This window comes from Lithobates pipiens, unplaced genomic scaffold (assembly GCF_037356315.1).
Source record: "Lithobates pipiens isolate NorthernLeopardFrog02 unplaced genomic scaffold, aLitPip1_a1.2 Scaffold_16, whole genome shotgun sequence".
Lineage (NCBI taxonomy): Eukaryota > Metazoa > Chordata > Amphibia > Anura > Ranidae > Lithobates > Lithobates pipiens.
In genome coordinates this window covers 388,097,696-388,241,874 of record NW_027507748.1, presented here as the reverse complement: position 1 = coordinate 388,241,874, position 144,179 = coordinate 388,097,696, and the positions used below count along the sequence as shown (strand labels likewise).

Genomic DNA, 144,179 nt, shown 5'->3' with positions numbered 1-144,179 from the left:
TATATTATATATTTATATATATACACACACATACTCACACATACATATACATACATATGTCACCTTAATACAAATGGAGGGAAATCACCTCAAAACAACAATAGAACCCTTACCCTTCTATTCAAACCTCGAAAAAACAGTTTACCAATCCCTTAGATGCAGTGGCTGCATTCGTTTTCTGCTTTTAGGTTATTTTTTCAGTATTTTTACCTGGTGACTCAGTCTCTAACATACTGTATGTTATATGCCGCGTACACACAATCGGAATTTCGGCCAGCAAAAGACCGATGAGAGCTTTTCATCGGAAATTGTGACCGTGTGTATGCTCCATCGGAATTTAGCTGGCCGAATTCCCGCCAGCAAAAATTTGATAGCATGTTCTCAATTTTCCCGATGGAAAAATTTCTATTGGAAATTCGGATTGTGTGTATGCAATTCCGACATGCAAAAACTCACACATGCTCAGATTCAGCTACAAGATGGAAGCTATTGGCTACTAGGTATTGAACTTCCTTTTTCTAGTCCGGTCGTACGTGTTGTACGTCACCGCGTTCTTGTCGGTCGGAATTTGGTGTGACCGTGTGTAGGCAAGACAGTTTGAATGGAATTCCGTCGGAAAATGGGAAAACCATCAGAGCTTTTTCTGGCGAGAATTCCGATGGTGTGTACACGGCATTAGAATGAATCCATAAAGGAGCAACGTAACCACCCTTGGACAGCAGAATTATTAACCTGTAGAGAGGAAAGTGTTAGACTAGTGGTGGTTTATGACCTTAAGGGCACTTTCGCACTGAGCCTCCCTGGGCTTTTTGGCCGCTAGCGGGGTACTTTTAACCCCCGCTAGCGGCCGAAAAAGGGTTATAACTAAATTACTAGGGGGCTTGGGGAAAAGAAAAAGACTGCTGTGTTAAAATGGAACTAATCCTAAATTTCAAAAATAGCAAGCTCTATATTGCAGAAGACACGTGCTATGCCACTTTTGCAATAAGACATAATTACTCTGTGCACATGCACAGGATGGTGTCATCTGAGGGACGTAACCATCACTTCGCTGAAAGGTGGAAGCGAGTATTTTCCAGAGTTTAGTTCCACTTTAATGCTACTGACAAACTGCACCATATGCGTAATTTTTTATTTTGCCTTTAGTACTCCATGTATAATGGCATTATGCATTGTCTGTCTTTATTTATTAAAGTTGTCAATTAATGTGTTCTTCATAGCTTGTTTTTCTTATTTCTAGTTTCTCACATACCTGTGGGAACAAAATGCTGTGAGCCAAAAATTAAAAAAGACCTACAGTGGAAAAATATCATCAGCTACTCATACGCAAGTGAACAATGTTCTCAAAAGGCAGTGTTGTGAGTATTTCTCTTTCTTCCAATTTCTTTATAATACAAAACTGAAAATGCCAGTCTAGCACAGAACTTAAATTTTTTTTTTTCAGTTTAGAGTGGATTTTGGCTGCTTGAACCAGCCAACAGTTTACTATAATGTTTTCTGCAGTTGTTCCCTTGCCTCAACCCACCACAGCCACTGTCCCCGTCATCTCTGTAATCTTCATTATTTAATGCCCACAAAGATTTCTATGGAGGGTTTATTTTTATTTTTTTTAAGCATGTGATTAGAGCCTGAGGCTCTAATTGGCTTCAAAAAATGTATCATAATAGCAAATTATTATTCGCTGTTGTCTTCCTGCTTCTCCTCCCGGCCAATCACGAAGTGAGTCTTAAGACCCGACTGGCCAAGAGGAGAAGCGACCACATTGGCCCGAGAGCACCATACAAGACATAAAGATGCCAGTTTAATTGTGATTCTCATTTTATCCAGAATCGTGCAGCTCTAGTGTGTATCTAGCTTTAGGGCATGTACTGAGAATTACACCCAGCATACAGAACAATAGGACTGTTACTTCATACACACAGAATAAGGATAGTTAGTGTCCACGCACACTAGGCAGTAGAATAAATGGCAGAACTGTTGGCAGAAAAAAAGCAGAATAAAAAACACTCCTATGGAGCATATTGTACATTAGACACGCATTTAGGCGGATTTGCGTTTATAAATGTTTTTCCCTAAAACATTAGAAAAATGTTCACCTAAAACGATTGACGTACCTAAACACCACATTTAGGCACTTTAAAGTGGTTCTAAAGGCAGAAGTTTTTTTATCTTAATGCACTAAGCATTAAGATAAAAAAAAATTCTGTGTGCAGCAGAACCTTGACTGCCCTGGACTCTCCTTCCTGATTTGCTGAGACACAGCAACAGGCGCCAATGGCTCCCGCTACTGTCAATCAAAGTTAGTGAGCCAATGAGGAGAGAGAGGGGGCGAGGTACTGAGCTCCATGTCTGAATGGACACAGGGGGCTGTGCTTCAGCTTGGGTACAACTATAACAAGCTGCTTGCTGTGGGGGCACTCGGCAGGAGGGAGGTGCCAGCAGTGCCGGCAAGAGACCTGAGAAGAGGAGGATTTGGGCTGCTCTATGCAAAGCCACTTCACAGAGCAGGTAAGTAAAGCATGTTTGTTATTTTTAAACACAAAAAAAAAGACTTTAATATCACTTTAAGCATCTCTTCTGCTCAAAAACTCTTCTCCAAAATGCACTTGTGATGGGGATTGTTTCAGGCTCCTCTACAAATATGACTGTAAACATGCAAATGTGCATGTACACATAGGCTAACACAGAGTTGCTTCTACAGGCTGAAAGAAAAAAATGCCAAGCGCCTATATAAGCAGTATTTTTTATGCCCAGTGTGCATGAGGCCTTACTGACAATTACGCCAGGCATACAGACCTAGAAAAGTGCTACTGTGCAGAGCCCATATATACTAACTGAGGACAGATCCTGAGAATTACACTCAATACACACAGAACACAATAGAATATCTGTAGTATAGAGTCCATACATAGAGAACAAGAGCAGATACTCAGAGTTACAAAAAACTATAATCCACAATAATATAGTGTCACTCTGAGCATCAGATACAACCATTCAGCTAACTGTTGATGCAAGACATAATATATTGCCACAGTACCTAAAGCCTGTTACACACTATGAGTTTTTTGTTCTATGAGCATGTTGAGTCAAAATTAGTGATGGACGAACTTCCGACGGGACGTTTCGCGAACGCGAAACGCGAACGGACACAAACGTTCGCGAAAACGACCGTTCGCCGCGGGCTCCATTGACTTCAATGGGAGGCGAATTTCGCAAACCTTTAGGTCGAATTTGCGGCCACGGGGTAATTATTAGGGGGTAGCACGTAGTCCCACCACCTGGACAATAGCATAATACATGTATGAGGTGAATTTGGGATCGATAACTACAAGCATTTTTTTTTTATTTGGGAAATTGTTCTGACAATTCAGGACTATGGAGCTAATGAAGGCAATGGAGGAGAGGGAAGGTCAGGGACCAGGGTAGGCAAACAAGAGGGTGCAGGAGATACAGAGCACTGACAGCAGCACCGTAATACAGAGCACTGACATCAGCACCGTGACATACAGCGCTGACAGCAGCTCCGTGACATACAGCGCTGACAGCAGCTCCGTGACATACAGCGCTGACAGCAGCTCCGTGACATACAGCGCTGACAGCAGCTCCGTGACATACAGCGCTGACAGCAGCTCCGTGACATACAGCGCTGACAGCAGCACCGTGACATACAGCGCTGACAGCAGCTCCGTGACATACAGCGCTGACAGCAGCTCCGTGACATACAGCGCTGACAGCAGCTCCGTGACATACAGCACTGACAGCAGCTCCGTGACATACAGCGCTGACAGCAGCTCCGTGACATACAGCGCTGACAGCAGCACCGTGACATACAGCGCTGACAGCAGCTCCGTGACATACAGCGCTGACAGCAGCTCCGTGACATACAGCGCTGACAGCAGCTCCGTGACATACAGCGCTGACAGCAGCTCCGTGACATACAGCGCTGACAGCAGCTCCGTGACATACAGCGCTGACAGCAGCACCGTGACATACAGCGCTGACAGCAGCTCCGTGACATACAGCGCTGACAGCAGCTCCGTGACATACAGCGCTGACAGCAGCTCCGTGACATACAGCACTGACAGCAGCTCCGTGACATACAGCGCTGACAGCAGCTCCGTGACATACAGCGCTGACAGCAGCACCGTGACATACAGCGCTGACAGCAGCTCCGTGACATACAGCGCTGACAGCAGCTCCGTGACATACAGCGCTGACAGCAGCTCCGTGACATACAGCGCTGACAGCAGCTCCGTGACATACAGCGCTGACAGCAGCTCCGTGACATACAGCGCTGACAGCAGCTCCGTGACATACAGCGCTGACAGCAGCTCCGTGACATACAGCGCTGACAGCAGCTCCGTGACATACAGCGCTGACAGCAGCTCCGTGACATACAGCGCTGACAGCAGCTCCGTGACATACAGCGCTGACAGCAGCTCCGTGACATACAGCGCTGACAGCAGCTCCGTGACATACAGCGCTGACAGCAGCACCGTAAGCAGCCCCAGGAGGAAGTCAGCACAGCACAGGGATGGTGTGATCCCCTCATAATAAGAACCCCCAGGAGGAAGTCAGCACAGCACAGGGATGGTGGGAGCCCCTCATAATAAGAACACCCAGGAGGAAGTCAGCACAGCACAGGGATGGTGGGAACCCCTCATAATAAGCAGCCCCAGTAGAAATATGACACCGCTCAACCTCTTCAAAGAGGAGGGTAGGGGCATATAGTACGGTGTGCTTTTTTGGGTCAGGGAAGTGAGCCAAATGAATTAAGAAGGTCTGTGTGCTTGATTCCAAAAATTGTTTATAGACATATACATGGTCTACTGATCACATGTGTTGAATTCCTCCGAGATCCATGCCTCATTCATTTTTAGAAATGTGAGGTAGTTAACACTGTGGTGAGCTAGGCGAGTACGCTTATCGGTCACAATCCCCCCTGCTGCGCTGAACGTCCTTTCGGACAGGACACTGGATGAGGGGCAAGCCAACAGTTCGATTGCAAATTGGGCAAGCTCTGGCCAGAGGTCAAGCCTGCCCACCCAGTAGTCTAGGGGTTCATCACTCCTCAGAGCGTCCACATCGGCCGTTAACCCAATGTAGTCGGACACCTGACGGTCTAGGCGTTCCCTGATGCTGGATCCGGATGACACCTGTCGATGGGTCGGCTGAAAGAATGACCTCATATCCGAAGTCACCAACACATCTTCAAACCGGCCTCTTCTTGCAGGCGCTGTTGGATTGGTACCCGCAAATCCTTCTCTGGGAGTGGGAATTGCTCCTCTGCCAGCGCACGCAAAAGCAGAATGCAGCATTTCTCGAAGCAAGGCCTGGAAGTGCTGCATTCTGACAGCCCTCTGCGACGGCGGTAACATTTCCGCCATTTTGTGTTTGTACCGGGGGTCTAAGTACGTTGCCACCCAGTACTGGTCCTTGACCCTCATGCTTTTTATACGGGGGTCCCTATTAAAACACTGGAGCATGAAGGCCCCCATTTGCACTAAAGTGGAAGCGGTGTGGTGGCCTGGCTCCTGCTCATCATCCAGGATAATGTCGTCCTCTTCATTCTCCTCTCCCCATCCTCGCACAACAGGGATCCCAGAAAGGTTTAAAGCATGCTCTTCTTGCTCCTGCTCATCCGCCCCGGCACCATCCTCCTCTGACTCCTCATCAGACTCCTGTTGTTGACTTGTCTCAGATAGAGTAGCCCCCCCTGGGAATTCATCCAGCATTGCGACTTCCTCATCTTCCCGCTCCTGCTCCTCCACAGCCTGATCAATGACACGACGCAATGCACGCTCCAGAAAGAAGGCATAAGGTACCATGTCACTGATGGCGCCATGGCTGCGACTGACCAGTTTGGTGATCTCCTCAAATGGCCGCAGAAGTCTGCATGTGTCGCGCATGAGCAGCCACTGGCGCGGTGAAAAAAAACCCAGCTCCCCAGAACCGTTTCTTTCGCAGAGTTCATACAGGTAGACGTTAACTGCACGTTTCTGCTGGAGCAGCCTATCAAGCATATAGAAGGTTGAGTTCCATCGCGTCGGGCAATCGCAAATAAGACGTCTGACCGGCAGATGGTGTCGCCGCTGAATGTCAGCAAGGCGAGCCATGGCCGTGTAAGATCTTCTGAAATGGGCCGAGATTTTCCTTGCCTGCCGCAAGATGTCCTGGACCCCAGGGTATTTGACAAGGAATCGCTGCACGACCAAGTTTAAGACGTGTGCCATGCACGGCACGTGCGTGATTTTGCCCTGTTTCAATGCGCTAAGCAGATTGGCACCGTTGTCACACACCACTTTACCAACTGTCAAATTGAGCGGTGTTAGCCACTCATCTGCCTGTGAACGCAAAGCTGAAAGGAGTGCCGGGCCAGTGTGGCTCTTTGCTTCCAGGCACAACAGACGCAGCACGGCATGGCAACGTCTCACCTGGCATGTGGAATAGGTTCTGGGGAGCTTGGGCGGTGCAGTGGAAGAGACGCTAGCAGCGGAAAAGGAGGAGGCAGCTGAGGAGGAGAGGGAGGAGGATGGAGTAGGAGGAGGAGAAGAAGAGTCAGGCCTGCATGCAATCCGTGGCGGTAAAACCAAATCTACACGGGTGCCACGGGTTACATGCTTGACGGCCGTCAGAAGGTTCACCCAGTGGGCAGTAAAACTGATATACCTTCCCTGCCCGTGTTTGCTAGACCACGTGTCTGTGGTCAGATGTATCTTGGCACCGACACTGTGTGCCAGAGATACATTCACTTGCCGCTGAACATGGCCATATAGCTCTGGGATGCCCTTCTCTGAGAAATACTTCCTTCCTGGGACCTTCCATTGTGGTGTTCCAATGGCCACAAATTTGCGAAAGGCCTCCGAGTCCACCAGTTTATATGGCAGTAGTTGGCGGGCTATGAGTTCTGACAAGCCAGCCGCCAACCGTTGGGCAAGAGGGTTATCCGGCGTCATCATTTTTTTACGCTCAAACATTAGGCCCACGGAAGCCTGCCTTTTTGCAGAAAAATGTGAGCTTGGCGTGATGGAAGGTGGAGTGGAGGACAATTGTGAGGAGAGAGGAGAAGGAGAAGTAGAAGACGAGGCTGGACGGTGAGAGCCTGCAGTGTGGCTTTGTGTGTTCCGTTGCTCCCACTGGGCTCGGTGATGGCTGCTCATGTGCCTTCTTAAGGCGGTCGTCCCTAGGTGAGTATTGGGCTTACCGCGACTAACGCGTTGACTGCAAAGATTGCAGATGGCAACGCTATTGTCAGCAGCGGACACGTTAAAAAAAGCCCACACTGCGGAGCCATGTGCCGGTGTCCTGGGAGCGCCAGATGTGACCGTACATGGTCGATGACTCGCTCCTGATACATTTGCAGTCTGCTTTGTCCCTGCTGTGCAATGTAAGTCATTGCTGCTTCTCCTCCCTATCTGCTGGTCCATATCTCCCTCTGAACTCCCCTCCTCTTCCTCTCTTGTGGGCACCCACGTGACATCACTAGACACGTCATCATCAACGTCACCTTCCCCACCGCTATAAGTAGAGTAGGCAGCAACACCGGGGACCAACCTCCTCCTTGGGCTGATCTGGGTACTGGCGTCAGACTGCTGAGTAGCGCTTGTTGCTACCTCCTCTTCCTGATCCAATACCAAGAGTGGCTGCGCATCAGAAATGTCCTCTTGATATGGATCGGAAAATAATTCCAGTGACTCAAGCGGAAGGTATGTGGTGGTGGTGGTGGTGGTCGTGTTGTTGGTGGTAGTGTCTTTGGGGGTGCACATAGCAGAGAGTGAAGAAGAGGGTGCAGATCGAGAGGATGAGGAGGGTGCAGAAGAGTAAGGCTGAGCGAGCCACTCAACCAAGTCTGGTGCATCCTTTAAAGTAATTGAACGCACCTTCTGCAACTTCCCACTTTGGCTCAAGCCTGTTGCTCCTGCCCTACCCCTACCACCCCTGCGGAAGGGCCTGCCTCTTCCTCTGCATGTCATTTTTTAAATGACCCTGTGACAAAACTCTTAGTCCCTATACCGCTGAAGGACTGCTGCAGTATAGGTGAGCGGTCAGCAGTGGTGCACGTCAACCCTATCTATTGTGGACCTATAGCGGTCCTTACAGAACAGCAGACTGTACCGCACTCAAGCCTATGTACCGTAGCACCCTATACCAAGTTACCAGTCCTTATAAGAACTTTTGTGGACCAAGCAGGTTGTGTATTAGTGTTTAGCAGACTGTACGTCAGTCCCTATACCGCTGAAGGACTGCTGCAGTATAGGGCAGCGGTCAGCAGTGGTGCACGTCAACCCTATCTATTGTGGACCGATAGCGGTCCTTACAGAACAGCAGACTGTACCGCACTCAAGCCTATGTACCGTAGCACCCTATACCAAGTTACCAGTCCTTATAAGAACTTTTGTGGACCAAGCAGGTTGTGTATTAGTGTTTAGCAGACTGTACGTCAGTCCCTATACCGCTGAAGGACTGCTGCAGTATAGGGCAGCGGTCAGCAGTGGTGCACGTCAACCCTATCTATTGTGGACCGATAGCGGTCCTTACAGAACAGCAGACTGTACCGCACTCAAGCCTATGTACCGTAGCACCCTATACCAAGTTACCAGTCCTTATAAGAACTTTTGTGGAACAAGCAGGTTGTGTGTTAGTGATTAGCAGACTGTACGTCAGTCCCTATACCAATGAAGGACTGCTGCAGTATAGGGCAGCGGTCAGCAGTAGTGCACGGCAACCCTATGTATTGTGGACCGATAGCGGTCCTTACAGAACAGCAGACTGTACCGCACTCAAGCCTATGTACCGTAGCACCCTATACCAAGTTACCAGTCCTTATAAGAACTTTTGTGGACCAAGCAGGTTGTGTATTAGTGTTTAGCAGACTGTACGTCAGTCCCTATACCGCTGAAGGACTGCTGCAGTATAGGGCAGCGGTCAGCAGTGGTGCACGTCAACCCTATCTATTGTGGACCGATAGCGGTCCTTACAGAACAGCAGACTGTACCGCACTCAAGCCTATGTACCGTAGCACCCTATACCAAGTTACCAGTCCTTATAAGAACTTTTGTGGACCAAGCAGGTTGTGTATTAGTGTTTAGCAGACTGTACGTCAGTCCCTATACCGCTGAAGGACTGCTGCAGTATAGGGCAGCGGTCAGCAGTGGTGCACGTCAACCCTATCTATTGTGGACCGATAGCGGTCCTTACAGAACAGCAGACTGTACCGCACTCAAGCCTATGTACCGTAGCACCCTATACCAAGTTACCAGTCCTTATAAGAACTTTTGTGGAACAAGCAGGTTGTGTGTTAGTGATTAGCAGACTGTACGTCAGTCCCTATACCAATGAAGGACTGCTGCAGTATAGGGCAGCGGTCAGCAGTAGTGCACGGCAACCCTATGTATTGTGGACCGATAGCGGTCCTTACAGAACAGCAGACTGTACCGCACTCAAGCCTATGTACCGTAGCACCCTATACCAAGTTACCAGTCCTTATAAGAACTTTTGTGGACCAAGCAGGTTGTGTATTAGTGTTTAGCAGACTGTACGTCAGTCCCTATACCGCTGAAGGACTGCTGCAGTATAGGGCAGCGGTCAGCAGTGGTGCACGTCAACCCTATGTATTGTGGACCGATAGCGGTCCTTACAGAACAGCAGACTGTAACGCACTCAGGCCTATGTACCGTAGCACCCTATACCAAGTTACCAGTCCTTATAAGAACTTTTGTGGACCAAGCAGGTTGTGTGTTAGTGATTAGCAGACTGTACGTCAGTCCCTATACCAATGAAGGACTGCTGCAGTATAGGGCAGCGGTCAGCAGTAGTGCACGGCAACCCTATGTATTGTGGACCGATAGCGGTCCTTACAGAACAGCAGACTGTAACGCACTCAGGCCTATGTACCGTAGCACCCTATACCAAGTTACCAGTCCTTATAAAAACTTTTGTGGACCAAGCAGGTTGTGTGTTAGTGTTTAGCAGACTGTGCGTCAGTCCCTATACCGCTGAAGGACTGCTGCAGTATAGGGCAGCGGTCAGCAGTGGTGCACGTCAACCCTATCTATTGTGGACCGATAGCGGTCCTTACAGAACAGCAGACTGTACCGCACTCAAGCCTATGTACCGTAGCACCCTATACCAAGTTACCAGTCCTTATAAGAACTTTTGTGGACCAAGCAGGTTGTGTATTAGTGTTTAGCAGACTGTACGTCAGTCCCTATACCGCTGAAGGACTGCTGCAGTATAGGGCAGCGGTCAGCAGTGGTGCACGTCAACCCTATGTATTGTGGACCGATAGCGGTCCTTACAGAACAGCAGACTGTAACGCACTCAGGCCTATGTACCGTAGCACCCTATACCAAGTTACCAGTCCTTATAAGAACTTTTGTGGACCAAGCAGGTTGTGTGTTAGTGATTAGCAGACTGTACGTCAGTCCCTATACCAATGAAGGACTGCTGCAGTATAGGGCAGCGGTCAGCAGTAGTGCACGGCAACCCTATGTATTGTGGACCGATAGCGGTCCTTACAGAACAGCAGACTGTACTGCACTCAGGCCTATGTACCGTAGCACCCTATACCAAGTTACCAGTCCTTATAAAAACTTTTGTGGACCAAGCAGGTTGTGTGTTAGTGTTTAGCAGACTGTGCGTCAGTCCCTATACCGCTGAAGGACTGCTGCAGTATAGGGCAGCGGTCAGCAGTAGTGCACGGCAACCCTATGTATTGTGGACCGATAGCGGTCCTTACAGAACAGCAGACTGTAACGCACTCAGGCCTATGTACCGTAGCACCCTATACCAAGTTACCAGTCCTTATAAGAACTTTTGTGGACCAAGCAGGTTGTGTGTTAGTGATTAGCAGACTGTACGTCAGTCCCTATACCAATGAAGGACTGCTGCAGTATAGGGCAGCGGTCAGCAGTAGTGCACGGCAACCCTATGTATTGTGGACCGATAGCGGTCCTTACAGAACAGCAGACTGTACCGCACCCAAGCCTATGTACCGTAGCACCCTAGACAGACCAAGTTACCAGTCCTGATAAAGAGCTTTGTGGAACAAGTGAGTTGTGAATGATTAGCAGACTGCAGCAGAAGGGCAGCAGTCAAGTATAATATTCTTTCTATATTTGGAAGAAAGAATATTATACGTGTACAAGCCTATTACCGTACCACTGATACCAGTCCTGAAAAGAACCTTTGTGGAACTAATAGTAACAGCAAGTCTTTAAAATTATCCTCACTGCCTGACACACTGCTTCCTGCCTGTCCCTATACAAATTGGCAAAAAAGAGTAGGCTGGAACGATTAGCTGGAACAGCTCTTTTGTGGACCTGATAGTAACAGCTAATGATGATGATGATGATGATGATGAAGAAAGACTAATCTGGCTGAGCTGTCCCTAAAATAGCAGCATACAGCGCTCTGTCCCTTTATCTAAACTGACAAAAGAAACTCAGGCTGCTGACCTAACACCTATACCAGTCCTGAAAAGAACTTTTGTGTACCAAATAGCTAGCGTTTTCTCTGTCCCTACTCCACACAGGATCCTTTCCCTACAGTGACAGAAGAAAGAATGTAAAATGGCCACCGGATCGGGTGTATTTATAGGTTAGGGGGAATGTCCAAGTGTCCATGAGCTGTCATGTCTCAATTGGTTGTCCTGTAACACATGATAAACGTGTCACGAAAGGTTAAAGTTCTTGTATACATTAAACACGTAAGTCCGCCGGGGCGAACGACGGAAAAAGGCGTTCGAACCCGCGGACGGCGAAAGTCGGAAATTCGCCGCGAAACGACCGCCGGGCGAACCGTTCGGCCATCACTAGTCAAAATAATCTGTTGGTGCTGTTGTACTAACTATGCAAAGTTAGTGCAGCCAAACAACCCCTTCTTTCACACAGTCCGACAAACACGCAGGCCGAATGTCTCCCGACATTTGGCCCACATGTACGGGGCTTTGAGCTGAACATCAGCTAAATCTTTTTTACATATTCATTGAAATACAGACATACCCCACTTTTAGGTACACAATGGGGTTTATTTATTAAAGCTGAAAAGTGCAAAATCAGGCTCACTTCTGCATATAAACCAATGAACTTCCAGGTTTTATTACAAAAGATTAATTGAACAAGCTGGAGTTAGAAGCTCATTGGTTTCTCTGTAGAAGGGAGCCTGATTTTGCACTTTACAGCTTTAGTAAATAAATCCCATTGTGTAATTAAAAGTGAGGTATGCCTGTACACACAAATAAATGTAATTATTGTAAATGGAATATGGCATTGACTGCCAAGAGTTTAGCTTTAAGCCGAACAATCTAAAAAATAGTTTTCTTTTTAGTTTGATCCAATTTGATGCTCACATGTTAGGCTACAATCATGGCATATTACCTTGTAGAGCAGGGATCTGCAATTAGCGGACCTCCAGCTGTTGCAAAACTACAATTCCCATCATGCCTCTGCCTCTGGGTGTCATGCTTGTGGCTGTCAGAGTCTTGCTATGCCTCATGGGACTTGTAGTTCTGCAACAGCTGGAGGTCCGCTAATTGCATATCCCTGTTGTAGAGCATCCGCTAGTAATAAAATAACCATGGATAACAATGGCAAAGTTTCAGGTAACTGTTAGAAGTGTTAGCCACTGCTGAGCTTTGTCTGAAAATGCTTTTTACTTGACTGTCAAACCAATCCAATTACTTTAATACATTCCAAGTCATTGACCCAGAACAAGTCTGCAGGTGAGGAGTGCTGATGTCACAGTGCCACCACTTGCCGCAGACTTCCTTTAAGTACTAGCAGTAAAGCTAGCTACAACCGGGCAACTAGCACTTCCCACTGGGGATCAGAAATGACAGCTACAAATTTTGTTTCAGCACAGGGTTGTAGCAGCCAATAAACCAACATATTTTACACATACAGGTACGTCGGTTTGTGCAGGAGAGCCAACCTACCGCAGTAAAAGTACGGCGCCTGGTGCATAAGTGGTTAAAGTTGTTGTAAACCTCTGACATGAAATATGGCAAAAGCATACCCCTCTATAGTGTGTACTTGTTTCAATCTGGAACACATAGGGGTTGATTTACTAAAGGCAAATAGACTGTGTACTCTGCAAGCTTAATGAATGCGGTGAAGCTCTGAAGCTTTCCATCATCCAATCATGTGCAAGCGAAAAATGCTGTTTTTATTTTATTTTTTTTATCTTGCACCTGATTGGGTATTCTTTACAAAGTGAAGCTTCACCACAATCCATACGCTCTAGAGAAAATGCCTTCAGTAAAATCTACCCCACAATGTAATTTTACTATTAATTGGCCTAGTGCAGATTTATACCTCCCATCTTTTTGAGATGGGAATGAGGGACACCTCTTAGCAAAAGAATGTATAGGACACATCACTTACCATGTCCCCTTAAAGGAGAATTATATAAAGGAAATAGTTAGTTAAACCTACAAGTGCTTTTTTTTTTTTTACCACTTCTATTTCTTTATAATTGCTTTTGAAATTTACAAATGCAGCAATTTAGAAATTGGATGATAGGTTTAGCACTGGGGAACACTTTTTAAAAGATGAAAAGTGCATTTTTTATACAACTATATAGATCAGCCCAAAATGAGGAGGAAAGAGGGACGAAGGGACTTTGTTCCAAATCAGGGACAGTCCCTAGAAATCAGGGACAGTTGGGAGCAGATTTTATGGTGTCTTAAGGGGTGAGATGACCGACCTTGCATGTAAGAGCAATACTTACATTTGTGTTCTTTTTTTTTTTTTTTTTTTTTTTTAGTGTGACCCTTAAAAATGAAAAGAAACCTTGCTGCTTTGATGCTAAAAAGAAATCCACTCTCTGGGCCATTGGAATGTTTGAGCAATCCAAGAAACAAAAGAAAAACTAAAAACAGCTCATCGGGTGCCAGCAAGCCTTTATACAATTGTATTTTTCTTAACTTTTTCTAAATCATTCTGACAAAACTCCATAACTGGTTGTATTCAAGGCTCTTGTTTTCTGTGTTTATGTGTATCTTTTCATTTAATATTTGTCAACACTGATTGGACACTGATTGAGAAATATATATAAGAAACTGATTGTCTGCAATCTGCACCAGATTTTACACTCTCCAGTTTTAGTAAATTAAGGTCTATTTATCAATATTTTCATCCACAAATTACACAACTTTCACCCATTTGCTTTTTTTTGTTGTTGTTTTTAAATACATTATTTAGGAGAGTAACAGAAGGATTGACAACTGTTTGGAATAAATGATAGGTATCCAAGGTAACCAAACACATTTTTCATTGAATATAGGGTCACATGTGTGTGAATTATGAGTAAAAGTTGTATGAATTCTAGGTTACAATATATATATAGACTTAGATCTGATTAGTATTACAATGCAAAATGCTATGATGATACACACAAAGGAGGTTATTTACTAAAGCCAATTCCACTTTGCACTACAAGTGCAAACTACAAGTGCAAAGTTCACTTGGAAGTGCAGTCACTGTAGATCCGAGGGGGACATGCAAGAAAAATAAAAAACAGCATTTTAGCTTGCACATGATTGGATAATAAAATCAGCAGAGGTTCCCCTAATGTCAGATCTACCCCTCAGATTTACAACGACTGCACTTCCAAGTGCACTTTCAGTGCAATTTCAAGTGCACTTGTAGTGCAATGTGAATTTGCCAAAATAACCCCTATAGACTGCACTTTTTACTTTGCATTTTGAATGACTAAATAAATATGCATTTCATGTTAAATATGTTTTTTTTTAAACACTGTCAAACATTTAAGACTATGGCTAAACAGATAACATTAGGACTCATTCACAAATCATTGCATTGCGATTGTGATGCCATTCATTTTAAATGTCATTGTGAATGAGGTGTCATTGATTTTGAATGGCACCCCAACCCATCTACACAGCATGCCTGCACAAAAAACACACCACAATGCATATCATGAGTTGAGGTGCACTACAGCAAAAAAATGAAAAAGGATAGATTTCTCCAGCACTGGGGCACAATCAGTATTATTAGGCTTTGGGAACATAGTGCACGACAACATGCAATAGAGCATGTTGCAGCAGCAATGCTGTGTAAATGGGCCTTGTTTTCTTGCTACTGAAAGAATGAAACACTTGTTGGCAGTCAGCTACTGTACAGGACAATGAAATGAAGGCGCTACTAATGAGATAATCATCAGCAAGCAGTTCATTCTCTAAGTAGCAAGAGATGAAAATTGTCCATGTAGCCCTAGTCTAAATATGTCTACTTAATGAATGTAATTTACTGCTTAATTGTTTTAATTTAACTAGAGTGACAAGCAATATTTGGAACATGTTTTTATCACTAAAAGTATCAAATGAGCTACACATTTTTGCAATTCTTAATGTAGATTTTTTTTTGTACAGAAAAAATGAAAATACATCTACAAATAAATATTTACTGTTAAAATCTATAATGGTCTCTGGTCATTTATCAGTTTAAAGATACATCAGCTGATGTTGTGTATACTATTTTATTTCTATAAAGGCTTTTTTTTACATACAGTATATCTACCTATATTTAAATTTTTTTTTTAAAAAGCATCCCCAGTTATCCCTGGATGGCTAGTGATAGGCATGTTGCTAGCACCGGGACCCGCATTTCTTGTGGGGTGCCCCGGGTACTGACACTGTGAATGCCCAATTTTTTTATGTTAGGTTTCCCTGCTGAAGAAGCATCTGCACTGCAACCACCTGCTTGTTCAGACTGTGGACAAAGCACCTATACAGAGCCAAGGAAGGCTCATCCTTAGTGCTGATGTGCAGTGTCATATGGCACTGCCAAGAATCTCCCCCAATGAGCTCTGCCACTGTATATGAGGTCTGGTAAGTGGTCTTTACTGAGGAAAAGAGCTGTAGTGAGGAGGCAAGGTCTGTACTGGGAGGTATGTGGTCTGAACTGGGCTGGGGAGGTCTGTACTGGGGGAGAGGCCTATACAGGTGGGTCTGTGGTCTGCACTGGGGGTGATCTGTAATGGGGGTCTGTACTGAAGCGAAAGAGGTCTGTACTGGGAAAGCAATGCTAGAGAAGAAAGGTATTTACTGAAATAAGAGGTCTGTACTAAGGTACATATTTGTACAGGGGTGAGTGGGAGAGGTCTGTACTGAGGGGAGGTGGAGAAGCCCGTACTGGGGTAGAGAGATCTGTATTGGGGGGTCTGTACAGAAGGGTATTTGGGGGGACAGTCTATACTGGGGGTGAATTGGGTAGAGAGAGCTCTGTACTGGGAGGGCATCTTAATAGGAGAGATCTGTTCTTGGGGGATCTGTATCGAAGGGGATATGGACTCGAATTAGGGGGTAATTTTTGGTTCTACTTTGTACATTAGCCTGTATGTTACACACCCTTGACCCTTGTACTCCTTGAGTTACATGTCATGTGCCTGATCTCTATACTTCATACTTTACACACTCATGACTGCTGCACTCTGTGCATTGTGCACTCCTGACCCCTGTGATCCATGCATTATGCACCCTTGACTTCCGCACTCCGTGAGATATAGACCTGTGACTCCAGTGCTCTATGCATTATGCATCCCTGTACCTCTGCGTTCGATGTATTACACACCCCTGAACCCCTGTGCTCTGTGCATTACACACTTCTGCTTCCTCTACTCTTTGCAATACATACTGTTGATTCCTGTGTCTGTCTGTTACATACTTTTGATTCCTGCACTCTGCACCATGCACTTCTGACCCATTTGTTCTGAGTTATGCACTCCTCCTGACCCCTGCACCCTGCGTTAAAAGCTCTTGACCCCTGCAGTCTGTGTGGTATGCACTGTTGACCCAGGCACAGGTGTTTTTTTGTTTTTTTTACCCATAGCCCTTTAGGACTCTTCCACAGTTACCATAATATGGCCAAACTCAATTTGTTGTATCATGCTACATGTGCTGTATATTTTTTCTGCTCTTATTGCCTAATGACATATTGCCCAATGATACCTTCAATGACAGCCTCTTGTTCCAAAGATCTCTGACCAAATTTGTGTGGTTAAAAGTGACAGGGTCAGTGGGGTGTCCCTGGATTTCATTTTCAAAATATGGTAACCTTATTCTGGGACTTATTACAATGAGGGGTCGTAAAGACTCTTGCTCCCAGCTTAGATCATATGATCCCTGTCTACCAATTACTGCAGAAAATGTGTTGTCTTCAAACGTCAGTGAGAAAAAGGAACAAAAGGCTTCCCCATTGAGCACAGATCAATACAAATCATACAGGGAAACAAGGTTTATAATACATTAACACACTGTATATATTAAAGTGAACCTGTCACAGATCTGGGTAATTTAACCACTTGCCGACCGCCGCACGACGATGTACGTCGACAGAATGGCACGGGCAGGCATAAGGGCTTACATGTACGTCCTTGCCTGCCCGCGGGTCGGGGGCCCGTTCGGGCCCCCGCCCGGTGCCTGCGGCGGTCGGTATTCGTTCGGGAGCGATCCCGGACGAGGGGACGGCCATTCATTCATGGCCACCCCCTCGCGATCGCTCCCGACGAATGAAAATGCTCGGTGACATCACTTCCTCTCCTGTAATGTAAACACAGGCAGAGGAAGTGATGTAATCTCTCCTCGTGTCGGTCTTTTTCGTTCCGGCACCGAGGAGAGAGGATCGTGAGTTGCACCTAACACTACACTAACAGTAGAACATGCCAGGCACACTTTTCACCCCCCTGATCACCCCCCAATCACCCCCCAATCACAGTGACACCAATTGCATATTTTTTTTTTTTTTTTTGCATTGGTGTCATTTGTGACTGTAATAACTGTTAGGGCAGTTAGGGCTAGCCCCCTTTAGCTCTAGGGTGCCCCCCTAACCCCCCCAATAAAGGTTTAACCCCGTGATCACCCCCCGTTGCCAGTGTCACTAATAAGCGATCGTTTTTCTGATCGCTGTATTAGTGTCACAGGTGACGCTAGTTAGGCAGGTAGGTATTTAGGTTCGCTGCAGCTTTTTATAGCGTCAGGGACCCCCATATACTACCGCATAGCCCCCTGATTGCCCCCCAGTTAACCCTTTCACCAGTGATCACCATATAACTGTTACAGGTGACGCTGGTTGGTTAGTTATTTTTTTTTTGTTTCAGGGCACCCGCCATTTATTACCTAATAAAGGTTTAACCCCCTGATCACCCGGCGGGTGATATAAGTTTGAGGGTCAGATAAGGCCTGCGTCGCCCCAGCGTCAGGTTAGTGCCAGTACCGCTAACACCCACGTGCAAAGCATACACCTCCCTTAGTAATATAGTATCTGATCAGATCTATATTAGCGTTGCCAGCATTTTAGGTTTCCCAAAACGCATTGTTAGCGGGATCAGCCCAGATACCTGCTAGCACCTGCGTTTAGCCCCTCCGCCAAGCCCAGCCCAGCCCACCCAAGTGCAGTATCGATCGATCACTGTCACTTACAAAACACAACACACATAACTGCAGCGTTCGCAGAGTCAGGCTTGATCCCTGCGATCGCTAACAGTTTTTTTTGTAGCGTTTTGAAACAGTCGCTGACAGGCTAGGTGCTTTTTTACCTGTGAGTCTCACTAGTGTACCCCTAAATTTAGAGCCCAAAATGGCAAAGCGAAGGTACACTAGTGAAGAGGCCTACACGTTTCTGAGCATGACAGATAGTGAAGAGGACGTCACTCATCTGTCAGATTCAGGCTCAGAATACGATCCTGTAGAGGACAGCGGCTCCATGACAGATAGCTCTGACGACGGAGATGAGGCCTCTGTTAGGGACAGGTGTGCCCGATCCCGAATGTATTCTGTTGTTGAGGTGCATAAACCGCAGGCCACTCGTATGGAGCAGAGACGTACTAGAGCCGCTCATCCTTCTGGTGAACTGGCAAGCACCAGCGGCCTAGTACACCCTGGACCTACATCCAGCACTGCAGTAACACGTGGTGACGTGGCGAGTCCCATAAGTGCAGTTCAAGCTGGCGAGGTGGCAAGCACAAGTAGTGTCCCGCTGCCACCAAGAAGAAGACAAAGACAGGCCCGTCGTACCCATAGTGCCCTTCCTGCAGAATTCGCCAATCCTATTTGGGTGCCCACCACTTCTGCAGAACCCGTACTTCCCCCATTCACTGGCCAACCTGGCATTAACGTGGAAACAGTTGATTTTACGACACTTGACTTTTACTCACTGTTTTTCACCGAAGATCTCTATAGATCTATTGTGGACCAAACCAATTTGTACGCTGCTCAACACATCGCCACTATTCCCCAGTCCGCCCTTGCCAGACAATGGAAACCAGTTACGGTTTCCGAATTTAAAATCTTTCTGGGCCTCTCCCTCAACATGGGCATAACCAAAAAGAGTGAGTTGCGGTCATATTGGTCCACTGACCCAATTCACCATATGCGCGTGTTCTCTGCTTCCATGTCCAGGGCACGATACGAGCAGATTTTGCGGTTCATGCACTTCAGCGACAATGAACTCTGTCGTCCTCGTGGAGACCCTGAATACGATCTGCTCTACAAAATTCGGCCCCTCATAAACCACTTCAACCAACGTTTTGCAGACTTGTTTACTCCCGATCAAGTTGTCTGCGTTGATGAGTCCCTGATTAAGTTTTCTGGTCGCTTGTCATTCAAACAATACGTCCCCAACAAGCGTTCCAGATACGGGGTCAAGATGTATAAGCTCTGTGACAGGGCCACAGGCTATACACGTAGTTTCATGGTTTATGAGGGTAAAGATAGTCACGTAGAGCCGGAGAACTGCCCTGACTACATAGGAAGCGCTGGCAAGATAGTGTGGGACATGGTGTCACCCTTATTCGGAAAGGGGTACCACTTGTACGTGGACAATTATTACACAAGCGTGCCACTGTTTAGTCACTTGTTTGATCAGCAGATTGGAGCATGTGGCACCGTGCGACCTAATCGCCGGGGCTTTCCCCAGCGGCTTGTAGAGTCCCGTCTTAGGCTGGGGGAGAGAGCCTGCTTGCGCAGTAATAATTTGCTCGCTATGAAGTGGAGGGATAATAAGAATGTTTTCGTTCTTACCTCCCTTCATGCAGACACGACGGTCCAAATTCCTACGGCGACTGGTATTGTGGAGAAACCCCTCTGTGTCCACAAATATAACCTTAACATGGGAGGGGTGGACCTCAATGACCAGTTGTTGGCGCCGTATCTAGTTGCCCGTAAGTCCAGACGCTGGTACAAAAAAGTGTCTGTTTATTTATTCCAATTGGCTATACTGAATGCTTATGTACTACACAAAGCTTCAGGACGGACTGGATCCTTCCTCAAATTCCAGGAGGATATCGTCAGAGCCCTTCTGTATCCAGACGGTGCTCCACCTCACCTTCCCCTACCAGATGCAGTAAGCCGGCTGCATGAGAGGCATTATTCTTATGTCCTCCCGAGTACCCCTACCCAACGAGCCCCCCAAAGAAAATGTCGTGTCTGCAGAAAGCGCGGATTTAGGCGTGACACCCGTTCTTATTGTCCCCGCTGTCCTGGCAATCCTGCTCTTTGTCAGGGTGAGTGTTTTGAACGCTACCATGAACTAGTTGAGTATTAGCGTAGGGTACAGCATTGCACAGGCTAGGCACACGTTCACAGGGTCTCCCAAGATGCCATCACATTTTGAGAGACCCAAACCGACACAACAGAAGTGTTAAAGTTACATAAAAAAGTGTTAAAAAAAAAAAAAAAATAAGTAAAAAAACCAAAAAACCAAAAAAAATATAAAATAAAAAAACCAAAAATAGTTGTCGTTTTATTGTTCTCTCTCTCTCTCTCTATTCTCTCTCTATTGTTCTGCTCCTTTGTACTGTATTCTATTCTGCAATGTTTTATTGTTAACCATTTTTTGTTTTCAGGTACGCCATTCAGCTGTAGCGTGGATTTATTTATCTTGACAGCAACAGCGTTTGGTCCCACGATACGTAAAGCCACGACTCCAGCGCTGTCGGAGGTGATTTCACCACCACAGTTAAAAAAGAGCATATATGCCGAAGCATGGGGGCATAAGGGGTGGAGGAGCGATTTTGCTCCTAATGCCACGTACATACAGTCAAAATTCCGACGGAGGGCTTGCCCGTGGAAAAGTTTGAATGTATGTACGTGGCATAACTTTTTTGCGGGAGGATGCCCCCATGCTTCGGCATATATATATATTTTAGGCACAGATTGTGTTAAATGTGTTATTTTTTGCTATTTTTTTTGTATTTGCTTTGCAGGTATGGTACGTCTTACTGTTATACTGTAATGTTACTTTGTTTTATTGTTAACCATCATTTGCTTAGCAGGTACGCCATTCAGTTGCAGCGCGGATTTATTTATCTTGACAGCAACAGCGTTTGCTCCCATGATACATAAAGCCGCGACTCCAGCACTGTCGGGGGTGATTTCACCACCACAGTTAAAAAAGAGCATATATGCCGAAGCATGGGGGCATAAGGGGTGGAGGAGCGATCTGCTCCTACCTTTTGCGGGAGGATGCCCCCATGCTTCGGCATATATAAATGGTGCATGTATGCCCACCATTAGAAAGTGGGTGGATGAAGGGTGGTATCTAATGGTGGGCATACCCACCGATCAATATATTTTTTTTCGTTCAGCCCACAGGCTGCATGAAAAAAAATTACAATAAGCTTCTAAATGTTGTGCATAAAATGCCAGGACAGTTCAAAACCTCCCCAAATGACCCCATTTTAGAAAGTAGACACCCCAAGCTATTTTCTGAGAGGCATGTCGAGTCCATGGAATATTTTATATTTTGACAAAAGTTGTGGAAAAAATACATTATTATTTTTTTTTTTTTTTTTTTTTTGCACAAAGTTGTCATTAAATGATATATTGCTCAAACATGCCATGGTTATATGTAAAATTACACCCCAAAATACATTCTGTTGCTTCTCCTGAGTACGGGGATACCACAAGTGTGAGACCTTTTGGGAGCCTAACCGCGTACGGTACCCCAAAATCCAAGCACCACCTTCAGGATTTCTAAGGGTGTAAATTTTTGATTTCATTCCTCACTGCCTATCACAGTTTCGGAGGCCATGGAATGCCCAGATAGCACAAAATCCCCCCAAGTGACCCCATTTTGGAAAGGAGACACCCCAAGCTATTTGCAGAGATATGGTTAGTATTTTGCAGACCTTCATTTTTGTCACAAAGTTTTGAAAATTGAAAAAAAGAAAAAAAATATACATTATTTTTTTTTTTCTTCATTTTCAAAAACAAATGAGAGCTGCAAAATACTCACCATGCCTCTCGGCAAATAGCTTGTGGTGTCTACTTTCCAAAATGGGGTCATTTTGGGGGGTTTTGTGCTATTTTGGCATTTTATGGCCTTCAAAACTGTGATAGGTAGTGAGGTGTAAAATCAAAAATTTACACCCTTAGAAATCCTGAAGGCGGTTCTTGGTTTTCGGGGCCCCGTACGCGACTAGGCTCCCAAAAAGTCCCACACATGTGGTATCCCCGTACTCAGGAGAAGCAGCAGAATTTATTTTGGGGTGTCATTTCACATATGCCCCTGGCATGTGTGAGCAATATATCATTTAGTGACAACTTTGTGAAAAAAAAATAAAAAAAAATAAAAGTTTGTACTTTTCCCGCAACTTGTGGCAAAATATAAAATATTCCATGGACTCAACATGCCTCTCAGCAAATAGCTTGGGGTGTCTACTTTCTAAAATGGGGTCATTTGTGGGGGTTTTGTGCCATCTTGGCATTTTATGGCCTTCAAAACTGTAATAGGTAGTGAGGCGTGAAATGAAAAATTTACGCCCTTAGAAAGCCTGAAGGCGGTTCTTGGCTTTCGGGGCCCGGTACGCAGCTAGGCTCCCAAAAAATCCCACACATGTGGTATCCCCGTACTCAGGAGAAGCAGCAGAATTTATTTTGGGGTGTCATTTCACATATGCCCATGGCATGTGTGAGCAATATATCATTTAGTGACAACTTTGTGAAAAAAAAAAAAAAAAAAAAAAGTTTGTAATTTTCCCGCAACTTGTGGCAAAATATAAAATATTCCATGGACTCAACATGCCTCTCAGCAAATATCTTGGGGTGTCTACTTTCTAAAATGGGGTCATTTGGGGGGGTTTTGTGCCATATTGGCATTTTATGGCCTTCAAAACTGTAATAGGTAGTGAGGCGTGAAATGAAAAATTTACGCCCTTAGAAAGCCTGAAGGCGGTGCTTGGTTTTCGGGGCCCCATACGCGGCTAGGCTCCCAAAAAGTCCCACATATGTGGTATCCCCGTACTCAGGAGAAGCAGCAGAATTTATTTTGGGGGGTCATTTCACATATGCCCATAGCATGTGTGAGCAATATATCACTTAGTGACAACTTTGTGAAAAATTTATAAAGTTTGTAATTTTCCCGCAACTTGTGGCAAAATATAAAATATTCCATGGACTCAACATGCCTCTCAGCAAATAGCTTGGGGTGTCTACTTTCTAAAATGGGGTCATTTGTGGGGGTTTTGTGCCATCTTGGCATTTTATGGCCTTCAAAACTGTGATAGGTAGTGAGGAGTAAAATGACATATGTATGCCCTTAGAAATCCTGAAGGCGGTGCTTGGCTTTCGGGGCCCCGTACGCGGCTAGGCTTCCAAAAAGTCGACCACATGTGGTATCCCCATACTCAGGAGAAGCAGCAGAATGTATTTTGGGGTACAATTCCACATATAACCATGGCATGTGTGAGCAATATATCATTTAGTGACAACTTTGTGTAAAAAAAAAAAAAAAAATTTTTTTTTGTCATTATTCAATCGCTTGCGGCAAAAAAATAAAATATTCAATGGGCTCAACATGCCTCTTATCAATTTCTTTAGGGTGTCTACTTTCCAAAATGGGGTCATTTGGGGGGGTTTTGTACTGCCCTGCCATTTTACCACCTCAAGAAATGAGATAGGCAGTCATAAACTAAAAGCTGCGTGAATTCCAGAAAATGTACCTTAGTTTGTAGATGTGACAACTTTTGCGCAAACCAATAAATATACAATTATTGACTTTTTTTTTTACCAAAGACATGTGGCTGAATACATTTTGGCCTAAATGTATGACTAAAATTGAGTTTATTGGATTTTTCTAATAACAAAAAGTAGAAAATATCATTTTTTTTCAAAATTTGCGGTCTTTTTACGTTTATATCGCAAAAAATAAAAATCGCAGAGGCAATCAAATACCATCAAAAGAAAGCTCTATTTGTGGGAAGAAAAGGACGCAAATTTTGTTTGGGTACAACATTGCATGACCGCGCAATTACCAGTTAAAGCAGCGCAGTGCCAAAGTGTAAAAAGACCTCTGGTCATTTACCAGCAAAATGGTCCGGTCTGAAGGTGGTTAAAGGCTAAGTTCACCTTTTAACATGGTATACCCTTAATTTGGGAGTTACATGGTGCAAATGCCTTTCCTCCCAACTTCCCCACTGGAAGATTTCCCATTTAATACTGGGTTACATTCACAGAACCAAATTGCATGCAGTATGTAGGTGTCCGGGCATATTTTCACTAAATATCGCATGCGATCCTACAACTGTCGATCCAGTATACTGTTATGCTGTATTTACAGCAAGACGTTCAAAACGGTCAGTAAATACCACATGAAAAGGGGTTAGTGTCAATGCAGAGAAGGAAATAAATCAATGAATGTGGTAATTAAGTAGTGGTTCAGGCATGCAGTATTCAAGGAATGTAAAAATATGATAGCGAATTTTGAGCAGTCTCTGCCTTTTATATCAGTTCTCTCAACAGTAATGCATACAAACCTAAATATGGAAATCATTGGGGTTGATTTACTTGAAGTATAACTGCAGAATTTTTTTTTTTTTTTTTTAGTTTTGGGTGAAGCGGAAATGAATTAGAACACCTGTCAGGTTTTTACTGTTGTCTGTGCCCCCCCTTAGGGAAATTCACCCTCTCTCTATTTGTCCTGTTTATCATTATCTTTTAAAGTAAAAGGAAAAAAAATACCCAATTTTGGGTTGTCCCCAGAAATGTAATAGAAGGGAAATCTTCCAATGGGACACAGATAGCAAAGGAAAACTTACAGGGGTTATAACCCCACCTTACTCTAGCTAAAATGAAAAAAAAAAAAAAAAGTTATGCCTATAGTTTTACTGTAGCCACATTGTTTTGCATAGACATTTGACGTTTTATATTGTAGGCCTGTAATTCTTAGTAATAATGCACTTAAATCTGTCCAAACAAGAGTCTGGTAGACATGCCAGGGTATGATAAAGTTTGAAGCATGAAATCATAATATAATAAATAACTTTAAATAATGATAAAAAACAACAATATAATAATAATAAAATTAATTTCCCCACAATTCACTATCGCTCAATTCTGCTAGTGTTCTAATTTATTATCGGGGTTTTCTAGCTGGTCTAAAATCGCTTTGGACATAAAGGGACACTTTTTGGTTGCTTTGGACAATCTCAAGTTTCCAGGAAGAAAGAACAGTATATATAATATAAAAGTGCATGCAGGGCACTGGACAAAGCACTAGGAACAAATAGGAGGTGAAATGATTTCACACAGTAATGCAATCTGTAAAATGACAGTGTACTGTATGTGTTATGTATTTAGTACTTTTGAATGCGCCACCGAACTCCGCCCCAATGCATCACGACGCTCACAGAGAACGGAGCCCGGAACACAGAGCATCGGGTGGAGTACACAGCCCGCAGACACAGCGAGGGGATATCGCAGGATCCCGGTAACAAGGTAAGGAACCTGGACCAGGATCCTGAGATGCAATCTCAAGTGTGGCTCGGGGCTGCCGCTAATGGAACTGAAATTTAACCCAGAGCCACACTCAGGAATACCACCAGGGAGGTTAAGGCAAATAGACTGTGCAATTTGCAAGTTGCTCCAGAGCTTAATAAATGAGTTAAAGTTTACAAAATATGGAAAAAAAAATGCATTTTAGCTTGCACATGATTGATGATGGAAGTCAGCAGAGATCCCCCTCATTTACTAAGCTCTGGAGTAACTGCACTTTCAAAGCCTTTTGTAAATCCACCCCATTACATGTACAGTAAATCCTCTACATACAAACTAATTCCATTCCAAGAGCACATTTGTAACTCCAAGTTGTTTGTAAGTCCAACAAAGTTAGCCTAGGTACCCAACCAACACACAACCTATTAAATAGGTTTATAACACATTTCACACAAATAATACATGAAACAAAAAAGGTTGAAATATAGATACAGTATTGTATACAGTAATGTACAAAGAACCACAACCTTCAGAAATGTGAACTAAGACCCTTTTCACACTGGCACCGGTCCGCGGTGCTTTGCCAGCACTTTACCATCGCTTTAATGGCGCTTTTCAGCCACTAGTGGGTTGCTTTTAAGCCTCTAGTGGCCAAAGAAAGGGTTAAATGCACCCAAAAAGCACTACTGCCAAAATGCTTTGCAGGCGCTTCGGCAGCGGTGCCCATTCATTTCAATGGGCAGGGGCGGTAGAGGAGTGGTGTATACACCGCTCCTCCACCGCCCCAAACATACTGCTTGCAGAACCTTTTCTAACGTCCTGCAAGCGCACCGATCCAGTGTGAAAGCACTCGGCCTTTCACACTGGGGCTCCAGGGGAGGCGTTTTTCAGGCACCTTACAATTTTTAGCTCTTTAGCCCCTGAAAAATGTCTCGAGTATGAAAGGGGTCTAGCACATGTTCATATGTACCAGAGGCGTACTAAGTAGGGGGCGGGGGGTGCGGGCCGCCCCGGATACTACACACTTGGGGGGTGTCAGGCCGGCACCCCCCTCCGCGATTATAGCGGCGGCAGCGCTGCGGGATTAGGCGGCAGCACAGTGACAGGCACAGGCAGGGAGAGGAGAGGCGAGCTATCGTTGTGATGCAACAAGGGGGAGGGGGTGTGCGGGGGGTGCAGGGTGACACAGGTGCACCTTTCATCCCCTCCTCTCGTGGCCGCGGGCTGTCTGTCTGTGCGATCACGGATGTCACACAGGCAGGCACAGCCGAGCAGCCGCCTCCCCCTCCTCTCTGTTTATGTGTAAACAGGGGGAGGGGATCTGCTGATCATGTGCCACCGCGCCGCGCTGATCTGAGGTACTGAATGGGGGGGGGGGCTACACTGAAGAGGGAGGCTGCACTGAAGGGGGGGCTAGACTGAAGGGGGGCTGCACTGAAGAGGGGGGCTAGACTGAAGGGGGAGCTACACTCAAGAGGGGGGCTACACTGAAGGGGGAGCTACACTCAAGAGGGGGGCTACACTGAAGAGGGCTGCACTGAAGAGGGGGGCTGCACTGAACAGGGGGGCCACACTGAAGGGGGGCTGCACTGAAGAGGGGGGGCTAGACTGAAGAGGGGGGCTGCACTGAAGAGGGAGCTAGACTGAACGGGGGGCTACACTGAAGGGAGTCTGCACTGAACAGGGGCTACACTGAACGTGGGCTACACTGAAGAGGGGGGCTGCACTGAACGAGGGGCTACACTGAAGAGTGGGGCTGCACTGAACAGGGGCTACACTGAAGAGGGGGGCTGCACTGAATGGGGGGCTACACTGAAGAGGGGGGCTGCACTGAACAGGGGGCTACACTGAAGAGGGGGGCTGCACTGAATGGGGGCTACACTGAAGAGGGGGTTGCACTGAATGGGGGGCTACACTGAAGAGGAGGGCTGCACTGAACAGGGGGCTACACTGAAGAGGGAGTCTGCACTGAATGGGGGCTACACTGAAGGGAGTCTGCACTGAACGGGGGGCTACACTGAAGAGGGAGTCTGCACTGAATGGGGGGTCTGCACTGAAGGGGGGTCTGTGTAACATGCAGGGGGTCCAGAGTTGCAGGGTGTTGTGTAATGTAAAGGGGTCCAGAGGATCAGGGTGTTGTGTAATGTAAAGGGGCCCAGAGGTGAAGGGGCTGTGTAATGTAAAGGGGTCCAGAGGGGCAGGGGGCTGTGTAATTTAAAGGGATCCAGATGTGCAGGGTGTTGTGTAATGTAAAGTGGTCCAGAGGATCAGGGTGTTGTGTAATGTAAAGGGGTCCAGAGGATCAGGGTGTTGTGTAATGTAAAGGGGTCCACAGGTGCAGGGGGCTGTCTAATGTAAAGGGGTGCAGGGGGCTGTGTAATGTAAAGGGGCCCAGAGGTGCAGGGGGCTGTGTAATGTAAAGGGGCCCAGAGATGCAGGGTGTTGTGTAATGTAAAGGGGTCCAGAGGTACAGGGTCTTGTGTAATGTTAAGGGGTCCAGAGGTGCAGGGTGTTGTGTAATGTAAAGGGGTCCAGAGGTGCAGGGTGCTGTGTAATGTAAAGGGGTCCAGAGCTGCAGGATGATGTATAATGTAAAGGGGTCCAGAGGTGCAGGGTGCTGTGTAATGTATAGGGGTCCAGAGATGCAGGGTGCTGTGTAATGTAAAGGGGTCCAGAGGTTTAGGGTGCTATGTAATGTAAAGGGGTCCAGGAGGGCAGGGTGCTATGTAATGTAAAGGGGTTCCAAGGTGCAGGGTGCTGTGTAATGTAAAGGGGTCCAGAGGTGTAGGGTGCTGTGTAATGTAAAGGGGTCTAGAGATGCAGGGTGCTGTGTAATGTAAAGGGGTCCAGAGGTTCAGGGTGCTATGTAGTCTAAAGGGGTCCCAAGGTGCAGGGTGCAGTGTAATGTAAAGGGGTCCAGAGGTGCAGGGTGCTATGTAATGTAATGGGGTCCAGAAGGGCAGGGTGCTATGTAATCTAAAGGGGCCCAGAGATGCAGGGTGCTGTGTAAAGGGGTCCAGAGGTGCAGTTGTGGAGAGGGGGTACGCAGTAGTGACAAAGAGAAATTGAAGGATGCAGGGGGCACAGTGGGGTATTTTTTACATTTTAATGGTGGTGGTGGGGGTGCCAAATATAGGCTGGAGAATTCAAAAAACAAAAACCCCAATAGGGGCAGGCATATACAACTTAAGTGGATGTCCATTAAGCGATAATGAGTTAAAAGTTTTAGATAGGGGTCTAAAATTCGCTCCGGTTAGGAATTTTAGTAAATTCCATACATATGTTAACATCCAAAAGTTTGTTAGGAATTTGAACATGAAAAAATATTTTCTATCCAACCCTGCTAGACAGGTGAAAATATTTGAGGATCATCACTCAAATCTCCGTAATAAATCCACGTTTAACCCCCTAAACACCGATAACAAGTTTTTGGAGGTTTTTAAGAATGTTGTTATAAATGATCTAGACAATCTTAAAGTACGCAAAGTAAAGGACCCCCAGTTTATTAAATTGGGAATTGAATCCCTTAGGAGCAGGGATGACATAGTCATACGCCCCGCGGATAAAGGGGGGGGATTGGTGATCTTGAATAGAACTAATTATATGTCCGAAATGAATAAACTTGTCAGTGATACTGACACATATCATATCTTGAACAAAGATCCTATGTTACAGTATAAGGATGAATTACATTGGCTAATAGAAGAAGGGAAACATAAAAATATTCTCAATAAAAAAGAGGGATCTTATCTTGACCCATTATTTTGCCGTACCCCCATTATATACAGCCTGCCAAAAATCCATAAGGATTGTGTTAATCCGCCTGGCAGGCCTATTGTTAACGGTATTGACTCTATCTCCTCTAGAGTGGGTCAGTACATTGACACTTTTCTACAACCCCTGGTATTTAAAACCAAAGCATTCCTTAAAGACACTAAACACATTATTCAAACTCTTGAGTCATTGGATATCACTGCCTCCTGTTTTCTTGCGACTGCCGATGTCGGCTCACTGTATACTATTATAGGACACAGTGATGCGCGAGCCTCAGTTCAGTGGGCTATGTCCACTTACTCCGATCTATCGGAGTGTCATAAAAAATATATTCTCAAATGCTTGAATTTCTGTTTATCTAGGAATTATTTTTGGTTCAATCATCAGTTTTATTTACAAGTAAGGGGGGTTGCCATGGGGGCTAAGTTTGCTCCCAGTGTGGCCAATTTATTTATGGCCCACTGGGAGGAGGAAGTTGTTTTTCGGAATCGCCCCAAGGAATTAATCTGCTACAATAGATTCATTGATGATCTCATTTTAATATGGGATGGTGATCGGCGAGGATTGGATGAATTTGTCAGTACTATGAATGTTAACGACAAAAACATCCAGTTATCGTGGAATATCAGCCAAGAACGGTTGGTGTTTCTTGACCTAGAGATCACCAAAGTAAATGATGGGCTAGTATTGAAAAATCACTTTAAGCCAACTGATCGGAATTCGTACATTCCCCTGGGGAGTTGCCACCATAAGTCTTGGTTGTGCAATATCCCCAGGGGACAGTACGTTAGACTAAGGCGTAATTGTTCCTATATGGATGATTTTGTGGATCAGGCCCACACATTGTCCTCTAGGTTCCGGGAAAAGGGTTATGATCCATCTACTCTTGAACATGAAATATCTAGGGTTCAGCAGATGGATAGGTCCCTTCTGATTAAAGATAAGGCAAAAGAATCAGGTGTGGAAGGGGTTAAATTTCGAATGGTCCTTGATTATAACGTACAGTATAAAAAATTTGAAAAAGTTGTGGCCAAAAACTGGTTTATACTGAAACAAGATCGAGTGCTGGGTCCATTGTTACCCGCACGTCCTTCTTTCATATATAAAAAGGCTCCATCATTGCGTGACCAAATAGCACCGAGTGTTATTGATCCCCCTGTACAAACTGAAAGCAGGCTTTTCTCTTTTCTATCCGGCTTTTATGCGTGTGGTAGATGTACGGCATGTAGGCACTCTAGATGCAATATGAAAAGGAGAAAATCCTTCATAGCCACTAGTAATAATAAGGAATACAAGATCGATAAACTTATCACTTGTTCCACTATAGGGGTGGTATATATGTTACAATGTGGATGTGGTCTCCAATATATCGGTAGAACCTCCAGACCCCTACATGTGAGATTGGGTGAACACGTAAATAATATTAAAAAGGGCCTGAAGACTCATAATGTGTCTCGCCATTTTAAATTGGTACATTCCCAGAATCCCAGGAGTTTGAGCTTTTGGGGGATTGAGAAGGTCACCAAGCATTGGCGTGGAGGTAACTTCATACGCCAATTAAGCAAACGCGAATCCTATTGGATCCATGAAACAGGGGTTCTTGCCCCGGGAGGTTTAAATGTGGAATTTGATTTAAATTGTTTCATTTCGGACAGATAATTGTTTTACTTTATAGTATCTGATTTTTTAATTATTCATTGTGATATTTTTTATTTATATTTATTTTTTGTATATATTTTTTGATTTTTTCCTTACATGTATGGTATATGTTTAAGTTTAATTATAGTTATGTTTGTTTGTTTATTCTTCATGTATGGATCAGTGTAGCTTTCTGATGACGTCAGCGACATTTGCGGGTATATTCGTTAGTTCTTATCATTGGTCATGCGACCTACCGGGAGATTCGCTTAAGGCTTTCTGCTGTCCGTTTGGGCAACGTCTCATTCGTTTCTCTGCATGTTTTATGCGAGAACTCTTAGTGGGTGATTTTCTGTTGCCAATCAGCGGACTTGACGTGCGCTTCTCTCTGGTGTTGATTTTAATTTTGTTTTAAATATGTTTTTTTGGCGCTCATAAAGTTTTCTATATGCCCTTTCCTCTCCCCCTGTGTATGGAGCGATCACAGATGTATGTTCCGGTGTCACGCTAGTAGCGGCACTTGCCTTGCGCATAACTCCGCCGTTTATTGGTTTAAATTTAGTGTGTTGGTATAAAGCGGCCGTCCGACGTCATTCCGTCACCGCTGATGAAGTCCCGCCCACTCCCTGGGACGCAACGCGTACGGACCACGTGACTCGCGTCGTGACGTCATCCGCCGGCTGACACACTGATCCATGCATGTTATTTCCTGCTTTGCACTCGGCACTGGAGATCAGTGCCTAGAAATGTGAGTGGAAATTTGTTTTTATTTATTTATTTTAATAAATCGTTATCAAACGGAGAGCACTAGATCTGCTTGTTCTTTTTCATATATGACATTTTCCTGACCTGATGACATTGAGGAGATTCTATCTGGAAATACTTCCGTTTGGTTTGCTGTAGCCTTATACTTCACCCTTGATGGGAACATGTGTTTTTGACCTATCTGATTTATCAGGGGTCCATTCGATGAGGTGAGAGTCCAACTAGTTCATTGGTGAAGGGATCACATCGTCACTGGATATATTGATTAAAGACACACTGCACAAGTGGACTCTTTTTGATCTTTCCTGATCACTGTATATTGTATCATTCACTAATATGGACTTTTATTTATGCATTTAGCATTTCACTGTAAAGAGTTTTATGTATTTGCGCTGTACTGAGATATTTTATTTTGATATGTGGGATTTGGTAATTTGACCTACAGTATTCTAGCTGCATTTTTTCTATCTGTATTTACTTTTACGGTTTCAATTTTTTTAGCGCTGGTTGATTTTTTCACTATATTTTTTGCACCAATTTACTACAATTTCAGCAGCTAATATGGATGTATTTCAATATTTGGAAAATAGAGAGGTTAAATTAAGTGATGTTTTTTCACGTACCCCTATTTCTGAACAAACCCCGGATGTGGTTTTGGCCTTTAGAAAACTTGGTCATGTTTTTGAGAAAAAGGTTAAAGCTTGGTGGGATATTGTCTCTTTCCAGCAATATATTTCAGCTAGACTAATACCACGTCGTTTAAGATGGGACGTTCCTCCTAACGATGGACTCCTGGATAGGGATTCCATGTTGGAATGGGAAAACTTTTTTCTTAATAAAGGTCTAGAATTAATGGAATTTTTGCTGAAACGTAAACAAAGAAAAATGACCATTCTAGATAGTCAGATCAATGAGATTAAACATTCCATTGAATCATTTAAAGACACTCCTGATTTCATTAGACTCTCTGTTGAACTAAAGGACAAAATGGCAAAGTGGGACTTTGAGGTCCAAAATAAGAAAAAGAAAAAGTTCATAAGAGACTCAGATGACTTCAATGGGGGTAATGTCTTTAAATGGCAAAAAATGAATCAAACCGAGGGAGATATCCACCATGATACTCCTATTGAGGTTGATGCTATGGCCCCTATACCACCACTTGGTTCCTTAGGCCCCTTTATTCCGGAAAATCTGGTGCCAGATCCCGTTAATACTAGGAGTAGTGCACCGAGGGGAGGTACTTATAATAGGGGACCCCGTAATAATTACGGAAAGAAAAGAGGTAGAGGTAATGGTAACCGTGACAGGAATTCTGACTCCAGGGCAGGCCCTGTTAATGAGTCTCAATACTATTATGGTTACCATTCTCCTAGCAGACAGGGTGGGTATCAGTCTGATTATGGTTCCCATCAGAGGGTTCCTTATGGTGGTCAACCGAGATACACTCTACCTGTGTCTAATAGGTATGCACCATTACAATATGGAGGAGCCGGTGAGGGAGGGGATTTTTTGGGTGCACAGAGTGGACCCGGAAGGGGCCCTTATGTGCAGCCCCCTATCCACCAGCCCATCCATCCACCATTTGCACCTCCACCTATCCATCAGGAGTGGTGGAGACAGCAACCGTACGGAACCCCCCAGTCGGGCAATCAGGTCCGAAAAAGAAAAGAGAGAGAGGAAGGAGAGGGGGCAGGAGAATTCAAAAAACAAAAACCCCAATAGGGGCAGGCATATACAACTTAAGTGGATGTCCATTAAGCGATAATGAGTTAAAAGTTTTAGATAGGGGTCTAAAATTCGCTCCGGTTAGGAATTTTAGTAAATTCCATACATATGTTAACATCCAAAAGTTTGTTAGGAATTTGAACATGAAAAAATATTTTCTATCCAACCCTGCTAGACAGGTGAAAATATTTGAGGATCATCACTCAAATCTCCGTAATAAATCCACGTTTAACCCCCTAAACACCGATAACAAGTTTTTGGAGGTTTTTAAGAATGTTGTTATAAATGATCTAGACAATCTTAAAGTACGCAAAGTAAAGGACCCCCAGTTTATTAAATTGGGAATTGAATCCCTTAGGAGCAGGGATGACATAGTCATACGCCCCGCGGATAAAGGGGGGGGATTGGTGATCTTGAATAGAACTAATTATATGTCCGAAATGAATAAACTTGTCAGTGATACTGACACATATCATATCTTGAACAAAGATCCTATGTTACAGTATAAGGATGAATTACATTGGCTAATAGAAGAAGGGAAACATAAAAATATTCTCAATAAAAAAGAGGGATCTTATCTTGACCCATTATTTTGCCGTACCCCCATTATATACAGCCTGCCAAAAATCCATAAGGATTGTGTTAATCCGCCTGGCAGGCCTATTGTTAACGGTATTGACTCTATCTCCTCTAGAGTGGGTCAGTACATTGACACTTTTCTACAACCCCTGGTATTTAAAACCAAAGCATTCCTTAAAGACACTAAACACATTATTCAAACTCTTGAGTCATTGGATATCACTGCCTCCTGTTTTCTTGCGACTGCCGATGTCGGCTCACTGTATACTATTATAGGACACAGTGATGCGCGAGCCTCAGTTCAGTGGGCTATGTCCACTTACTCCGATCTATCGGAGTGTCATAAAAAATATATTCTCAAATGCTTGAATTTCTGTTTATCTAGGAATTATTTTTGGTTCAATCATCAGTTTTATTTACAAGTAAGGGGGGTTGCCATGGGGGCTAAGTTTGCTCCCAGTGTGGCCAATTTATTTATGGCCCACTGGGAGGAGGAAGTTGTTTTTCGGAATCGCCCCAAGGAATTATTCTGCTACAATAGATTCATTGATGATCTCATTTTAATATGGGATGGTGATCGGCGAGGATTGGATGAATTTGTCAGTACTATGAATGTTAACGACAAAAACATCCAGTTATCGTGGAATATCAGCCAAGAACGGTTGGTGTTTCTTGACCTAGAGATCACCAAAGTAAATGATGGGCTAGTATTGAAAAATCACTTTAAGCCAACTGATCGGAATTCGTACATTCCCCTGGGGAGTTGCCACCATAAGTCTTGGTTGTGCAATATCCCCAGGGGACAGTACGTTAGACTAAGGCGTAATTGTTCCTATATGGATGATTTTGTGGATCAGGCCCACACATTGTCCTCTAGGTTCCGGGAAAAGGGTTATGATCCATCTACTCTTGAACATGAAATATCTAGGGTTCAGCAGATGGATAGGTCCCTTCTGATTAAAGATAAGGCAAAAGAATCAGGTGTGGAAGGGGTTAAATTTCGAATGGTCCTTGATTATAACGTACAGTATAAAAAATTTGAAAAAGTTGTGGCCAAAAACTGGTTTATACTGAAACAAGATCGAGTGCTGGGTCCATTGTTACCCGCACGTCCTTCTTTCATATATAAAAAGGCTCCATCATTGCGTGACCAAATAGCACCGAGTGTTATTGATCCCCCTGTACAAACTGAAAGCAGGCTTTTCTCTTTTCTATCCGGCTTTTATGCGTGTGGTAGATGTACGGCATGTAGGCACTCTAGATGCAATATGAAAAGGAGAAAATCCTTCATAGCCACTAGTAATAATAAGGAATACAAGATCGATAAACTTATCACTTGTTCCACTATAGGGGTGGTATATATGTTACAATGTGGATGTGGTCTCCAATATATCGGTAGAACCTCCAGACCCCTACATGTGAGATTGGGTGAACACGTAAATAATATTAAAAAGGGCCTGAAGACTCATAATGTGTCTCGCCATTTTAAATTGGTACATTCCCAGAATCCCAGGAGTTTGAGCTTTTGGGGGATTGAGAAGGTCACCAAGCATTGGCGTGGAGGTAACTTCATACGCCAATTAAGCAAACGCGAATCCTATTGGATCCATGAAACAGGGGTTCTTGCCCCGGGAGGTTTAAATGTGGAATTTGATTTAAATTGTTTCATTTCGGACAGATAATTGTTTTACTTTATAGTATCTGATTTTTTAATTATTCATTGTGATATTTTTTATTTATATTTATTTTTTGTATATATTTTTTGATTTTTTCCTTACATGTATGGTATATGTTTAAGTTTAATTATAGTTATGTTTGTTTGTTTATTCTTCATGTATGGATCAGTGTAGCTTTCTGATGACGTCAGCGACATTTGCGGGTATATTCGTTAGTTCTTATCATTGGTCATGCGACCTACCGGGAGATTCGCTTAAGGCTTTCTGCTGTCCGTTTGGGCAACGTCTCATTCGTTTCTCTGCATGTTTTATGCGAGAACTCTTAGTGGGTGATTTTCTGTTGCCAATCAGCGGACTTGACGTGCGCTTCTCTCTGGTGTTGATTTTAATTTTGTTTTAAATATGTTTTTTTGGCGCTCATAAAGTTTTCTATATGCCCTTTCCTCTCCCCCTGTGTATGGAGCGATCACAGATGTATGTTCCGGTGTCACGCTAGTAGCGGCACTTGCCTTGCGCATAACTCCGCCGTTTATTGGTTTAAATTTAGTGTGTTGGTATAAAGCGGCCGTCCGACGTCATTCCGTCACCGCTGATGAAGTCCCGCCCACTCCCTGGGACGCAACGCGTACGGACCACGTGACTCGCGTCGTGACGTCATCCGCCGGCTGACACACTGATCCATGCATGTTATTTCCTGCTTTGCACTCGGCACTGGAGATCAGTGCCTAGAAATGTGAGTGGAAATTTGTTTTTATTTATTTATTTTAATAAATCGTTATCAAACGGAGAGCACTAGATCTGCTTGTTCTTTTTCATATATGACATTTTCCTGACCTGATGACATTGAGGAGATTCTATCTGGAAATACTTCCGTTTGGTTTGCTGTAGCCTTATACTTCACCCTTGATGGGAACATGTGTTTTTGACCTATCTGATTTATCAGGGGTCCATTCGATGAGGTGAGAGTCCAACTAGTTCATTGGTGAAGGGATCACATCGTCACTGGATATATTGATTAAAGACACACTGCACAAGTGGACTCTTTTTGATCTTTCCTGATCACTGTATATTGTATCATTCACTAATATGGACTTTTATTTATGCATTTAGCATTTCACTGTAAAGAGTTTTATGTATTTGCGCTGTACTGAGATATTTTATTTTGATATGTGGGATTTGGTAATTTGACCTACAGTATTCTAGCTGCATTTTTTCTATCTGTATTTACTTTTACGGTTTCAATTTTTTTAGCGCTGGTTGATTTTTTCACTAAATATAGGATCCGCCCCGGGTGCCAAATGCTCTAGGTACGCCCCTGATATGTACATGCATATCACAATGGTCTACTCCCTTGTTAGAATATATGTCATATGTAGTGGGGATACTTTACTTATTAGCAATTATTTTTAGAGATTTTAGAGATTTTAGAGATAACTGGCTCAAAGGGAGAGGGGTGTCATCAATTTTATGGACAGAGAATGACAATGGCTATTCTCTAACAAGAAGCAAAAATGACTTTAACCGCTTAGCAACTGTCCCACGTGCATGTACTGCTGCAGGGCAGCCGCTCTGTGCCAGATCATGTATCTAGTACATGATTTCACACTCCCGGGTCTGATGATTATACACAGAGGGAGTCCAGTGGCGGGTACCGCAGACTCGATGTCTGTCGGCGCCCACTGATTAGACAGTACAGAGGAAGAACAACAATCTGCTTAGGTAGACCAGGCAGATTGTCGTTCTATCAGAGATGAAGGTACTGATCCTGTGTTTCTACTAAGCAGAAGCACAGATCTTTGCATTCCCCCAGGCAAAACACCTCCCCCACAGTTAGTAAGCACAACTTAGGTATATATTTAACCCTTTGATCACCCCTGAGGTTAACCCCTTCCCTGCCAGTGTCATTAGTACCATGGCAGTGCATATTTTTTAGCACTGATCACTGTATTAGTGTCACTGGTCCCCAAAAAAGTGTCACAAGTGTCAGTTAGGTGTCTGACTTGTCCAGCACAATATCGCAGTTATAAGTCTCTGTTTGCCGCCATTACTAGTAAAAAAAAAAAGAATAAATAAAAATATCCCATAGTTTGTAGATGCCATAACATTTGCATAAACCAATTACTATACGATTATTGGGATTTTTTTTTACTAAAAATATGTAGCACAATACATATTGGCCTAAATTGATGAAGAAATTAGTTTTTTTATTTTTATCTTTTTTTTTATTGGGTATGTTTTATAGCAGAATATAAAAAATATTGTTTGTTTTGTTCAAAATTGTCTGTCTTTTTATGTGTATAACAGAAAAAATAAAAACAAACAATAAAACAATAAAACAAAATAAAAAGAAAGTTCTATTTGTGGGGAAAAAAGGAAATAAATTTGATTTGGGTACAGTGCTGAACGACCGCGCAATTGTCAGTAAAAGTAACGCAGTGCCAAATTGCTTGGTTAAAGCATGGTATCTCCACTAGTGTTGCATGGGTTCCTCCAGAGGTTACCAGGGCAAAATAGTATCAAAAGATTACCATAAAAAAGATAACATTGTATTTTTTTGTTGGTGGAAGAACAGTATTTACAGTATACATGTGTGTGCACATTTTTGATACTATTTGCATTCAATATTTAAAATTTTTAAAGATATTTTGTATTTACTTAATTGAACTTCGTTGTTTTTGATACACCATGTGTATTCTGTGAAAGCAGCTTCCCATTGACTGGTATTATAGTCACCTTTTGTATTAACCTCCCTAGCGTTATTCCCGAGTCTGGCTCAGGTTGGGATTTCAGTACCACGAGCGGTAACCCCGAGCCAGACTCAGGATCGCATTGCTGGATACAGGGAGAGGTTACTTACCTTGTCCCCTGGATGCAGCGATGTCCTCCACGTTGTGTGTGTGAGCTGTCCTCCGCTCGATTCACACAGTGCCGAGTGCCACGGAGCTCCGTTCCCTGCGTCGTTACGGCGCACGGGAGCGGAGATCGGCACCAAATTCAAAAAAGTAAAAATACACAAAACACACACAGTACTGTAATCTTACAGATTACAGTACTGTATAAAAACATTACACACCCCCTTTGTCCCTAGTGGTCTGTGCAGTGCCCTGCATGTAGTTTTATATTATAAATACAGTTTTTTGTGCCTGGAATTTGGAGATTGTCCATAGCAACCAAAAAGTGTCCCTTTATGTCAAAAGTGATTTTAGACCAACTAGAAAACAGCGATAATAAATTATAATTACTTGCAGAATTGAGCGATAGCGATTTCTGGGAGATCCGTCATCAAACACTAAATCTAATGACAGCGACAATTCTGCAAATGAGCAAATTTATGTGTTTTTGGATTTGATTACATTATTGAATAATTTTTATTATTATTTATTATCATTATTTATTATATTATAACCTTTATCATACCCGGGATGTCTACTAGACTCTGGTTTGAACAGATTTAAGAGAGTTATTCCTAAGAATTGCAGGCCTACAATATAAAACGCCAAATTTCCATGCAAAATAATTGTACCGCTTTCAGCACTTAAAATCAGAAATAATCATACCGCCAGGGAGGTTAATACATATACTGCAGGGACCGCACTGACTTGTGAGTTGGCATATTTCTATGGTTTAAACCATTTTACCTCTTTATTAGCAATAAAAACTGACTATTTAAACCTGGCCTGCCATATGATAGGCTGGGAGTGTTTGGAAGCTCGGGAGTTCCATCCTGCATGGTGTTGTCAGGTAAAAAGGCAGTTCTGTGGTTACTTTGTATAAGTATTTGCAGAGCATACCTGTTTGTGTGCCCTTAGGGGCCATACTTTATATAATTCTGTCTATTTTTTACACTGCAAGGTGGATAGGATCTGGTCCAGTTTTGACGCTGTGGGTCTGCTGGGTTTGGGAGCGGGGATGCTAATCCTCTGCTCCCCTTCCTCCTTTCCCTTCATTTGTTGTCCTAAATTGTGAGCCTGTGGTTCGATCTGAACATTTATAGCCCAAAACCGTGAAGAGGTGAGAGACTTTTATATTTTGAAGTTCATGATGCGTCTTTATGCGTTTTTTTGCGTTTTCTCCTTTTTTTCAAAATGTCGTTTGTTATTTCATGGTCTATGGGGCTATAGTAGCACAATAACCCTGAGGGGATTATATATTTGTTTGCTATTTGTTTCCTATTAGATCCGGTGGATATTAACCCTTTGAGGATCTTTTGCCCTTTTCCCGAGCTCCCTGATATACAGTCACTCTATGTAACTGATCCATAAGGTGTGCTTCCTTTAATGATGACCTGGGTGGGACCCTCACCTGCTTGCATCCTTAAGTCTTAATGATCTGGAAAGTAGCTTTATTTCACAGTTCACTCAGGCACTATTTTATGTATATTTTTCAGAGACAATTGTAATAATTACCCTGTCTGCGGGTCTCCCTGGCCATATGTGAGGGCAGACCGGCATTGTCTGCGATGCGGATCAATGGAAAACATTGTGTGAGGAAGATCAATCCCATTTGGTGTAGATGTTTCTTTTTTTTCCCCTTTTTTGGAGGTAAGGGGAGGTTTTAATATCTGGGCCTTGGGAGGGATGGGGTTTTGCTCATTTTTTTATTTCTTCTCTCTCCCCCACTTCATGCACTTGCAAATTTTTGATACTATATCATTGTTTTTCATGGTTGTTGTTTTGTTATTTATTATAATAATATATAATTTGTAACTTTGATGCGTTTTTCTTGTGCATTGATTTTTCTTTTTTCTTTTTATGTATAGTTTAAAGGGTAACATATTTGCTGTTCTGTGATATGAATATCTCTACTCCCTTGTTCCTGAAGAAGCCGATCATGGCGAAACATGTTGAACGTACTGGGATGGAACCTCTTTTGGTCCTTAAAGAGAATGTCACCTGCGTTTAGGCAATAGGTGTCAATTATAGACCATAGGGAATTGTATTAAATGTTTGACTATTTTTTATATTTTGTGTAATGTATATGAAATAAATTTGTATAATTTTTTTTTAGAACACCTTTTCTTATTTTTCTTCCAATATTTGGTGCCGCAAAAGTCCCTTACCTCAAAACTTTTTGTGTTTTATATTTCCTTTTGGGATGCTGGTACCAGTATTGTATATTATTTGAACAGATCCCTGTCGGAGTACTTTTTTCAATAAAAACTGACTAATTCTTCTCCACTGTATCCATTCCACTGGATATCACATGAGATAAACTACTGAATGGTTTCATGAGATAAATACTGCATATTTTGATGACATACATGCGGTATGTTAGTAGCGGCTTTTTTTGGAAATTGCAGAAAAAAATTGAAAAATGCTACTAACCATTGTACCTTACATTCTAAAGAGTATGGAGCCCACTGTTCTAGAGACAACCCAAAATATCTGGGGTTTTTTTTGTTATGTTTTGTTTTTTTTTCACTTTCACTTCAAATGATAATGGTAAACAGGACAAATAGAGAGGGCGATCTTCCCTAATGGGGGCACAGATATCAATAAAAACCTGACAAATGTTGTAATCCCTCTCCGCTCTATCCAAAACAAAATAAAAAAATAAACAAAAAATGTGCTTTTACTTTTCTTTTAAAATGTAAGATTTGCATATAACTTCAGCTACTTATTTCAGGATCCACCAATCGTTTGAGCATGTTTTTAATCACTTCCTGTCCAGCATACCTATCTATACATTCGGTGCCTAGGAAACCCCAGCAATAAAATGACTAAAGGGTTAGTTCACCTTTACAAAAAAAAATGCTTATAGAGATAAGGGGTGTTTCTAGATGAAAACAAACTGTGCAGTTCTGAGAAAAGTTGAATAATGCCCTTTCTATAGGTGTAGGCCATTTACGTACCTCCTGAAGCCTAATTGGAATACTCCCAGGATGTTGCTAAGAGAGGGATTATTTACTAAGGCTAGGGAGTGCAAAATTTGGTGCAACTCTGCATAGAAACCAATCAGATTTCAGATTTTATTGCCAAAACCTAACTGAAGAAGTTGAAGTTAGAAGCTGATTGGCTACCATGCACAAGGGCACTGGATTTTAAGTGCACCGGTTTTAGGAAATCCACCCTATAGTCGTTACTGCTCACCTCCACCATCACAGAAGTGAGCTTTTTCTCTGATTCAACCCCCACACATATTCTTTCTCAGGCTTGATGCCGTAACTCTGAAGTCATCATTTAAGAGCTCACTCCTGTGATGGTGTAGGTGAACAATAATGACTAGGCCTCACATGCAACGCCCTAGAAATGTCCTGGAAGTTTTCCACTCAGGCTTCGGGAGGTATGTAAATGCCCCACTCGCAAAGACATAATTATTCAAATTTAGTCAGATATGCACAGTTGTTTTTTATCCAAAGACATCCCTTATCTGCATAGATTGATAAAGCTGAACTAACCCTTTAAATCAGGGGTCTCAAACTGGTGGCCCTCCAGCTGTTGCAGAACTACAAGTCCCACGAGGCATTGCAAGGCTGACAGTTACAAACATGACTCCCACAGGCAGGGGCATGATGGGACTTGGAGTTTCGCAACAGCTGGAGGGAGTTTGAGACCCCTGCTTTAAACAAAAGTTATAATAATAATGATAACAACAATATTATCAATAATGCACCCTAAACCAAAAATCCTCCAGCAGCTGGAGTCCACTTATCCCTGCGGAAAAACAAAAATCGAAATTATACTCTACTCCCAGCACGTATGTCCCATACACACGGTTGGAAATTCCGATGGAAAAAGTCAGATCAGATAATGTTGTCGGAAAATCCGATCGTGTGGGGGCTCTATCAGGGCTTTTTCTGTTGGAATTTCCGACGGAAAAAGTTTGAGAGCTGGATTTAAAATTTTCCGACAACAAAATCCGATTGGACTTTTTCCGATCCTGTGTAGAGAATTCCGATGCCCAAAGTGCCATGCATGCTCAGAAAAAAATTGGAGATGAAAGCTATTGGCTACTGGCCTCTACGTAGTCCCGTCATATGTTACAAACGTCACCTCGTTCCGAACAATCAGATTTTCCAACCACTTTGTGCGACCATGTGTATGCAAAACTAATTTCAGCCAAAATCCGTCTGAAAAAAATTAGATGGATTTTGTGGTCGGAATGTCCAACCATGTGTATGGGGCATAAGAGTATACCAAAAACAAATGAACAATCCCAAATGCCCAAACTTAGTGAGAAATACTTGTATCTGCATTATATATAATCCACTTCAGGTAAAAGTAAATTCTCACTGAATAATTAGACCCTCCAATGTAAATGGGGCATATATATTATTGTAACCAGATGTCACTCTACCTCTTCTTCACTATCTTCTCTTCACTATCTTCTATTCTATATATCCTCCCAAAGAGAATAGTGAGCCAAAAAGAATAAAACAACCATAATGTAATATTCTCAAACATCACAAAGACAAACATTTTTGAATTGTGCTCACATATAATCAAAAAGCACGGTACCCAATCCACGTAAATCCCCTCAACACCATTAGTTAACGTCACCATGAAAATCCACCACTATGCCCTGTCATGTCCTGTCCTCCTTGGCTCTGTCTTCCAGTCACCCAGGTAGCGCTGAAATCCCTCCAGGGAAGTTTCTAAACAATAATTTTTTGCAGCCAGTGATTCAGGTAATATCAGGTAAAAGTGATCCTAGTGGCTCTACAGCTGCCTGAATATTTTATAGGGCTCAGAGGGGTGCTCCTCTCCTGCTGTTACTCACTGCTATTTGCACTGGAGAGCCCAGGACAGTTGTAAATGGTTGGGCCAGCTGCTTACAAAGGAAATTGAGGAACATCAATTCCTTGATCTACTTTGTGATGAATGAAGCTGGAAGTTAGGATTTCTTCACTTCTGGTTTCTTTGCTGTTTCCCTGCCTGGTACGGTCGGTCAGGGAAGCAACTGATCAACTCCCTTGGAGGGCAGAAGAGAGATCAGAGGTCTAATAAAGTACCTGTCACTCCCCCAGCTATCGTAGGGGTGTTATTCACCCCTTGTGATGGCAATAAATTTTAATGGAAATAAATAAAAAAGTGTAAAAAATAAATTTAAATGAAATGAATAAAATAAAATAAAAAAAGAGATTTTTTATATATATAATGCACCCCTTTCCCCTGTGCAAATACTAATGCACACGTAGGTCCTGCATGAATAAGTAAACAGCGATTGCACCATACATGTGAAGTATTGCTGTGAACATCAGAGTGAGAGCAATAATTCTAGTGCCATAGCTCATGTTTAACGCTAAACCAGTAACACAGTTCCTGTCTTTGTCTCGACAAAAATTGATCAGTCTATAGCCAGCCTGATTCCTCTGTCCACATGTAGCACCCTCTAACTATATGCTAGTGTACATAATTGTCAGTGAAGGAAAATTTGGCCTGACTGAGAGCCAGGCCTGGGTTAAATCTGGGTCAGGGCTGTGTGAGTCAGGGAGGCTGGATGACTCAGCAGCTCTGGTAACTACCCCTGCTCTCTGGAACCTTGGAGAAGCTTCTAGAAGTAGAGGGTGGAGTTTAGGAGGAGCTGCATGGAGTATTGATGAGGGCCCCAGCCAATCCCCAGCAAAGTGGGCTGGCAGGGGGCAGGCACCTCACAAATACTCATGGGTCATTCCAGCAGGGGCAGTCAGGTGGAAGATGGAAAAGGAGTGCTGAGTAGGCTGTTGGTGGCCCTTTAAAGGTGCCCCCTAGTCTGGGGGGTGACCTTGGACCTGGGGCTTGGATGCTGGAGGGATCCTCTACAAGACATATAGGAAATCCTTCCTGGAGGCACGGGAGCAAGGAAAGGACAACAGGAGCAGGTCAGCATGTCCAGGAGTTCTCCAGGGGAGTCAGCTGGATGGGCTGGTGAGTGAGCAGTCTGTGAGGACTGTGGAGAAGTAGCCAGGAGGGCTAGTGAAAGAGGCAGCTTCAGTCAGGCGGGCTGGCAGTGCCTGAAGAGGTGGTGCTGGAATTAGTAGCCACGGGGAGTTTAAGATGGACACTGGACTTTGCTACATGACCAAAGGGACCAGGGGTCCATGCCTGTAAAGACGTTTGCTTTGATCTGGCTGAGTGCTTTGCCAGATTCACTAAAATTATACCAGTTGAGTCTGTTTTTGCAAGCGAGTGCTGGAGGAAGAAGAGGAGTGTATATAGAGATTGTATATGGGAAAAGTTGTCCCTGAAGAGTTTTCTGAAGTCAAGTGGGCATTCCATAATACCCCTACTCTCTATGTTTTTTTCCCCTCAATAAAACACAAAAACAACGTGCTGGACTGTTTTCTGACTCTGGGACACTGGAAATTTGGTGTGCCTGGCTGTGCAGGGTGGGGTATCCCATTTCACCTGCGGCTCCTACGTGGTGTGCGCTACACACACACAAGTGAGGTGGATAGAGGAATCCTTCCTGCTTTACCGTTGTGCTCTGACAGCACAGATCTACAAATGTTTTTCAACATTCCTGTTCTACAGAAGTCGATCATTAGATCAACTTCAGTCAAGAAGGACCAGCCGTACATGGACTTAAATTCAGCCAATCTTTGCTCAACCGGATTAATTTTTATCCATCTCTGGCCAGCTTTAGGATGTCTCCACTCTGTGTGGAGAAGACCTGATGACACCCCTGGACAGTAGCACTTTCAGTCTGGGGAGAGAGAAGTGTTAAGCCTCGTACACACAATCGATTTTCCAAAAGGAAATGTGTGATGACAGGCTGTTGGCAGAAAATCCAACCGTGTGTATGCTCCATTGGACAATTGTTGTCGGATTTTCCACTGACAAATGTTGGATGGCAGGTTCTAAAATTTTCCGCCAACAAATGTCTGTTGTCGGATTTTCCAAGCGTGTGTACACAAGTCCATCAGACAAAAGTCCAAAGTACACACACGCATGCTCAGAAGCAAGGACGAGCCAGAAGCGGTCGGTCTTGTAAACTGGCGTCCTTAATGGAGAATTAACATTCATGATGTGGCAAATTATGAAATCTAGAAATGCAGCGCACATTCTCTTCTTCTTTAACCACTTGCTTACTGGGCACTTAAACCCCCTCCTATCCAGACCAATTTTCAACTCTCAGCGCTGTCGCACTTTGAATGACAATTGTGCGGTCATACAACACTGTACCCAAATAAAAAAAAAATGTTAATGTAAAAAGACCGAATTTAAAAAAATAAAAAATGTTTTTGTTTTAAAATTTTTGTCTGTCATTTACGTATGCTGATGAAGCGGCACTGATGGGCACCGATAGGTGGCAGTGATGAGCACTGATGGGTGGCAGTGATGGGCACTGATCGGTTACACTGATAGGCCGCACTGATTGGCACCACTAGTGGGCATTGATAGGTGGCACTGGTGGGCATGATAGGTGGCACTTGTGGGCATTGATAGGTGGCACTTGTGGGCATAATTACTCTATAAATGAGGCATAGTTGCCTCTTCCTTTTCGGGACCAATGTCCCTTTAAGATAAGCCGGTGATCATCTTTTTTTTTCTCCTCCACTGTCAGCGTGAGGAGAAAAAAAAAAAAGATTACAGAGCTTTTGTTTACATCATGTGATCAGCTGTCATTGGCTGACAGCTGACATGGTAAGGGGCTGGGATCGGCCCCTTACTCGGATCGGTGATCACCCGCGTCTCAGTGATTCAGTGATCACAGGGCGCTCTGCGCGCGCCCTGTAGGGTGCGTGCGGGGAGCGTGCACAGGGGAGGCCCTCATATGATGGCCTCCCGGAAATTCACATCCGCGCCGTGGCTGCCATTCGGCCATAGCGCGGATGTCAGGAGGTTAATTGGATAATAATGAAGCTGCTGTTCTGGTGATACTGATGGAGTTATTGCAAACTAATTTTCTAGTAATATCAAGAATAATAATAATATGCTTCTTTTTTTTTTTTAGCAAGATACCACAACACCATTATCACCTCGTTTTTAAGATCAAAGATGCAACTATGTTGGTGTCCCTTGTCAATTTTACATTGTATTTTTTCTAAATGTAATTGCATACTCCCAAACTGTCATTTGAAGTAAAACACATAGCCAAGTATTATTCTACACAATTTTTTTATTGTGCATTAAAAAAAGAAAACAAATAAAATTAGACATGCTATCTGCCTATAGAACTTAATCAAAAAGTGCATTCTATGCATCCAAAAATATAACAAATCAAATAATTATTATTCAACCAAAAAATAAAATAAAAGCCTCATGCATGTGCCCTGCTTCTTAACCACTTCCCACCCGGCCAATGTACATATACGGCCGGGTGGGAGCCGTCTACTCCTGCTAGGACGTTCAGAAACGTCCATCAGGAGGAGCGGAATCGCGCGCGCGCGTGCCCGCGCAGCGGCGCGATCCCGATGCGCCCGTGTCACCGGGACACGGCGCATCTCAGATCGGCAGGAGGGCTCTGTGATTGGCCCTCCTGATCACATGACGGCTGTGTCCAATCACGGCCGTCATGTGATGTAAACAAACAGCCGGTTGCTAGGCAATCGGCTCCTCCTCTCCTCACACAGAAGTCATCGCTGAGGAGAGGAGAGCAGATTGCTGCAGCCGGCTAAAGATCAGTGAGTATGAGCTGTTTTTTACAGCTTTTTACTCACTGATCTTCAGTCTAGTGTAAACACACAACACACCACACAGTGTAAACACAATGTCCCCACATATGTCCCCATAACACACATGTCCCCAAAACATACATGTCCCCAAAAAATAAAAACACATGTCCCTAATAATAAAAACATGTCCCCCACATATGTCCCACTAAAATCACTTGTCCCAATGATTATGTGCACACATATGTACGTGATCACCTGCACACATATGTACATGATCATTTGCGTACATATGTCCGTGATCACACAAACCAATTATTATACACTTAACAGAATTCTTTTTACCAAAAACATGTAGCAGAATACATTTTGGCTTAAATTTATGACAAAATTTGATTTTATTGGATTTCTTTTAAAATAGAAAAAAGAAAATATTGTTTTTTTTCCAAATTTCCGCTTTTTTGCGCTTATATCGCAAAAAGTAAAAAACGGAGTCGTGAATAAATACCACCAAAATAAAGCTCTATTTGTGCGAACAAAATGATAAAAATTTCATTTGGGTACAGTGTAGCATGACCGCGCAATTGTCACTGAAAGCGCTAGAGCGATGAAAGCTGAAAATTGGGCTGGGAAGGAAGGGGGCGAAAGTGCCCTGTATTGTAGTGGTTAATATAAGGGGTCAACAATGCCAAGAGTTGGTGAAAGCAGGGGTCCGTCATCTGGAGATAATTCCGAAAATCATCTGGATTATTCTCCTGGAGCTCCCGCAACAAAGGCAGATGGCATAATTGGTCACGATTAATAAAGCAATCAATTTTTGGTCCAAGAAATCCTCCTCTTCCTGTTCCTGGACTGGACTTGGGTCAAAGCAATAACGCCAAGGCCAATAATAAATAACACGTTATCTCCTCCAATTCCGCAACATGGCTGGTTGACAAATGGCCGTTAAGAAACAAACTGAAAAGGGTGAAATGAAAAGCGCAAAATGAAAAGCGCAAAGTGAAAAGCGTGAATCAGCACTCACAAAATTTCAAATAACACAAAATTAGCAGGGGGAGCCCAAAGGGTGGTGCTAAAGAGCTAAAAAAACATGTAGTACATCACTATGTTCGTGTTTGTGGCCGACAATTCCTTGCCGTCTGTATGCAAGACAAAATCCAGGCACATGCCTTTGGTCAAAAGGCAGAGGTTTTGTCTGCAGAAAATCCGATCATATGTACGAGGCTTTAGACTAGCTGATTTAGATGGACTTGACAAACAAATTAAAGCTGGACTCCAGCTAACACTATAAGCCATTACAGCAAAGAGTTTTTTGCTTTTGGGATGAAGGTTTCACACAAATGAATAAAAGCTGACCATTGTAGGCTCCCCTGTCAGTGTTAAATGGTTCGTCTCAACCCTCTAACTGCCATATTTGCTGGATGGCTTGGCCTGTTAAAGAAAGTTGGAAAAAATATTAGATTTACTGGCTGGATCACCAGGTGAAAAAAAAGACAAATGCAATGACCACATCTAAGAATTGGTAAGCTGCAATATAATTTTTTGTTTTGAAGTTTAGATCGGCTTTAAATATGTTTTATTAGGGCTGTTACTGATTAAAATTTTCGTGTTCGATTAATCGACTAATTTCGATTAATTATAACGCACATACAGATCAAACTACTTTTAGCTGATCTCCTTGCACTGCAACTCTGCATTAGTCAGTGGTAAATGTGGTATACACTATATACAATCACCCGACACTAGATGGTTTCCACAATCCATGACTTAACTTCACAGTTCACACAAATATGTTTTAAATTCAAACTGTAGCACTGATGTAAGTAATTTTTTTCCCCACAGTAGTGTGACAATCTCTCCACCTCCGGTCTGACTAATCACTCTCACCTTATGGCATGGACCCCTGTGCAAACAGGTGGCCATGCAAGCGGGTGACAAAAGGGTTAACACGGACCATAAACTTCTCTCATGTCTCCTTAGATCTCAGCAAGGATGCCAGGTCATGGGTAGAAAGAAAAGATCTAAGTGCTCACAACTTAAGTATAAGATTTCATTTTTGGCATGTAAAGCCGACAATCGCGTTAGTTCCGTAGGGCAGCAGCGGGTGACGTCATGCGTAGCTCCTCCCCATATGCGTTACGTTCAATCAGAACTTCAATGACACCGGACTCCTCCCCCCTTCCCTTCGTTAGCAGAGGCACTTGGGGAAGGGGAGAGGAGTGCGGTGACATCAATGTCTGTGACATCACCGGATCTCTGAAGGAACTCCCTGAAGACCCGGAAGCTGGCACAGAGGTGAGTACCGATCAAAAGAATTTTGATCGATCAAAAAATGTAAAAATTAATCGAGGAATTTATCTTTAATTTTCACAGCCCTAGTTTTTATTGATTACAAAGCTGCATTACTCTGTGAGTCTTTTATATCTGTCAATCGTCCAGCTTTAAGAGTGATGGAACTAACTTTGTAGAATTGTAGATTCAATTTTGCATTCAGTGAAAACAAAAAAATACTGTGGTTCTTTAAAAACTCTGATACATTATTACAAAATGTAGAGTTGAATCATGGACATTTCTGACCTATGAGTTCCGATGCCGGATAGACTTCCTCCTGTGTACGTAATGGTCACTTCCGTATTGACATCATACAGTTACTTAACTTACAAATCTATTCTCCATATCTATTTGTAGGCATTTTTTCTGCCACAGCCACCTACTGTTTTTTTTTCCTCCTACTCACAAGTAGCTGTAAATGGCAGCTAATAATATAACATCCTTTGCAAAAATCTCCATTACACTCTTCATACATCTTGAGGAAAAGTATAAAATGCCAGAAAAATCTCTATTAGACACTCAATTACTCTCAGGGGTCAGCACTTCATTCACCATGAGAACTGTCTGTATTGCTGCACTTGTGCTCCTAGTATTAGAGGCTTCCTGCACTACCATATGTAAGTGTCTTATTATACTGTCATTTATACCGATTATTATATTTTTTGTGTGTGTAAAGAACCATTGTATTTTTAATATTGTCAACAGTTTACTTGGGGAAATAGGTTTACATTTTACTTTCATTTATAACAGATTGTTCTTTAACCACTTAAAGACCGCCCACCGCATATATACTGATCAGTGCATTTTTTTTTAGCACTGATCACTGTGTTGGTGTCACTGGTCTCCAAAAAGTGTTACTTAAGGTCAGATTTGTCTGTCGCAATGTCGCAGTCCCGCTAAAAATTGCTCATCGCCGCCATTACCAGTAAAAACAATAAAAAATATATAAAGTCCATAAATCTATCTAATGGTTTGTAGACGCTATACTAGGGGTGCTCAACCTGTGGCTCTCCAGCTGTTGCAGAACTACAAGTCCCATGAGGCATAGCAAGACTCCGACAGCCACAAGCATGACACCCAGAGGCAGAGGCATGATGGGACTTGTAGTTTTGCAACAGCTGGAGAGCCAGAGGTTGAGCACCCCTGCACTATACCTTTTGCGCAAACCAATCAATATAAGCTTATTGCGATTTTTTTACCAAAAATATGTAGCAGAATACATATTGGCATAAACTGATGAAGAAATTTTTTTTTTTACTTTTTTTTTTTTTTTTGGATATTTATTATAGCAAAAAGTAAAAAATATTGTTTTTTTTATCCAAAATTGTCAGTCTTCTTTTGTTTATTGTGCAAAAAATAAAAACTGCAGAGGTGATCAAATACCACCAAAAAGAAATCTCTATATGTGGGAAAAAAAGGAGATATATTTTATCCCCTTCCCGCCGAGCGTACGCAGATGTGTGTACTCTGCTTCCGGGGGGTATACCGGGGGAATGCCCGCACCTGGGGGAGGAGAAACAGCAGCTCACTGATCCTCCCAGTGAATGGCTGTGGTTGGGGGGGATGTCAGGAGAGGTCTGATCATTGGAAGAGAGCATGCTGAGTTCCCAGCACATCTAGAGAACTGACCACGCTGTGCTCTCATGCCTAGTGTGGTCAGTTTTTAATAGTAAAGCAGAGGGACCGACAGGGACACCAGGGACTTTGCACAAAGGAATCAAAATGTAGAGAACAGGATACTTTTTCATACAAGTACATGGCACAGCAGGCACATACCAGGAAAATGAAATGTTGGGTTTACATATTCTTTAACATATGTTTTGACAGACAACAAGAATAGTACATGCGTGCATAGTCTGTGGCCTATCATGAATTTATTTGGGTTAAGGTATCCCCGCGCTGTCGTCAAGGGCCTAAACTATTTAAAAGGATAGGTTGCAGCAAACTACCGATAGGGGTATGAACCCTAACCCCCAAATAATAAAAGTGAAAATCAAACAGATGGTGTTGCGCTACCTGAACTGGATATAAATATAAATATAAAGAGCCTAATACTGGAAGAAATAAAATCTAGCTATAAATCAACTAGCCTATCTTAAATAAAAATTAAGGTGCCTTGTGCTAGTGTATTATAAAACTTAAATTCCAGAAATCATGTGTTTATATATCAACATAAGTAACTAAGTAAAAGGAAAAAATATTCCATAAAGTGCAAATGTCTTATGTTAAAACGTGCAATTCATAGTGCATGATTACAAAAAATGGTAAAATACAGTCTTTAGTGAAATTAAATAAAGTGACAGTGATAATTAGTTCCGTAATCTTCTCAAAAAATAAAAAAAAATTATTAAATATGTATATAAGACAGTCTATATAAAAGCTGAAATAGGTGCTCAGTGACTTGTTCAGTGCTTCTCAGAAAGAAAAACAGGTGCCAGCAATCGTGTTGTAATTTCTGTGTCTCCAGTATACACGGCACACTAGGTGAAATGGCCCCTTACCTTACTGCTGTAAGGTAAACAGCAAATCAAGCAGCAAAAACAAGGGTCCAGGGATTCTATCCCAATTCCTAGCAGGTGGATATTGGTCCCCTCAGGTAGGTATTTTTCCTCTCAGATAGTTTCCATATAGATCTTTGGCTTCAGTATAACTCCCAGAGGTCTCATAGGAAAGATAGAGGTACACTCGGATGGTGAAGTACGTTCGTAAAATTTATTATAACGATATATAAAAAGAGGTACTCACAAACATACGATAAAATACAGCTTTAAAAACGGACGAGCAATCCGCTCGTGTATGCGAACGTCACTTCCGGTATCCTCGTTCCCTGATACCGGAAGTGACGTTCGCATACACGAGCGGATTGCTCGTCCGTTTTTAAAGCTGTATTTTATCGTATGTTTGTGAGTATTTTTTTTTATTTTTTGAGAAGATTACGGAACTAATTATCACTGTCACTTTATTTAATTTCACTAAAGACTGTATTTTACCATTTTTTGTAATCATGCACTATGAATTGCACGTTTTAACATAAGACATTTGCACTTTATGGAATATTTTTTCCTTTTACTTAGTTACTTATGTTGATATATAAACACATGATTTCTGGAATTTAAGTTTTATAATACACTAGCACAAGGCACCTTAATTTTTATTTAAGATAGGCTAGTTGATTTATAGCTAGATTTTATTTCTTCCAGTATTAGGCTCTTTATATTTATATTTATATCCAGTTCAGGTAGCGCAACACCATCTGTTTGATTTTCACTTTTATCATGAATTTATGTTTTTTATTTCTAGTTAAAGAATACATTTCCAAAGAATGTTGTGTGCCAAATGTTAACAAGCTGAAGTGGAAGAGTATCCTCAGCTACACTGAAACAGATGACATTTGTAAAAGCAAAGCATTTATGTGAGTATGGTCTTTTGCTAAATTCCTTAATAATTCTTTGTAATGCCAATCTAGAATAATGCTCAGCTGACATGTCAACTTCTCATAGACCTTGTATGATGTCATTTAAATCAGGGGGTCCCCAAACTTTTTGGTGTCAGGGACCCGTTTTGTGGCGGCCAATTTATCCAGGGACCTTGGGGGCAGTGGGCTTGGTGCTGGCAGTGGGGGCTGGGTGATATGGTTCCCACTCACTGATGGGGTTTTAATAGGAATTTCATCTTTGTAAAGTAAAACCTCTTGGCTAATGATCTGTATTTACAGATCATTAGATGAGAGTTTTGATTGCACAGAGACGCCTATGGAAACCCTATCAGTGAGTGGATCACTGCACAGAGCTTCACCCCAGATTATCAGACTCCTGTATCTATTCATCTCCCCTCACCTTACACCTGGTAGAATGGGGCTTCTTGTGTTCGTTGTGCCCTGGGCATAAAAAGGTAGCCACTAGTGATTGACAGTGGGAACCCACTGCTCACCTCCTGCTTGAACTGTATTGGTGGCCACACAGCAGGGCCCCCGCTGCCGACCAGAGAAGAGGCAGAACCCAGGTGGCAATGGGAGCAGCCGCCAATATAGATCAAGCCTTGCTCAGCTTGCTGTGGGGTGCACTCGACAGGAGGGAGGGGCTAGGAGCACCAGGTGGGGGACCCAAGGAGAGGAGGATCTGGGCTGCTCTGTGCAAAAGCACTGAACAGCGCAGGGAAGTATCACATATTTATTCTCTATGCTTCTCCCTTTTCTTTCTGCAGTGCTTCCAGGACAGATCACAGTGATTCTAATTAGTCGGCACTGCCACAGAGAGTTATTCTGATCTGTCCCAGAAGCGCTGCAGAAATAAGAGGGAGAAGAGAAAGGGTTTTCAAATTCATGGACCACTGCACCAGCTTCTTGGGCAGTTAAGTACAGCGGGGACAAAGGGGATGAGCAGAGTGTACGATGTTAGTTAACCTTTTAAATTTTTCTGAAATGGTAAACTAACCCTTTAAACTGAAAATGTGGTTTTGTACGCTTTTTAGTGACACCAGGTAGTGATAATTAAAGTGTAGCCAAATCTAAGAACAAACATTTGAAATATTGTAGCTCACCAGTCCCCAGATGTGGCAACTGCATTTGTTTTTCTTTTTACAGACTTAATTTTCTTTATTTCCACATGTTGATCCTGCCAATAGTACACTTCCTGTTCCAGGGTGGCAACCCTGACTCACGGTCCTGTATTTATGGAGAAGTACTGTTGCCAACCTAGGACAGGATGTATTTCAGGACTGCAGAACACCTCCCTTTTGCTTCTTCTATATAACATGAGGGGAGCTTGAAAAAACATTGCAGAGTACAAAGTACACAGAACAGCACTTGTGGAAATAATACCATATTATTTGCACTTCTAATGTGTCAAAACAATCAGCTCTGCGTGTGTCTCTCTTACTATTAATCTGTTATATATTTTGTTGTACTTGTTCAACAGATACAACAAAACACTCTCAATGTTATGTTTAACAGATTAAAAGGGAGAAAAGTTCATCACAAGAGTTTACATACATTTCAAGCAGTACCAAGCGTGTGAGCACACTGATTGCTAACTAGCAGATGTTCTTCCCAGACTTCCATTGTTACTCAGTGAGTTAGAATTACTATTCTGAGATCCCAATTGGGCACTTTCTGCCCTGTGATGTCAGGACAGGAGGGCACAAACAGCAGTTGTCGCTCCACTAAATTGTAATTTTGTCCCCATTGTGTCCCCACTGGAGAGAATTTCCATCTCTTCCTGTCCTTTAGGGCAGTGGTCATCAACCCTGTCCTCAGGGCCCACTAACAGGCCAGGTTTGCAAGATAACTGAAATACATCACAGGTGATATAATTTGCTGCTCAGTGATTGCAGTATTCTAGTCTACATCTCCACAAGGTAATACATAAAACCTGGCCTGTTAGGCTGGATTCACACCTATGCATTTTATAATGCTTTTGGAATTTTGCAGATTTGCACTACAGAAAATGTTCCATAGGAAACCATGTTAAATGGACTGTAGTGCAAATCTGCAAAATGCAAAAAGCACTAAAACTGCATAGGTGAGAATCCAGCCTAAAACTGCATAGGTGTGAATCCAGCCTTTATGGACCTGAGGACAGGGGTGATGACCACTGCTTTAGGCTGGATTCACACCCATGCATTTTTTGTGCTTTTTGCATTTTGCAGATTTGCTCTACAGAACGTGTTCCATAGAAAACCATGGTAAATGGACTGCAGTGCAAATCTGCAAAATTCAAAAAGCACTAAAACTGCATAGGTGTGAATCCAGCCTAAAACTGCATAGGTGTGAATCCAGCCTAAAACTGCATAGGTGTGAATCCAGCCTAAAACTGCATAGGTGTGAATCCAGCCTTAGGGGTCCCCATTTGGGTCAGAGAAATCCATAAAAAGCCATCAGAGGCTCCAACTCACCCCTGTCCAGTCCAGAAAAGTTTTGTTTGGAGCTTTAGGTAAACTAAGCGAATGCAGAAGGAAATTAAATTTTTATCTACAAAGCTGACTTCCTACCCAGTAATACCACAGCATAAAACAACGAATCACCACTTTTGTGGTCCGCTTGCCAAAATTGCAGCTAGCATACAGTAATAGGATGTGAAACAACAAAATGTGTCATTTCATGTCCAATGCATCATTTTCTGTACAAATGCTTTCACTTGACTTAGTGCATATTTCATGGTCTTTTAATTGCTCAGCAAGTCTTGTACTTAAAGGCTTACTGCAACCATATAATATTTATATGTTTCTCTTTTAGTGTGCTCATCAAAGATAAGACACAGAAGAAGAGGAAACTGTGTGCAAATGCTCTAAAGGGTCCTGTTATCGCGGCTATTAAAAGCTACAACGCAATGAACTCAGTGCAATAGAAAAACCTCCTCTGATACAAACAGACCTTAAATAATTATTATTTTATCTGAATTTTGTAAATCAGAATGAAAAAAAATACTGGTAGTTTTCTTACAACCGTGATTCACTAATTTTACTTTGTGTATCGTTTTCCTATTACATTACTGTATGCTTTTTTTAAAATCTATGTCAAGCTCTTTTTAATTTTGGATGTAGTAGGAAAGTGTAATTGCCTAGTACACACTATCAGTTGTTTTTTTCTTGTTTAAAACTGAGGAGCTCAGGAGGAGCCGCCGTACTAACAATGTGATGTTAGAACAGTGATTCCCCCTGCTGGGCTATTGTATTCTGACAGGGGGACTGATAGACCCCCCCCCCCCCCCCCCCGCCCACAACCAGAATACACCGGTCAGTACTCGCAGCAATTGGCTGCCAGATTGAATGTTGGTTTTTCCAACATGCCCATTCGGCCGGCTTCTGTCGGACAGGCTGGTGTACACACAGGCCAAATGTCGGCCGGTTCAACAGACTGATATTCGGCATGCATGCACCAGGCTTAAAAGGAGTTGTATATCCAAAGAAAAAAGCCTGTAAGGCAAAGGCAAAGGCATAATGAGCTAGTATGCATTGCATACTAGCTCATGAAATACTTACCTGTTACCTGGCATTTCTTCTGGGTTTGTGGCTCTGTGAGTGGGTGGAGCCAGGATAACATCACTCCCGTGAAAGTGCGCGGGAGCCCTCTGTTCCGGCATGATACCCCGGACCTTCGACAGACCTTGACTGCGTATGCACTGCTAACATCAGCAGCCGCTTGCAAGGTAAATATATCCTAAACCGTACAGATTTAGGAGATATTCCTTTTACCTTCAGGTAAGCCTTATTATAGGCATACCTGTAGGTAAAAATCAACCAAGTGGACAAATACAACTAAGATTATCTGCCAGGGCTTCTAGTGCTCCCTACTGTGGGAGATTCCCCTTCTCTGTTAAAAGGGAAGAACCAAAGAATCCAGAATACAGGTGTCACCAGAATGGGAATAGTGAGAAACTTTCACACAAAGGCACCTGTTCTGATGACAACTCTCTAAAAGTGGGGTTCCTCACTTTGGATAGGTTTTTTTTTCCCCACTTTCTGTTGTGTCTAGGTTTTAGATATATTTTAATCAAAATCTAGTAACTGCTGTCAAGTACCAACATGTCCTAATATTTTGACCAAATGTAACTTTTTTGTATTATTTGTCTTTTATTTATTAAAGTGCAACTATACTTTTTTTTTACTTTGACTTTGTCTATTAAATTATTATCAGTCTAAGTGTTACTAAACCAAGGAGCCTGCATTCACTATATCTGGTCTCCCACAGTACACAGAACATGGAAATGCAATTATTTTAGTAAATATAAACTGCTAAATACCCTTTCTCATCAGCAGTATATAGCAGTCTTGTGACTCCTATCAGTGTCTGGTTAAAACTTGTAGGAGGAGTTTTCATTCTCCCCTGATGGTCTTATAATGATGAAGGACCCCTGACCCTCCATCTGGACAGTGCTGATTTGCCCTGTGCTGATCGAAAGCACACTCCCAAGAAAAAAACAACAACAAAGGAAACCCCCTATGGGATTTTAAAGGCACAACCTGTGTTGTAAATACAGTAGTTATTAAAAAGTACTAAGAAGTAAAAGCATAATCAACATTTTATTATAAAATTTGATAAAAACAACAATTTGTTGGCTGGTGTATTGATATGAACACCCTAAATACAAGTGCACAATGTTCTATAAGAACTGTTGGTAACACGGATATACCGTGGCTCTCTAACAATACACACCAAACTGAGCATGTGCAACTTGTCCCCAAGGCTCTATTCTATCAGGAGATGGATTGGGAACTGCCGAAGAAGGGGAGTATCAGAGAAGACAGGATCAGACAGCCTTTTAATACAATGCAGAGGATTAACCCCTTGGGTTCCACAGTGAGTATAAAAAGCAAGCTTTACTGCATATACAGACTGATTTTATTGTTGTGGGTTTAGTAACACACTTGTTTTCTGCCAGCATTTTGCAATGTTGTTGGCTTATAAATCCACAGAAAGAGATTTAAAATGATACCCCAGCACATCCTTCAAAGCTTAAAGCAGAGCTTCCCCTTTTCGGTGGAGATCCGCTTTAAGCTTTGAAGGATGTGCTGGGGTTGTCTGCCTCCTCCCCCCATCCACTGCCACATTTGGCTCTTTTCGGGGGGTAGCGGGTAGCTAATTTTGACAGGTACCCACTCTCACCTCTTTATGTTGCGGCAAACTGAGCCGGATGTTTGGCCCTCTCCTTCCCCCGCAGCCTTCTGGGACCTGTGAAATGTCAGTTATGCACAGTAGGGGGGACTCTATTTCAGCATGCGCCGTAGGGGGACTCTCTTTCAGCATGCACAGTGGAAAAACGTCTGCTTCCCTTAGTCCAGATGGTGGTGCCAGCACCTGCTAGCCAATTGAAGAATTGGCTCGGGTGAGGACAACGCTGAATGCCTGGACAGGTAAGTGCCCTAATATTAAAAGTCAGCAGCTACAGTATTTGTAGCTGCTGACTTTTCAATACTTGGGGGGAAGCCTGGGGCTCCTCTTTATGTGCAGGTGTTGTGTCACTTTAAATCATTTTTTGGGCCAAACTCTTTCCAATACTAAGTAATTCAGGCCATTGTCTGCTGTGTCAGCTGCATACAGTATGACTGCGCTGTGTTCCGCAAGCAGTATGGGCAACTTCTTGTCTGCTGCCATATGAAAATCTAGTTGGCCTCAATGCTTCACAGACATCCAGAAGAAGCCTTTCTAAAAAAAAACAAAGCTTCTTTTGATTGGCAGAGATATTGTGGCACGTCCGCCTGCCTCTCCAGCTCGGCCAGTCAGAGGAGGATGCAAATCTATGGATAAAAAATACAAGGCTTCCTCTGAATGACTGAAAAGCATCCAGTCACCCGTACTGCTGCGGAACACAGCCTCACCTTATTATATGTAGCTGATGCTACTACAGTATGATACAGCATGGTCAAATCACTTAGTAATGGAAATTGTTTGTTTGGGCCAGCTTGGGGCAACCAAACTATGTAAAGTGACAGGAAACCTGGACTTCAGCTTTAAATGCTGATAACATCTTTTTTCTTCATTGAAAAGGGTTTCACATTTCATTGGGTTATTTGCCACTTAGGCCACTGGATGGCACCAAAGGAAAACCAAACAAAACTACACATTTGTTGAAGATTATCAAATTATGTTGCTGTTGGGACTGTGTTCTAAAATAGATACCTGAAATAATCCTATAGATAGCTATGGTTTTTAACTCACTAAAGGCCTTCAATAAAGTGTAGTTAGCACTAACTACTATACCAGATCTGTTCTGTGTAAGCTGTACCAAAAAAAAAAGATAGCAAAGGGCTAAATAGCAGTGTTGCCTGTGGGCTCTGTGCATGTGATTTGTTTTCCAAGTACTGACCATGTCCAAGGAAGCAAAAAGTTAAAAAAGCTCTGCAGAATGAATAGCACATAAGCAGGTAAATGCTTGCCTTGCAGGCAATCAGGTACAACTTCCTCTCCATCGGGCTTTTAGGAGAACAGTAAACAGCACAAGGGTGACATCACCAAATCTTACTCCAAATCATGTAGGATTGGTCAGGTTCCGAGGGCTAGATATGTCTTAGATCAGGGGTGTCCAACTTTTTGACCTTCCTGGGCCACATTGGAAGAAGAGAAATTGCCTTTTGCCACACAAAAAATACACCGGGGGCTTTTATTTAGCAGGAATGGGATCTTCCATTGCAGATGGATCTTTCTTGACGGCTCCATGGCAGCACAGCTGGGTATAGGCTCCGCCCCCCCGTGCCTCCAGGATTTAACTCTTTCTATTTTCCTCCTATGCGCAGGACCTAGGTGTGCTCCTCTACCTGGCTGGCCTAAAGGACTGTCCGTCCATGTGTGTGGATTAGTGGATTAGGCTGAATGCAGTCCCTGGTGTCTCAGCTAAATGACCCATAAACCTCTTAAGACTCTAAGCCCTTGTACACATGGTTGGAGATTCCGACAGAATGTGTCCGATCGGACTGTATTGTCGGATAATACAACTGTGTGTGGTCTCCATCGGACTGTTTCCGACGGAATATCCGACGGACCAAGTTTTCCAACTTGTCTATAAAATTTTCCGACAACATGCTCCGATCGGACATACTCCGATCATATGTAGCCTACTCCGACGGACAAAGTGCCACGCATGCTCAGATCAAATTCCTAGACCAAAGCTATTGGCTACTAGCCTGAAACGTAGCCCCGTAGTAACGAAATAACGTCATCACGTTATGTACAATCGGATTTTCCGACAACTTTGTCCAACCGTGTGTATGCAACAGTTTCGGACAAAATCCGTCAGACAAAATCCAACGGATTTGGTTGTCGGAATGTCCGACCGTGTGTACAAGGGCTAAGAGGAATACACAGATGGGCATGACAGTATGTATCCCACTGGCTCAAGCAGCCAGGGATAAGGATGACACCTAATAGGATGTCACATTCAATAAACACATTGTCAATACACTCTAAAGAAGTGGTTTCTGCTCACCCTTCAAAAGGGTTATCTGCTCTGGCAATGAGATGTTGCCTAGCCATACCAGGTGAAACAGCCCATTTTCTGAATTACCAGATGGACATGGCTGCATAAATTCTGCTTTGTTCAAGCAACCATGGATAAGACATCTAACAGATTGTTACACAAGGTTAATACGCTCTAAAGAAGTATTTCCTCTCACCCTGTGAAAGGGCTATCCTTTCTATCAGTAGGCAGCCTTCTAGCCTCCCAGGCAAACCATGTTCTTCCAAAAAGAAGAGACAGATGAGCATGACATTATAAGGGTTTGTGAAGAAGGAAAACATTAATAAATAATAAAGAGTAAAATAAAAAATAAAAGTAAAAAAGGTGTTGCCCTCTAATAGATTTAAAGTGAAGGGAATACTGACCAAGTTTCTCTATCTGAACATAAGGTCCTTAAATTGTATTAAAATAGTGGAGATTATTTTTTCATAATTAAAGCCAAGTGCTGTGTTTGACCCTCTGTCTGGTGTTGGAAAAAACTATATTGAGTCTAATTCTTTGGAAATATAAATAACCTTTGTGGCTTCTTAGTGCCTTATTGTATCTTTCCAAAGAGTGTGCTTTATGTGAAAAAATGTGTGAGGTGTTAGACCCCCTGGTGGATTTTTGAATATCAAACCAGAAAATACTTAAATGAGCCAAAAAAAAAAGACTCTAATGACAAAGACCTGTGGTACCATAAAAAAGGTTCTTAATTTTGTTTGCCAATTCTGGTGTGCTGTAAACAATAAGACTCAAAGCGCCAAGTGCAAATATATATATATATATATATAAATATTTCTAGAATTTAATACAAATAAATAAATGTGTAAATTAATTAGACTTGAAAATATATTTATAGTCCATAAACGTGACGGTGCGTTTTTTCGTGCAAGTAGTGATTTTGCACTCACCAGATGCCTTACCCCTACAGGGGCAGTTGTGCCTTCACAGTGTAAGCCCCTGTGTCGCTATGTGGTATTTCTCTGGGACCTTTGTTTTTTCAGCATGTGACAGCCACCTCATTTGGTTAATCCATATAAAAAAGAGGAGTATCCATAGTGCAGTATTGTTTAAAAACTATGATTTATTAGGTTAAGAAATGTACTCACATTCACCAATGTGTTTAAAAAGCAGTATTGTTGTGGCTACCGCCAATTTCCGCAGCTCTGACCGAGAGAGAGTACGTCCTATGGCCACGACAGTTGAGTTTGGCAGAGGCATCCTGGCTTCAGTTTTTTTAGTCAGAATTGAGGAGAGGGTAGCATTATCCCTCCCCTGTTTGAGCTAGTTAGTTCCCAGCTGTGCTGACATGGAGCCGTCAGGAAAATGGAAAATTGAATTAAAAAACTTACCGTTTTTTTCCTTTCGTGACAAGCTCCATGACAGCACAGATCCCACCCAACTTGGAAGGACTAGTTACAGAACACTGAGGCTGTAGGTGGGCTCAAATTTATATGAGTTAAGTCCTGGAGACATACCTATACCCAGCTGTGCTAGTCAGGAAAGGAAAATTACGGTAAGTAATTTGAATTCAGTTTTCCATTATTGTTGGTTGGGAATCCCTTTGCTGGCTGCTAGGGGGTCTATTGTTGCCTGCAGGGGTATTTCATTGTTGGGGAAGAGCTATTGTTACTGGTGGGGATCTATTGTTGCTAGGGGGTGTATTTTGTTCCTGAGGGGTGGTCTATTGTTGATGGGGGGGTCTATTGCTCCTGAAAAGGATCTGTTGTTGCTAGGTGAAATTTGTTGTTACTGGAGTGGTCTATTAACCAATTCCATACAAAAAACTTAACTCGACAAAATGATACTTGGCTCTGTATGGAGGGGTACTAGGAGGTGGATAGGGGGCGAAGACAAGGGATGGTGTTTAGAGGTAAGTCAAGGTGGAGAAAGTACCCCTACCCATTCTTAAAAAAAAAAAAAAGCCTTGAAATATACTTACAAAAAGGATAGCCGATGAGCTGAAGAAGTCGGGCAGATCATATGTTAACGATCACTGATATAGAGCAATGTTTCTCAACTCCAGTCCCTAAGGTGCCCCAACAGGTCATGTTTTCAGGATTTCTTTCTGATGAATAGGCTGTTGTAATTACTAAGGCAGTGAAACTGATCAAATCACCTGTGCAAAATAAATGTAAACCTGAAAACAAGACCTGTTGGGGTGCCTTGAGGACTGGAGTTGAGAAACACTGCTATAGAGAATGTCCTTATCTGAGTAATAAAACTTTTTTTTTGTAATTTTTTTAATTAAAAAAGTAAAAGGGGGAAACATAAAACTAGTACGATATTTGACACAGTGGATAAACTATAAATACTATAAATATCTATATATATATATATATATATATATATATATATATATATATATAACTAATATCAATATCTCATGTGATGGATGTAATAGCAAGTCTCCATGAATTCTCAAGGTGCTCTTCAGATATATGGGTTGTAATTTTGTCCTTCATGTGCTTCATCCTTGAAAATAGTTGCTCACAAATATAGGTGCTGCCGAAAACTGAATACATGAATAAGGCGTGATTGTGAAGAGTGGGACATTTTTCTTTGGGAAGAATAAACTTCCTAAAGGCCAGTGTAAGCACATTTTTACAAAAATTTCCAAATAAAATCAACATTTTTAGGTAAGTTTACTATATTATGTTGGGACACATTCACAGCAATCTTGTGCCAAAGGTTGGACGCCCCTGCCTTAGATGATCTTGCACTGCAGATATGCAATTATTTGGCTAAAAGAAGGAATTAAAGGCAAAAACAGGCATTTCAGACGAAGGGACTCCCATCTTGTTGAAGAGAAGATGATTTGCTAAATGAGTTTATAATGTTCACACAATAATGTGAAAATACACTTCATGTATCCAATCATGTGCGACTGAATTTAGGAAACAGGAATTTTACATTTACATGGGTGGATGCTTTTCCTGCAACAGCTTCTCCCAGCCTTTAGCCTCTATTCACACTTGTACGATTTGTCATGCAACTTTAGGGCCATAGACTTCAATGTTAACCCTCAAAACTTGCATGAAAGTCATACCTGAATGTTATACAATGCAGCAGTTGTGCAACAGTTGTCCATTATCACTGGTCAAAGCCAAAAGTTGTATCCAAGTTGCACCAATTGAAAGTTGCACCAAAGTTGCACTCCAAAGTTGGCACAACTTTGGAGTCCTACAAGTATGAATGGAGCCTTACTAGACAGAGCTGAAGGTAAGATTTTTTTCTTGCTAGTGGCGGTCAGGAGCAGCTGCTGCAGAAAGAGAAGAAGTAAACACTATGAGGATGATTTGCTAAAGGAGTTAAGAATCTTCCCTCAAAAATTATGCGAAGATTCGGACAAATTATTCATGCAAAAAGCATCGGCGCATAATTGGGTATTCGAAGATTAAATTACAATGAAAGAAACAATTACCTTATCAAATTACCACAAAAAACTACTGCTGTAGAACAAGACAATTTTTTTTTTAATTAAAAAGTACATCAATGTGCGTGTGTGTATATATAACTCAAACTTAAAAAATTATATATCTATAATAAAATGAAACAATTACATTTAAATATATAGAGATGAATGAAAATATATAAAATTTTAAATCTCTTTTTTTTTCATATATATTACAATATTTGCACACATCTCTCTCATATATATATATTAATATTATATATATATATATACAGTATCTCACAAAAGTGAGTACACCCCTCACATTTTTGTAAATATTATATTATATCTTTTCATGTGACAACACTGAAGAAATTACACTTTGCTACAATTTAAAGTAGTGAGAATACAACTTGTATAACAATGTAAATTTGCTTCTCTAACACACAGCCATTTATGTCTAAATTACTGGCAACAAGTGAGTACAACCCTAAGTGAAAATGTCCATATTTGGCCCAATTAGCAATTTTCTCTCCCCAGTCTCATGTGACACGTTAGTGTTAGAAGGTTTCAGGTGTGAATGGGGAGAAGATTTGTTAAATTTGGTGTTATCGCTCTCACTCTCTCATACTGGTCACTAGAAGCTCAATGGCAACTCATGGCAAAGAACTCTCTGAGGATCAGAAAAAGAGAAGTGTTGATCTACATAAAGATGGCCTAGGCTATAAGAAGATTGCCAAGACCCTGTAACTGAGCTGCAGCATGGTTGCCAAGACCATACAGCGGGTTAACAGGACAAGTTTCACTCAGAACAGGCCTCGCCAAGGTCGATTAAAGAAGTTGAGTGCACGTGCTCAGTGTCATATCCAAAGGTTGTCTTTGGGAAATAGATGTATTAGTGCTACCAGCATTGCTGCAGAGGTTGAAGGGGTCGGAGGTCAGCCTGTCAGTGCTGTGACCATACGCCGCACACTGCATAAAATTGGTCTGCATGGCTGTCGTCCCAGAAGGAAGCCTCTTCTAAAGATGATGCACAAGGAAGCCCGCAAACAGTTTGCTGAACACAAGCAGACTAAGGACATGGATTATTGGAACCATGTCCTGTGGTCTGATGAGACCAAGATCAACTTATTTGGTTCACATGGTGTCAAGCGTATGTGGCGGCAACCAGGTGAGGACGAAGTACAAAGCCAAGTGTGTCTTGCCTACAGTCAAGCATGGTGGTGGGAGTGTCATGCTCTGGGGCTGCATGAATGCTGCCGACACTGGGGAGCTACAGTTCATTGAGGGAACCATGAATGCCAACATGTAATGCGACATACTGAAGCAGAGCATAATCCCCTCCCTTTGGAGACAGGGCCGCAGGGCAGTATTCCAACATAACGACCCCAAACACACCTCCAACATGACCACTGCCTTGCTAAAGAAGCTGAGGGTAAAGGTGATGGACTGACCAAGCATGTCTCCCGAGAAGTGCAAGGTCTCTAACATCCACCAACTCTGTGATGTCATCATGGAGGAGTGGAAGAGAACTCCAGTGGCAACCTGTGAAGCTCTGGTAACCTCCATGCCCAAGAGGGTTAAAGCAGTATTGCAAAATAATGGTGGCCACACAAAATATTGAAATTTTGGGCCCATTTTGGACATTTTCGCTTAGGGGTGTACTCACATTTGTTGCCAGAGGTTTAGATATTAATGGCTGTGTGTTGAGTTATTTTGAAGGGACAGCAAATTTACATTGTTATACAAGCTGTACACTCACATGAAAAAATATAATAAAATATGTACACAAATGTGAGGGGTGTGCTCACTTTTGTGAGATACTGTGTGTGTGTATATATATATATATATATATAGAGAGAGAGAGAGAGAGAGAGAGAGAGAGAGAGAGAGAGATTGTGAAAAATAGATTTTTTTATAAAAAATTAGGGCTGTGGAAATTAAAGATTAATTCCTTGATTAATCGTAAATGTTTTGATCGATCAAAATTCTTTTGATCGGTACTCACCTCTCTGCTGGGTCTTCAGGGAGTTCCGTCAGAGATCCGGTGATGTCACAGACATCGACGTCACAGGACTCCTCACCCCTTCCCCATGTGCCTCCGTCTGCTAATGAAGGGAAGGGGGAGGAGTCTGGTGACATCAAAGTTCTGATTGAACGTAACACGTACAGGGAGAAGCTACGCATGACGTCACCCGCTGCTGCCCTATGGAACTAACACAATTGTCGGCTTTACATGCTGTGTTTTTATCATCTTTATGTGAGTAGTTTGTGTTTGAACACAAAAATTAAATCTTATACTTAGTGCGGTGAGCACTTAGATCTTTTCTTTCTACCCATGACCTGGCGTCCTTGCTGAGATCTAAGGATATGTGAGAGAAGTTTATGGTCCATATTAACCCTTTTGATACCTGCTTGCATGACCCCCTTTTTGCACAGGGATCTATGCCATAAGGTGAGAGTGATTAGTTAGACCGGAAGTGGAGGGATTGTCACACTACTGTGGAAAAAAAAATGACTTACATTAGTGCTAGTGAGGATTTAAAACGTATTTGTGTGAACTGTAAAGTTAAGTCATGGATTGTGGAAACGAACTAGCGTCGGGTGATTGTATATAGTGTATATTTACCACTGACTAATGCAGAGTTGCAATGCAAGAACAGCTAAAAGTAGTTGGATCTGTATTATGTGCGTTATAATTAATCAAAATTAGTCGATTAATAGATTTAAAAAAAAAAAAACGATTAATCAAACATGAAAATTTTAATCAGTAACAGCCCTAGTAAAAACAGATGTATAGTTTTTGGAATTGCACGTGCTTTACCCTTGAAATCTTACAAAGTGCAGTGAGATTTCATCTTAAAATCTTTGGTCTTGTTTTGCTTCTTACATTATGTTTACTTTTCACAACAGCAATAAATGGGAAGTTTGGTATTTTTGAACTGTTTCTTGCAACAACAAAAAAAAAACAACAAAACAAAAACAGATCACAAATGCTTTGTGGATAACATATATAATCTAAAGTAAGGTAAGAAGTGCCTGAGCTCTGGTCCTAGCTGCATCCAGATCTTAAAGCTTGTTGTGTCTTTCCTATAGCTGCTATTTATTTGATACGGGAAGACAGCAGAAGAAATAATCCTCAAAATATTACTGTACATGGTATGTTTTATTTGTGTCTTAATTATGTAATGAATATAGCAGACGAAAGTCTACCTCTGCATAGTGAGTATGCACAGAGGGAGGGTAACTGAGTTTGAGTATTGATAGCGAAGAATGTATGCATAGCTCTCAACTGTCCCTGATTTCATGAGACTATCCCTGATATTGAGAGACTATCCCTGATTTCATGAGACTGTCCCTGATTTCGAGAGACTGTCCCTGATTCGGAACATAGTCCCTCTGTCCTCATTTGTTCCTCATTTTGGTCTGATCTATATCGTTTTATATAAAATGCACTATTTATCTTTCAAAAAATGTTTACCAGTGCTAAACATTTCATCTAATTTCTAAATTGCTCCATTTGTAAATTTCAGAAGCCAGTAAAAAGGAATAGTAGTGGTAAAAAAAACACTTGTGGGTTTAACTAATTTTTTTTGTACAATTCTCCTTTAACGGGGCATGACAGGGGTGTGTGTCCTATTTCTACATACTTTTGCTAATATGTGTCCGTCATTTCCATCTCAAAAAGTTAGGAGGTATGGTAGTGGGCAATGCACCCGCACTGCAGCAAACCACAACTGTCATGTAAAAAAAAAGGTCACTACCAGGGCGTTTTTCTCAGAGAATAGGTGCAGGAGCTCTCCCTCCCCAGCCAAATGCCTGCCCCCAACCACAACCAAACCTGCCCCTAACCACACTCAAACTCCAAGCTCAACCACACCTTCCTTAGGGTAGAGAAGTACAGCGGCACCAAATAATGTTTATAAGTAGAAATCCCCCTTTCCCAGCTCTCCTCTCTGCACAAATCTCCCCCTTTCCCAGTTCTCCTTTCTGCACAAATCTCCCCCTTTCCCAGTTCTCTTCTCTGCACAAATCTCCCCCTTTCCCAGTTCTCCTCTCTGCACAAATCTCCCCCTTTTCCAGTTCTCCTCTCTGCACAAAGCGTCCAGAGAATGAGATAGTAAACGCAGAGGGTAGTATTGGGGGCATTAGTGGTTGGTTGACTAAAGCACATTAATCCAAAGTAAGTATAGTAAAAAGTACTAGTTGCAATCTCGGAACACCCAACAAGAGGACAGTATGCAACCGGTCTAAACTACGTGGCATGTTCACCAATGCCAGGAGCTTTGCAGACAAGATGGGTGAACTAGAGATTCTGTTGTACGAGGAGGATTTGGATTTTGTGTGAATTTTAGAGACTTGGTTCAACAGCTCTCATGATTAGCTGGCAACCATTCAAGGTGTTCCCCCTGTATCACAGGGATAGAGAGGGTAAAAAAGGGGGTGGGTATGCCTGTATATAAAGAATAATGTACAAGTGATTGTGAGAGATGACATCACTAAGGGAGCTAGGGAGGAGGTGAAATCCTTATGGATAGAGCTCAAAAGGAATGAAGCTGAGGGGAAAATAATACTGGGAGTATGCTATAGGCTCCCTAACCTAGGGTAGGAGGGGGAGGCAGACATCCTATCACAATTTGGATTAGCAGCAAGGATGGGAAGTGTTATAATAATGGGGGATTTTAATTATCCAGACATAGATTGGGTGGAGGGAACCACGCATTTGTCTAAGGCTCGCCAGTTCCTAAATGTCTTGAAGGACAATTTCATGGGTCAGATGGTAGATGCACCAACTAGAAATAAAGTGTTACTAGATCTACTGATCACCAACAATACAGACCTGATCACAGATGTGGAAATACGGAAAAAAATTAGGAAACAGCAATCACAGGTCAATTGGCATCAGTATAAATCACACAAATATGAAACATAAGGGGAATACAAACACACTGAATTTAAAGAGAGCCAACTTCCCTAAACTACGAACCTTGCTAGAAGATATAAATTGAGATAAAATCTTAGGAACACCGATGAGAGATGGGTTCACTTTAAGAGCATATTAAATAAGGGCATTAGCCAGTGCATCCCATAGGGTGATCAATTTAAAAGAGCGAAAAAAAGTCCTGGATGACTTAATGCCAATGTAAAAATGCATATAAAAGCAAAAGAGAAGGCCTTCAAAAAATACAAGGTTGAAGGATCATCATCAGCATTCAAATTTTATAAAGAATGCAACAAGAAATGTAAGTGTGCAATTAGGGCGGCTAAGATAGAACACGAAAGACACATAGCGGAGGAAAGAAAGAAAATCCCAAGAAATTCTTTAAAGTGGGATTCCACCCTAAAGTGGAACCTCCGCTGATCGGAACCCCCCCCCTCCGGTGTCACAATTGACACCTTTCAGGGGGGAGGGGGGTGGAGATACCTGTCAAAGACAGGTATTTTCACCCACTTCCGGGCATAGACTCCCACGGGAGTCTACGCCATTTCCTGCCCTGCCGCGCTGTCTGCTGGGACGCACACGGGTCCCAGTGACAGTGCGGAGATTTCCTATTGCGCGGCGCAGCTCGCGCATGCGCAGTAGGGAACCGGGAAGTGAAGCCGATTCGCTTTACTTCCTGATTCCCTCACCTCGAATGGCGGCGGCAGCAGCCGAGGCCCGAGCGGTCGATCGGCCTCGGTTGCCGGCATCGCTGGAACCCGGGACAGGTGAGTGTCCATTTATTAAAAGTCAGCAGCTGTAGTATTTATAGCTGCTGGCTTTTAATATTTTTTTTTTGGGCAGAATCCCTCTTTAAGTATGTAACAGTAAAAAAGGAGGACAGACCATATTGGCCCCATAAATGAATGAATGAGGAAGGACATCTGGTTACAAAGGCTGGGGGGATGGCGAAGGTATTGAATTTATTCTTCTCCTCAGTTTTCACAAGGGAATCAGGGGGCTTCAGTAGCCAAAACTGCAGTGTTCATCCTCGGGACACATCACAGGAAGCACCCTCATGGCTAACAGAGGACAGAATTAGAATTAGACTTGGGAAACTTAACATTAATAAATCACCAGGACCGGAGGGTATTTATGGAACTCAGCCAAGTCATTTCCAGACCATTGTTCCTAATTTTTACTGACAGTCTACTGACTGGAATGGTACCAGCGTATTGGAGAAAAGCCAATGTAGCACCAATATTTAAAAAGGCCCCAAAATATATCCCTGAGAATTACAGACCAGTTAGCCTAACATCAATAGTATTCAAGCTATTGGAGCGGATGTTAAGGGACTATATACAATATTTTGGTAATGAAAACTAATCATTAGCAGTACTCAGCATGGATTCATGAAGAATCGTTCTTGCCAAACCAATCTATTAACCTTCTATGAGGAGGTGAGTTTCCATCTAGATAAAGGAAGGCTCGTAGATGTGGTGTATCTGGATTTTGTAAAAGCATTTGACACAGTTTCCCATAAGCATTTACTGTACAAAATAAGGTCCGTTGCCATGGACCATAGGGTGAGTACATGGATTGAAAACTGGCTACAAGGCTGAGCTCAGAGAGTGGTAATAAATGAGGAATACTCGGAATGGTCAGGGGTGGGTAGTGGGGTCCCACAGGGTTCTGTGCTGGAACCAATCCTATTTAATTTGTTCATAAACAACCTGGCGGATGGGGTAAACAGTTCAATCTCTGTATTTGCAGATGATACTAAGCTAAGTAGTGCAATTACTTCTCCGCAGGATATGTAAACCTTGCAAGAAGATCTGAACAAATGAATGGGGTGGGCAACTACATGGCAAATGAGGTTTAACCACTTCCCGACCAGCGCACGACGATGTACATCGACAGAATGGCACGGGCAGGCATATTGGCGTACAGGTACGTCCAATATTCAATGCCGCCCTGCCATCGGGAGCGCGCCGCCGGCGGCGCGCTCCCGCGCTGGTCGGGACCCCCGTGAGTCCGTTCGCGGGACCCGCGGACTCGATCGCCGCGGGCATCCCCGCGATCGTCTCACGGAGCGGCCGAATGGAGGAAATGCCGTGCAAACAGCATTTTTCCATTCTGACTAGCAACTAGTGACGCTGATCTCTGCTCCATGTGATTGGAGCAGAGATCAGTGTTCACTAAATGAAAGCCCAACCCCCCCCACAGTTAGTAACACACCCCTAGGAACACTTAACCCCTACACTGCCACCCACTGGTTAACCCCTTCACTGCCAGTGTCATTTACACAGGAATCACTGCATTTATATAGCAGTGATTACTGTATAAATGACAATGGTCCCAAAAATGTGTCAAAAATGTCCGATGGGTCCCCCACAATGTCGCAGTCACAATAAAAATCACTGATCGCCGCCATTACTAGTAAAAAAAAAAAATTATTAATAAAAATGCTATAAAACTATCCCTATTTTGTAAACTTTTGCGCAAACCAATCAATAATCGCTTATTGCGATTTTTTTTACCAAAAATATGTGGAAGAATACGTATCGGCCTTAACTGAGGGAAAAAAATGTTTTTTTATATATTTTTGGGGGATATTTATTATAACAAAAAGTAAAAAATAATGCGTTTTTTTCAAAATTGTCGCTCTATTTTTGTTTATAGCGCAAAAAATAAAAACCGCAGGGGTGATCAAATACCACCAAAAGAAAACTCTATTTGTGGGAAAAAAAGGACGTCAATTTTGTTTGGGAGCCACGTCGCATGGCCGCGCAATTGTCAGTTAAAACGACGCAGTGCCGAATCACAAAAAGTGGTCTGGTCTTTGACCAGCAAAATGGTCCGGTCTGCAAGTGGTTAATGTAGAAAAATGTAAAATAACGCATTTGGGTGGCAAAAATATGAATGCAATCTATACACTGGGGGGAGAACCTCTGGGGGAATCTAGGATGGAAAAGGACCTAGGAGTCCTAGTAGATGATAGACTCTTCAATCGCATGCAATGCCAAGCTGCTGCTAACAAAGCAAACAGCATATTGGCATGCATTAAAAAGGGATTAACTCCATGGATAAAGCAATAATTTTCCTGCTCTACAAGACTCTGGTTCGGCTGCACCTAGAGTATGCTGTACAGTTCTGGGCACCAGTCCTCAGGAAGGATGTACTGGAAATGGAACGAGTACAAAGAAGGGCAACAAAGCTAATAAAGGGTCTGAAGGATATTAGTTATGAAGAAAGGTTGCGAGCACTGAGCTTATTCTCTCTGGAGAAGAGACACTTGAGAGGGGATATGATTTCAATTTACAAATATCATACTGGTGACCCCACATTAGGGATAAAACTTTTTCGTGGAAGGGAGTTTAACAAGACACGTGGCCACTCATTAAAATTCGAAGAAAAGAGGTTTAACCTTAGACTATGTAGAGGGTTCTTTACTGTAAGAGCGGCAAGGATGTGGAATTCCCTTCCACAGGCGGTGGTCTCAGCAGGGGGCATCGATAGTTTAAAAAAACTATTAGAGAAGCACCTGGACGACCACAACATACAGGGATATACAGTACAATGTAATTCTGACATATAATCACACACATAGGTTGGACTTGATGGACTTGTGTCTTTTTTCAACATCACCTACTATGTAACATATCTCCACCTTTCCCGGTTCTCCTCTATGCACAAATCTCCCCCTTTCCCAGGTTTCCTCTCTGCACAAATCTCCCCCTTTCCCAGTTTTCCTCTCTGCACAAATCTCCCCCACCTGCTCTCCTCTCTGCTAAATTTGCCCCCAGCTCCCCTATCTGCATAAATCCCCCCTCCCCGCACACTTTCGCAGTTCTTCTCTTTGCAACCCCCCCCCCCCCTCCCCCAGCTTCCCTCTGCTTAAATCCCCACCCTCAGCTCTCCTCTCTACTAACCCCTCAGCTCTCCTCTTAAAATTATCCCCAGCTCTCCTTTCTGCTAAAATCCCCCCTGCACAAATTACTCCACATCTCCTTTCTGCTAAAATCCCCCCCACCTGTCCCCTCTGCTAAAATCCCCCAACCTCTCTTCCCTGCTAACCATCCCCCCCCCCCCTCCACACCACCTCTCTGCTAAAATTCCCCCCATCTCTCTGCTGAAATCCCCCCACCTCTCTGCTGAAATATCCCCCCGCCCCTCTTTTGCTAAAACCCCAACATCTCTGCTAAAATTCCCCCACCTCTCCTCTCTGCTAACCCCCCCCCCCCCCACCGCTCCTCTCTGCTAAAATCCCCCCCACCTCTCTGCTGAAATACCCACCCCCACACCTCTCCTCTGTGTTAAAATCCCCCACCTCTCCTCTGTGTTAAAATCCCCTCAACTCTCCTCTCTGCTTAACCCCCCCCCCCCCACACCTCTCTGCTAAAATCCTCCCCAGTTCTCCTCTCTACCCCCCCCCCCCCACTCCAACTCTCCTCTCTGCTAAAATTTCCCCCCAGCTCTCTTCATTGCATAGATCCCCCCCCCAGTTTTTATCTGTATAGATTCCCCAACACCCCACTTTCACACTTTTACCCTTCTCTCTGCACATGTTCACCTCTTCTGGAAAGCCGCCATTGCTGTATGGTTGTGTGGGCTCTTCTCTTTTAAACTCGTCACAGTAAAGTGACGATCTGAGAGCTCCGCCCATCAGAACTGTCAGGATAGCTGTAGCAGGTGGGGATGTAATTTACCTCTTGGATGGTCACAAGCAGCTGCAGTGCTGAGACCCAACCCGATCGAGGGCAGGTCTCACATGGGCTAGTACAGAGAAGCCGGTAGAGGAAGTAAGTTGCGGAGAAAACATTCTCTACTGGCTAATATGGTACATGACAGGTCAGAGCAGAGGGCTGCCATAGGTGCCGGAATGGTGTTCCGCTGCGTTCTGGCAGAAAAATGCCCTGGTCACTATCCTTTTTTCTGTTCCCACACGATAAGGTGGACTGCCTTGCTGCAGTGCACCTGAAGGTCTCATGCACACAGCTGCAAAAAACACAGTGTTCTTTTTTATTGACCTGATCGTGGGTGTATTGTTTTCTTTTGCCCATGAGTACAGCTGGGCCAAAAACAGTAAACTTGCAATAGAGGATGCTAGGTTATTTCTTTGAACAGCTGCCTCCTAGCAATGAAGAACACTAGGCGGTTTCCTTCCAAAGCCGCTTACATCCTAGCAACAGAAGGTCACTAGGTGGTTTCCTTAAGAAGGCACCTGTGTCCTAGCATGCTAGGACACAGATGCACCAACATCCACACACATTGGACACCCAACGTTAGAGGTGATTTATTCTTCCAAAGAAAACTCACCTTTGCACACGGGTACTGACTAGTATTCCAGCATTTCTCTTCTCCCAGATCACTCAGCTAATGTGACCCCAGTGCTGATGAAGAGGGATGGGGAGAGCAAACAAGAATGCTGTGCAAGGGCCCAATGTCCTTATCAACTGATGACGTAATTGCTTGTTAGGATGGCGGCTGGTAGAAGGTTGTAAAGGTGCACAATGAAAACCTCTTTCTTTGTGTAACTAAAAGGGAGGGGCTTGATGCAATTGTTCTCGTCTGGTATACAACTTTTGGGAAATTTGTAGGCATTTTGCCAAGGCACCCCTGAAGAAACCTGAAGGCTCCCTGGCTGAAAAAGGTTGCCCTAAGCTATACAGTTGTTAGCCCTTGTACACATGGTCGGAAATTCCAACAACCAAATCCGTCGGATTTTGTCAGACGGATTTTGTCCGAAACTGTTGCATACACACGGTTGGACAAAGTTGTCGGAAAATCCGACATGATGACGTTATTTCGTTACGACGGAACTACGTTCACGCTAGTAGCCAATAGCTTTGGTGTAGGAATTTGATCTGAGCATGCGTGGCACTTTGTCCAATCGGAATTCTCTACAAATGATTGGAGTATGTCCGACCGGAGCATTTTGTCTGAAACTTTTACCAACAAGTTGGAAAACTTGGTCCGTCGGATACTCCGATGGAAACAGTCCGATGTAGACCACACACAGTCGGAATATCCGACAAAACGGTCTGACCGTTTGTACAAGGGCTTACAGTTTTTGAAATCCAAATCTCCTTTAATTGACAAACAGAGTGGGTTATTTAAGAAAAGGCAAATCCCCATTGCACTACAAGTGCACTGCAATTGCACTTGGAAGTGCAATCGCTGTAAATCGGAGGGGTAGATCTGAATTGAGGGGAAACTCTGCTGATTTTATCATCCAACCGTGCAAGCTAAAATTCTGTTTTATATTTTCCTTGCATGTCCCCCTCGGATTTACAGTGACTGCACTTCCAAGTGTACTTGCAGTACAAAGTGGATTTTCCTTATGTAATGATGTATGAGTATGAGTATGTAATGATCACAAAATTAAAGGGTTAGTCCCACCTTTTACTGATACTTCAGTTTGCCCCATTGCTATGGTGTAACAAACACAGTTCTAATTTCTGGCACGAAAGCTGCATATAGGTAATTCATGTTTTTTTTGTTTTGTTTTGTTTTTAAAGCCACCTTGCTGATCAAAAAAAAGAATAGATTTCCCCATCCACACATTGGAGGTGGATGAAGCAATCCTCCCCACTTGCACTATTGTATTCTGACATTGGGACTCATTTCCACTGCCAGAATATTGTACATTGCACTGCATGAGCTGATCAAGAATTGTCCCATTCAAGAATTGATCACCAGGTGACCATAGATGTCTCGAAAATTCGGCCGGTCCCTGCTGAACCAGATACATTTTTATCTATAGCCAGCTTTAGACCTGATGTTCCAAGTGTACTTACTGTAGATCTGAGGGGGACATGCAAGGAAATTAAAAAACAACATTTTTGCTTGTACATGATTGGATGATAAAAATCTTCCCCTCAGATCTAAAGCGACTGCACTTCCAATGCACTTGTAATGTACCATGGATTTGCCTTTAGTAAATAAACCCGTGTCAGTAAATTTTGACCACATACAAACAATGCAAGGTACTGATTGGGCAATCATTTCTTTCTAACTTCGTCAACACACAGAAAAAAAGTAGTTGTAATTGAATCGATCTTACTGCAATGGGCTATACTACTTCCCTGATTTGAGTGCTTTGCTAAGAGGCTTCTACAGAGAGATAACAAGCAAATGAAACTCCTATTATTAAAAAAAATAATAACCTAAGCTAATGCAAAAATATTGATTCAGAGTGGGTAGTATACAGTTTCTGAAATTCAATATTGCCAGTTCTGGACACATATATTGGAATATTATCATTGACTCATTTGTATCAGAATGTATTTATTTAGTACTTGTCATAATTACTAAACTTTACATGTGGTACATATATGTAATATTGTGTGAACACAGATGTCTCCAGTAAAAGCATTACTGACATTTTGTATCATACTGTATTTCTAACAGTACACCTTTGTGCTTTTATTAAACGTTTAAGAAAACCAAAACAGTACGTACTATAACAAATAGTATTTTTTTTTTCACTTTAACCATCATAGTCTAATGCTGGCCATACACTATACGAAAAATCGGCCACAATTTGGGCATTTAGACAGTTCGTTCATTTTTCGGCCAGTTAATGGGCACAAATAGGTAATCGGTTGGGATGTTTCTGAGCCCAAAAAATGAGGGACATGTTTGGAAATTTTCTGCTGAACAAACGATAAATTGAAAGGTTAATGTGTTTCCTGTCCAAACTCTTTGCACTAGGTATATGTAAAAAAACAAACAAAAAATTTATTAATTTATGTCCATTGAATGATTTATCGGTCACTACATGATGGCACTATCATTTGCTCTCACAGCCGAATGTTTGTTTTTCGAAAATGGGTTTGAACGATTTTTCGTATAGTATATGGCCAGCATTAGGCTAGTCAGACACAAGAAAAAATTCCAGAGACTTTTAATTACCCTTTAATCACAAATCAATGAAACAGATAGAGGTACCTACCACCACCACTTATATAATTTCATTATTTCATTGTTTGGAGAAAAACTGTTGGTGGTATGTTGCATCAGCAGCGTGGCAATTTTTTTGCAGTTGACTAAAAACTGGTATGTGTCCAGTACTGGATATTAAAAATCAATTCAAATAAGACTGTCATGAAAACGAAACACACTACATCTTTATCACTATTTTCAATTCACTGTGAAAGAATATTGGAGAAGCATACATTAAATAATGTAGAATGAAGTAAGGATTTATATTGTTTACTGTTGCAGAAGTTCGGTGTGTGTTCGTTTTGATTTTTTTTTTTGCGGTATTTGGATATATTTTTACAGATTTATTAAAGAGAACTAGTACTGCACTAGTACTAGTAGTAGGTTTAGGAGTACATAGTACCTACTGGAGTGGAAGCAGTACTCACATTTGCAAAACACCAAAAAATTTGCACCTGTATCAAAAAATATTACCTGCCAATTACACTCCAAGTGCCTGCATATCAGACCCATTTTTCCATGAATGCTCCAAGATCCCCTCGAAAATTTGTGTGCTCTTGTATGCCAATAGCTTTTAGAGTGAACCGCTCTTCCTTTTCCCTACTTCCTTCTTTGCCTATTGGCTCATCGCTGTGATGGGCAGCCTTAGTAGTAAGTTACCAGTAGAAGGGTTGCAGACCTGGAAACTAGGCAGAGAATCAGAGAATCCCTGTTTGCAGGACACTGCTCTACATTCTGTATTGTACTTTAAAATATTTGTTACAGAAACACTTTAGGGCAGGGATATGCAATTAGCGGAACTCCAGCTGTTGCAGAACTACAATTCCCATGAGGCATAGCAAGACTCTGACAGCCACAAGCAAGAGGCAGAGGCATGATGGGACTTGTAGTTTTGCAACAGCTGGAGGTCCGCTAATTGCATATCCCTGCTTTAGGGTGTTAGCTTTAAAGCCAACTAAGGCGTTTGGTCTGCTTTAATCATTTCATTACTTTGCATATTCGACCAGTAAAATATGCCTTTTTAAGTTGTTATAAACCCTTTACAACCACTTTTTGCTACAGGTAAGCCTATAACAAGGCTTACCTGTAGCTGCCCCAGGTATCTCTTAAACCTACACTGTTTAAGAGATATTTCTATATCTGCATGTGCCGATGTCATTGGCACATGCGCAGTGAAGCAACGTACTTGCCATTGCTTCAGTTAGTGGGCCGTTACCGATTGGCTCCCACATGGGAGTGACGTCATCACGGCTCCGTGATACCCAGAAGTAACTCTGGGAACGATGTCGCTGGCCAGAGCAGGGTACGAGGAGCACTGTGGGGGCTTTGATCTAGGGTAAGTAATTCATAATGAGCTAGTATGCTATGCATACTAGCTCATTAAGACTTTATCCTGTAGATTTTTTATTTTTTTTATTTGTGTGGGTTTACAACCACTTTAAGTAGAGTACACACTATAAGAAAATAGGGCAAACGGTTGTCCGATTTTCCTTGCTGTTTCATCGCAAGTTGGAAACGAGGATGGAAATAATGTAGGAAAGTTCTTGTACAACAAAGGCTTTTTTTTTTGTGTTTCTGATCATGTGCAGTCTTTCGTTTCTGATTTTTCTTGTATGAAAATCGTACAAAAACAGTACACATTAAACAAAAATCATTCGTTTTGTTCCCGTTTGAGAAAAATTCTGGAGTTGGTCCCTTTGGGAATCACACTTCATCAGAAAATCGTGCGATCATTCCTCGGATGAAAATGTTGGTCTGATTTTCTTATAGAGTGTACCAGCCATTAGTGTCCATGTAGAAAGACAACAACAGTGCTGCATAACATGTTGGTGCTACAGAAATACAATAAATAATAATAATAACACTGGAAGAAAGGAACATCCTACTTAAGCCATATAAAGTAGGATTTTATTTACTCACCGTAAAATAGTTTTCTTTGAGTCCAATGAGGACACAGGAGTTCCGATACTGTTGGACATCCAAAAGCAGTCCAACTGAGGGATGGGCAATAGAGCAGCAATCACTAAGCAGCTCAACACAAGAACTGGAGACTGCCTGCTGCTTAGTTGCCACCTGAGGACCAATCTGAGCCTATGACTAATCTGATTAGAAAAAGCCACCTACCAGATAGGGGAACCTGTCAAAAGGACAAGAGGTCAGACACAGAGAATTAACTTGCTGCTCAAGATTTTGGTCATCGCCAGAAAGAATGACTCCACACTGAAGGGGACCTTAACCTGAACTATCAAGAAGGTGATCAATCAAAACCCACCAAAAAAAGGTGAAACCATAACAAATTCCCATTAGGGAAGAGAAGATCAGAATTAATCAAAATGTTGTCTACACCAGTGGTGGAGAGATCTGTTTTGAGGGATCTGACCCATTCTGTCATGGTTTGACAGATTAGGGTTACAGCCAATACAAAATGGAGAGCAAAACCTACCAGAGCAAACTATGAGTCTAACTGCTGGTCAGAAGAATTCTTAAAGTTTTACATGCCTTCTACAGATTTAGCATATTTGTTAAGGTGGGTCACTGGGAGATCCATAGTTCACAAAAGTCACCATTTAACAAATTCCCTCTGGAAGTTCCAACACACTTCTGTTAAAAAAAAAAAAAAAAAACTGTTCCAACACACTTTCAGGTGAAGACCAGGACCCTACCAGGTACTTCCAGTTTGCATAGAGGAATACCTCGGACAGCAGTGTAGCTGAAAGGCCTTCGCAGCTGTAGGAGCTCTGAAAGACCCAATGCTGGACACAGCAGGCTAATCCTTAAAATGCAGGGTAGTATGCACTGCATCAAAGTCTGAAATTACCCCTTGTAATTCTGAGGCAACAGATGGAAAACAGCAGTGCCCCAAAAACAGCCTCTTCAGAGATAAACTGTTGGCAGTCTGAATCCAAGTCAGGGATAGTCACAGTGATCGATAGCTCAGCCTGCCTGTTCTAAGGCCAAAAACTCTTCCCAGGATGGCAACAAGGCACACTTCTGCAGCCAGTATCCATTAAGACTTGAATGCAGTAAAGGCCCCTGACAGCAGCATAGGGGTCCCAGCCTTAACCAATGCAGGTGATGGAAGCTCAGATGATGTAAACCTTACAACCACCGGGTCACTAGAAATTAGTTTGCAGGGGTAGTTTCCTTCAGATTCAGAAACCATAATGGGTATATCAAACAGGATCACCCATAACTACAGGGCTGTGCCCTGTGTGTCTAGACATGTTTCAACTGCATAGCAGTGATGCAGCTAGGCCCAAAGTGTGAGGCAGGGGCCACAGGATCAGACAGAAGTAGCAGGAAATGGTACTTCCTCTATGCTGAATGGCAGGAAAGCATGCACAAAACGCCACTCAGCGAATGGCTTCAGTGCTTAGTCACTCAGTGTTAACCCTAACTGCGGTAAAACAGGTGGTTTGGGAAATCTGAAAGGCGTCCAGTGGTTGTGGGAAATCTGAAAGGTGTCCAGCAGTGCAAATTGTGAGGTAACTTCCAATATTTCAGCCTAACTGGCCTTACTCAACAGAGTTTTCAGAGACAGGATAAGTGCTGAGGCAATGCTACTGCTCTGAAACTGAAAAGCACTCCACCACAAACTTTTAAAGTGTATGAAGGACTGTAAAAAGTGCCATAACTTTAAAGTTGATAGAAGGAGAATAAAACTGAAGAAAAAACACTAGGTAAGACTGGTTAAACTTTTCTCCGCAGAGATGAAGTCTGTCCATCCTTCTAGGACACTAGCAAAAAGCTGAAGCATTTTGGGTAGAGGATCCTAGGACAGCCTACGATTATTTGTTTGCCAGTGTCTGATTAGACACTGGACTCCTGTAGGTGTCCCCCAATGGACAAGAAAGAAATTACACAGCTACAACAGATATAAAGTGGATCAAAACCTGAGATTGTATATACTGTAAAAGGAAGGAATGTCTAGCCTATTCTTAGTCAGAATAGCAGCGTGACCCTAAAGGAATGGCTGTTTTTTCTAAGGCACACTTTGTGCTGAGCTGACACTTCACATGCACAGTAATCTCAGTGCATCCAGTATGTCAAGAGGCCACTCTATTTCACATTGCAATCATTCTATAATATATAATAGCCTGCCATCACCTACGATTGTTTTTCTATGCAGCTATTATTTATACAAAAAAATGCCAGTAAAAATACAGATTAAACGTGGCAAAAGAATTTACATGTCAGTTCGAGTGTAAATCTTTAACATTTGTCATCCAATTTCCTTACTCAAATTACATGAAATAAATAAAGTATGTAAATATAAGTGTCTTTACACAAGTCTGTCTTAGTGCGTATCCACATGCAGCATGGCCTTGCATTACATAGAATACAGTATATGTTTTCACAGTTTTTTGTAAGAAGGAAACTCATCTATTATTGAAAGTAGCACAGTTTACAGCACTTATTTATTGCCATTGCAGTTTGATAAATGTTTGTATTAGACCACGGCAAAAAATATGGCATATGCTTATGGTACCTAAAAAATTCAATAATAAAGAGGAAATAATAATAACCTGTAATAACTCAAACCTCAGTTACTGTATTCAGACAAATAGGAATAGGTAATGTGGTCATTATGTGTTATTGCACTATACCATATTTGTGTTTTGTACTTCCTGTATACGTGAAAAAGATGCATACACAGACCAAAATAACTCCCGTTATTGACCGATAAATGCTCAGCAAAGAGCACTTTCCAATATAACCAGAGCTGTAGATACTGCTGTGCAATGGCTGCAATAGCAAATGCACTATGTCATTGTACAATCACTTAGTCTATTGGATCAGACAGACAGACCTTCTAGTATATGGGCACCTTTACACCCCCCATAAGTCGGCAATCACAGTTCTGTGTGAGGCAATTTTACACAAGGGTCAGGGACTTCTTTCCCCATGTTTCTCCTGGGTAGGGCAGTCCATTTAAATGAATGTGCTGCCCTACACGTGCACCCACACATGCATAGATTTGAACCAAGGCTAGGTGTAAGCACCTCAAGATGCCTGCTATGACCTTACATGTTCCTCTTCAATTTAGTTTTACTTTGTTACTGGAGCCTCATTTTTTGGCTAAATCCCAGCCAATTGCCTTGCCACTTCAGTGAGACTGGTGCATTAAAAGAGGTTATATGGAGACCTACCGGGAAGCTTATGTAGCACCTGACTGGCCCTTCAACAAGAAGGAATGTGTGGCAAGTAAACAAAGTCTCCAATGGCATCATTATAATGATCTCATCATAAATGCCAACAATGAAACCATAAAAAGTAGTTATTTATAGTGACATAGGTAATCAGAAACCACTCCATTAATATGTTTTCATGCACTGATGCAAACATTTGATAAGTGAGCAGGTTGTCTTGCATGAAAAAAAAAAGCCAATATTCATTTGACATATTGGGGCTAAAAATGAACATATCAAACCTAAACAAAACACACCGTATTCAGATGACAGCAGTTTTTTTTCTTTTTACACATGCTCAATTGTGGCTTGTATTAACAAATGTAGAGTTAGATTTGTAGTCATGTGTGGATGTCTGACTTTCATTACTGCACCAAATGACTAAATATATAGAGTGCAAGCCCATTTTCTCTAGTTTGCAAATGCCTCTATAGATCCTAAGTGCCTCCTATATACTTCATGTCTTTATATGCTAAAACATTATTAAATACATTATATGGTACATACTAAAAAATAAGGAGCCAGCCTAAAACAGCTGGGCAACGAATTACACCACTAAATGATTCTTACAAATTTGTCTCTAATATATTTACAAAATGAAAGATCATTATTTTCCATACTAAACAATTAGTATTTGTGATTTTAGTGCAAACAACCTTTTAACTCGCCCAGTAACTCTGGAGAAGGCATCACTACAGCTCTTGTACTGTATGAAGTTTTTAGTACACTTTAAATATTGATATACATGATTAACAGTCTGTGAGTCACACTTGCAGTGCATTTCAGAAGTTATTTGGTCCAAGGTGCAGTTTGGTTTTTCATGCCATAATTGCAGCATCTCACCACCAAGTGATCTTGAATTCATAGATTGGACGCTTGCAGTAATAGTGATTAACAAGGTGCTTGTCACACACTCCAATGCATTGGTGTTCCACGGAGATGCCCCTCTCAGACAGGTCACTAACTATACAGTGCAGAAGATCATATACATCTGCCACTGCTTCCCAGGGACCAAAAGACACATCTACCTCGCAGTGGTGCTCAAAGTGCTTTGACTCAGTCTCACTCCTCTCAAATCGTAGTGCATTAAATTGAGGGCACTCATAAGGGGTAATAGGCATCTCTTCCTTGAAGACACAGACCTTCAGCTTAGCAAATCGTGCCTTTCTCTGGATAGCCCGCAGCTTTCCAATTTCAATGATGCGCTCCAAGTGATCTTTAAAAGAAACGTTTTAGAAACATTTAATTCCAATCAAAATACTCTGATTTGTAAATTCTGTAAACATGGCTTTGTGATACTTAACCTTCAATATACTCTTTAAAAAAGCCTACAGCAGTAACGGCGAACCTTGGCACCCCAGATGTTTTGGAACTACATTTCCCATGATGCTCAATTATACTGCAGAGTACATGAGCATCATGGGAAATGTAGTTCCAAAACATTTGGGGTGTCAAGGTTCCCCATCACTGGCCTATAGCAATACATGTTTCACACTGATCAACACATCTTTAATGTACAAGTGAAAACAAATCTCTTTTCAAGGGATCGACATTAATTATGATTAAAAACACAAAATATAACTTGAGACCCTTTCAAGTTAGTGTTTAGGATAGTGCTTCTCAACCTGGGGGTCGAATGATGATTTTCCAGGGGTCACCAAATACTTGGCTGTTCCTGAAGCCTGCACCACTCTCCCAGCCAATTTGCGGCCGCCCAGCAGGGCTGTCCCTGAAGCCTGTGGCCGCCCACTCAGCCTCTTCGCAGCCACCCATTCAGTTCACGGCATGGCTGGGGGGCAGAGACTAGAGGTCTGCTGACTGGTGAAGAATGTGAAATGGGAGGGGCTGAAGGAGACACGATCTCCTGATTTTGGCATATGTGTCACTGTGAGACACCACAAAGTCGGAGACACATTTGAAGCCAGAGACACAGTGAGTAACACTACCTGTGATTATAGTTACCATTAAAAGTCCCCACTACAGTTCTCAGATCAGCAGATGACCTTGATAAAGAGCACCTAAGTTGGCTGATCAGAACTTCCCACCAGCACTGCCACTCATCTCACCCCCCCCCCCCCCCCCCCCCCCACCAGCACTGCCACTCATCCCAACTCCACACCAGCACTGTCACTCATCCAATTCATCCTACTCCCCAAGGCGTAAGAGAAGGAATAAAAATAGAGAATACATGGAAGGGAAAGGAATAGAGGGGGAGGAACAAAGAAAAAGGAAGAGAAAGAATAAGAGAAAGAACAAGCAAGACGGCTAGAAAGGGATGGGGAGAAAAAACTAAAAATGAGGATAGAGAGAGATAAAAGGGAAAGAAAGGAGAACAAAGAGAAAGAATGGTACATCCTAAAATTTACCATATGGGGTTTTAATACTGTACGAGTGGAAGGGACTCAGGGAGCGCTAAATGTCCGTGGGTTAGGGGTACAAATTACTTGTCTTGCCTTGGGTGCTGACAATCCATGCTATGAAAATAATTTTACTGTTAGGGGTCCCCACAACTTGGGAAATGTTATCAAGGGGTCACGGCACTAGTGAGGTTGAGAACCGCTGGTTTAGGAAGTAATGTACTGTAAGCCTTGATTCTGTGATTGGGTTTATATCAGTTTTGCATAGCTGCACACTACAGTTTTGCCCCATTCCTCTTTGCAAAACCGCTCTAGCTCTTTTAGGTTTTATGGAAATCATAAGTAAACTGCCTTTTTCTTTTTCATGTCCAACCTTAAGTTCTGTATTGGATGTAGATTTGGACTCAATTTATCCATTTTTTGAACATGAACATTGCTGTTTCGAAGCCATTCTTGTGTAATTTTGGTTTTATGCTTGCAGCAACTGTCTTGCTGGAAGTCAAATTTCTAACAAAGGCTCATGGTTCCCTGCAAAGGTAAAGCATAATGGACTACTATGCATCGCATAGTAGTCCATTATGTGTCACTTACCTGACACAGGAGCCAGCAAAGTCACTGCTGTCCCCTGTAGTCCGGAGCATCCATCTTCTCGATGGGTCTCGCTGCTCCGCCGCTGTCATTCGAGGAAGCCGCGGTGCCTGTCTTTTGGCAAATATCTCTTAAACCGTGTAGGATATGCACATCACATATCATAGTCTTCCATTCATAAAAAGGAGGAGGGGAATGGGTCTAGCAGTGAGACATCCAGAGGCATCTGCTTGAATCCAGAAGATGGCATCACAGAAGAAAATGGCAGTGCAGGACCCAATCAGTGACAGAAGAGAAGTGGATCTCAGCAGGGCAACATTGGATCCCCTGAGTGGGTGAGTATCTGAATTGTGCACAACCCAGGATCAGGTAAACAGGGATATAAAAAATACATATATAATAGGAGGAGGAGAGTGAAGTGAAGTTCCTCTTTAGATAGCAAAACTAAAGAAACCAAATTTAATTATGAGCATTTATCATTTCTCTCTGAAAGCTCTATATCCTAAATTGTTAGGTTACACATATGTACGTTACCTTTGTAGTACGGCATCAAGTCAAGAAATGCTTGTCTGACTTTCTCTCCAGTAAGTGGTTGCATTTTGTCCAAGAGGTCAAGCAGCGGCCCAACTGAGTAGTACTGGGCCTCCTTGTACACCATTTTCACACGTTCTCGAGGAGGAAGTTCTCCGCACCGTAAGAAATTCAGGATGTCACTAATAACACAAGCATTTATTTATAATGGTGCAAAAAACAGGTTAAATGAAATGAACAATTTTAAGAGAATAATCTGTGCTGCTATTTACTGTATGTGCAACAACTTTATAACATATTAATACCCTGCTGTGTGAAGTGTTTCTGGTGCATTCTTGTTCATTTTGAATGACTAACACTGCAATGTTTATATAAGTGCTACACGTTATTATCCTCTGTGCAAAGGAGGCACAGTAAGTACACATGTGCAGGACTTTTTTTTTTTTCAATTCCATTCAGTTCTCTTGTAGGATAATTATGTTAAGGAAAATAAATACAATTTTTCAGGTGAGCTGGAAACAGGAAATGTGTTATAACTTGCACAAACATTGCTGTTTGTTGAAGAGACCCTGTTATCAAAATAGCAAGCAAAAGCACAGAAAAATCTAGTCATTTAAATGCTCAGTAGCAATGTTTTTCCTTTCAATAAAATATTTTTGTATTCGCTTGCAATGTGCCTTTGAACTTGCTAGAAAAGGGGACCACTCCAGGAGAATCAATTCCCTAGCACAGCCCCCTCTCTGCTTGAACATCATAGCCCTGAGGGCACTGATGAGGCTCCACTGATGGGCACTGATAGGTGGTACTGATGGTCACTGATAGGCGGCATGGAGAGGTGGCACTGATAAGTGTAACCAGTGGCATCGCTAGGGGGGCACCCGCCAGAGGATGACACCAGGCTGAGACTGGCACCGGAGCCGCGGCTCACTCCTTCCCTTACAGATCTCCTCAGCTGCATGCAATGTGCGGGGAGAGTGGTGGAGGAGGGAGTGAGGCAGAGACGGAGGTGTCTGGAGTCTGACACTGATTGGAGGGGGCTGGAGAAGACCCTATCTCCTGATTTCAGCATAGGTGTCACTGCTACGAGACACCACAAAGTCAGAGACCCAGTAAAGTCTGAGACACAGTGAGTAACACTACCTGTGATTAGAGTTCCCATTAAAAGTCCCCACTACAGTTCTCATATCAGCAGATGACTTTGATTAACCTCCCTGGCGGTATGATTATTTCAGGTTTTAGGTGCTGAAAGCGGTACAATTATTTTGCATGGAAATTTGGCGTTTTATATTGTAGACCTGTAATTCTTAGGAATAACTCACTGAAATCTGTCCAAGCAGACATCCTGGGTATGATAAAGTTTGAAAAATTAAATCATAAATTATAATATAATAAATAACTATAAATAATTATACCAAATAATAATATAACAATAATAAAAATGATTCAATAATGTAATCACATCAAAAACACTGAAATTTGCTCAGTTGCAGAATTGTCACTGTCATTACTTTTCAGTATTTGATGACGGATCTCCCCACAAATCGCTATCACTCAATTCTGCGAGTGATTCCAATTTATTATCGCTGTTTTCTAGCTGGTCTAAAATCATTTTTGATGTAAAGGGACAGTTTTGATTGCTATGGACAATCTCCAGTTTCCAGGCATAAAGAACAGTTTTTATATTATAAAACTGCATGCAGGACACTGGACAGACCAATAGGGACAAAGGGGATGTGAAATGATTACATACAGCAATGTAATCTGTAAGATTACATTATACTTTATGTATACTGTGTGTTTCACTTTTTGAATTTGGCGCCGTTCTCCGTCCCCGTGCGTCGCAACGCTCGCAGGGAACGGAGATCGGCTCTGTGATAGATCAAGCGGAGCACGGCTCGCTCATACAGCGGGGGGGACATAGCTGGATCCGAGGGAGAAGGTAAGTAACATCTCCCTGCATTCAGTGATGCGGTCCTGAGTCTGGCTCGGGGTTACCGCTTTTGGTACAAAAATCTCCACCCCAAACCAGACTCGGGAATACCGCCAATGAGATTAAGAGCACCTAAGTTGGCTCATCAGAACTCCCCCCAGCACTGCCATTCATCCCAACTCCCCACCAGCACTGCCACTCATCCCATTCCCTCCACCCCCCAAGGCATAAGAGAAGGAATAAAAATAGATATAACATGGAAAGGAGAGGAAAAGGGGGGGGACAAAGAAAAAGTGAGAGAAAGAATAAGAAAAAGACGGCTAGAGAGAGGAATGGGGGGGGGGACAAGAAATTAGGATAGAGACAAAAGGGAAAGAAAGAAGAAAAAAGATAAAGTGTTGTACATCCTAAAATGTACCATAAGGGGTTTTAATACTGTAAAAGGGGAAGGGACTAAGGAAGCGCTAAATGTCTGCAGGTTAGGGGTGCAAATTGCTTGTCTTGCCTTGGGTGCTGACAACCCATGCTACGAAAATAATTTTACTGTTAGGGGTTCCCACAACTTGGGAAATGTTATCAAGGGGTCACGGCACTAGAGGGGTTGAGAACCACTGACATATAGCAACATATATGGCTCCGTTCACATCTTACAGGCGTTTTTTGCAGTGTTTTTGTACAAGCATTTTTGTACAGGCATTTTGAAGTTCAAAGTGTCACCAATACCCAAAAACACCTAGATGTGAAAGGAGCCTTATAAATAAATGACCGCATTGTTTTAAAGTGGATGTAAACCCCCTCTCATCCTTTCTAAACTACTGCAATATTGGTTATCTAGAATGATATACATGCCTCCTGCATGTATACTTATCTGTCAAATGTCTCCCCTCTGTCTGCTATGAGACCCGAAAAAACTGCAGATTCTGTGGGTGGGTCTGTTTTCCAGGGCTCAGTGGGTGGAGTCGTGATGTCAGTAGACTCCGCGCCCACCTCTACACTCTCCTGTGTATTTCTTACACTGAACTTCTGCTATGATCACGAACATCCAGTCAAAACCCAGAAAAGTCCCCACATGACTTCAGCATGCCAAATCATGCTGAGGTGTAGAACAGCCAATCCTTGCAGAGCTGCTTAAGAAAGGAGTGGGGGTGGGAATTAAAAAATAATGCATGTCTTATGCCGCGTACACACAATGGGATTTTTGCCCAGCAAAAGACCGATGAGAGCTTTTCATCGGAAAATTAGACAGTGTGTATGCGCCATCGGAATTTAGCTGGCTGAATTCCTGCCAGCAAAATTTGATCGCATGTTCTCAATTTTCCAGATGGAAAAATTTCTATCGGAAATTCCGATCGTGTGTATGCAATTCCGACGCGCAAAAACTCACGCATGCTCAGATTCAACTACGAGATGGAAGCTACTGGCAACTAGGCATTGAACTTCCTTTTTCTAGTCCCGTCGTACGTGTTGTACATCACCGTGTTCTTGGCGGTCGGAATTTGGTGTTACCGCGTGTAGGCAAGACAGTTTGAGCGGAATTCCATCGGAATTCTGACGGGAAAACCATCAGAGCATTTTCCGACAAGAATTCCGATCGTGTGTACGTTGCATTAGGCTAGTGCACAAGATATGTAAATCACCTGTCAATCACAGCAAGGGGGAAGAACGACAAAGATTTCACAGTTTGTCTGTTTTATTTCACTGAAAAAAAGATATGAGGATTGCTCAGAGCTGGATTAACTTTTTGTAGCAAGACTGGGCACAGCTGATTTGAAATCCCATACACTATATTGTGCCAGACAAAAAAAATAAAATGGCGGTTTACATCCACTTTAAATAAAAAAAGGCCTGGACAACTCTGCATTGTTTACAAGATAAAACCTAATGCACAATTATGTGCGAGAAAGGAGAACCATAATCAAATCGCAAGAAAGAGACAGAAGCTGCCATTACTCTTGTGTACGTACCTACCCCTGGACGCCATCAGCATCAGCTGCTCAAGTAAAGCTTTCTCTAAATGCCCCAGAGATTAAGAATTGCTAAAGAAATGTCTACAAGCCCTGGCAAGCCTTCCAACTCCTGTACCCATGTAACAATTACAATTATCAGGAGACAATAGCAAGCTGGAAGGACTACGAGAAACAAGGTATTTTAAATGAATTAACCTAAAGCACATGTGAAGGCAACATATAAAAAAACATATTTCATTCATTTCTGCAATTCACGCACATTTACCTATGTTTTATCTCTTAAGTTTAAACACACTGCAAACATGAGAAAATAACTGTTGATATCCCACCTTCTTCTCTGACATGTATGTGTGGCTCTAAATTCCAATGCTCTACATCAGCCTTTCTCAAACTTTTCAACACAGAGGAACCCTTGAAATAGTTCTCCAGTCTTGGGGAACCCCTGCTGAAAATGAGAAATCTACAACTCATGATACATTAGTGTGATGGTCAGTGGGAAGAATGGTCCTTATACTTGTGGTCATTGGGAAGAATTACCCCTTACAGACAGCTAAAAAGATCAACGGTGTCGGTGGGAACTTATCTGAGAGGCAGAAATGGCCCAATGCTGAAGGAACCCCTAGCAACCTCTGGAGGAACCCTGGTTGAGAATCAATGCTACTTCACAAGATTGCAGGCAGCACCTGGTATTAAAATGGCCACTGCACCTTTAAGTGTTTAATATATGTGTCCATTGTGCACTGCTGGTATGCTGGATGTGCACTAACTGCATGCTCCCAGCACATTGACCGAGCTGCCCAACTTGGTGGGAGGGGTGCCCGATCATTTGACTGTTGTGACAGTAATTGTCAACAGCCTCCCATCATTTAGAATCCCTTAAACCCTTAAACCCCTTAAAGGGTCAGGAGGAGGTGTTGGCAAGGGGTTAAAGCGGCCTGCTTGGTTGATTTCTACCTACAGGTAAGCCTATAATAAGGCTGTGATCAGCTTTCTTTTGTTTTTATCTGGTGATCTGGCCAATAAGTCTGTTGCTTTTCAAAAGAACAAGCTCTCTTCCAGACGTATCAGTTTACAGGGATGAAATCATTTAACACTGACAGAAGTGCTTACAATAATTAGCTTTTATTTATTTATGTAAAATGTTTATCCTAAAAAGAAAAAAACCTATTTGCTATAACTGATTATAAAGTGTTAGCTGGAACTTAGCTTCTATTTGTTAATGTATTTAAATCTGCTAGTACAACTAACATCCCAACCCCCCCTTCACCCCCCCCCCCCCCCCAAAGACAGACAATGCTGCTGTCAAAAATGTCCCCTGTGCTTCTTTACCCAGAGTGGGGGCACTCTAATTAGGGCTGGTACAAAGATTTTTGACACCCTAGGCGAAACCTAATTTTGCTGCTCCCCCTTGGCTCCATCCCCTTTGCCCTGTTCATGTATAACCCTCCTTTTTATTGCAGCTCCCATCAAATGCAGCCTCACCAGCGCCCATCATTGCAGCCTCACCAGCACCCATTAATGAATGTTTTCTTGCTTCCATTCATTCGAGATTCGGGACACAGACACAGTCCTCTACCGCCGCTGCACCTCTGACACTATGTGTGAACAGAGTGTCAGCTGCCTGCTGATGCTGAAACTTAGTTGCTTGCTGCAGAGAGAAGAGAGTAGGAACACCAGTGGCCAGGCACCCTAGGCAGCAGTGCACCCTAGGCGACTGCCTAGTTTGCCTAGTGGTAGAACCAGTCCTGACTCTAATACAGGAGGTGCATTGCTGGCCAGATCACCAGGTGAAAACAAAGGGAAAACAGCCTAAAAAAGAAAACTAGTGCACACACCACATCTAATGATTGGTATGTTGTAATATATTACATTTGGGGTTTGGGGTTTTAATACCACTTTAATCACTTGCCTATTGGCAACTTTTACCCCCTTCCTGCCCAGGCCAATTTTCATCTTTCAATGCTTACATTTTGAAGGACAATTGGACGGTCATGCAACACTGTACCCATATGAAATTATTATAATTTTTCACACAAATAGATCTTTCTTTTGATGGCATTTAATTACAATTGGATTTTTTATTTTTTGCTAAACAAATGAAAAAAGATCTAAAATTAAGGAAAAAGAAAAATCACAGTTTGTTATAAAAGTTTGCAAACAGGTAATTTTTCTTCTTCCCTGATGTGTGCTGATGAGGATGCACTGATAGGCACTGATAGGCTGCACAGATGGGTGGCACTGATAGGTCCTGATGGGTGGCACTGATAGGTCACACTAATGGGCACTGATAAGGTGCCACTGGTGGGCACTAATGAGGCTGCACTGATAGGTGCCACTGATGGGCACTGATAGATGGCACTGATGAGGAGGCACTGGTGGGTATTGATAAGGCTGCACTGATACGTGCCACTGATGGGCACTGATAAGTGGCACTGATTGGCATTCAAAGGCAGCACTGATAGGTGGCACTGATATGCGACACTGATGGGAACTGATAGGTGGCACTGATGAGGCTGCACTGATAGATGGCACTGATAAATAGCACTGATGGGCACTGATAGGCGGCACTGCTGGGCACTGATGAGGAGGCACTGGTGGGCATTTATCAGGCACCACTGATGGGACACCTCCACTGATAATCAGGGCACTGATTATCAGTGTCCTGATTGTCAGTGCAGTCCCAACAGTGCCCACCAGTGCTGCCAATCAGTGCTCATCAGTGCTGCCAATCAGTGCCCATCAGTGCTGCTGATCAGTGCCTCCTCATCAGTGTCACCTATCAGTGCTGCCTATCAGTGCCCATCAGTGTGACTTACCAATGCATATCAGTGCCACCTATTAGTGCCCATCAGTACCAACTCATCAGTGTCACCTATCAGTGCCCATCAGTGTCACCTATCAGTGCCACCTATCAGTTCACATCTGTCTATCAGTGCCCTTAAGTGATAATCAGTGCCCTGATTATCAGTTCCTTTAACACAAGCCAGTTATTGTCTCTTTTCTCTCCTCCTCGCGCTGTCAGCATGAGGAAAGACAAGAAGATAACCAGCTTGTATTTACATCGTGATCGGCTGTCATTGAACACAGTTGTTCACATGGTAAAGGGTCGCTGGGATTGGCCCTTTACCCCAATCTGTGATCAGCTGAGTCCAAAGAGCAGCTCAATCACGGGAGGATGTCATATGACGCCCTGCCAGCAAAGTAAGTCCACGCTGTAGCCGTCTTTTGGCTATAGCATGGGCGGTAAGTGGATAAAGTATAACTAAAGGCAAAGCTTTTTTGTAGCAGAGATTAGTACACCTGGTAGTTTTTATTGCTGTCTGTGCCCCAAATTAGGGGGGTTCATCCTTTCTATTTGTTCCGTTTACTGTTATCACCAAAAGTGAATGTGAAAGAAAATCTTTAGAACAGGAATAGAGGGGAAATCTTCCAATGGGGGCATTAATTACGTTGACCCTGGTGACAACCATGGATTATCGCACTTTAGAGGGATTTCCTCTCACTTCCTGTCTTGACGACAGGCCAGACATTAGGGGAAATATCCCCTAAGGGGCACAGATGGAAAAAAAATGTACAGAGGCTTTAACCCTCCCTTATTTTATCCAAAATGTAAAAAAAAGTTTTGCCTATAGTTCTACTTTATCTAAGATAATACTGTACCAACCATAAATGGTATTTAACAAATTACTCAGCAATTAAGACTTTAATGCCATATAAATACCATAAACTCATGAAAACAACTTTGCCCCTCTCTTGAAACAAGGAGGTGACAAATCACATAAAAAGTGCCAAAACAAATGGGAAGGGCTGTGAGTCCAGCTATCTGATGCGCAGACCTGGTTTGAAGGGAGAGGCATGAACCACAAAACACTCATGAAAGTGGCATGAGGAGAAGTTTTCCTGCAGAAGCCACAAGTTAGGTAAGTGGACAGAAATTCTTAAAAGGGACCACGTCAACTGAATACAACCAGGGGAGAAGAAAAAAGGGGGAAGACTGGCCACCACAATCCCATGGAGGTGGAGAAGAAAGAAGAGTGGCCACCACAATCCCATGGAGGTGGAGAAGAAAGAAGAAGAGTGGCCAACACAATCCCATGGAGGTGGAGAAGAAAGAAGAAGAGTGGCCAACACAATCCCATGGAGGCGGAGAAGAAAGAAGAAGAGCGGACACCCCATCCCATGGAGGTGGAGAAGAAGAGTGGTCACCACAATCCCATGGAGGTGGAGAAGAAAGAAGAAGAGCGGACACCCCATCCCATGGAGGTGGAGAAGAAGAAGAGTGGTCACCACAATCCCATGGAGGTGGAGAAGAAAGCAGAAGAGTGGCCACCCCAATCCCATGGAGGTGGCCCCAAATAGACTGTTGACCCCTTACTATTTCTGATACATTACAGAGAACACAGACTCATCTCTCGCCCTCTTTCTAATCTCTATAGTTCCTCCTTGTGCCCAGGCAAAGAGCACAGGAATTTATCAGCTCACATCATTTCTGACACAATCAATGGGCATATTTTTTAAATGATCAAACAGATATACCAAAACAATGGTAAATTTAGTAAACCAAAAAAGAGAAAAAAGAAGAATTTCATTGCTGGGGTTTACATACTGTACAGTACACTTTAATGCTGTATATACACGGGGAGTTTTTTCATTCAACCCAGTGGGCTGATTAAAAAATCTGACAGATCGCTGTACTAGCAAAAGCAATGTCAGTTTGGCGATCTTCCCCACTGAGCTATTGTGTTCAGACGGGGGAGAAAAGCCCATGACACTACAAGGTGTCTCCATTACCTGTTTACTGAGCTAGCAGCTTTTATTTTATTTTTTCCCAAAGGTGTCCTAGTCGTGCACATAGAAAATGCTGTCTCCTATCAGTCTGGTGTATGTATGCTGCAGATCATTGATATCCACAGTACACTGCGCATAGAGGCCTCTTTTCATAAGGAGACTCTCTCATACTTATAATGTAATCATGTTTGGCACTGCTGAGATCCCACCCTCCAGTTATTTTTACCTTCAATGACAGGGGTCTCATGGGTGCTACTCTGTTCTGCCTTTGGAAAACAGGGAATGTTTATCTGCTGGCAATGCTACACACAATATCAGAGTTTATGAGGCTTTACCAATGCATGTGACCGAAGCTGCTAATCGCCAAGCATGAGGCAAGCAGATATCACTGCAAACTTCCCCAAAATATTTTGCTTGGCAAAACGGTTCTGCCTGATGCTAGCGGGTCCAATAAATGGCTAGTTTTATCAACCCTTAAAGATAGCCATACACATTTATGGGGAATCAATAGATTCATCCATCCACGCTGTTTAGTGGATGGGGGAATCAATAGATCAAAACAGTGTGGATGGATGAATCTCACCTGCTGCTTATTGTATTTAAAAAACCACAGCACCTGCAGCTGTCAGAATATCTTAACAGTGACTGCATTACAATACTGTCACTGTTTGGCCAACGATTTTCCAACAGGCAGCTTTAGATTGGATGAAACTGGAGCCATGTGTGGCCAGCCTTAGGCTTAAAGCATATCTTTCTGTTGGCACAAGACACTTTATTGAACTTATTTTAGCACCTTTTTGGATGTTTTGGATATGTATGGCTATTTTAAGTAATTTAGTTTAAGGATGAAATGATTAAAGATATAGACATAGCACTTGGCAATTACTGTGTTATTGGCGTATAACACTCACTTTATCACCCTAAAAATCGGGTACAATCGGGTACAAATAGTGCGTGCGTGTTATACGCCGATACTCCAATTTGGGCTGCCTGGGAGGGAACAGGGAGGGGACAGGACGAGAGCCGTCAGATTGCATACAGCAAGAATCTCCTGTTTACTCAGTGGCCTCTATAATAGGAAGTCCTGTCTCCTGGGCCGGCATTGGGCCAGTGTTCTGTCTATCATAGAATTTACTTACTTACTTACAAATGGGCACTGATCAGGTTGCATTTATGGCAAAGGTGAGGCTGCATATGGGCATTGATCAAGCTGCAATGATGGGCAATAGTGAGGCTGTAGATGGGCATTGATCAGGCTGCATTAATGGGCAATTATGAGGCTGCAGATGGCATTGATCAGGCTACAGATGGGCAATGGTGAGGCTGCATTGATGGGCACTGACCCTTATTTTGCTTCAAAGTTCTTCATTTAAAATGTAAGTTTTTATTCCTGAAACTTCCCTCTTAAAATGAAGGTGCGTGTTATACGCCTGTGCGTGTTATATGCCGATAAATACGGTATTTTGTTACATTGTATCAGCACATTTATTTAATAGTATTTGCTTACACTTCACATAATTACATTTTAATCTTCCCCAGTCTGTTCAGAGAAAGCGCTGTCACTACATATTGACTTATGCGTGTATGTCTACCTTTACTGAAGACAAGGACCTCCAGTCTAAATATAGACAGCCAGGCTCATTTTTCACGGTATAAATTACTCAACTGCTACACAGTGAAATCTTCAAAATAATCAACTATGAAAGTTACTTAATATTGTTAAATTAATGTTTTGAGTTGTTTTAATAGAACAAATTGACATACAAAGTTTTTTTCTGATAAAATAGCTGCTAGTTATAATTATCCTTAAGTACCATGTTGTGTCCCAATATATATATATATATATATATATATATATATATATATATATATATGTTACTATATCTTTCATAAACCTGTTATATTTGTCTTAAAGAGGAAGAGTCGCAATTCTCTACCAGCATTATATTTCTCCTTGGCGATTTAAAAAAAAATCTAAATTTTTCACTACTACTACTATACACATGTGTGATGAATAAAATCCTACATCCATGTCATTCGGCTGTATTCTCAAAGTGATTCCATTTAAATATACGTGAGGGAAAAAGGGAAAGGGGGGAAGGAGGTGATGGGGAAAAACGGAACTCCTAATTACCACCAATACAATTCACATAAACCTGAGTTTGTCTAAATGTCAACCAGCTCTTCCAGGTATTAGCATATTTTATTTCTGAATCATTTTGTATATGCATCATTTCATCCATACACCCTAATTTTATCTATTTCCCTAAACCAGTCCTTTATCGTTGGGATATTTTTTTAATTCCAATATTTCAAAATGAATGCCTTTGCTGCATTAAGCAAGAATGGTAAAATTGTTCCTCTATATTTCTTCCTTGGTATCGCCATTACATGAAACAGGCACTGCCAAGGATCGAATTCAGTTTCAATCCCACTAATCTTCTTTATCCACTCTACTACTTCCCTCCAATATGGTTGAATTAGGGGACATTGCCACCATATATGTGCATGAATTCCCTCCCCCCCACAATCCCTCCAGCAGAGAGAAGATAGATCAGGATTAATTTTATGCAATTTTATTGGGACATAGTACCACATCATTAATCATTTATAATTAATTTCTTTCATCCTTGTGTCCATTGAAGACGAGTGAACATAATCATAGACTTTACTTCTCATTATTTCCGGCAGTGAATGACTTGGTTCTAATTACCAACTCTCAAAAATACACATGGAGTCCACGTCTGGGGGGGGGGGGTTCATCAGCATCCTATATATGCTGGAAACCCCTTGTCTATTGTTTCCTCCTTGGTCAACTAATCTTTCCTATGTATCCAACCACCTTACTGATCGAAGAGGCTTTTGGAGAGAACCTACAAAATGTTGAAGTTGTCTACATCTTCATACATCCCAAGGCGTTGCACCATATTTTTCTCATAGTTCCGATAATGAACAGAGGATATTTCCTTTCAGAACATCAGAAAAAAGAGAGAGGGGGTCACTAAAATAAAAGGAAAGGGGTGATGGGGCACACTACACTATAAAGTTTGGAAGGTTAATTTTTTTTTTTTTTCTCACGTATGTTTAAATGGAATAATTTTGAGAATACAACAGAATGAAACAGATGTAGGATTTTATTCATCGCACATGTGTATAGTAGTGGGGGTGTGTGAAAAAGTTTAATTTTTATTTATTTTTTCCTTTGGGAGAGGGGGTATATGGGGAATACCTGTAACATTCTTGGAGAGTAATACAAGATTGATCCATGTGCTATGTTGATTGTGGCTTTTACATGTGTTTCTTGAAATGTAATGATATAGAATGTTTTTTTATGTGAAAAATATCTTAATAAAAATAATTAAAAACAAAATAGCTGTATTCTGTGGGGGCGACACAGTGGTGTAGTGGTTAGCACTCTCACCTAGCAGTAAGAAGGGTTGCTGGTTCAAATCCCAACCAGGACACTACCTGCCTGGAGTTTGCATGTTCTCCCTGTGCCTGCGTGGGTTTCCTCCGGTTTCCTCCCACACTCCAAAGACATGCAGGTAGGTTAATTGGCTTCTGTCCAAAATTGGCCCTAGTATATGAATGGGGACCTTGGATTGTGGGCTCCTTGAGGGCAGGGACTGATGTGAGTGTGCAATATACAGGGATAGGGACAATTGTAGACACTCACTCAGGTTGGACTGGTGTCTTTATTCAACCTTACTAACTATGTAACTATGTAATCACATAATTTCAAGGTATATATTTATTGTACCTGCTGTAATGATTTCTGCAATACTTTCAACTAAATCAGGGGTCTCCAAACTTTCTAAACAAAGGGCCAGTATGTCCTGGTGTCAGTGGGAGTAAACAATGCCCCCATTATTGGTGTCATTGGGAAGAATTGTGCTCCCTCGATGGTGTTATTGAGGGGGAATTTTGCCCCATTGTTGGTGTCAATATGTGGAATTGTGCCTCTTCATTGTTGTCAGTGGGAAGAATAGTACCCCATTATTGGGGTCAGTGGAAAGAATTGTGCCCCATTGTTGGTGTCATTGGGAGGAATTGTGCCCCATTGTTGACGAAATTTGAAGGAATAGTGGCCCCTTCATTGTTGTCAGTGGGAGGAATTGTACCCCATCATTGGTGTCAGTGGGAAGAATTGTGCCCCATTGTTGCTGTCATTGGGGGGGAATTGTGCCCCATTGTTGGCACCATTAGGAGGACTTGTGCCCCTTCATTGGTGTCAGTGGGTGGAATAGTACCCCATCGTTGGTATCAGTGGGAAGAATTATGCCCTATTGTTGGTGTCATTGGGAGAAATTGTGCCCCACTGTTGATGAAATTTGAAGGAATAGTGGCCCTTTCACTGGTGTCAGTGGAAGAAATAGTACCCCATCTTTGGTGTCAGTGGGAAGAATTGAGCCCCATTGTTGCTGTCATTGGGGGGGGATTGTGCCCCACTGTTGATGTCATTAGGAAGAATTGTGCCCTTTCATTCATGTCAGAGGGTGGAATAGTACTCCATCGTTGGTGTCAGTGGGAAGAATTGAGCCCCATTGTTGCTGTCATGGGGGGGGAATTGTGCCCCACCGTTGATGTCATTAGGAAGAATTGAAGAATTGTGCCCCTTCATTCATGTCAGTGGGTGGAATATTACCCCATCGTTGGTGTCAGTGGGAAGAATTGTGCCCCATTGTTCGTGTCATTGGGAGGAATTGTGCCCCATTGCTGATATCATTTGAAGGAACAGTGGTCTCTTCATTGGTGTCAGTGGGAGAACATATGCCCAATTGTTGGTATAAATGGGAGGACACATGCCCAGTTGTTGGTGTCAGTGGATAATAATGCCCCAAGTGCCAGATATAAGCAAGCAAAAGGCCACATCCAGCCCCCAACCAGCAGTTTGGAGACCAATGATCTAAGCCATTTTGAACGCAATACATGATTTTAATTATGTATGACAGCTGTCCCAGTAGTAATAGAAGACATTGAAACCTGCAGCTGTCCGCTTACCCAAAATATGTTCCATCCCTATCAATGAAGTATCGTCCCTCAGAATCTGTCGGAATGTGATGTCTTCCACTGAACATGGCTGCCAGCATGGTATCCTCATATCTGTTAAGCGTTGACAGTCTGGTGGTGAAACACATGCCTCCTACGTTAAGCGGAATCACTTCAGGAAGCTGCGGAAGCATAAACAATAACGTACGTCTTCCACCATCAATTGGAACTGAACTGAAAAGCATAATAAAGCATGTCCATGAAGATGCACTGTCTAGTCAATAACTTACTATAGTATTAATGAATAGTATCCACGACATAGTGTATATATTACCAAAACATGTTAAAAAAAAAGCTTAACTTTGAAGTAACTAAAAACCATCAGGATTTGTGTAGATGAGCGAATGCAGCATGCTTGCTATCATAAGCGATGGCTGAGTTCTTTGTAGGCTGCTTCGGAGTCTTCTGGCTGCTTCCAGATACTTTTGCATTTCCACTGAACTGAGAAAAGTGGTTCTTCACAAAACAATGCCAATGTACATAAGCACTTACATATAGAGCTGCAAAGTGAAACATAATAGCATTTTTTTAATGGAAAACTGATGCAGACCCCCTCCAGATTGGGCCAGGTGTTCCTGAAAACATGGGACCCATGGCTTAATTATGCCTTACCCCCTTTGGATCCACTCCTTTAGCCATTTAGCATTCTGAACCCAAGCTCATGGGAGTTTTGTTTTCCCCCCACTCATTGCCCCTGTTTTCCCTGGCCCAATACTTTTAATATTATACCCCCTCACCCCCTGAGGTACGATGCTCGCTAATTACTGACAGTAATTACTCATTTTCAGTACTTGCTACCTTTCGTTGGTACACTTATGTCTACACATTTTGTTCGTTTGCTGCTTCAGATTTCGACTTTTTGTTTTCTGAAGTATAAGCCCCTGCATGGGTGTTACAGCTGTTATGATTTCCTTTCTTCTTAAAATTCAATAAAATCTTTAAACGAGAGAAGGGGTGCAGGCTCGTATTCCTCCCAATAGGTAAGGAAGAATGCTCTTAAAATAATTATGACCTGTGGCATACATAGACAAACAGCACTGGCAAAGAGAAATAGAGGTTGGCACTAAAATTCTAAAGTAGAAAATGTGGACCTATGAACAATGGAAAAAGTAGCACGGCCTGTTGAGTCACAATTTAACTCCATGCCTACTGCAAAGTGGAATTATGTTGGGAAGATGTACTGGAATTTTTCTTTAGGCTCTAACAAGAGAAACCGTTTTGCAACGACTGATTATTGCAAGTCTGACATGAATGTAATAAAAACAGAGGGATTTTCAGCAACATGCTGAGTGTAGGAATTCAAGCACAAAGGAAGTATTCAGTCTCTAAAACACAATAAACACAATACAATGCATTGTATAAAACACTACCATGGAAGAAAATGATTTAACAAAATAATAATATACTGAGAAAATATTGTTTGTTGTTTCATAACAATGCTGTCTTAAAGTGGTTATAAAGGCTAAAGTTATTTTTACCTTAATGTACTCTATGCATTAAGGTTAAAAACCTTCCAGGATTAGCTAGACGTCAAAAACCTACCTGCCTCCTCTTTCAATCCAGTGATATGCTCGAGAGCAGCATTGCTGCAGTCTCTCTCTCTCTCTCTCTCTCTCTCTCTCTCTCTCTCCTCATAGGCACAAAGTAATTGGTTCCTGCTGCTGTCAATCAAATGCTGTGAGGAAAAAGAAGGCAATAGATGCGCGCAGCCCGTCTCGGGATTGAGACTGCGCGTCTGCCCCCATATAGAGTGCTTGTTATGGGCAGGGCTATCTTTATTGATTGGACTCTTGGCAAACATTTTCTTGCCCCCCCCCCCCTGCAATTTTACTCTCCACCTGCTCTGAGTCTACAATAAATAGTAGCTAGACTCAAAATCAGATCAGGCAGAGATCGCGATTGGTTGCCATAGGTTACAGTGTATAATTACCACTCACTCACTGGCTGCTAGAGGTTACAGTACACATTATAGCTCACTTATTATTTGCTAGAGGTTAAAGCACATGACTTTTGCTTGTTGAATGGTTGCTAGAGATTACTGTACATCAATACTACTCACTGATTGGTTGCTAGAGGTTACTAGACATCCTTACCACTCACCAGTTGGTTGCTAGAGATTACTGCACATTATTACTGTTTACTAATTGGTTGAGAGGCGTTACTGCATATCTTTACTGTTCAATGATTGGTTGCAAGAGGTTAGTCCACGGCATTACTGCTCACTGATTGGTTGCTAAAGGTTACAGTAAATTATCTCCTCACTGCCTGCACACCATGGACTGCGGTGTGAGAGGACTCATCAATAGAAAGAAAACTACAATGTACTGGGGATTCACATTGGCCACTAATGTAATGGGGATTTACACTGACTACTAATGTAATGAGAGCATTCACAGGAACCACTAATGTAAGGAGGGATTTAAACTGACCACCAATGTAAGGGGACCTTCACATTGGCCCCACGTGTGTTTGAAAGGATTGTAGCCCCGGTGTAGATGAGTAGATTTATACTGACCACCAATGTAACTGAAACATTTAGACTGTGTGTGTGGATAACAAATGCAAAAACACTTTACCACAGAAACATGCTGCCCTTTAGCAGATACACAGCAGTGCCATTAATTGTTAATGACACCCTCACGCATCTGCTGAGATGTGTGTATTCACATGCACCACGATTCAGAACAGGCTGATGTTAGACTTAATGACCACGGTTGTAGGCAGGACTTTCAAGCATGCCCCTGTACCTCCCGGTGGGCAGCATTCAGCAGAAGTGATGGTGGATATGACCTCGGGGGGGGGGGGGGGGGGGGGCATGACATACATATGAATGCTGCCTCTATTTACATATCAAAGCAGTCATTCCGCAGCTATTTACATATTAATGTCCTTGCTATTTACACATCAATGCAGGTTATTTTCATGTACACACAGGGTGTGCAGGTGAGTCATCTATACATAGCAATAGGGCAGAGCTGAGCAGCATTAGTAACAGAACTTCGCACTGAGATATCGGGATACAGCACAGGACTAAAACTTCAAGGGACAAGGGAATTTGTACTAGGATAGTTGGCAAGTATGAGACAGCTGCTTTGGGCCCCACAACAATGATGGGGCCCAGGGCAGATGCCCCCTTTACCCTGCCTTAAAGACAGCCCTGGCTATGGGAGTACTCGAAGAGGACGAATCAAGAGCACTGGTGGGGTCCCCAGAGGAGGAGGTCAGCATACCATGCTTATTAGTTTAATTTAAAAAAAGCACAGCCTTTAGAACCACATTAAATCCAAAAACAAAATGTATTATATTGCCGTTTATCAATTGGTAAATTTGGTGGCTGCATTCGTTTCTTCTTTGTCTTTTTTTTTTCACCGGGTGATTCGTACAGTAACACACCTGTCTTAGGATGTCTCCATTCCAGATGGAGAAGCAGCAAAGACACCTTTGGAAGCAGTATTGTGAATCTGAATAGAAGGTAGTGTTAGGTGCACTAGCAGATTTAAATGGACTTGACTAAGGCCGGCCATGCACGAAGCAAATTTCTTTTCTGCCACCACTGACAGTGTTAACGTGGGAATCCCTCCTGAAGGGCCATTGTCTTCTCCCATTGTGGAAGGGCAAGGGAAGTCATCCCTGCCAGGAGAAGACAGTGATTATTGGTAGCGGTTATAGCAGCCGCTAGCGATAATCGCAAGAGAATCTAGCAGGCTGATTGTACCCAAGTGAACGATCGATCAACTTAGTACATTCAGCCTACACATTAATGGTTCGAATCTCAGCAGGTTCCTGCTGAACCAGCCAAGATTCAAACCGTTTATGGCTAGCCTAACAAAACTGAACTCCAGCAAACACATTTTAAGCAGTAACAGCAACAGTTTTTTTCCTTAAAAGAAAAGTACAGCCAAAGCTTGTATGGCTGTACTTCTCTGGTGGATCAGAGGAGTACAGTTGGTTCTGTCCTCCTGTGACCCGTTTTCAGCAGACAGCAGGCTGAAGCCCACTGTCGTCTGATGTCACAGAGCCGGTCCTCCCTGGGGAAAGATTGCGACAACTGAGAGCCTGAGCCAGCTGCTCTTGCCCCCTTCATAGCTCAGCGCTCTATTGAGCGTGGAGGTGGGAGTGGCAGCATAGAGAGCTCTGAGAATCAAACGATCAGCAGTGTTTGATCGCTGTGTTCTCAGTCTTAGAGCCGGCAGGGGACAGAAGGGAGTAAGTATGATTCTTGTATGCAAGTATGATTCTTGAAAAAACAAACAAAACGTATTTTTCAATAAAAGACTTACTGGCCAGATCAAAAGGTGAAAATAAAGGGAGGAAAAAAACTTAAAGAAAACAAATTAAGCCACCACAGCTAAGAATTTATAAGTTGTAATATAATAAATGTTTGTTTTTGGGTTTAATAAAGCATTGAAACTCCAATTAATACCCCATTCACACCATGACCTTTTGGGAACATGTGAAAAACAGGACAAAACCCACATTGCACTTGTGGTGCCATTAACGTGAAAGGCACATTGGCTGCAAGCGCTGATTGAAGGTTGGTTTTTCAGCATGCCCATTCAATAAAAGCTGGTGATCATACTGGCTTCTTCAGAGCAGATAGCTATATACAGTACACGGACAGCTGTACACACGGACGGAAAGTCAGCTGGTTCCTGCTGAACCAACTAATTTCCCGTACCAGGCTTTAGTCATTCCCCAACTTTTCTTTTTTTTTCTGTTCCCCTAGTGCAAGGGTAGGGAACCTTTTTGGCTGAGAGAGCCATGAACACCATATATTTTAAAATGTAATTCTGCGAGAGCCATGCAATATGTTAAAAACAATTTTTTTTTAATCGACTAATTTCAATTATAACTGTAATATCCACGTCATCTCCCCCACTGTAATATGCACATCTTCCCTACGATTATCTGCTTGCTTACAACTACACAGGCAGATCCACGAGCAGTTGAGGCGGGTGATGATGACGTCAGCTAGGCCGCCGCCGGGTGTATGAAGATGGCCGCAGCTCCGGAGATATGCCGAAGCTGCGGCCATTCCTATGGGCTCAATCTACGGATTGGCACACCACGCAATCCGCGGATTGAGAGGTGAGAGCCAGATGCAGCCATCAAAAGAGCCACATCTAGCTCGAGAGCCATAGGTTCCCTATCCCTGCCCTAGTGCATCCAGAAAATGTCTGTTGCAGCTCACAAAGCACTAAGGGCCATTCACGTGACCCTACATGATAATACTTGGGCATGAAGAGTGGACACTCGGCACACAGCACCAGCGATTTGGGAGGCAGTGGGAAAAGTTGTTTTATCCCTCCCGGGATCTCAGTTATGATATCAGGACATTACTAAATGGGACCTTGGCCAGTTGTAACTCCCATAGAAAGAGCAGGTATTGCTTTTCGGAACCTTTTTTTTTGTTCACATTAAAAATGTTATTTAACACATTTTTATATTATTATATTATGCTAGAACAGCAGGAATAGCACCAGAAGAGTGGTGACAATTCAATGACAAAAAAGAAAAAGAAGAATAACATAAGGTTAGCCTTTCCCCATATTCATGGAGTTCAGCTGTAGTGCAAGCTAAAAAATAGAATAAAGTTACTTTAAAGTTACTTTCATGTTTATTGAATTGGAACAGTGTCACTCTTTGACATAAAAAACTGAGAAATGACAATTGAGAAATATCGATGTGTAGAAAGGCTTCTAAAAACCTGGATCATACAGCATTGCTAATGTACGTATATAGCTTCATTCATTACAGGCAAGTCAAACCTTCAACTTTTTTTATTCATATTAGATAAAGATACAGATCAAGAACAAAGAAAATTCCTAGCAAAGCTCTATCTCATCCACACTAGAAGCCCTCTAACCATTGCCCCTGTGAGGTCAGAAATATTATTTTTTTAATGTTTTCACTGGAGTGAATTCTGCAGGCAGAGCTTCCAGGACATCCTGACCATATGCATCTGGTAGCATTGGCGGGAAACTGGTGACCGCTGAGTGACCACAGTCACAGAAGCAAGTCAAGCATAATAACCTTCATATAGAACAAAGGGCCACAACAGTAATATGCTATGGGCTGCATTGGAGGAAATATATAGAAATATGGGGTTAACATGCTATGTCCTGTGTTGGGGGAAATCTATGGAAATATTTGTATGTGGATCTAAAATAGTCGCCAAAGTAGATAGTGGTAAGTATATCAAATTGTATAAATGAATTGTATACCAGAAAATGTAGAAACTGCTAAAGGGCCAGAGATACCAGAATGTCCCAAGGATACTTATCCCTCTCCCCTACATTGTACAAACAGAAGCATTATCGTGATGTTTATGAGCTTGAAGAGTGTTCCATATTTACACTTTGCTCTACAGAAGTGGTCATCAACCCTGTCCTCAGGGCTCACTAACAGGCCAGGTTTACAAGATAAGTGAAATACATCACAGGTGATATAATTTGCTGCTCAGTGATTGCAGTATTCTAGTCTGCATCTCCCCAAGGTAATACATAAATCCTGGCCTGTTAATGGGCCCTGAGGATAGGGTTGATGACCACTGATCTACAACATGAAGCATTTTTTGTCTAGTGGTCTTGGGACTCTACCTTCTTCTTAAAGCCCAATTCTGGGAAAATGATGGACGCCCCTCCAAACCCTGTCTGCCGCCCCCCTTTAAATACATCATGCAGGTTTTTTACTGGGGTGACTGCTAATCCAACCATGCAGATGGTTCCTTGCCAGCCAACCCCTTACAATCCCCTTGAGATTACATCACTCTTCTGGATCCTGAGAAGACCTTGTTTCTGGACAGCCAAAAGGAAATATCCACGTCACACAGGCAGTGATGTGGACACCCAAAGAAGCACCCTGAAGGAAGAAGATAAATGAAGGAGAGAAAGCCAAGGTCTGGGCTAACTTTACTGTTTTGTTATTTTTTAAATGATGAAACCGTTTTGTTTTTTTCCCCAAAAAATAATGTTTGAAAAATTGGTGCGAGATAAAAAGTTGCAATGACCGCCATTTTATTCCCTAGGGTGTCTGCTAAAAAATATATACATATATATAATGTTTGGGAGTTCTTACATGCTCCTCTCCTACATCCAAAATTAGGATTTTTACATGTAGGAGAGGAGTGCAAGAATAGGCCCGGTATGGAAGTGGTTAAAGGGTCACTAAAGGAATTTTTTTTTTTTTTTTTAAATTACAAACATGTTATACTTATCTCCACTGTGCAGCTTGTTTTGCACAGAGTGGCCCCGAACCTGCTCTTCTGGGGTCCCTCGGCGGCTGCCTCGGCTCCCTCCCGCAAGGACTCCACAACTTCATGCAATCTCTCTCGCATGATGTGGAATGTTTGCGGGCGCGCTCCTGTGATACAGCTGGCGGCCGTAGCCGCTCACTGTATCACTCGGCCCCACCCTCCACCGTGCCGCTTCATTGGATGTGATTGACAACATTGCGAGCCAATGGCTGCGCTGCTTTCAATCCATTCACTCTAGCCAATCAATGGCCAGGGTGAGCAGCAGAGAGGACGTCTGGGGCGAGCACGGGACTTTCGAGGGGTCGGGTAAGTAAAACGAGGGGGGGCCGGCATTGTCGGATGTTTTTTCACCTTAATGCATAGAATGCATTAAGGTGAAAAAACTTTTACCTTTACAACCCCTTTAAGCTGTAAGTGGCCCAGACAGACACAGCTCTGATCAGAGCATCAGAACCGCACAGATGTACAGTCAGGGATGCTCTTTGAGATCCACCCATTTGTCACTGATTGAAACTGTATGCAGCTGCACTGAACATCTGTGCATTCTATTAGGATGAGACAGCCCTTTGCATGGGTGTATGGATTGGCACGCCCATGTGAGTCAAGCTTTTAGGTATTCAGACATCCGTGAGCACTGTGGCTGTATGAATACAATAGCCAGCAATGCTGATTCCTCCATTCACACTGTTCAGAGTGGACAGAGAAGTCGACTGATTTCTGTCATTCAACCAATAAGGTTGAATGGGAGAACTCCACAAGTCTATGGGTAGCATAACTCATTTTGTGCTGTTTTTGCTATCTGTCCATTGATTTTGGCTATAACATGGCTACCAGGGCCGTCTTAATGAGAGAGCACACCTGGTCACTGCCCAGGGGCCCCGGCTGCATGGGGGGCCCCTTGCACTTTCCCCAAAGAAGCTGCTCCTTGAGCCCAAGCTGCCCATTGCTGATTCTCCCTTCACACTGTTCAGAGTGGACAAAGAAGTCGACTGATTTCTGTCATTCAGCCAATAAGGTTGAATGAAAGAAATCCGCAAAGTCTATAGCTAGCATAATTCATTTTGTGCTGTTTTTTCTATCTATCCATTGATTTTGGCTATAACATGGTGGCTACATGTCATGATCTTGAAAACTGCACTATAATGCCTTGAGCAAGAAAAAAAAATTGATTTGTAATTTAAAATTGCTGTATTTATAGGTTTGCTTTCAGGTCTCCAACAGCACTTCTATCGCCTTTTTTACCACATCCCTGCCTATATCAATATCAGCAATATTAGAGATTTCACCTTCAAGCCTCTGCTGTCTTACAAGGGCACCTCTATCACCTGATGCTGTATATAGACATTGTAAAATAAAAATAAAATAAAAAGGTCTTTGTAAAATACAAAAGGCAAAACTGCTGTCTTATTCTAATGATTTCCACAGAAAAAAAGTTCATGCATTATCATTATCTAAGAAAATAAAATAAAGAAGCTATTATCAAATCTATGATGTGGATAATTTTACAATGCACAAATCTTTTTCGGCTTACATTTCATCATTTGAAATATTTAATATGCCATATGCTTAAAATACGGTAAGATCATACTGCAAGAGTCATTAAAACTGCTTTCTGGGAGGGCACCTTGAACATACGTTTATTGCATCCTAAATCATGCAAGCACTTTTAAACAGTGTATTCTGAGCTTGTCATATTATTTATGTTTAACATTTAGATTCAAAGATGATACAATACACTAGCACACCTCCATGCTGATGTACAATAATGTAAAATAAATGCAATGTAAACGAATAGTGCCATTTATGATGTTAACCATTTATGTACCCTATAAGCTATGCTCAGAAGCAAAATGTTGGCCATGCATGACAATTTTAAGGCACTTTCTAACGCTTTCAATCATGGCAAACAACTGAACAGATCAAGACAACCTACCACCAGTATTTTCAAGAATTTGATAGAAACGGTAGGTGATAGGTTGCATTAGCATACAGTATGTTGGGCCCCTTCACATCACTGGGCAGCACAGCCCAACCCTTAGACAAAGCAATCCGCCTTCTGTCCTGTGCTCAGTTCACACCACTGCAATGAAAAAAGTATGGCGTACTGCATGCTTGTATTTTGGCATATGTTTTTTGTGACCAATAGTGGGTTTGGGTTACCTGAAAACAGCTATCAAATGTATGGCCAACATATAGGCTTGTTTACACCATGTCCGTTGAGCGGGCATTAATCTGCACTCGCTCAACACTGGATCAACACAAGGGCACATGTGCCCCGTTTACACTGCAATGCTGTGCTGAGGGTTGGGATGTGTTGAGTAAAATGCAGACATGCTGCACTTTTACACAACCCAGCACTCCTCAACAAGTCGCATTGCTTAAAGTGGAGTTTCACTCTAAAGTGGAACTTCTGCTCATTGGAAACCCTCCCCCCCTCCAGTGCCACAATTGGCACCTTTCAGGGGGAGGGAGGTGCAGCCACTTTCTGTCCCCCCCCCCCACTGTCTGCTGGGAAACACACAGATCCAAGAGACAGCAGGGACCGTCCTTATTGCGCAGCACCACTCGCGCATGTGCAGTAGGGAACCGGGAAGTGAAGCCGCAAGACTTCCCTTCCTGATTCCCATACCGAAGATGGGGGCGGCAGCACCCGAGATCCGAGCGGCAGATCGGCTTCGGGTGCCGACATCGCGGGCGCGTTGGACGGGTAAATGTCCATATTTTAAAAGTCAGCAGCTGCAGTATTTGTAGCTGCTGACTTTAAAAAAAAAAAGCCAGAACTCCCGGTTTAAAGTGTAAGTAAACCCCCCTATAGTTTTCAGCCAAGGAAGCTGCCTTCTTTGTCTCGGTTTATTCTACAACTGCTATGATGCTGCACATGTGATCAGTTACGACACCAGCCATTGGATGGGTTTGACAGTTTAGTTGAAAGCACAACCAATGGGAGTGTTACATTTCTGGCACGTGCTGGGAATGTAACTGTTTTATGGATGGGTTTACTTCCACTTCAAAGCAGATCTTCACTGCATCTGAGCACCACAAACCAAAAACATATTTAATTTCTTTTAGAGCTGCACAATTCTGGCCAAAATTAGAATCACAATTTTTTTTTTCTTAGAATAAAAAGATTGCGACTCTCTCACGGTTCTCGCGATGTAAAATCTTTCACATTATTCAAAAGAAATTGGCTCACTTTTACTGGTTAGTTTTTTACAAAAAATTGCATTTGAAAGACCATTGCGCAAATACAGTGTAACATAAAATATTGCAACAAGCACTTAAAAATATATGTTTGGGGGTTCTAAGTAATTTTCTAATTTTTAACTTGAAACCAACAAATGTCAGAAAAAGGTTTAGTGTTTAAGTGGTTAAACTTTTTTCACTTACACACAAAGTCTATTCAGTTGACAAATTGTTACAATGTTTACACTTAGGCCGCATACACACGGGCGGATTGTCTGCCCAACTAAGTTCGTCAGACAATCCGACAGACAGTCCGTCCAAACTTTTGAATGAACGGACTTGCCCACACACGGCACTTTTTGAGCGGACTAATACGGCGGACTAAGTCCGCCATACAATCCGCTCTACTTTTGAAATGAACGGACTCGCCCACATACGCGGAGGAAAGTCCGCTCATTTCGAGCGCGTCTCCAGGTAGGCGGGGAACCCCAACGCCGAAAAAAATCGGCGTGGGGGTGCCCCCCAAGTCCACAACAGACCCTTGTCCGAGCACGCTACCTGGCCGGCCAGGAAAGGGGGGCGAGCGAGCGCCCCCCCCTCCTGAGCCGTACCAGGCCGCGTGCCCTCAACATGGGGGGTGCGGCGGCTAAAGCACCTTGTCCCCATGTTGATGAGGACAAGGGCCTCTTCCCGACAACCCTGGCCGTTGGTTGTCGGGGTCTGCGGGCGGGGGGCTTATCGGAATCCGGGAGCCCCCTTTAATAAGGGGGCCCCGGATACCGGCCCCCCACCCTATGTGAATGAGTATGGGGTACAATGTACCCCTACCCATTCACCTGTGAAAAAAAGTACAAAAAAAAACACAACACACGAGATAAAATACTTTATTGCACAGCTCCGGGGGTCTTCCGTCTTCGGGGGTCTTCTCGCCGGACTCCTCCGCTATCTTCTTGTAGCTCTTTTGCTAGCGGAGGAGTCCGGCTTTCTTCCTCCCCGCCGCCGGCCTCTTCTCCCGACTTCGGGGGTCTTGTCCCCCTCTTCGGTTCTTCTGCCGGGCCACCGCGCCTTCTTATAGCTCTTTTACAGGCGGTGGCCCGGTCTTCTGTCGCCGCTGTCGCCGCCGCCTTCCGTTCTTCTTCTTCTTCTTCTCCAGGAGATGTTGCCTCGACGATCAACCCATGTGACATATACCATGTGAAATCGCCCCATTGTCACTATATAAGTGGCCGCGCAGCGCGGCTCTGGCATTCCGGCCGGAGAGATCGTCGAGGCAACATCTCCTGGAGAAGAAGAAGAAGAAGAAGAACGGAAGGCGGCGGCGACAGCGACATCGGCGACAGAAGACCGGGCCACCGCCTGTAAAAGAGCTATAAGAAGGCGCGGTGGCCCGGCAGAAGAACCGAAGAGGGGGACAAGACCCCCGAAGTCGGGAGAAGAGGCCGGCGGCGGGGAGAAAGAAAGCCGGACTCCTCCGCTAGCAAAAGAGCTACAAGAAGATAGCGGAGGAGTCCGGCGAGAAGACCCCCGAAGAAGACCCCCGAAGCTGTGCAATAAAATATTTTAACCCTGTGTTGTGTTTTTTTTTGTACTTTTTTTCACAGGTGAATGGGTAGGGGTACATTGTACCCCATACTCATTCACATAGGGTGGGGGGCCGGTATCCGGGGCCCCCTTATTAAAGGGGGCTCCCGGATTCCGATAAGCCCCCCGCCCGCAGACCCCGACAACCAACGGTCAGGGTTGTCGGGAAGAGGCCCTTGTCCTCATCAACATGGGGACAAGGTGCTTTAGGGTGGGGGGGCCGCGCGGCCCCCCCTTCCCCAAGGCACCCCCCATGTTGAGGGCACGCGGCCTGGTACGGCTCAGGAGGGGGGGGGGGCGCTCGCTCGCCCCCCTTTCCTGGCCGGCCGGGTAGCGTGCTCGGACAAGGGTCTGTTGTGGACTTGGGGGGCACCCCCACGCCGATTTTTTTCGCCGTTGGGGTTCCCCTTTAAGTCCATACCAGGCGGCGGGGCCCGCGACGTCTCCGTCGCGGGCCCCGCCTACCTGGATACCCGCTCGAAATGAGCAGACTTTTCTCCGGGCGGGAAAAGTCCGCTCATTTCGAAAGTACAGCGGACTGGCACACACACGGGCGGACTGTCCGCTTAAACCAAGTTTGGACGGACAATCTTACGGAAATTCCGAAAGACTTAGTCCGCCAGACTGTCCGCTGAAAAAGTCCGCTGAAGCCCACACACGAGCGGACTGTCCGCTCAAATGTGTTTCGGCGGACTAAGTTGGGCAGACAGTCCGCCCGTGTGTACGCGGCCTTAAGTTCAATTGATAAAGAATGTTGTGATTCTTGGCAGATGGCCCAGTTTTTCTCTTCCTTTCTTTTGAAGGCTGTGGCTTCAGAAGAGCAGAGAGAATTTTTTACATAGAAAGAATTGTGAAACATTTTAGTCAAGATTGCAATAACGATTCTTGACGATTAATTGTGCAGCTCTAATTTCTTTTTTAATATTCAAAGCAAACTCCCCCATCCCTCCATGTCTCCTTGCTTAATTTTGTTGAGAAATCACTTTGGAAAACAACCCCTTAGCATTTCTGGCTGTGGCCATCTTGAGTAAGGGCAGATCATTCTTGTAGCATTTACTTCCTGAAATCCATCCACCCTTGGCTCATGTATGCAAAGAGGGCGTGCTTAGCTGAGAAAACTCCTCCCCTAAAGACTCCTGGGATGTATGACATGATTTGCCTAGGCAAGAAACCAGGAAGTAAATAAAGAAATGTGAGATAAAAAAGTTTAAGACAAGTAAATATGATTTACTTTGCTATCTATTTACTAATGCTAGCGGCATAAGGATTAAAAATAATCAATGTGATTATTGTGTTAAAGCTTTCACTCATGGTCAAAGAACTCTCATTTAACGCAAATCATATCTAAGAGATATTAAATCTCCAATATAATACATGGGTAACAATTGGGAGAGGGAAGTTCCACTTTAACCTTTTGGCGCTGAGCACACGCAAATATGCAGGCTCTCGGCAGGTGGGCCTTGGTGCTGAGCGGCCACATAGTTGCGTGCATTAGTACAAATAGAGCTGTGCCAAGAGCGCACGCCCGGCACAGTAACCAGTGGCTAACGCAAAGCACCAAATTTCCGTTTGCAGGAGCTTTCTAGTGTGATTGCCATGATAGCCAATCACGGTGGTCACATGACCATAAGCCTGGCCCCGCCTCCTGGCATTCTAAAACCTTTAAAGGGCCGGCAGGCACCAGCTCCAAGGGGTTAAAGTTGAATAAAGCAATGTTTTGTGACACTTCACTAAGGTTAAAAAAGAGAAAACAGCGAACGGTGTGATGTATTATAACACATATATACACACACCACCCCCATCACCCCGATATAATGCACACATTGTAGCATGCAGACTGGTGTTTGTGAGCCCTAAAGTATATGTTGCACATATTAATCTTTCAAGTCCACTGCCCTGCTGCATCCTATGCATTAAGGTGAAAAAACAACTGGCAGTCACTGGCCCCCCGTTTTATTTACCTGAGCCACTTAATCTCCTTTAGCGGGGATGCGCCGTCCTCTCCATGAAGTCGATTGGATAGATTGTTAGCAGCGCAACCATTGGCTCCCGCTGCTGTCAATCAAATCCAATGATGGGGGCGGAGCCGATTCATACATTCAGCTTCTATGGATGGGGCATGAATGACTAGGAAGCACGCCTGTAAGGTAGCCCCCTCGGGAGAGAGCTTCTCCGAGGGGGTTATCTAATGCAGGGAGGAGCCACCAGAGCCGTCGAGGGACCTGAGAAGATGAGGTTTGGCGCCACTCTTGCCACTCTTTGTAAAATGAGCTTTACAGTGGAGGTAAGTATGATATGTTTGTTATTTAAAAAAACAAAAACAAAGCTTTAGTATCACTTTAAGAGTTACAATTTATATTACAGACCAGATCAATGCTATATTTTGATTGCAAAAAAAAAATATATATATATATATATATATATATATATATTTATATTAATTTAATAGAGGATCTATGCAGGGCCTAAATTGTAGATCATATCACTACTATATTTTGTTTTTGTATGAAAAAAATAAATACATATATATATATATATATATATATATATATATATATATATATATATATATACACACACAATATTATTATGTAAACATTATTATTGTTATGCAGGATTGAGTGCCTATATTGTAGATCAGATCACTACTATATTTTATGTTTGGATGCAAAAATAAATAAATATATATATATATATATATATATATATATATATATATATATATATTGTGATTTATGCCTACAGTCTGTGCATGTATATATATATATATATATATATATATATATACACATATATATATACAATATTATTATGTAAACATAATTATTGTTTTACAGGATTGGGTGGCTATATTATAAATCAGATCACTACTATATTTTGTTTTTGTATGAAAAATATAAATAAAATTATATATAAATAAATATATATATATATATATATATATATATACAATGTTATCAGCAGGGCAGGACTTACCATTGGGCTTGACTGGGCTCAAGCCCATGGGCCCAGCCCAATAGGGGGCCCCGCCGAGATACTTAGCCAAGTGTACTCGGCTCCGCTCACAGTCATGCCCAGTCCCGCCGTATGATGGACATAACACAGGGACTGGGCGTGACTGTGAGCCGAGCCGAGTACACTCGGCTACTCTCGGCTCCGCTTGGGACTGCAAAAGGACCCAAGAACCGCAGAGAGGACCCGAGAACCACCGAGATACAGAGGACTCTCGTCGGCGCCATTTTTAAACTTCAAGACTGCAATGACAAGGCTACACTGACAAGGCTGCAAATGACACTGGACAAGGCTGCAGATGGATGGGCAAGGCTGCAGATGGACACTAATAAGGCTGCATTGATGGGCCTCCTAAAAGTTTTTTTCCTTAAAATTCCCTCCTAAACTTGGGGTGCATGTTATACGCTGATAAATAAGGTAATATATAGAAGGTAGGGCCTGAAAGTTACTCAAGCCCAGGGGCCCCCACCACCCTAAGTCCTGCCCTGGTTATCAGGTAAACATTATTATTGTTATATAGGATTGAGTGCCTATATTGTAGATCAGATCACTACTACATTTTGTTTTGGGATGCAAAAATAAATATAAATATATATATATACATTATTATTGTGATTTATGCCTACTGTTTGTATATATATATATATATATATATATATATATATATATATATATATATATATATATATATATATATATATATATCACCTGCAATGTGTTAATAAAACAATAATATAATAAACAATGATAACAACAAATAAAGTAAATAATAATAACAAATTATGATGATCTACCCTCGTAGTAAAAGCAATGAAGTCCTGAGGTATAGTAGTCATCTATCTCCTCCGATGTTAATGGCTGACAAGTGACTTTTGCCTCCCGTTACATTGTACAGCTACAGGTTCTCCATGCTGTGTACACATCGCCCTCCAGCACTCAGTGCTACCAGCCGCCTTGAAGGACAGCCAGCCCCACCAATCCCCGCAACGCATAACTCTAGCCCAGCCAATGGCTCCTTGTGCGGGGCGTGGTTTGGTAGTCAGCTAATGGAGAATAGCGCTGTCCCCTCGCCCTGCTGATGTAGTGCGGGGCCAGGTTGGTGCTGTCAGCCTTCTCAGTGCGGGCAGTGTACCTACCTGCAGCGGGTGCACCTTGCCGTGCAGGGTGAAGGTGGCGTTGCTCGGGGTGGGCGTAGACGGCTCGATCAGCTCATCGTCAGCATCAGAGCTCGACATGGCATCCTCCGGGGTCCCTGTGTCTTCTAACTGTCCCGAGACTACCACCATCCCTGTGAGAGTGCCCTCTCTTATGAGAGCTGGGGGTGGGGAGAGCGGTGATCCGGGCAGTGGTAGGTCACAGGCGGCTCATACTGGGCTCCAGGAAGAGGAGGGGGAGGGTTGGCCCATTGATGTGTGTGAGGGGAGAGCATCTGTCTGTATGAGTCCCATCACCCCAGAGGTGCTCCTCTCCTTCCCTCCACACTCTGTGACATCACAGGGAGGGAAGTGCTCTTCCCACGATCACGTGCACAGCTTTCTGCTCCTCTGTGTCATTGGAGGGGGGACTACTTATTACTGGGGTACAGCTCTGGCCTTCCTGGAAAGATTACAGCATGCACACAGCTTCATTGTGTATCTGAGAGCTGCACCACATACAACAGGGATGGCTAACGCTAGGGGGCTGCACTGTACAGCATTGCCCAAGGCATAAACAAGGGGCTTCACTGGATGTCCTATTACGCTGACAATGAGTGGGACGTCATACGTTATCACACATTACAGCATGTGGTGGTGAGCAACACCTAGACCTGACTATCCCCCTTTAGTCTACCACAGTGATTCTCAATCAGGGTTCTTCCGGAGGTTGCTGGGGGTTCCTTCAGCATTGAGCAATTCTGCCTCTCAGATAAGTTCCCACCAACACCATTGATCTTTTTAGCTATCTGTAAGGAGGTAATTCTTCCCAATGACCACAAGTGTAAGGACCATTCTTCCCACTGACCATCACACTATTGCATCACAAGTTGCAGATCTCTCATTTCTAGCAGGGGTTCCACGAGACTGGAGAACTATTTCAAGGGTTCCTTTGTGTTGAGAAAGGCTGGTCTACCATGATTGCTGCTGCCAGATCCATCCACCTTATGGATCAGTCAGTGTCCACCACCCCACTCTGTCAATCCCATCATTGGCTTCCTATCATCCAACACATAAGTCCTGCACACAGACTTAATAAAAATACTGATATTTATACTCAGGATCTTGCTGGTAGAAATATCCAGAATAAAATGTTCTGTAAAGAACTTGCGTAAAGGCACATAAATGTGAGTATGTTGCCAGTGTTGCAATATACAGCGGGTACAGAAAGGAATCCCACCCCCTTTAAAATAATCACAAATGAAGACAGACACAGTTTTAGTTTTATCCAGCTGTATTTACTCATCTAACATCCAAGTGAAAGATATAACACCAACATGTCAGAAAAAAAACCCACAGAAAAACCAAAACAATCACTGAGTTGGAAAAAGGATCACCCCCTCATATCAGTGTTTTATTGGACCACCTTTTGCTTTAATTCAGCCTTTAGTCTGTTGTGATACATCTCTACTAACTTTGCACATCTAGACTTTACAATATTCACCCGCTCTTCTTTGCAGAACTGCTCAAGTTCGGTTAAATTTGTTGGTGACCATTTGTGGACCACAGTCTTCAAGTCATTCCACAGATTTTCAATGGGGTTTAAGCCTGGTCTCTGACTAGGCCATGCAAGGACATTCACCATTTTCTCCTTCAACCACTTGGTGGTCATTTGTGCTGTGTGCTTTGGATCATTGTCATGTTGGGAGGTAAACCTTCTTCCCATTGACAACTTTGTCACAGGGCAGCAGATTTTCCTCAAGAATTTGATTGTATTTTGCCCCATCCAGTCTTCTTCTATACTGACATGTGCTCCAGTCCCTGCTGCAGAGAATCCCCCCATAACAGGGTGTTACCACCTTCATTCTTCACTGTAGGAATGGTGTTATTTGGATGGTGAGCTGTATTGGATTTCCACCAGACACATCGTTTGGTGTTTTGGCCAAATAATTACATTGTAGTCTCATCTGACCATAACACCTTTTTTTCATGTGACCTCAGAATCTTCAAGGTGTGTTTATGGTGGTCAGATAAGACTCAAATTGCATTTTTTAGCCTCAACACCAAATGATATGTCTGGCAGAAATCCAAATAACAGCCTTCCTACAGTAAAGCATGGAGGTGTTAATATCCTGTTATGGGGGTGTTTCTCTGCAGCAGGGACTGGTGTACTTGTCAGGATAGAAGGATAAATGGATGGGGCAAAATACCATCAAATTCTTGAGAAAAATCTGCTGTTCTCTGTCAGAAAGTTGTCAATGAGAAGATTTACCTTCCAACATGACATTGACCCAAAGGGCAAACCAATCAATATACGCTATTGCAATTTATATTACCAAAAATATGTAGAAAAATACCTATTGGCCTAAACTGAGAAAATATTAGCTTTTAAAAAAAAAAAAGTGGGGATATTTATTAGAGCAAAAAGTACAAAATATTGGGGGTGTGGCTAGCCAGCTGAGCAGATGGCTGCTTTCTGAGACAGCTCCTCTCCACTGAGGGCCAACAGAGGACGATACAGCGACGTACAGCCGTGGTTTCCCACACAGAATGCACTACAAGGTCCAGCGAACCTCCGCGATGTCATCTCGCAAAAGAAAGAAGGTGAAGCAGCCGGGAAACATGCCTGATTTCTTTGCCGTGCAGCGCCGCTACACGGACCAAGATAGCGGCGGCAGGCACAGGGGAGATACACGCGGCACCTATACACATCGCAGCGCGTCCACAGGCTCCCAACTTGGCCACAACCACAACCAGCAGGGACCGGAGAGCTTTCCCTCACCTCCGTCGGCATCATCCAGTCCAGCTAAAAGCAAACAGAAGCTGAATGACATGCCAGGTCTGAACGGCTTGGAGGTAAGCCTAGACTCCTCTTTAGATGATACAAGAGAGCTGCAGGAATCCATATCTGACTTACCCACAGCTATTAAACCAGTTATGGACACTACACTAAAGGACATGTTAATGTCCTTAAGATCCACACTGCATGCTGACATAATGGCATTAACCAGCCAATTTAAATCTGAAATCTCAGCAGTTAATAAGCGGGCCTCACATGTGGAAAGAAAAATGGACGAATTTGCCTCTACTTTCAATGACTTGGTGGATGCCCACAATGACAGGTACGACGAGATATTGCAGATGCAACTAAAATTGGCGAATTTAGAGGACAGGTCCAGGAGGAATAACATTAATATACGGGGAATACCTGAAACAATAAAAGCTCCTGACCTAAAGGAATACTTTACTACGGTGATGAAAACAGTGCTTCCTGATGCACCTGTAGAAGACCTAATTGTGGACTGCATCCACAGGCTTCCCAGACCCAAACATATTGCGTCAGACCTGCCCATGGGACACCATAGTCAGGATTAATTTTTATCATACCAAGGACCGATTAATGGCTGCAGCTGGACAATATACCTCCTGACCTGCAAGACCTCTCCTTTTTCACAGATCTGTTGGCATACACTATGCAACAGCGTAGACAACTGGCTAGCATTACAAAACCTCTGAACAACAACAAGTTAGTGTACAGATGGATATACCCAGCGAAGCTGCTAAAAACTAAGGATGGACACAAACATATAATTGCGGCGTCAAGGAAGGCATTCGCCTCATGAGAGACTGGCATATTTCCACTAACACTGAGGAAGGGGATCGGGAGGAAACTCCCATATCTAACAAAGAGGACTCAGACGCTGAAACTGGCTGACAATTGGGCTTGCCACTATCTTCAGTTACCCTGTTGGCCCAGGGGATGGCAATGTTAATTTATCCCCTTACCTAAACCCCTAAGTTGAGCGGTGGTTTTACCTCACAGATTCTAACCAGAATCGCAACCTGAAACTCTGGTGTGTACAACTGACCAATTCACCTAAGCTTTGTATCATCTACTTTATCCTTTTCCTTTTTCTTTTGGACTTTTCTTTTCTTTTTTTTTTAGTAACCTTCATTTAAGAAGTAATCCAAGAGGCTTCCTAGAGCTATCTACCGGACCCTTCCTTTCTTTCTGGGGTGATCCTGTCATACACCTGCGACAGGTAATGTGAACTACGCTAATAAAACATAACTGCAGATAATCAGCCCTGCTACCTACCATAGGATGCCTTTCAATATCTCTTCCCTCAATGTTAAAGGACTGAATAGCCCTCAAAAGAGACAGATGACAGGGAGAGAAGCTATTAAGCTTCGCAGTGATGTCTTTTGCATACAAGAGACCCATTTCTGTTCTCTTAAACCCCCACTTTTTCAGCACCATAAATTCCCACATGTTTACACGGCCAATGGTCCAAAAAAAAAAAAAGGAGTAGCAATAGCTATCAAAGACTCAGTCCAATTTAAAGAACTGGATGTACATATGGATAGCTTGGGCAGGTACATAATACTGGTATGTGAGATGGACAAAACTGTATATACTGTATTTAATATATATCTACCTAATACAAAGCAGTTAAAGTTTTTGAATAAGATATGGAAGAAAGTATTTTCAATGAGACAAGGATCTACTATCCTATGCAGAGATTTCAACACTGTCCCCGACAGAGAGATGGACGTTTTGGACAGGACCAAATGCCGACATAGAAGAGTCTCTTTGGACCACTTCATCTCCTTGCCGGGTCTTTATGATGTATGGAGATGCCAGCACGCATCAGAGAATGACTTTTCTTTTTTTTCACACGCTCATAATTCGTATTCTCGCATTGATCTGTTTTTAGTAGACAAATTTATGTTGCAAAAAATTGACCGATCAGAAATGCATTGTATTACGGGGTCCGATCATGCTCCAATTTCCATTGGTGTGGGGGGTTGCCGAGCCGAAACAAGAGCAAACAGATGGCGTAATAATATATAGGTATTAAATCAACCTGCAAATTTAGAAGTTATACGCTCAGCACTTAAGGAGTTTTTTGCCATTAATGCTCCCTTGGTTGGCGATCCCTTCACGCTGTGGAATGCATATAAAGTATATATTAGAGGCTTGCTCATTCAGATGAGCGCTTAATTTAAAAAACAGCAATCACAAAAACTGGACGAGCTACTGACTAAGATAAAACACCTAGAATCTATTAATAAGCAAAACCCCTCCCTAAAACTTAGAGATGCGTTATTCGTCAATAGGCAAGAATTGAGAACACATCTGATAGACCAACATAACCACCAGCTCCGTTCTTTAAAGGCTCGTACTTACAGATGTGGCAACAAAGCTGGGAAAACATTAGCAAACCAACTAAAGGAAAAAAATAACCACATAAAATATCTCATATCTGGAACCCTAAACCTAAAAGAAAAGTCACAAACCCAAAAGAAATTGCGGATGCATTTAGTGATTATTACGAAACATTGTATAACCTTAAAGATGACCAAGATACTCCCCAACCCAATGACAATATAATTGCGGACTTCCTTGCATCAGTAAATCTACCAACTATATCCCAATCAGACCTGGACAAATTGAATCAACCGATCACGACCCAAGAAATAGAAAAAATAATAAAGACCCTTCCACATAATAAAACACCAGGCTTACTGGTTACTCTTCAGAATATTATCAGTTATTTAGTAATATCTTATCACCATACTTGCAAAGGGTATTCGACACTGCCACAGCTCTAGCTGGTTTCCCCTCAGAAATGCTCACAGCCACAATTATTACACTGCCTAAACCAGGTAAGGAACCTAACAAACCGCAAAACTTCAGGCCCATCTCACTGCTAAATGCAGATGTGAAGCTATACGCCAAACTATTAGCGCACAGATTGACAAGTATACTGCCCCAACGAATAAATTATGATCAGGTGGGTTTCGTGTCGGGCCAACAGATGCTACTAGAAAAATGCTTAATCTTTTACATATAGCGGAAAAAGAAAGAAAGCCTTCTCTGCTCCTCACGTTGGATGCAGAGAAGGCCTTCGATAGAGTACATTGGGGGTACCTTAGAGGAGTATTGGGGAAGTTTGGCTTCTCAGGCCCGATACGAGATGCAATATTGGCTCTATTCTCCTCCCCGTCAGCATATGTGTATACAGAGGGAATGTTCTCCAAACAATTTCAAATTACGAACGGTACAAGGCAGGGTTGCCCCATGTCCCCACTAATTTTTGCTTTAATAATGGAACCCTTGAGAGATCTGACTACTCCATACAAGGCATAACATCACAATCATGCCAGCATAAAATTACATTATTTGCAGATGATGTAATACTGTCACTTTCTAACCCAATTAAATCTCTTCCTGCAGCCCATAGCATTCTCCAATAGTGATGGCCGAACGGTTCGCCCGGCGGTCGTTTCGCGGCGAATTTCCGACTTTCGCCGTCCGCGGGTTCGAACGCCTTTTTCCGTCGTTCGCCCCGGCGGACTTACGTGTTTAATGTATACAAGAACTTTAACCTTTCGTGACACGTTTATCATGTGTTACAGGACAACCAATTGAGACATGACAGCTCATGGACACTTGGACATTCCCCCTAACCTATAAATACACCCGATCCGGTGGCCATTTTACATTCTTTCTTCTGTCACTGTAGGGAAAGGATCCTGTGTGGAGTAGGGACAGAGAAAACGCTAGCTATTTGGTACACAAAAGTTCTTTTCAGGACTGGTATAGGTGTTAGGTCAGCAGCCTGAGTTTCTTTTGTCAGTTTAGATAAAGGGACAGAGCGCTGTATGCTGCTATTTTAGGGACAGCTCAGCCAGATTAGTCTTTCTTCATCATCATCATCATCATCATCATTAGCTGTTACTATCAGGTCCACAAAAGAGCTGTTCCAGCTAATCGTTCCAGCCTACTCTTTTTTGCCAATTTGTATAGGGACAGGCAGGAAGCAGTGTTGTCAGGCAGTGAGGATAATTTTAAAGACTTGCTGTTACTATTAGTTCCACAAAGGTTCTTTTCAGGACTGGTATCAGTGGTACGGTAATAGGCTTGTACACGTATAATATTCTTTCTTCCAAATATAGAAAGAATATTATACTTGACTGCTGCCCTTCTGCTGCAGTCTGCTAATCATTCACAACTCACTTGTTCCACAAAGCTCTTTATCAGGACTGGTAACTTGGTCTGTCTAGGGTGCTACGGTACATAGGCTTGGGTGCGGTACAGTCTGCTGTTCTGTAAGGACCGCTATCGGTCCACAATACATAGGGTTGCCGTGCACTACTGCTGACCGCTGCCCTATACTGCAGCAGTCCTTCATTGGTATAGGGACTGACGTACAGTCTGCTAATCACTAACACACAACCTGCTTGGTCCACAAAAGTTCTTATAAGGACTGGTAACTTGGTATAGGGTGCTACGGTACATAGGCCTGAGTGCAGTACAGTCTGCTGTTCTGTAAGGACCGCTATCGGTCCACAATACATAGGGTTGCCGTGCACTACTGCTGACCGCTGCCCTATACTGCAGCAGTCCTTCAGCGGTATAGGGACTGACGCACAGTCTGCTAAACACTAACACACAACCTGCTTGGTCCACAAAAGTTCTTATAAGGACTGGTAACTTGGTATAGGGTGCTACGGTACATAGGCCTGAGTGCAGTACAGTCTGCTGTTCTGTAAGGACCGCTATCGGTCCACAATACATAGGGTTGACGTGCACTACTGCTGACCGCTGCCCTATACTGCAGCAGTCCTTCAGCGGTATAGGGACTGACGCACAGTCTGCTAAACACTAACACACAACCTGCTTGGTCCACAAAAGTTCTTATAAGGACTGGTAACTTGGTATAGGGTGCTACGGTACATAGGCCTGAGTGCAGTACAGTCTGCTGTTCTGTAAGGACCGCTATCGGTCCACAATACATAGGGTTGCCGTGCACTACTGCTGACCGCTGCCCTATACTGCAGCAGTCCTTCATTGGTATAGGGACTGACGTACAGTCTGCTAATCACTAACACACAACCTGCTTGGTCCACAAAAGTTCTTATAAGGACTGGTAACTTGGTATAGGGTGCTACGGTACATAGGCCTGAGTGCGTTACAGTCTGCTGTTCTGTAAGGACCGCTATCGGTCCACAATACATAGGGTTGCCGTGCACTACTGCTGACCGCTGCCCTATACTGCAGCAGTCCTTCATTGGTATAGGGACTGACGTACAGTCTGCTAATCACTAACACACAACCTGCTTGGTCCACAAAAGTTCTTATAAGGACTGGTAACTTGGTATAGGGTGCTACGGTACATAGGCCTGAGTGCGTTACAGTCTGCTGTTCTGTAAGGACCGCTATCGGTCCACAATACATAGGGTTGCCGTGCACTACTGCTGACCGCTGCCCTATACTGCAGCAGTCCTTCAGCGGTATAGGGACTGACGCACAGTCTGCTAAACACTAACACACAACCTGCTTGGTCCACAAAAGTTCTTATAAGGACTGGTAACTTGGTATAGGGTGCTACGGTACATAGGCCTGAGTGCGTTACAGTCTGCTGTTCTGTAAGGACCGCTATCGGTCCACAATACATAGGGTTGCCGTGCACTACTGCTGACCGCTGCCCTATACTGCAGCAGTCCTTCAGCGGTATAGGGACTGACGCACAGTCTGCTAAACACTAACACACAACCTGCTTGGTCCACAAAAGTTCTTATAAGGACTGGTAACTTGGTATAGGGTGCTACGGTACATAGGCCTGAGTGCGTTACAGTCTGCTGTTCTGTAAGGACCGCTATCGGTCCACAATACATAGGGTTGCCGTGCACTACTGCTGACCGCTGCCCTATACTGCAGCAGTCCTTCATTGGTATAGGGACTGACGTACAGTCTGCTAATCACTAACACACAACCTGCTTGGTCCACAAAAGTTCTTATAAGGACTGGTAACTTGGTATAGGGTGCTACGGTACATAGGCCTGAGTGCGTTACAGTCTGCTGTTCTGTAAGGACCGCTATCGGTCCACAATACATAGGGTTGCCGTGCACTACTGCTGACCGCTGCCCTATACTGCAGCAGTCCTTCATTGGTATAGGGACTGACGTACAGTCTGCTAATCACTAACACACAACCTGCTTGGTCCACAAAAGTTCTTATAAGGACTGGTAACTTGGTATAGGGTGCTACGGTACATAGGCCTGAGTGCAGTACAGTCTGCTGTTCTGTAAGGACCGCTATCGGTCCACAATACATAGGGTTGCCGTGCACTACTGCTGACCGCTGCCCTATACTGCAGCAGTCCTTCAGCGGTATAGGGACTGACGCACAGTCTGCTAAACACTAACACACAACCTGCTTGGTCCACAAAAGTTCTTATAAGGACTGGTAACTTGGTATAGGGTGCTACGGTACATAGGCCTGAGTGCAGTACAGTCTGCTGTTCTGTAAGGACCGCTATCGGTCCACAATACATAGGGTTGACGTGCACTACTGCTGACCGCTGCCCTATACTGCAGCAGTCCTTCAGCGGTATAGGGACTGACGCACAGTCTGCTAAACACTAACACACAACCTGCTTGGTCCACAAAAGTTCTTATAAGGACTGGTAACTTGGTATAGGGTGCTACGGTACATAGGCCTGAGTGCAGTACAGTCTGCTGTTCTGTAAGGACCGCTATCGGTCCACAATACATAGGGTTGCCGTGCACTACTGCTGACCGCTGCCCTATACTGCAGCAGTCCTTCATTGGTATAGGGACTGACGTACAGTCTGCTAATCACTAACACACAACCTGCTTGGTCCACAAAAGTTCTTATAAGGACTGGTAACTTGGTATAGGGTGCTACGGTACATAGGCCTGAGTGCGTTACAGTCTGCTGTTCTGTAAGGACCGCTATCGGTCCACAATACATAGGGTTGCCGTGCACTACTGCTGACCGCTGCCCTATACTGCAGCAGTCCTTCATTGGTATAGGGACTGACGTACAGTCTGCTAATCACTAACACACAACCTGCTTGGTCCACAAAAGTTCTTATAAGGACTGGTAACTTGGTATAGGGTGCTACGGTACATAGGCCTGAGTGCGTTACAGTCTGCTGTTCTGTAAGGACCGCTATCGGTCCACAATACATAGGGTTGCCGTGCACTACTGCTGACCGCTGCCCTATACTGCAGCAGTCCTTCAGCGGTATAGGGACTGACGCACAGTCTGCTAAACACTAACACACAACCTGCTTGGTCCACAAAAGTTCTTATAAGGACTGGTAACTTGGTATAGGGTGCTACGGTACATAGGCCTGAGTGCGTTACAGTCTGCTGTTCTGTAAGGACCGCTATCGGTCCACAATACATAGGGTTGCCGTGCACTACTGCTGACCGCTGCCCTATACTGCAGCAGTCCTTCAGCGGTATAGGGACTGACGCACAGTCTGCTAAACACTAACACACAACCTGCTTGGTCCACAAAAGTTCTTATAAGGACTGGTAACTTGGTATAGGGTGCTACGGTACATAGGCCTGAGTGCGTTACAGTCTGCTGTTCTGTAAGGACCGCTATCGGTCCACAATACATAGGGTTGCCGTGCACTACTGCTGACCGCTGCCCTATACTGCAGCAGTCCTTCATTGGTATAGGGACTGACGTACAGTCTGCTAATCACTAACACACAACCTGCTTGGTCCACAAAAGTTCTTATAAGGACTGGTAACTTGGTATAGGGTGCTACGGTACATAGGCCTGAGTGCGTTACAGTCTGCTGTTCTGTAAGGACCGCTATCGGTCCACAATACATAGGGTTGCCGTGCACTACTGCTGACCGCTGCCCTATACTGCAGCAGTCCTTCATTGGTATAGGGACTGACGTACAGTCTGCTAATCACTAACACACAACCTGCTTGGTCCACAAAAGTTCTTATAAGGACTGGTAACTTGGTATAGGGTGCTACGGTACATAGGCCTGAGTGCAGTACAGTCTGCTGTTCTGTAAGGACCGCTATCGGTCCACAATACATAGGGTTGCCGTGCACTACTGCTGACCGCTGCCCTATACTGCAGCAGTCCTTCAGCGGTATAGGGACTGACGCACAGTCTGCTAAACACTAACACACAACCTGCTTGGTCCACAAAAGTTCTTATAAGGACTGGTAACTTGGTATAGGGTGCTACGGTACATAGGCCTGAGTGCAGTACAGTCTGCTGTTCTGTAAGGACCGCTATCGGTCCACAATACATAGGGTTGCCGTGCACTACTGCTGACCGCTGCCCTATACTGCAGCAGTCCTTCAGCGGTATAGGGACTGACGCACAGTCTGCTAAACACTAACACACAACCTGCTTGGTCCACAAAAGTTCTTATAAGGACTGGTAACTTGGTATAGGGTGCTACGGTACATAGGCCTGAGTGCAGTACAGTCTGCTGTTCTGTAAGGACCGCTATCGGTCCACAATACATAGGGTTGCCGTGCACTACTGCTGACCGCTGCCCTATACTGCAGCAGTCCTTCATTGGTATAGGGACTGACGTACAGTCTGCTAATCACTAACACACAACCTGCTTGGTCCACAAAAGTTCTTATAAGGACTGGTAACTTGGTATAGGGTGCTACGGTACATAGGCCTGAGTGCGTTACAGTCTGCTGTTCTGTAAGGACCGCTATCGGTCCACAATACATAGGGTTGCCGTGCACTACTGCTGACCGCTGCCCTATACTGCAGCAGTCCTTCATTGGTATAGGGACTGACGTACAGTCTGCTAATCACTAACACACAACCTGCTTGGTCCACAAAAGTTCTTATAAGGACTGGTAACTTGGTATAGGGTGCTACGGTACATAGGCCTGAGTGCAGTACAGTCTGCTGTTCTGTAAGGACCGCTATCGGTCCACAATACATAGGGTTGCCGTGCACTACTGCTGACCGCTGCCCTATACTGCAGCAGTCCTTCATTGGTATAGGGACTGACGTACAGTCTGCTAATCACTAACACACAACCTGCTTGGTCCACAAAAGTTCTTATAAGGACTGGTAACTTGGTATAGGGTGCTACGGTACATAGGCCTGAGTGCGTTACAGTCTGCTGTTCTGTAAGGACCGCTATCGGTCCACAATACATAGGGTTGCCGTGCACTACTGCTGACCGCTGCCCTATACTGCAGCAGTCCTTCAGCGGTATAGGGACTGACGCACAGTCTGCTAAACACTAACACACAACCTGCTTGGTCCACAAAAGTTCTTATAAGGACTGGTAACTTGGTATAGGGTGCTACGGTACATAGGCCTGAGTGCAGTACAGTCTGCTGTTCTGTAAGGACCGCTATCGGTCCACAATACATAGGGTTGCCGTGCACTACTGCTGACCGCTGCCCTATACTGCAGCAGTCCTTCATTGGTATAGGGACTGACGTACAGTCTGCTAATCACTAACACACAACCTGCTTGGTCCACAAAAGTTCTTATAAGGACTGGTAACTTGGTATAGGGTGCTACGGTACATAGGCCTGAGTGCGTTACAGTCTGCTGTTCTGTAAGGACCGCTATCGGTCCACAATACATAGGGTTGCCGTGCACTACTGCTGACCGCTGCCCTATACTGCAGCAGTCCTTCATTGGTATAGGGACTGACGTACAGTCTGCTAATCACTAACACACAACCTGCTTGGTCCACAAAAGTTCTTATAAGGACTGGTAACTTGGTATAGGGTGCTACGGTACATAGGCCTGAGTGCGTTACAGTCTGCTGTTCTGTAAGGACCGCTATCGGTCCACAATACATAGGGTTGCCGTGCACTACTGCTGACCGCTGCCCTATACTGCAGCAGTCCTTCATTGGTATAGGGACTGACGTACAGTCTGCTAATCACTAACACACAACCTGCTTGGTCCACAAAAGTTCTTATAAGGACTGGTAACTTGGTATAGGGTGCTACGGTACATAGGCCTGAGTGCGTTACAGTCTGCTGTTCTGTAAGGACCGCTATCGGTCCACAATACATAGGGTTGCCGTGCACTACTGCTGACCGCTGCCCTATACTGCAGCAGTCCTTCAGCGGTATAGGGACTGACGCACAGTCTGCTAATCACTAACACACAACCTGCTTGGTCCACAAAAGTTTTTATAAGGACTGGTAACTTGGTATAGGGTGCTACGGTACATAGGCCTGAGTGCAGTACAGTCTGCTGTTCTGTAAGGACCGCTATCGGTCCACAATACATAGGGTTGCCGTGCACTACTGCTGACCGCTGCCCTATACTGCAGCAGTCCTTCATTGGTATAGGGACTGACGTACAGTCTGCTAATCACTAACACACAACCTGCTTGGTCCACAAAAGTTTTTATAAGGACTGGTAACTTGGTATAGGGTGCTACGGTACATAGGCCTGAGTGCAGTACAGTCTGCTGTTCTGTAAGGACCGCTATCGGTCCACAATACATAGGGTTGACGTGCACTACTGCTGACCGCTGCCCTATACTGCAGCAGTCCTTCAGCGGTATAGGGACTAAGAGTTTTGTCACAGGGTGATTTAAAAAATGACAGGCAGAGGAAGAGGCAGGCCCTTCCGCAGGGGTGGTAGGGGTAGGGCAGGAGCAACAGCCTTGAGCCAAAGTGGGAAGTTGCAGAAGGTGCGTTCAATTACTTTAAAGGACGCACCAGACTTGGTTGAGTGGCTCACTCAGCCTTATTCTTCTGCACCCTCCTCATCCTCTCGATCTGCACCCTCTTCTTCACTCTCTGCTATGTGCACCCCCAAAGACACTACCACCAACAACACGACCACCACCACCACCACCACATACCTTCCGCTTGAGTCACTGGAATTATTTTCCGATCCATATCAAGAGGACATTTCTGATGCGCAGCCACTCTTGGTATTGGATCAGGAAGAGGAGGTAGCAACAAGCGCTACTCAGCAGTCTGACGCCAGTACCCAGATCAGCCCAAGGAGGAGGTTGGTCCCCGGTGTTGCTGCCTACTCTACTTATAGCGGTGGGGAAGGTGACGTTGATGATGACGTGTCTAGTGATGTCACGTGGGTGCCCACAAGAGAGGAAGAGGAGGGGAGTTCAGAGGGAGATATGGACCAGCAGATAGGGAGGAGAAGCAGCAATGACTTACATTGCACAGCAGGGACAAAGCAGACTGCAAATGTATCAGGAGCGAGTCATCGACCATGTACGGTCACATCTGGCGCTCCCAGGACACCGGCACATGGCTCCGCAGTGTGGGCTTTTTTTAACGTGTCCGCTGCTGACAATAGCGTTGCCATCTGCAATCTTTGCAGTCAACGCGTTAGTCGCGGTAAGCCCAATACTCACCTAGGGACGACCGCCTTAAGAAGGCACATGAGCAGCCATCACCGAGCCCAGTGGGAGCAACGGAACACACAAAGCCACACTGCAGGCTCTCACCGTCCAGCCTCGTCTTCTACTTCTCCTTCTCCTCTCTCCTCACAATTGTCCTCCACTCCACCTTCCATCACGCCAAGCTCACATTTTTCTGCAAAAAGGCAGGCTTCCGTGGGCCTAATGTTTGAGCGTAAAAAAATGATGACGCCGGATAACCCTCTTGCCCAACGGTTGGCGGCTGGCTTGTCAGAACTCATAGCCCGCCAACTACTGCCATATAAACTGGTGGACTCGGAGGCCTTTCGCAAATTTGTGGCCATTGGAACACCACAATGGAAGGTCCCAGGAAGGAAGTATTTCTCAGAGAAGGGCATCCCAGAGCTATATGGCCATGTTCAGCGGCAAGTGAATGTATCTCTGGCACACAGTGTCGGTGCCAAGATACATCTGACCACAGACACGTGGTCTAGCAAACACGGGCAGGGAAGGTATATCAGTTTTACTGCCCACTGGGTGAACCTTCTGACGGCCGTCAAGCATGTAACCCGTGGCACCCGTGTAGATTTGGTTTTACCGCCACGGATTGCATGCAGGCCTGACTCTTCTTCTCCTCCTCCTACTCCATCCTCCTCCCTCTCCTCCTCAGCTGCCTCCTCCTTTTCCGCTGCTAGCGTCTCTTCCACTGCACCGCCCAAGCTCCCCAGAACCTATTCCACATGCCAGGTGAGACGTTGCCATGCCGTGCTGCGTCTGTTGTGCCTGGAAGCAAAGAGCCACACTGGCCCGGCACTCCTTTCAGCTTTGCGTTCACAGGCAGATGAGTGGCTAACACCGCTCAATTTGACAGTTGGTAAAGTGGTGTGTGACAACGGTGCCAATCTGCTTAGCGCATTGAAACAGGGCAAAATCACGCACGTGCCGTGCATGGCACACGTCTTAAACTTGGTCGTGCAGCGATTCCTTGTCAAATACCCTGGGGTCCAGGACATCTTGCGGCAGGCAAGGAAAATCTCGGCCCATTTCAGAAGATCTTACACAGCCATGGCTCGCCTTGCTGACATTCAGCGGCGACACCATCTGCCGGTCAGACGTCTTATTTGCGATTGCCCGACGCGATGGAACTCAACCTTCTATATGCTTGATAGGCTGCTCCAGCAGAAACGTGCAGTTAACGTCTACCTGTATGAACTCTGCGAAAGAAACGGTTCTGGGGAGCTGGGTTTTTTTTCACCGCGCCAGTGGCTGCTCATGCGCGACACATGCAGACTTCTGCGGCCATTTGAGGAGATCACCAAACTGGTCAGTCGCAGCCATGGCGCCATCAGTGACATGGTACCTTATGCCTTCTTTCTGGAGCGTGCATTGCGTCGTGTCATTGATCAGGCTGTGGAGGAGCAGGAGCGGGAAGATGAGGAAGTCGCAATGCTGGATGAATTCCCAGGGGGGGCTACTCTATCTGAGACAAGTCAACAACAGGAGTCTGATGAGGAGTCAGAGGAGGATGGTGCCGGGGCGGATGAGCAGGAGCAAGAAGAGCATGCTTTAAACCTTTCTGGGATCCCTGTTGTGCGAGGATGGGGAGAGGAGAATGAAGAGGACGACATTATCCTGGATGATGAGCAGGAGCCAGGCCACCACACCGCTTCCACTTTAGTGCAAATGGGGGCCTTCATGCTCCAGTGTTTTAATAGGGACCCCCGTATAAAAAGCATGAGGGTCAAGGACCAGTACTGGGTGGCAACGTACTTAGACCCCCGGTACAAACACAAAATGGCGGAAATGTTACCGCCGTCGCAGAGGGCTGTCAGAATGCAGCACTTCCAGGCCTTGCTTCGAGAAATGCTGCATTCTGCTTTTGCGTGCGCTGGCAGAGGAGCAATTCCCACTCCCAGAGAAGGATTTGCGGGTACCAATCCAACAGCGCCTGCAAGAAGAGGCCGGTTTGAAGATGTGTTGGTGACTTCGGATATGAGGTCATTCTTTCAGCCGACCCATCGACAGGTGTCATCCGGATCCAGCATCAGGGAACGCCTAGACCGTCAGGTGTCCGACTACATTGGGTTAACGGCCGATGTGGACGCTCTGAGGAGTGATGAACCCCTAGACTACTGGGTGGGCAGGCTTGACCTCTGGCCAGAGCTTGCCCAATTTGCAATCGAACTGTTGGCTTGCCCCTCATCCAGTGTCCTGTCCGAAAGGACGTTCAGCGCAGCAGGGGGGATTGTGACCGATAAGCGTACTCGCCTAGCTCACCACAGTGTTAACTACCTCACATTTCTAAAAATGAATGAGGCATGGATCTCGGAGGAATTCAACACATGTGATCAGTAGACCATGTATATGTCTATAAACAATTTTTGGAATCAAGCACACAGACCTTCTTAATTCATTTGGCTCACTTCCCTGACCCAAAAAAGCACACCGTACTATATGCCCCTACCCTCCTCTTTGAAGAGGTTGAGCGGTGTCATATTTCTACTGGGGCTGCTTATTATGAGGGGTTCCCACCATCCCTGTGCTGTGCTGACTTCCTCCTGGGTGTTCTTATTATGAGGGGCTCCCACCATCCCTGTGCTGTGCTGACTTCCTCCTGGGGGTTCTTATTATGAGGGGATCACACCATCCCTGTGCTGTGCTGACTTCCTCCTGGGGGTTCTTATTATGAGGGGATCACACCATCCCTGTGCTGTGCTGACTTCCTCCTGGGGCTGCTTACGGTGCTGCTGTCAGCGCTGTATGTCACGGAGCTGCTGTCAGCGCTGTATGTCACGGAGCTGCTGTCAGCGCTGTATGTCACGGAGCTGCTGTCAGCGCTGTATGTCACGGAGCTGCTGTCAGCGCTGTATGTCACGGAGCTGCTGTCAGCGCTGTATGTCACGGAGCTGCTGTCAGCGCTGTATGTCACGGAGCTGCTGTCAGCGCTGTATGTCACGGTGCTGCTGTCAGCGCTGTATGTCACGGAGCTGCTGTCAGCGCTGTATGTCACGGAGCTGCTGTCAGCGCTGTATGTCACGGAGCTGCTGTCAGCGCTGTATGTCACGGAGCTGCTGTCAGCGCTGTATGTCACGGAGCTGCTGTCAGCGCTGTATGTCACGGTGCTGCTGTCAGCGCTGTATGTCACGGAGCTGCTGTCAGCGCTGTATGTCACGGAGCTGCTGTCAGCGCTGTATGTCACGGTGCTGCTGTCAGCGCTGTATGTCACGGAGCTGCTGTCAGCGCTGTATGTCACGGTGCTGCTGTCAGCGCTGTATGTCACGGAGCTGCTGTCAGCGCTGTATGTCACGGAGCTGCTGTCAGTGCTGTATGTCACGGAGCTGCTGTCAGCGCTGTATGTCACGGAGCTGCTGTCAGCGCTGTATGTCACGGAGCTGCTGTCAGCGCTGTATGTCACGGTGCTGCTGTCAGCGCTGTATGTCACGGAGCTGCTGTCAGCGCTGTATGTCACGGAGCTGCTGTCAGTGCTGTATGTCACGGAGCTGCTGTCAGCGCTGTATGTCACGGAGCTGCTGTCAGCGCTGTATGTCACGGAGCTGCTGTCAGCGCTGTATGTCACGGTGCTGCTGTCAGCGCTGTATGTCACGGAGCTGCTGTCAGCGCTGTATGTCACGGAGCTGCTGTCAGCGCTGTATGTCACGGAGCTGCTGTCAGCGCTGTATGTCACGGAGCTGCTGTCAGCGCTGTATGTCACGGAGCTGCTGTCAGCGCTGTATGTCACGGTGCTGATGTCAGTGCTCTGTATTACGGTGCTGCTGTCAGTGCTCTGTATCTCCTGCACCCTCTTGTTTGCCTACCCTGGTCCCTGACCTTCCCTCTCCTCCATTGCCTTCATTAGCTCCATAGTCCTGAATTGTCAGAACAATTTCCCAAATAAAAAAAAAATGCTTGTAGTTATCGATCCCAAATTCACCTCATACATGTATTATGCTATTGTCCAGGTGGTGGGACTACGTGCTACCCCCTAATAATTACCCCGTGGCCGCAAATTCGACCTAAAGGTTTGCGAAATTCGCCTCCCATTGAAGTCAATGGAGCCCGCGGCGAACGGTCGTTTTCGCGAACGTTTGTGCCCGTTCGCGTTTCGCGTTCGCGAAACGTCCCGTCGGAAGTTCGTCCATCACTATTCTCCAACAATTTGGCAGAATTTCCTATTACAAATTAAATGCAACAAAATCAAATATACTAGGCATAGCGTCCATTACCTATTTGGGTATCAAACTCACATGCCCACTCTCTAAATTATACTAAGAAAACTATGTTCCGCTCATTGACAATTGCCAGAAAGAACTCTCAAGAATTCAAAAGTTTTACCTATCCTGGTCCAGATGGTTAGCAACATATAAAATACTGATACTACCAAAAATACTTTATGTTTTTAGAGCACTACCAATTCAAATACCCACTATTTTCTTCACAACGATACAAAAACAACTGTCGAGTTTTGTGGGTGGGGGGGGGGGGAAGCAGGGCTAGATGTTCTCCTTTCATACAAAAGAAACATAAAAATGCAGGGGGTATGGGCCTGCCTATACTGAAGGATTATTTGACAGCAGTAGTTATCGACCAGATTAAAAATTGGTTTGTGAAACCAGTCGTCAAACCATGGTGCCAATTAGAAATTGCTAGATTTCGATCACTTTCGCCACTTTCATTTCTCATGGCCTCTGTCATACCTTCTACTAACCAAACCACAGACCAACCCACAATTCAAGCAGTGTGTAGGGCATGGCCTGAGATCAGTTTAGAAGGTTCAGCATAATATCCGATAGTCAAAGTCCCCATTCCTTTGGAATCCATCAAATGGTTAATCCCTAACATAGCATTGAATAAATGGCCTGAGAACAAAATAAGTAATATAGCACACCACAGGGGGACAAAATACAGCCTTTTGTTTACATTCAGCAAAAAAATCTGAATCCCAAAGAAATTTTTATTTACACAGAGATAGTCTCTTTGGTTCTAAGCATAAAAATTACACATATCCCCATTATAGAAAAGGTATGGAAATTCCTTCAGTTATGCAACACCAAAGCTAAAGGTATAAAACTAATATATAACTCTCTTCATTCTAAAGATGTATTTCAGAAATATAAGCCAATACTAAAGTGGGAAACAGAGTTGGGAAAAGCCTTCTCAGAAGCTCAATGGGAAAAAGCCATTAAATGCAACTATAAGTACTCTAGATGCTCAAACTTTGAATAATGAAATCAGAAACTTATGCTGAGATGGTACTTTACTCCATATGTTGTATAGAACTTCTCAAGGGACAATTCCAATTTATGCTGGAGGGGGTGTGGACAGGTAGGCACTCTGTCACATGTGGTCCGGACCTGCCCTCTGCTCTGTAAATTTTGGTCAGATGTATTTAACCTGATTTCAAAAGTGACAAGGGTAAATGTTAAACCCAGTGTGGAACAACCCATATTGAGTTTGAACATAGTGGATCACCCCTGCTCCATTAGATCCATAATTACACATATACTATTAGCAGCACGTCTAGTGATAGTGAGCAAACGGAAGTCCAGCAAAATTCCTAAACTGATTGAGGTTACAATTAAAGTAAACATGATTGCTGCATTTGAAAATATAATAGCTTACAGAGAGGGTACATACCGAGCATATCAGTTCAATTGGTCTTCTTGGAACAATTTCTCCAAAGCCCAGGGGAGACTTGTATGGACGCAGTCTTCACTGGGCGGACACTAATCTACAGCTTAATTTCTTATCTTTACTTTTTTGTTGCAGTTGTTACTTTGTCTATTCTTTTCTTTAATCATACTTCACTTGGTTATGTCAGTACTTTCAAGATAAAGTGATCCCAGCTCCATTATCAGTACGTACTTAGTAGCTGAAACGATATAAGTATAGTGGGGGGGGGGGGTGTGCCCCCTGAAGACACAGTTTGCTCCCAAGAGGGGTGTCTGGGGGGTGCCCTCTTCCCCGTGAACATGTGATAGATCCTGGTATCCGTAAAACAACAGAATTTATGATGGAGCAAAATATTTTGAAAGTAGGGTATCCGTGACAATTAGTACCATTTTAAGTGTCCATTGTTATAATTGTTGTATTACTTATGATGTTATGACTGTAAATGGAATTGCTTTGTAATGAGTAAATTTTCAATAAAAACCATTGAAACAAAAAAGTACAAAATATTGTGTTTTTTTCAAAATTGTTGCTATGTTTTGTTTTTTTTTAGCACAAAAAATAAAAACCACAGAGATGATCAGATACCACCAAAAAGGAAACTCTATTTGTGGGAAAAAAAGGACATCAATTTTGTTTGGGTACAACGTCGCACGACCTCGCAATTGTCAGTTAAAGCGACGTAGTGTTGAATTGCAAAAAGTGTTCTGAATCTGATCAGGAAGGGGGTAAAATCTTCCATGGCTGAAGCAGTTAATTCAAAAATTGAAACTCATATTCTATAGATTCATTAGACACAGAGTGATATATTTCAAGAATTTCTTTCTTTAATTTTGGTGATTATGTCTTACCGCTAGTCAAAACCCCAAATTCTGTATCTCAGAAAATTAGAATATTACAGAAGACCAATAAAGGATTTTTAATACTGGAATGTTGGCTTACTGAAAAGTATGTCCATGTACAGTATAGTATGCACTCAGTACTTGGTCAGGCTCCTTTTGCATGAATTACTGTATCAATGCTGCGTGGCAGGTCCAGGCCCAGGTTGCTTTGATAGTGACTTTCAACTCATCTGCAATATTGGTTCTGGTGTCTCTAATTTACCTCTTGACAATACCCCACAGATTCTTTATGGGGTTAGGTCAGGAGAGTTTGCTGCACAATCAAAAATACCATGATCATTAAACCAGGTATTGGTACTTTTGGGCAGTTGACATGGCTCTCCAAATTCATCATGGACTGTGGAAACTTCAGACTGGATCTCATGCAACTTGGATTCTGTGCATCTCCACTCTTCCTTCAGACTCTGGAACCTTGATTACCAAATGAAATGCAATATTTTCCACAGTCTGTGATGATTTGGGGAACCATGTCATCTGCTGGTGTTTGTCCGCTGTGTTTTATCAATTATATCATTATTTATTTTGCTCAAAGTCAGCACAGCCCTCTACCAGGAAACTCTACAGCACTTCCCTCTGCTGACCAGCTTTATGGAAATTATGATTTCATTTTCCAGCAGGACTTGGCACCTGCTCACACTGCCAAAAGTACCAATACCTGGTTTAATGTTCATGGTATCACTGCCCTTGATTGGCCAGCAAACTCGCCTGACATAAACCCCATAAAGAATCTGTGGGGTATTGTCAAGTGGAAGATGAGAGACACCAGACCCAACAATGCAGATCAGCTGAAAGTTCCTATCGAAGAAACCTGGGCTTCCATAACACCTCAGCAATGACACAGGCTGATTGCCTCCATGTTATGCCAATTGATGCAGTAATTCATGCAAAAGGAGTCCCAACCAAGTATTGATTGCATACTATACAGTACATGGATATACTTTTCAGTAAGCCAACATTTCTGTTTTCGAAATCCTTTTTTTTTTTATATGGGCCTTCTGTAATATTCAAATTTTCTGAGATACTGAATTTTGGGTTTTCACTAGCTCTAAGCCATACTCAAATTTACAAGAAAGAAATGCTTGAAATATATCACTCTGTTTCTAAGGAATCTATATAATATATGATTTTCAATTTTTGAATTACTGAAATAAATACATTTTTTGATGATATTCTAATTTTATAAAATGCACCTGTATTTACAGAACGATTTTCCTCTGGTGCAAAAAAAATGCCTAAAATAAAGCTCAATTTAGGTGATAAATATCACAAAACATACAGTAAATATTTAGTCTCGGTTTATACTAATGCAGTGCGCATAGGCGTGCGCACAAGGTGTGCCTGGGCAGATTTCCCCTGTTTAGACCCCTGATATTTCACCAAAGCCCCCTAACAGGGCTCCTAAAAACAATGGTAAAAATAAAAACTACAGACACTGTCCACTGCCCTACTGACACCAATCTCTGCTCTGCTGACACCGTCATTATATGTACACATGCACACACATGCAAATATGTTTGAGTTTTAGGGTGCACACCCTAATGCAATAGGCTGTGCAAACCTATGGCGGTGCGGATTTTGCAGTGATTCCTGTGCATTTTCCACAGCTCAACACAATCTCATTCCGTGAACCGCTCCCGGTGTCAATGCTAAAGTGATAGTAAACCGCGGCCTGTGTAAAAAAAACCTGCAAGACAATGGCATTATGAAATGCTTACCTTAGAACAAAGCCCTCCAGCGGTGCTGGCCGCCTGACTGGTCGGGGCTCAATGACATCACTCCCACGCATGTGCGCAGGAGTCACAGCTGTTGCACAGAGCTCTGAAGGTTGTGCCATCCCTTCAGAGCGCATGCGCCGGTGACATCACTGGCTGCATGCAGTGTGAATATCTCCTGTGTGAATATGTGCAAGTTTAGAAGATAAAAAACAAAAGATTGCCACACTAATAACTTATGACCAATATAATAACTAAATGATAGTGATTAGTCCATGAAGTGTTCAAACATGAAGAAATCCTTAAAATTGTGTCTCTTGGGGTGATAGATGACAGAAACACCCAAAGTGCACCTTCCACGTGAAAATAAAAGATGTGCCCTTACCGGGTGGCTAGACTCCACGTTATAGGAGCCCAGTAAGACATAGATTCACACATCATTGAAGATCCATCCATTGGAAACAAACTAAAATGGTGTTGAAGTCAGCCTTGCTGAGGTGGTGGTGATCAGGGACACTGTAACTGGGGTGGTGGTGATCAGGGACACTGTAACTGGGGTGGTGGTGATCAGGGCACTGTAACTGGGGTGGTGGTGATCAGGGACACTGTAACTGGGGTGGTGGTGATCAGGGCACTGTAACTGGGGTGGTGGTGATCAGGGACACTGTAACTGGGGTGGTGGTTATCAGGGACACTGTAACTGGGGTGGCTGTGGAAGGGATCGCTGAGAGGCTGAGCCAAGCGCTGGTCCAGAGTCTGGGTGGATCCTGAAGTCGGGATCTTTGCAAAGCCTGGGCCGGCTGAGTGATGTCAGCTTTAGCCCGCTGTTGGCTAAAAATGGGTCACAGGAGTGCAGACCTAAGTGCACTCCTGTGACCTACAGGAGGAGTAGAGCCAAAATAGCTATACTTCTCCTTTAAGATAAAGGAGGTAAGCAGGACTGGCTCTCAATCATGTGAAAGACAATCACGGTGCATCGTTCATATTTGCCAGTAGACCACAGATCCTAACTATCACCCAGAAAGCTTTTCTATTGAAGAACTATCACATCACAACAAGATAGGTGCAACATTTTGGAGCCACGCAGGACCCCTTCTTTACATACCTGATGAAGCCCTGCGTGGCTCCGAAACATTGCAGCTTTTTTCTTGTGATGTGATCATTCTTCAATATAAAAGCTTTTTGGACAATATTGAGGATCCGTAGTGCGCTGGCAAACATGAATGTTGACCTGTGATGTTTCCAGTTGGATGTTGCTGCAGCACCCGTTATTTCTAAACCTGGTCCAGGAACATGTGCAATGGGTATATTAACATTAGCCAATCACAGTGATCCCTTGATCAGGCAGTCCTTCCTGCCCCCCACCCCCGAGACATGAAGACCCAGCTCAAAGAGGACGTAAACTTCCTCTGCAGACATTTACCTATAATTAAGCCTATAATAAGGCTTACCTATTGGTAGTGTAAATATCTCCTAAACGTGTACCGTTGAAGAGATATTTACATTGCATTCAGCCAGTGACAGCACTGGCGCATGCGCTCTCAAGGAACAGCCACGGATCTGAAGGAATGCGTGGGAATGACGTAATCGCAGCTCTAGCCACTCACAGCGCCGGAGCCCACGAACCCAGAAGTAACAGCCATCTCAGCGGTGTGTGGGCACTGCTGGAAGGCTTTGTTCTAAAGTAAGTATTCCATAATGAGCTAGTATGTGTTGCATACTAGCTCATTATTCCTTTGTCTTACAGGGTTTTTTTTTTTTTTTTTTTGAGTTTACAACCTCTTTAAGGAGTGCAAGGGTTGAGCAGTAAGTGGTTAAGTTGTGGATGGAATGAGGAACTCCATGTCAGATATGGAAAAACTGTGTTGCTAAGGGGTTTTACCCCCTTTATTTGTCCTGGTGACAATTGTCATGCCAGGAAGTGAGATACTTGTCTTCTCGCTTTCTTTTGATATGGTCATCAGTTTATATGTCTGCTTCTGAGTGACTGCACTATCTAATAAATATGTATGCAATGTAAAATAATGGCCAAAACAAACAGGACCTTTTCAGCTTGTCTTTACTGATAACTTCCCCCCAGGGCCTAGGATTTCCTGTTTTTCTTCACACAAGGGAAACACATTTTTGGGCTGAAATTAAGCATTTATCTCACTATCAATGTGTCAAATCCACTACCTACTAAGAAGTGGGTTTTTAAAATAAGTTGTAGAATTATCAACAACAGGTTTGCATGAATATTTTTAATAACGTTATAATTTTTCTATATTTTCATACACAGGTGGACACTAATAATAGCGGGGGATGGGAACTTGGGGGACTCACCCTAAAATTGCATTAAAGACGGTGCTGCTATAAGACCATGCAAACAGAACAACAGATTACAGCATACACATACAGCTATCTTAGCCCTTGTACACACGGTCGGAGATTCCGACAACCAAATCCCTCAGAGTAATTCCGACGGATTAATTCTGGAAGAGGTCCGGAAGTGATGTTGCATACACACGGTCAGACTCAGTTGTCGGAAAATCCGATTGTACATAACGTGATGACGTTATTTCGTTAGGACAGGACTACGTTCAGGCTAGTAGCCAATAGCTTTGGTCGAGGAATTTGATCTGAGCATGAGTGGCACTTTGTCCGTCGGAGTAGGCTACACATGATCGGAGTATGTCCGATTGGAGCATTTTGTCGGAAAATATTTCCGGCAAGTTGGAAAAGTTGGTCCAACGGATATTCCGACAGAAACAGTCCGATGCATACCACACACAGTCGGAATATCCGACAAAACGGTCCGATAGGACACATTCCGTCTGAATCTCCAACCGTGTGTACAAGGGCTTAGGCACTGTTCTCCAAACTTTCTGAACAAAGGGCCAGTTTAAGGTCCTTTAGACTTTAGGGGGGCCAAACTAGTGCCAGTGTGAGTGGAAAATGTCCTGGTGTCCGGTGGGAGTAAACAATGCCCCATCTTTGGTGTCAGTGGGAGGACTAGTGCCTCATTGTTAATGTCAGTGGGTGGAATAGTGCCCCATTGTTAATGTCAGTTGGAGAAATAGTGCCCCCACAATTAGTGTCAATGAAAATAATTATTTTCCATTGTTGGAGTCAGTGGGAGGAATTGTGCCCTTTTGTTGGTGTCAGTGGAAGGAATAGTGCCCCATTGTTGGTGTCAGTGTGTGTGTGGGGGGGGGGGGGATAATGGCACATTGTTGGTATCAATGGAAGGAATTGTGCCCCATCATTGGCGTCAGTGGAAGGAATTGTGCCCCATCATTGGTGTCAATGAAAGGAATTGTGCCCCATCATTGGTGTCAATGAAAGGCATTGTGCCCCACCATTGGTATCAGTGGGAGGTATAGCGTCCCATTGTTGGTGTCAGCAACAGGAATTATGCCCCATTGTTGGTATCAGTCGATGGAATGGTGCCCCAAGGGCCGAATAAAGGGAGGCAAACAGCTGCATTCAGCCCCAGGGCCGCAGTTTGGATAGCACCGATCTAAGGAAATTAGTGAGTACAGACTGGAGTGAGAGATCCCTAAGAATATATGCTGTAGCCATCCCTCGTAGTGCTTGAGTCAACATTGCTCAGAAGCAGGGCCATCTTTAATATTGATTGGACCCTGGGCAAACATTTTTTTCCCCCCGCCCATGCAATTTTACTCTCCCCCTGCTCTGAGTCTACAATAAATAGCAGCTAGACTCAAAATCTGTTTACTGAATCAGATTAGGCAGCAATTGCGATTGGTTGCCAGAGGTTAGAAGATTGTAGCCCCAGTGTAATGAGAAGATTTATACTGACCACCAATGTAACTGAAACATTTAGCTTGCTTTCACATTTGTGTGTGTGGGGAACACATGCAAAATCGTTTTCCTGAAACCACAGAAACATGTTGCCCTTTAGCAGAAAACACAGCAGTGCCATTAATTGTTAATAATACCCTCACGCATCTGCTGAGATGTGCATACTCACATGCACCCAGTGAAGGCTGGTGCTCAAAATTTTTGGGGAGGCGCAAACAAACTGAAAAATTCTGAAAAAAATAAATCAATTGCAGCCTCACTGTGTCATCAAACGCTGCCACTGTGCCCCAAATGCTGCCACTGTTCCCATCAAACGCTGCCACTGTGCCCCAAATGCTGCCACTGTGTCTATTAAATGCTGCCACTGTGCCCCAAATGCTGCCACTGTTCCCATCTAATGCAATGCATGAATCTATCTATTGGTGATAGACCGGTGCAGGAGAGAGGGTGCCACACTTCTGCACCCACTGCCACTGCATGCACCACAATTCACGGTGCTGTGGCCCCATGTTATTTTGAAAAAGGGTTCCACCTCCAATTTGCTTACCTTTGCAGAACAGGCTGATGTTAGGCTTAATGACCATGGTTGTAGGCAGGACTTTCAAGCATGCACCTTTACCTCCCAGTGGGCAGCATTCAGCAGAAGTGATGGTGGATACGACCTCAAGGGGGCATGATATACATATGAATGCCACCTCCATATTAATGCGGCCAGTACATGCTATCTCTATTTACATATTAATGAAGTCAGTGCACGGCTATTTACATATTAATGAAGTCAGTGCACGGCTATTTACATATCAATGCAGGTTATTTACATGTAAACATAGGGTCTGCAGGTGAGTCATCTATACATAGCAATAGGGCAGAGCTGAGCAGCATTAGTAATAGAACTTCACACTGAGACATGGGGACACAGCACGGGATTAAAACTTCAGGGGACAAGGGGAATTTGTACTGGGATAGTTGGCAAGTATGAGGCAGCTGCTTTGGGCCCCACAACAATGATGGGGCCCAGGGTAGATGGCCCTTTTGCCCTGCCTTAAAGACAGACCTTCTCAGAGGGAACATTGTTTCTGGTGTCCTTTTAGAGCTCAGTCCACTAACTGCTTGTGCAAGGACTTTGCTCATGAAAATGTGAAAAAATGAGTGTCCTCAAATTGCTGCTAAAATTACTGGAGTATCCCACTGTTACGCCTATCCAAGTTTGAGTTCTACAATAAAGTATAAGAAAAGCATACCCCTGTTCATTGAGCCAAAGGAGTGAGTGTGATTGTGTGCCTGGTGCAACTATGGGAAAAGAACTAGGGACCTTAAACCGCACGCTCCTGAGAGAGTGAGCATTACATTTATAAAAACATCTGCAGAGCAATTCGTCCTGTAAAAATGCATACACATTCTTTCTTTGCAAATGAGGGACAACAACTAATATTATTTGGCTATTTTCTCACAAGGTACATGCAAAATAGAGTGAATCAGGAAATACCACCTTATGCCCACTAGATGGAGGTAATGGTTATATGAAATAAATACTTCGCTAAATAACATTCCTTTTTATCTCCATTTGTGCAGAATGAAAATCCAGTTTCATGGGATGGATAGATGAATAGACCCAAATTTGTAACTAATTATTATTTTTTGTTGTTTAGCTTTGATTAGAAACAGGAATATTTAAAACCTGCACCCAGCAGGGAACTATTTTGAGGCCCACAGGGTTTTCTAATACATTGAGAGTTAACCCATATCTGGAAAATTACTTATTTCAGATAGATGGCATTATTAAGCTTGTGGGTAGTATTCATTTGTTCAGCAACAGTATAAAAAAAAACTGATAGGGCACTTTATGAACGTTCTCTGAATCTCTTTGTTGGTGATGCGATTTGCTTTTAATCTTGTATATAACCAGATATGATAATGTCATATCTGGTTATATACAAGACTTGACGCGCACATTTGACCTCAACTTCCCCCCAATGCTGACTTAGGCCAGAAGACTGCTTGAGGAGTGGAATAAAGGGCTCCACTCCTGGTTTGGGAGATGCAATGTGCATTCTCCCGAAGTTCCTGTACCTTTTTCAAGCCCTACCAATAAAAATCCCAGCTCCCTATTTCAGGCAAGTGCAATCTCTCTTTACCAAATTTATATGGGCACACAAGAAACCGCAGCTGCGCATCAGTTACTTGACTCTCCCGAAGCATTGTGGTGGCCTGGCCCTCCCAGACATAAAGAACTATTATCAGGCGTACACTTAGGGAGATTCATCGATGGAACAGACATGCACAATTCAAGCCGTGGACGCAAATAGAGCACGATCAGGTACATATCCCATTGAAGGGGGCAATGTGGTGTCTTGACCGGATCCCTCTGGATATGAGGAAACACCCCACCATAGGT

At 43.4% G+C, this 144,179-nt stretch overlaps 3 protein-coding genes across 6 annotated transcripts in view; 2 read left to right on the top strand and 1 right to left on the bottom strand.

Moving 5' to 3' along the window:
* LOC143984389 (uncharacterized) overlaps positions 1-15,386 on the top strand; it is a 16,633-nt gene extending 1,247 nt beyond the window's left edge. The window contains exons 2-3 of the mRNA XM_077484600.1: positions 1,241-1,358; positions 13,765-15,386. Coding sequence (XP_077340726.1) covers positions 1,241-1,358; positions 13,765-13,873 — 227 coding nt within the window. The 3' untranslated portion in view covers positions 13,874-15,386. The remainder of the gene's footprint in view (positions 1-1,240; positions 1,359-13,764) is intronic.
* A 34,754-nt stretch (positions 15,387-50,140) lies between these two features.
* Positions 50,141-57,353, top strand: LOC143983046 (uncharacterized). Its single transcript, XM_077482284.1, has 3 exons — positions 50,141-50,367; positions 53,051-53,162; positions 55,983-57,353. The coding sequence occupies exons 1-3, from the start codon at positions 50,169-50,171 to the stop codon at positions 56,092-56,094; spliced, it is 423 nt and encodes a 140-aa protein (XP_077338410.1). The 5' UTR covers positions 50,141-50,168; the 3' UTR covers positions 56,095-57,353.
* An 18,913-nt stretch (positions 57,354-76,266) lies between these two features.
* On the bottom strand, positions 76,267-115,865 carry KCTD7 (potassium channel tetramerization domain containing 7). Of its 4 annotated transcripts, none has more exons than XM_077482280.1 (4): positions 115,510-115,865; positions 99,295-99,464; positions 85,612-85,790; positions 76,267-83,348 (listed from the first exon to the last, which is right to left on the bottom strand). In XM_077482280.1, the coding sequence occupies exons 1-4, from the start codon at positions 115,657-115,659 to the stop codon at positions 82,972-82,974; spliced, it is 876 nt and encodes a 291-aa protein (XP_077338406.1). In that variant the 5' UTR covers positions 115,660-115,865; the 3' UTR covers positions 76,267-82,971. The 4 variants fall into 4 exon arrangements, with proteins under 4 accessions (XP_077338406.1, XP_077338408.1, XP_077338407.1 ...); XM_077482282.1 differs by having other exon boundaries at positions 99,295-99,516; positions 115,510-115,653; XM_077482281.1 differs by lacking the exon at positions 115,510-115,865 and adding an exon at positions 115,168-115,447.
* Positions 115,866-144,179: the final 28,314 nt, after the last annotated feature.

Bases quoted from the DNA above. Each gene is read 5' to 3' on its own strand.
- LOC143983046 (XM_077482284.1), top strand. From the start codon at position 50,169: ATGGCAGCTAATAATATAACATCCTTTGCAAAAATCTCCATTACACTC. The intron at 50,368-53,050 runs GTAAGTGTCTTA...TTTTATTTCTAG, and splicing joins GGCTTCCTGCACTACCATAT to TTAAAGAATACATTTCCAAA. The intron at 53,163-55,982 runs GTGAGTATGGTC...TTTCTCTTTTAG, and splicing joins TGTAAAAGCAAAGCATTTAT to TGTGCTCATCAAAGATAAGA.
- KCTD7 (XM_077482280.1), bottom strand. From the start codon at position 115,659: ATGGTGGTAGTCTCGGGACAGTTAGAAGACACAGGGACCCCGGAGGAT. The intron at 99,465-115,509 runs GTAGGTACACTG...ATGCTTCCGCAG, and splicing joins GCAAGGTGCACCCGCTGCAG to CTTCCTGAAGTGATTCCGCT. The intron at 83,349-85,611 runs GTAACGTACATA...TTTCTTTTAAAG, and splicing joins CTTGATGCCGTACTACAAAG to ATCACTTGGAGCGCATCATT.